The sequence below is a fragment of the Musca vetustissima genome, unplaced genomic scaffold (genome assembly GCF_032173495.1).
Source record: "Musca vetustissima isolate MV318-11 ecotype Yass unplaced genomic scaffold, APGP_CSIRO_Mvet_v1 utg107557, whole genome shotgun sequence".
Taxonomy (NCBI): domain Eukaryota; kingdom Metazoa; phylum Arthropoda; class Insecta; order Diptera; family Muscidae; genus Musca; species Musca vetustissima.
The window spans coordinates 1-123,656 of NW_026889127.1; the positions used below are offsets into that span (position 1 = coordinate 1).

General features: G+C 34.6%; 1 protein-coding gene across 1 annotated transcript; it reads left to right on the forward strand.

Moving 5' to 3' along the window:
- Nucleotides 1-3,275: 3,275 nt before the first annotated feature.
- On the forward strand, nucleotides 3,276-72,746 carry LOC133336854 (ubiquitin carboxyl-terminal hydrolase 36-like; the record flags this gene model as incomplete). Its single annotated transcript, XM_061545127.1, has 4 exons — nucleotides 3,276-4,094; nucleotides 45,080-45,180; nucleotides 63,654-63,762; nucleotides 72,496-72,746. Coding segments are annotated over 4 exons (1,277 nt in total), but the record flags the coding sequence as incomplete, so codon positions are not given.
- Nucleotides 72,747-123,656: the final 50,910 nt, after the last annotated feature.

The window sequence follows — 123,656 nt, forward strand, 5'->3', positions numbered from 1 at the left end:
ATATCTCGACTGTCTGAGTCGATCTAGACATGTGTGTCCGTCCGTTCGTCTGTCCATTATAATTTGTTAACACGATACAGGCCACAGTTATGGACCAATCTTCACGAAATTTTGCATGTAGGATGGGTTCGGCCCAATGAAGACCCATTTTGTTTTTGGTAAAGATCGGTTAATATTTAGGGGATGAAATGGGTCAAAAACTTAATTTTTGTCGGTTTTGCTGGTCGCTCCAGAGGCCGCAATTATCGCGGCGTTACAAACTCTTGGGGCTGCACAAAGCTATAATACCTTGACAAAATAGTTGTGTAGGGTATAAAAATGACAAAATTTATATTCTATGACGTATATATTTACCCCTGAAGGACATAGACCCGAGAAGTTGATAGTATATCAGATAACAAGTTTGGGATGAAGAGGACCGAAAACTTAATTTTTGTGTTTTTTCGAGTCGATCTATAGGCAACAATTGAAACCCGAACATCACAACACAAGCCACGAAGAAGAGAATATTTGTTGACCTCTAGTCGGTCAAGAGGTTGCAAATATCGCGAAATATTGCCCAAGCTCAGAATATAGAATCACACAAAGTTAGATTTTCGTGGAAGTTGTGTAGGGTGTCATTTGGTCGGCCTCGTCCGACTATACTGCTCCGCTCACTGGTTTAAAATATATTTTTAGGTCCTACATATGGCGTAGATTAAACATTTTTTTAGGATTGGCGTGGATTTTTTTAAAATATTTTTTAAAGCTCTAAATATTGATTTCCTACAAATATTTTTGTACCCTTCACCATATGTTTGTAACAGGCAAAAGGAAACGAGATAGACACATGGTTCCTTTTGAGAATATGCATAGAATCATTTTTTAAGTCGATTTATGCATGTCAGACCGCCCGTCTGTCTGTCCATGTTAAATTGTAACCAAAGTACAGGTCGCATTTTCGATCCGAATTGGATGAAATTTGGCACAGCTCATTCATTTGGCCCAAGAACGAACCCTATTGAAATTGGGAAATATCGGTTCAGATTTAGATATAGCTCCCATATATATTTTCGTCCGACTTAAGTGGACCCCCCCCCCATTCTCGGGGTCAAAATTTGTGTTGATATAATTCGAATCTACACTAATAAAAGAATGTCCCTACAAAAAAAAAAAAAAAAAAAAAAACTGTTGAAGATATATACGATTTATTGTGTCAGCATCAAGTGACGGCTGAAGGGCTTCCCAAACTTTAAACGCGTTTTTCTCTAAAAAATTTTTTTGCGAATGGAGGGCGCGATAACTCAAAAACTAATAACACAATCGATTTCAAATTTTTACACGTTTCTCTGTGAGTGTATAGCTATCGTATGAACTAGGATAAAGCCAATCGGTGAAGATCTTCCTTACTTTTTTAATTTGGTTTTTGGTCAAAAAATCGGCGATTTTCCAAAAATATTTTTTCAAAGTTCCGCCATTTTGTTAATTTTAGAGCGAAGTCAATAATCCTCGTTCATACGAGAGCCAGACATGTACTCTTTCTAACACCGTTGGAATTTTCCCTTAATGCACCAAAGTACCTATATATCATTCGATTTGCACGAAATTTGGCACAGCGTACTAAATTAAATCTAGAGTTATGTGTATTAAGTTTCGGGAAAATCGGGTCAGATTTAGATATAGCTCCTATATATATTCGTCCGATTTTAGATAAATGGTGTACCAAAGTCCCTATATATTCTTCGATTTGCACAAAATTTGGCAAAGCGTACTGAATAAGGTTACCAATGATGTGTGTTAAGTTTCGTGAAAATCGGGTCAGATTTAGATATAGCTCCCATATATATTTTCGTAAGATTTTAGGAAAATAGTTTTTTTCGTCCGATTTTAGATAAATAGTGCACCAAAGTCCCTTTATATCCTTCGATTTGTATGAAATTGGGCATATCGGACTGAATTGAGTCTAGAATGATGACTGTTAAGTTTCGGGAAAATCAGTTCAGATTTCGATACAGCTCCCGATATTCATTTCCGACCCTATAAAGTATATATATTCTTGATCTGGATAAAATTCTAAGACGATCTAGCCATGTCCGTTCGTCTGTTGTAATCACGCTATCTTCCAAAGGAATTTAGACAGGGTGCTGAAATTTTGCATAGGGCTGTCTTTTGTCTTTTGTCAAGTTCGAAGATGGGATATATCGGTCCGCGTTTTGGCATAGCTCCCATATAAGGGTACCCCCAAATTTTCGGTATTTTGGGGTTCTTGAGCACGTTTTTCAACCGAATTAGCTGGAATTTGGTACATTGGGTTCTTATTGGGTACTAAATGTCGCCACGAAAAATTATAAATATAGGCCCACCTTTTCTGGTAGCCCCCATATAACGGCACCTCTTAATTTTCAGTATTTTGGGGTTTTTGGTCGTATATTTCCACCGAATTGGCTGTAATTTAGTACTTTGAGTTCTAAATAGGTTCCCAATCACTCCACAAAAAATTATGAATATAGGTCCATTTTTTCTGGTAACCCCCCATATAAGGGTACCCCCAATTTTCGGTATTTTGGGGTTCTTGAGCGCGTTTTTCAACCGAATTCGCTGAAATTTGGCATATTGGGTTCTTAATGGGTACCAAATATCTCCACAAAAAGTTATAAATATAAGTCAATTTTTTTCTGGTAGACCCCATATAAAGGTACCCCCAAATTTCGGCATTTGGGGGATCTTGAGTGCGTTTTTCAACCAAAATCACTGATATATTTACGTCCGATTTTAGGTAAATAGTGCACCAAAGTCCCTTTATATCCTTCGATTTGAGTTTAGTATTGGTTACCGAATGACAGGTTTATGGATTGATCTTATTCGGTTCATATTTATCATTCTATGTTAGAATGCATCTGTTGAATATACCCAAAGTGGTGAAAGGTATCATATAGTCGGCCCCGTCCGACTTTACTACTTTCCTTGTTTTTACATGCTCTAAACGTAGGCATAGGATTTAGGCATAGATTTTTTAAACGCATTTTTAAAGCTCTAAATATAGGCGTGGATTTCTTACAAATATTTTTTTTTCTAGGTCCAAACATAGACCTCATATATAATATCCGGTTCATAAAAGATCAAAAATGTATGCAAGTTATAAAAAATTGTTTTGACACGTGAAGTTTAAACACTTTTCGATTAAGATAACATTTTAAACGAACCATAAAAAAGATTTTCGAGACACAAAATTTATTTCGTTATTTAATTGATTTATTTATATTTTCCCCTTCTTCTTATTCTCCTCCTCCTTTAAGATACCAATTTCGCATTGGATCCCTCGGAAATTGCCAGACAAAATCAAATTACCCAACAGCTGTTGTCGACATATTTGCAGACACGTTTGGGCCTAGGTGTTGGCGTAACACAAAAAGTTCCAACAATTGCTGAAATTTTGCCCAAGGCCATACTTACAACCACAACCAGCACAACGACAACCACAACAACAGCAAAACCCCGTTATAGCAAATCGCTAAAACGACCAAGGCCAAGAGGATTTTCAGTGTCGTCGTCCTCCAAGCGAGGAGGTGGTTCCACAAAAACAAATTATCAACGTAAAACCTATGGCAGCACCAGTCAAAGGAAAACTCCCAATTCTTTGCAAGAATTACTCAAATACCGAGGTTATAGCCGGCTACAGGCACAGAAACAAAAAGAACAACAGCAACAGCCAGAAGATGACTACGATGAAGATGATGTAGAATCTGAATCAGAGGAGGAAGAGGAGGAGGATTCCCAGGCAGATGCTGAAAATGATTACGGTGATGGTGAACCTGAAGATGAACCCGCCGCTGATGAAGAAGACAATACCAATAACAAAACATTAAATTATAAACGTCCTTCACGACAACGTTACGATCCATATGACGATCGCGATGACTACGACGAATATCGTTCACAATACACACGTCCCCGTTATCGTTCACAGCAACTGCAACAACAACGTTATCGTTACCCTCATCATCGCCACTACGACGATGACATTGACCAGGATGGTCAGGAGGCATTGCAGAGTGTTGAATCGGAACAGCATGATCTCTTTGCTCGCGATCCAAGTGAAAATGAAATTGACAGCGGTAAGTCATTAAACACTGAAATTCCGAAACAATAGTCATGTGGAGAAAACCAGTTTTAGTATTAAGATAAGAAAAACGGCAACAACAACAACAGATAATACTGTAATAAACGCACCTACTGCTCTACGCGAATATCGAAGCGGCAAATTTTTATGCATGACCGATGCGATCGGTTTTGGTTGATTTTATGTTTTGCGATTTGCTTCAGGCATTTATTTTCGTCAACGTTTCGGTTATTGTAGGGATGTTTTAAAAATATTTTTAAGAGCCATTAGACAGGTACTTGAAATGAAAGTATAGGGAACATAGCTCAGCCTTATGGCTAATGAGGGTGTATACAATTTCACACGGTACAAATGTGCCTCATCGAAATATTTGTTCTAGACCCCATGTTTCTTTGGACCAAATCCGTTTCACAAAATTTTAGATTTCATCCAAACTTTGCTCATCTTATTATTTCTTCCAAACTTAGTTCAAATTCAAAGATGGGGAATAGCGGTCCACTCCTTCTGGAACCTCTACACTGGGGCTAGGTCTAAATGCGGCTATTGTTCATTATCGAACCTTACGTTATAATTTTTTATCTCGCTATCCTCCGCAGGAGAAATGATTACAATAGAGTTTTAGAATCAAACTCAAAACGCGGAACAAATCAGATATCTATTTTAATATAAAAATGGGGTTATATGGGGACTACCCCAAAAAAGGGGCGAATATTAATAATTTTTGGTAGGGAGATTTGATACGACTACATAATACGACTACAAAATGCAAAAATACAAGAACCCCAAAATACCGAAAATTGGGCGTACCCTTATATGGGGGCTATTCGAAAAAATGGACCTACATTCATATTTTTTTGTGGAGAAATTTGGTACCTAATAAGAACTCAAAGTACCAAATTACAGCCAATTCGGCGAAAAATGCAATCAAAACCCCCAAAATACTGAAAATTAGGAGGTACCGTTATATGGGGACTACCTGAAAAAGTGGACCTATATTAATGGAGACATTTAGTACCCAATAGGAACCGAATGTAGCAAATTTCAGCGAATTCTGTTGAAAAACGCGCTCAAGAACCCCAAAATACCGAAAGTTGGGGGTACCCTATGTGGGATCTATCCGAAAAAATGGATCTATATTCATAATTTTTGTGGGGAGATTTGGTACCCAATAAGAACTCAAAGTACCAAATTACAGCCAATTCGGTCGAAAAATGCGATCAAAACACCCAAAATACCGAAAATTGGGGGGTACCCTTATAGGGGTACTATCACAAAAAATGGACCGATATTTATAATTTTTAGTGGGAAGATTTGCTACCCAATAAGAACTCAAAATACCAAATTTCAGCGAATTCGATTGAAAAACACGCTCAAGAATCTCAAAATACTGACAATTGGGGGTACCATTATATGGAGGCTGTCCGAAAAAAATGGATATTTATAATTTTTAGTGGGGAGATTTGCTACCCAGTAAGAGCTCAAAATACCAAATTTCAGCGAAATCGATTGAAAAACACGCTCAAGAACCTCAAAATACCGAAAATTTAGGGTACCCTTTTATGGGAGCTATGGCTAAACGTGGACCGATATAGCACATCTTCGAACTTGAGTCGATTTATGCATGTCCATCTGTCCGTCCGTCCATGTACTTTTGTGAAGAAAGTACAGGTCGCATTTATGATCCGATTTGGATGAAATTTGGCATAGGTCACTTATTTGGCCCAAGGACGAACCCTATTGAAATTGGGAAAAATCGGTTCAAATTTAGATATAGCTCCCATATATAAATTCATCCGATTTAATGTAAATGGTGCATCAAAGTCCCTATATATCTTCCGATTTGCACGAAATTTGGCTTGACTTGCCTGCAGACAAAAGACGACTCTATGCAAAATTTTGGGGCTCTATCTCAATTCGTTTTGACGCTAGAGTGATTACAACAGACAGACGGACATGCTTAAATCGTCTTAGAAATTTACGCAGATCAAGAATATATATATATATACATATTATATAGGGTCGGAAATGATTATTTCGATGCGTTACAAACAGAAAAACAAAAATAATATACCCTCCATAATATGGTGGAGGGTATAAAAGCATTTTTTAAGAAAGTTTTTAGAGGTCTCTAGGTAGGCGGGGATTTTTATTTAAAATATTTTTGGGGGTGTCTAGGTTGGTATGTATTTATACCCTACACAACTATGTCGCCAGGGTATTATAGCTTTGTGCAACCCCAAGAGTTTGTAACGCCGCGAAATATTGGTCCCAGACCCACCTTTAAGCATACCGATCGTCATATCTCGAATAGCTGAGTCGATCTAGACATGTGTGTCCGTCCGTCTGTCCATTATAATTTGTAAACACGATACAGGCCACAGTTATGGACCAATCTTCACGACATTTTGCATGTAGGACGGGTTCGGCCCAATGAAGACCTCTATTGTTTCTGGTAAAGATCGGTTAATATTTAGTGGATGAAATGGACCAACTACTAAATTTTTGTCGGTTTTTCTGGTCGCTCCAGAGGCCGCAATTATGGTCCAAACATCTCGGAATTGGAGAAGGGAATTGAGCCAAAGAATAAGCACGCATGTTTTGATAAAAATCGGTCAATATTTAGCGGGTCAAATGGACCCTGACTTTTGTTTGAAAAATGACAAAATTTGTATTCTATAGCGTATATATTTACTCCTGACATAGAGCCGAGAAGTCGATAGTATATCCAAGACGTGTTGTTGACCTTTAAATTGATGCCAATTATATTGTCGTATGTACTCGGATGCGGGAGTTACACGTAAATATTTACGGGTGCTTACATATTCAGATATTATTTAGTAACCCATTACCCCACTAGAGGGCGGAAATATAGCGCTGATCGCTTTGAAATGTTCCTTGAGGTTCTAGTTATGGTCAAGGACAATGCCTATAATTTTCGGTGATGATCAGATAATAATATTGGAATGAAGAGGACCTAAAACTTAACTTTTTGTGTTTTTTTCCAAGTCGATCTACAGGCCACAATTGAAAATTCAACATCACAACATAACCCACGGCAAAGACAATCTGGACAAGTACAGCCCTCGTCTACTGAATATTAGAAATATTTGTTGACATCTAGTCGGTCTAGAGGGTGGAAATATCTCAAAATATTGCCCAAGCTCTGAATATAGAACCATAGAAAGTTAGATTTTCGTCGAAGTTGTGTAGGGTATCATATGGTCGGCCCCGTGCTACTATACTGCTCCGCTCACTGGTTTTTTAATTATTATTAGGGGTATATAGGTTGAGGCTTTTTTAATATTTTTGGGGATATCTTTGGCATCGATATTTTTAGTTGAAAAAAAATATTTTTGTAAAAAATCCACGTCAATTGTTTTGAATGTCGGTTTATGCAGGGCATCTTATTGTCGCTTCCAACCAAATTCTTACCAGTTTTCTTCGTTTCATCTTGATGCTATAGGAGGGCTCATAAACCGGAAAATGACCTTTCATCTTAGTATGACATGTTAATGATGGTGTGGCTCTTAACTTGTCTCAAGTTTACATTGTTGTCTTGGTCAGTTATTTGGACAAGTTTGTTTGCATTTCAATTTTATGTTTCGCTTCTCGTTTTTGTTGTTGCTGTTTTTGTTTGCATAGTTGTGTTTTTATAATTTATTGCGTATTATTGATTCTTCGATGTAGTATCGTAGAATCAATTTAAAAGAACTGGATTTTTGTTGTCTTGTACAACGATTTAATTACATCTGTTGCTGTGTCTCTGCTAAATTGGGGAGTTGTTAATAAATTTAAATTTTGATTTTCGCCCCAAGAAGGGCCATTCGCCGACCTTTAATAACGGCATTGTGATTAAAAATGAATTCCATACTGGCATTCACCGTGATATGGATGATTAATGATTACAGCTGTAAAGTATGTAACAGATTTGTAAAAAAATACAAAATAATTATTGGAAACCACATCGATTCGAAATGTCGCGGAGGATTGTAGTGGGAACCTGTCATGAAATAAATTCCATTAATGGTCACGCAATACAGAGTGACAAGTGCAAAAACCTCGTAGAATTAAATTGGCTACTCAAGGACATTTTGGGATTTGTCCTGTTAAAAGAGGTGCTTTGTCGAGATTCCTTTGTGTTAAATTAAACATGCATTATCCGGATCTGTTGCTAAGAGAACTTTTCCAATGAAAACGCATATGGCAATTTTTAAAACTGTATCCATAGGCGTGGATTTTTATACCCTTCACCACACTGTGGTACAGGGTATTATGTCTTTGTGCATATGTTTGCAATGTAATCGGTCCCTATATATCTTTCGATTTGCACGAAATTTGACACAGCGTAATGAATTAATCCTAGAATTATGTGTGTTCAGTTTCCTGAAAATCGGTTCAGATTTAGATATAGCTCCCATATATATTTTCGGCCTATTAAATGTAAATGGTGCACCAAAGTCCTATATATGATCAATTTGCACGAAATTTGGCACAGCGTAATGAATTAGGCCTAGAATGATGTATGTTAAGTTTCCTGAAAATCGATTCAGATTTAGATATAGCTCCCATACATAAATTCATCCGATTTAATGTAAATGGTGCATCAAAGTCCCTATATATCTTTCGATTTGCACGAAATTTGGCACACCGTAATGAATTAGGTACGATTGACATATCCTTTTTTCCTGAAAATCGATTCAGATTTAGATATAGCTCCCATATATATTTTCGCCCTATTAAATGGTGCACCAATGTCCTATATATCTTTCGATTTGCAAGAAGTTTGGCACAGCGTAATGAATTAGGCCTAGAATGATGTGTGTTAAGTTTCCTGAAAATCGGTTCAGATTTAGATATAGCTTCTATATCTGACCACATAAAAAATTTAGTATCGATATATATTGATTATACCCAAAGTGGTGAAGGGTATCATGTAGGCGGCCCCGTCCGACTTTATTACTTTCCTTACTGGTTTAAAATATTTTTATAGCATCAAACACCTGCGGAGATTTTTATAACCTACACAACTATTTTGTCAGGGTATTATAGCTTTGTCCAGCCCCAAAATATTGGCCGCGAAATATTGGGCCTTAACCAACCTTTAAGTATACCGATCGTCATATCTCGACTAGCTGAGTCGATATAGACATGTCTGTCCGTCCGTCATTGTAATTTGTAAACACGATACAGGCCACAGTTATGGACCAATCTTTACGACATGTTGCACGTAGGATGGGTTCTGCCCAATGAAGACCCCTATTGTTTTTGGTAAAGATTGTTTAATATTTAGGGGATGAAATGGACCAAATACTTAATTTTTGTAGGGTTTTCTGGTTGCTCAAAGGCCGCAATTATGGCCTAAACATCGCGAATTTTCACATGGAGAATTGACCCTGATTTTGTGTGAAAAAATGAAAAAATGTGTATTATATGGCGTATATATTTACTCCTGAAGGATATAGAGCCGAAAAGTTGATGATATATCGTCATATCTCGACTAACTGAGTCGATCAAGACAAGTGTGTCCGTCCGTCCGTTCGTCTATCCATTATAAATTGTAAACACGATACAGGCCACAGTTATGGACCAATCTACACGAAATTTTGCATGTAGGATGGGTTCTGGCCATTGAAGACCCCTATTGTTTTTGGTAAAGATCGGTTAATAAATAAAATGGACCGAAAACTTAATTTTTGTCGGGTTTTCTGGTCGCTCTAGAGGCCGCAATTATGGTCCGAACATCGCGAAATTGAGACATGGAAAAGGGGATCGTGCCAAAGAATAAGCATGTGTGTTTCCATAAAGATCGGTCAATACTTAGCGGGTCAAATGGACCTTAACTTTTGTGTGAATAATGACAACATCTGTATTCTATGGCGTATATATTTACTCCTGAAGGTCACAGACCCGAGAAGTTGATAGCATATCCAAGAGGAGTGGTTGACCTTTAAATTGATACCAATTATATTGTCGTATGTACTCGGATATGGGAGTTACACTTAAATATTTACAGGTGCTTACGCATTCAGATATTATTTAGTAAACCATTACCACACAAGAGAGAGGAAATATAGAGCTGATCGCTTTGAAATCTTCCATGAGGATCCAGGTATGGTCAAGGAAAACGCCTATAATTTTCTATGAAAACTTAATTTTATTGTTGTTTTCTTTTCAAGTCGATATTGTCCAAGCTCGGAATATGGAACCACAGAAAGTTAGAATTTCGTGGAAGTTGTGTAGGGTATCATATGGTCGGCCCCGTCCGACTTACTACTCCGCTCACTGGTTAAAAATAAAATACTGACAGATATACTGGCAGGTACTATAAATGAAAATATAGGGAACATACCAAAAAGTGGACCTATACCGACATGTCTAAAAACGGATTATGTAAACCATAAGGTAAACCATAATAAAAATTTCAGAAATTTTTAATTGTTTATTCAAATTCGAAGATGGGGAATATCGGTCTGAAATCTCCACACAGGGGCTAGGTCTAAATGCGACTATAGTTCATTATCGAACCTTACGTTCCAAGTTTTTATCTCGCTATTCTCCGCAGGTAAAATGATTACAACAGTGTCTTAAAACCAAACTCAAAACGCGGAACAAATCAGATAACTCTTTTAATATAAAAAGGGGGTTATAAGGGGCTAACCCAAAAAGGGGGCGAATATTAACAATTTTTGGTAGAGAGATTTGTTACCATATACGACTACAAAATACCAAATTGCAGCAAATTCGGTTGAAAAACGCGCTCAAGAACCCCAAAATACCGAAAATTGGGGGTACCCTTATATGGGGGCTATCCGAAAAAAATTGACCTATATCCATAATTTTTTGTGGAGAGATTTCGTACCTATTAAGAACTCAAAATACTAAATTACAGCTAATTCGGCGGAAAAATACGACCAGAACCCCCAAAATACTGAAAATTGGGAGGTACCGTTATATGGGGTAGCTCCCATATAATGGTACCTCCCAGAAAAAGTGGACCTATATTTATAATTTTTTGTGGAGACAGTTAGTACCCAATAAGAACCCAATGTAGCAAATTTCAACGAATTCGGTTGAAAAACGCGCTCAAGAACCCCCAAAATACCGAAAATTGAAGGGTACCCTTATATGGGAGCTATGCCTAAACGTGGACCGATGAAGCCCATCTTCGAACTTGACCTGCCTGCAGACAAAAGACGACTCTATGGAAATGTTTGGCGATCTACCTCAATTCGTTTAGAGGGCGTCTGGCTATATCGTCATAGAATTTTACGCTGATCATGAATATATATACTTTATAGGGTCGGAAATGAGTATTTCGATGAGTTACAAACGGAAAAACAAAATTAATATACCCTCCATACTATGATGGAGGGTATAACAATATTTTTGAAAGCAATATGCATAGGCGCGGACCTGGCCTCAAATCAAAATAAAACAAAAATGTCAATAAACTTTTTTATTTCATATTTTTCTCTCTCTCCATCTCTTCCATAAAGATCAATATTTTTTTTTATAAAAAAATATACCGTTATTATTGATATATGCTATCATATTCTGAAATAAGAATATTGTTTACACTAATAGCGTTTTGTTGACTTTTTTGAATAAATTTTGGACTACATTCCCGTTTATGGATTGTGAAATCCATTTCTTTTTTTCAGTTTTTTTTATTTGTGAACCAAAATTTATCTGATATAAATATTTAAATCTAACAGTATATTTATTATGTTTCTTTTTTTTCCTCACCAATTGGTATTCTTAAAATCTTGGCATAAATCCAAATAAAAACAGATTATGGTTTAAAATGCGTTTTAGTAATTTCTTTTTAATTTTGAAAGAATTTTTGAAATATAAATTTTGTTTATGTTCTGTACTCTTTGGAATTAGACCTGTTAGGATCTTCTTTCATTTGTTGAAAACACGTGCTGGATTTTTTTTGTTTTGTTCAAATTTTTTTATTTTTAATTTACCTTGAACTCACACATTGCACATAGAATTGTATTGAAAAAAAGTCATGCAAAATCAACCAACCAGTTTGGGATGGGTATTAGAAAATGTGGTTTATTCAAAGAAAATTAAAAACCACTAGTTCTGAACAAACTAGAATTTAGTTTTTTTTGGAGAAAAAAATGTGCCAAATATTTTTAGTTATTTAAATTTGGAGAGAATGAAAAAAAAACATTCTAACGGTTTGCGTTTTACCAAATAGTTTCAGAATTAGTTTTCTGTCAAATCATTGGCCATAAAATCTAAATCACTAAAATGCCGATATGTATAAATGTGTGTGCTTTACATTCTATAGAATTTGTGTGGTGAAATTTGAATTATAATATTTAAAAAAAATTGTTTCAAAATACTATGATATAATATCAGTAGAATAGAATAAAATTCCAGTGAAAGCTGAATAGAAGATGACATAAGACTTTCAACTATTAAATTGGTCTTCTAGAATATCCATTATAATCGTATCATAACATTATACTGTGAATTTTATTACAAAATTATACAAACTAATTTTTGGCCTTTTGTAAGATTTCGAAAATCTCAATTAGTTGACAGTGGTTATAAATTAATTAATATTCACATTATATTAACTGTATTACGACATAATTGGCTTAGCGTATAAATTATTATACGCAAATTAGAATAGATTCTCGATATTGTTTTTGGAGGTTATTGACCGAGAAATAAAAAAAAAAAAATATTATGGGAGCTGAAGGAGGAGAATTTTCTACAAGCGAGCTGATAGTAGACTTTATAGGCAATCGGAGGGGGTTTTTAAAAGGCAGGTTTTATAGACGGATAGAAGGGAATTTGTATAGATGAGCTTGTGGAAATCGGTATAGAAGAGTTAAAGGGAGGTATTCTTTACATAATATAGTCTTTATAAATGATCCGAAAGGAATTTTTATAGACAGACTATGGGCTCTTATAGACAAACTAATGTATTGAATTTTTGCTATGGAATATCGAAATGGCAGGAAGTCTTTCGATAGGGATTTGAAGCCTGCGTATCTTTCTAAAGGCGAGAATTGTTTTCCGTAAACCAGCTGAAGTTCCGCAATTTGTATACCCAACACAACTATGATGTACGGGTATTATAGCTATGTGTGACCCCACTATTTTGTAATGCCGCGAAATGTTGGTCCCAGATTCATCTTTTAGTGTACCGATTGTCATATCTACACTAGCTGAGTCGAACTAGACATCTTGTTGTTGTAGCAATCCTATTGGTTTTATACAATGGGCTGAGCTGGCAGACGTTGGCCGAGTATGACTCGGCCATTTCCTCTGTCGCGGAAATGATCTAGACATGTGTGTCCGTCCGTCCATTATAATTTGTAAAAACAAAGGTATGGACCAATCGTCACGAAATTATACGAACTTTTTGGGTTGGATTCTGGCCAAGGGAGACCCCTATTGTTTTTGATAATGATCGGTAAATTTTATGTCGGGGAAAATATATCCATTATACCGGTCGTCCAAAATGTCGATAAAATCAGAGAAATAATCGAAGGTGACCGGCATGTTGCCAGTCGTAACATCGCCAAGGAGCTAAAAATCGACCATAAAACAGTTTTGAACCATTTACACAAAGCTGGATTCGAAATGAAGCTCGATGTTTGGGTGCCACACCAATTAATAAAAAATAGGATGGATTGAATTTCCATCTGCGAAGCCTTGGCCAAACGGAATGAGATAGACCCTCTTAAATGGATGGTGACTGGAGATGAGAAATGAATCACATACGATCCACGTGCGAAAACGATTGTGGTCAAAGATCGGTGAAGCACCTTAAATGGTGGACAAATCAGGACTAAAGGCTAGGAAGGTTCTGCTATGCATTAGGAGAACTGGAAGGCGATTATATGTCATATGTCCAAACGCTAAATTCTAATCTCTACAGTCAACAACTGGACCGTTTAAAGATAGCAATTGACCACAAACGGCCAGAATTGGCCAACAGGAGAGGTGTCGTGTTTCAACCGGACAACGCTAGGCCATACACATCTACAGTGACACGCCAGAAACGTCGGGAGCTTGGTTGGGAAGTTTTAATGCATACGCCATACATTCCGGACTTGACACCAAGGGATTATCATATTTTTCTTGCATTGCAAAATTTCTTTAATGAAAAAAAAAACGATATCCTAGGGAGGATTGTGAAAATCGACTACTAGAGTTCTTTTTTGGAAATAGAGAACAGGACTTCTATGAGAGAGGCATTATGAAGTTACCTTTAAAATGGCAAAAAATCATACAACAAAAAGGTCGATATTTGGCCCAAATCGGACATTCGGCCGATATATGTAGCAACTTTCACGAACATTTGCACAGAATCGAAATTTAGATCCATTGAAATTCGAATGGTATTTGAGTAGTGTATCATATAATTAGTGTATCATATAATTAGGCCCTGGTTTCCGAATTTTAAAATACTTAACCAAAAAAAAATTCTAATTTCCTATTTCAACCCACTGTTCGTCTAAAAAAAATAAAGATGCTAATGATGGTGTCAATTTCATTTGCGTTTCGTGTATTTAATTCAAACAAGCAACGACAAAACACTTCAAACTGCCGTGTGCAACATCTCGTTTTTCACACCATTCACCCAAGCCCTACCCCCGCCACTATGCAAATGCCACAAACGATTATTCACATCGTTCGTAGGTCAACAACATGTTGGTTGCCAATAGAATTCAAAATGACTGCCACAAATGTCGAATTGCCGGTGGGTTTGCATTTGTCTTGCGGAGCAGCAGACACTACACTAGCAACAAATAATGACCAGCAGTTCTGATTTTTGTTACACTTGGACAAAAAATAAAATAAATAAATCAAAATGAGGTCACTACTCACTACCATTATCAATACCACTGCACCGTTCTCATTGCTTCAAGACAAATCGAGGTTTTAACACACTTTTTTAATTTTTCTATTTTTATTTTTTTTTTCATTGGCCATTGGTCTGTTCGGGTTCTTGTTCTCTCACATCTCACGGAATTATGAATGACCAAATAATTTGTTTACAAATTTATTATTTGTTGTTGTTGTTAATTGTCAAGAGACATGTGACTTGGTTGTTGTTAAATAAAATCATAGATTATGTCAGATATTGAAAAAATATTTGCAAAGAATTTCAATGTCATGAATGGTAGTTTTGTTAGTTAGCGAGGCAATTGAATGTTTATTTACAATTTAAAAAAAAAAAACGAAAACAGTAAAGAATGAATCGATGTGGGACGAGACCGAATATATGGTACCCTGTAACAAATCGGATATATACTCAAAGTGTTGGGAAGGACATCGGGTATTATATATAAAATATAAACCGATTTAATGCGAATGGTACTTGTCCGCAGATACTCCTTTAAGCTTCTCTGTAGAGACTCCCTTTTGTTCGTCCCCTAAGCTAGTCTATAGAAACTTATTTCTCCTTGTCCGCAGATACTCCTTTCAGCTTGTCTGTAGAGACTCCCTTTTGTTCGTCCCCTAAGCTCGTCTATAGAAACTGCTCTCAGCTCGTCTCTAGATACCGCGCTCTTCGGATCAAAGGTTTCCTTCACCTAAAAACTCACATCAGTAGGAATTCACTTAAGCTTTTGTATACCTATTTCTATGAAAACTCCGGTTCAGCTCGCCTATGGAGACTCCCTTCAGCTTGTCTATAGAGACTGCCTACAAATCGTCTATAGAGAGTCCCTTCAGCTTGTCTATGGACTCTGTCTATAGAGACACCCTTCAGCTTATCTATGGACTCTGTCTATAAAGACTGCCTTAAGCTCGTCTATAGACTCTGCCTTCAACTCGCCTATAGAGACTCCCTTCAGCTTGTCTATAGAGACTGCCTACAAATCGCCTATAGAGACTCCCTACAGCTTGTCTGTAGAGACTTTCATCAGCTCGTATATGGAGACTCCCTTCAGCTCGCCTATAAATATTTCCTTCAGCTTGTCTGTAGAAACCCCTTCAGCTTGCCTATAGAGACTCCCTTCAGCTCGCATATAGAGACTCCCTTCAACTCGCCTATAGAGACACCCTACAGCTTGTCTGTAGAGACTTTCATCAGCTCGTCTATGGAGACTCCCTTGAGCTCGTCTATAGAGACTTCATTCAGTTCGCCTATAGGGACTCCCTTCAGCTCGTCTATAGAGACTCCCTTCAGCTTGTCTATAGAGACTGGCTACAAATCGTCTATAGAGACTCCTTTCAGTTTGTCTATGGACTCTGTCTATAGAGACTCCCTTCAGCTTGTCTATGGACGCTGTCTATAGAGACTGCCTTAAGCACGTCTATAGACTCTGCCTTCAACTCGCCTATAGAGACACCCCTTAGCTTGTCTGTAAATACACCTCTTAGCTCGTCTATAAAGGCCTTCTTCAACTCGTCTATAGAAACTTCCTTCTCCTTGTCCGCAGATACTCCTTTCAGCTTGTCTGTAGAGACTCCCTTTTGTTCGTCTCCTAAGCTCGTCTATAGAAACTGCCCTCAGCTCGTCTCTAGATACTTCCGCCCTTCGGATCAAAGATTTCCTTCACCTAAAGACTCACATCAGTAGGAATTCACTTAAGCTGTGGTACACCTATTTCTATGCAAACTCCGGTTAGATGGCCTATAAATACCAGCGACAGTTCGTAAGTAAAGACTATTCCATCAACTTGTTTTTGTTTAGATTTTAAATCGTGTTGAAAGTTAGCAAACATCATCATAATATTACATGGTTGGTTGCACGTCTGACATACCTGGTTGGAACGTGCAGTCCAACACTGGGTTAAATAAATAAAACAACAATAGCAGAAATCGGTACTTGTTTGTGTGTGTGTTTTTTTTGTGGCATCACAAAATTGCCAGTTAACAGCAACGAACAGTATTTGACCACATTTAGACACACTCTTCTTATGGAATTGTAAATTTACATCTATGGATGGGGTTGGCTTTTGCAACAAACACACACACACATACATACATGCCACCATATAAGTAACTATATTGTAGTGTTATAAAATCTAACAACCACATATCAATTAAAATTCATATTTCCAAACCTAAAAGAAATATTCAAATATTAAAAGAAAAACAAATTTACACATTACAACATATGTATGTAAATAATAATACCAACATAAGAACTTGAAAAGGTTAATTTGATTTATGCTTAATTAAATATTAAAATTTCATAAACAAATTCTAAATCTATAAAATAATACATATTCAAATTCACCCAGGTCAATGATTTCTTCAAAGTCTTTGAACCTTGTCTTTGTGTTTTGTGTAAAAATAAAAAAAATAAACTTTGTGTTTTGTTTCAAGATTTATTTAAGAGGTGATAGTTGAAAATTTATTGTAACTTTACCGGGAAATCTGAACAATTATGTTTCGAAACAAAAGAAAACAAATTTAAATAACCACTGCTTTTAATAGTAAATTTTGTCGTATTTTAACAATAAATCTTAAAACCAAAACCCGAACAAAAAAAAAAAAAAAAAAAAAGAGAATGTATGAGTAACATTTATTAGAGTTGAAGTTAAATCGCTTGCAAAAAATTGATGGTTATTAGCTGAAGCTAATAATAGACTATTGTAAGCGAGTTATGGCATTTTTATACCATTCACCACACTGTGGTACATATGTTTGTAACAGGCAAAAGGAAACGAGATAGACACATGGTTCCTTTTGAGAATATGCCTAGAATCACTGAGTCGATTTATGTCGGTCCGTCCGTCTGTCCATGTTAAATTGTAAACAAAGTACAGGACGCATTTATGATCAGAATTGGATGAAAATTGGCATAGGTCATTTATTTGGCCCAAGGACAAACCCTATTGAAATTGGCAAAAAATCGGTTCAGATTTAGATATAGTTCCAATATATATTTTCGTCCGATATAATGTAAATGGAGTATCCAAGTCCCTATATGTCTTTCGATTTACACGATATTTGGCACATACATATTTTCGTCCGATTTTTGGTAAATAGTGAACCAAAGTCCCTTTATATCCTTCGATTTGCACGAAATTTGGCATAGCTTACTTAATTGAGTCTAGAATGATGAGTGGTGTATTTCTGAAAAATCGGTTCAGATTTCAATAAAGCTCCCACATATATTTTCGTTCGATTTAATGTAAATGGTGCACTAAAGTCCCTATATATCCTTCCATTTGGACGAAATTTGGCATAGTGTACTGAATTGAGTCTAGACTGATGAGTGGTAAGTTTCGGAAAAAATCGGTTCAGATTTTGATATAGCTCCCACATGTACATATATAGTCGTCCGACTTTAAAAGAATGGTGAACCATATTTTTCCGATTATTAAATTGAGACTTGAATGGCGTTATTGCGTTTTGTGGAAATTGGAGCAGATGCAGTCTTAGCTTCCATATGTATTTCGAACTGGTGTCTGATTTTTAACAGTGAGGCGTACCGAATAGCGTATATGAAGTTTGCTTATAAATAGTTTTCCATAAATTTGTCCCATGGTACGCATTCTAAATCTGCACGAATAAAATTAAATTTAGCATAGGTTTCAGAAAGCATGACTATGTTCATTCGAGGGAACATTGACATGCAATTGTAAGGATGCGTATGTACAATATACCCAAAGTGGTAAAGGGTATTCTATTGTCGGCCCAGTCCGACTTTACTATTTTCCTTACTGATTTTTATACCCTCCACCATAGTCTGGAGGGTATATTAATTTTGTCATTCCGTTTGTAAACCATCGAAATATTAATTTCCGATCCTATATAGTATATATATTCTTGATCAGGGTAAAATTCTAAGACCATCTAGCCATGTCCGTCCGTCTGCCTGTCTGTCCGTCCGTCTGTTGTAATCAAGCAATCTTCTGAAGGAATTGAGATAGTGTGCTGTAATTTTGCATAGGTTTGTCTTTTGTCTGCAGGCAGGTCAAGTTCGAAGATGTGATATATCGGTCTACATTTAGGCATAGCTCCCATATAACAGTACTCCCAATTTTCGGTATTTTGGGGTTCTTGAGCGCGTTATTCGACCGAATACGCTGAAATTTGGTACATTGAGTTCTTATTAGGTACTAAATGTCTCCACAAAAAAATTATTAATATAGGTCCAATTTGTCTGTTAACCCCCAGATAACGGTACATACTAATTTTCAGTATTTGGGGGGTTTTGATCGTATTTTTGCACCACATTGGCTGTAATTTAGTATTCTGAGATCTTAGTAGGTACCAAACCTCTCCACAAAAAAATTATAACCCCAAATTTCGGTATTTTGGGGTTCTCGAGCGCGTTTTCAAACGATTTCGCTGCACTAATTTCGGAAGCAATAATAAGATGGGCAAAGTGTGGATGAAATCAAAAGTTTTTTAAACAAATTTGGTCCAAAGAAATATGGGGTCTAGGACCAATATTTAGGACCATAATCGGTTTGTAGAAATGTCGGTATGGGTACACTTTTTGGTATGTTCCCTATATTATTATTTTAAGTACCTGTCAGTATATCTATGGTGGAGGATATCCAAAGTTCGGCCCCGCCGAACTTAACGCTTTTTCACTTGTTTTATTTCTTTTTTTTAAATATATTGAAAATATTTTTATATCCCCTTACTATAAGATGGAGTGTATAATTTTAGGTGGTCTATTGAGACTACATTCTGGACTTCCTTGAGACTACATTCTGGTCGTCTATAGAGACACCACCCAGCTCGTCTATAGAAATAGTCTTTAGGCCGTATATTGAGACTCCCCTCTGGTCGTCTATTGAGACTTCCTTCTGGGCGTCTTTTGAAGCTACCCTCTGATTGTTTATTGAGACTCTGCTTAGTTCGTCTATAGAGACTCCGCTCAGCTTGTCTTTAGAGATTCCCCTCTGCTGGTCTACAGAAACTCTCCTCTGTTTCCCTTTTTATATAGGAACTTCCTTCTAATTCGTCCTTTAGAATCGTCTACAAAGACTACCCTGTGCTACCCTGTCTTCCTTTTGCCTCCCGTATAGAAGATTCCTTTCAGCTAGCCCGTAACTACTCCCTTCTACTTCATCTTTATAGATTCACTTTTAACTCGCCAGCTAATTTCTAACCTTTTCAAACATGTTGGCCAAACACACATACGAGCACATTCCAATCGAGAGGGGGGAAAATATAATTTTGAATATTTTTATTTCCTTTTTGTGGCCAGGTTGCATACCAAAAAAATTATAATTGCAATTTAATTTCTAATTGAAAGAGTTGTTGGCACAAGTGTTGGTACCATATAACTTAACACAGCAACACACACACATATGTTTATCATGATGTCATAACTGAGTTTTGAAAATGTGTATCTAAGTCAAGTGGCAAAAACCTTGCTGGTAATTGACACAATTATTTGGATAAGATTTTTTTTGGGGTTTCTCGGAGTTGTTATTACTTGGAAATTATGTAGAATGACCAACAATTTATATGTATATATATATATAGATATATACTTTTCAAGTATTTATGACCAGTTGAAGTGGATTTTGCCGGAACAACATGTAATTTACGTATGCATATATGTATATGTTTGAAAACATTTACGCATACCATAAATATATTTTTTTGGGTCCACTAAGTTTGGGAAACCGGTAGATGACTTTGCGAAAGAAATATCCAACTTTAGTGTGATATTAAGAGAGCGATAGACATATTTACACACTTATGTTTATCATAGTAATTATTATTGCTATCAAAAAAAAAAAAAAAAAAATCTAAATATCATTTATGTCATATTTCACCAAACATATTGAGTGAGGTACATACATAACCTCACTCAATATGTTCGTGTATGTATGTTCATATATACTCTATTACAAAAATTTCGAAAAATGATTAATGATTTTTATGGGTTTGTGGTTTTTCTAAACACTATTCTCCACCCAACATACCACATAACATAACATGACAAGTATTAGTTAACCTGCGGCCACACTGAGAATGTTGAAATTGAGTTTTTTTTGACCATGCATGTTATCATCGAACGTCGAACATCATCCGGATTTTTTCTGTATGCGTGTTTGAGATTTATCAAATAAAATACTTCAACATAAGACAAAAAAAAAAAAAAAAAAAATCAGAATGTACTTCCTTACCAACAACATTGATTGGTGTTGTACTACAAGTATCAACAGCAACAACAACATTATTTGTTTTTGTTGCCCAATCATGCTTAAGATGTTCTTCACTTTATCGTTAAGATATTTTATTGTTTTTTTTTATTATTTTGAAATAAAAAAATTGTATTTCTTGTTTTCAAATGAGTAAATGCTATTACCATGCAATGTCATACAACAATTTTTGAAATCATCCTCCAACCTTAGTTATCGTATTTTTTTCAACAACTTCTTAGCTCATTTTATTAATACGCTGCCGGCATTATAAACATTTATCTCTTGAAAGAATAATTGCAAAATATTATTCCAAATGGCCTTGCAAATGAGTTTGAGTTTACAAGGCCTACAAATATGTTGATTGATATTGGGCGTTATATGAAGAAGATTTATGGCAGATATTTAACATTTGCAATATTTTTGCAGTAAATGCAAGAAAAAACCAGAGTTCAAAAGTCGGACAGGGCCGACTATATTCTATAGTCATGTGTACAGTATCCTGTTGATAGAAGAGACATATCATCTTTGGATGACCATTGACATGGAATCGGGTAAAAAACAAATGTGAACTGCATAGATATTTGGACCAATAAAAACCATACACATGACATTCTGAAATCTATAAAAAATTGCATGTCAATCGGGCAGACTTGAATTTTTGGTGTAATATTTGTATGAAGTCCCGAAAAATTTTGTATGGAAGATATATGTAAATCTGAACCAATTTCAACAAAACTTCACATACATTGAACTGGACTTAATTCAGTTCGCTGTGCAAAATTTTGTTTAAATCGGATCATTATTGGGAGTTTGGTGCACCATTTACATAAAATCGGACGAAACTATATAGTACAGTTGTCATTCTGCAATTGATACTAAATTTTTCATTTGGTCATATATAAGCTATATCTAAATCTGTACCGATTTCAGATTTATCACACATCATTCTAGACCTAATTCATAACGCTGTGCCACATTTCGTGCAAATCGAAAGATATATATGGACTTTGGTGGACCATTTACATTAAATTGGACGCAAATATATATATATATATATATATATGAGAGCTATATCTATATCTGAACCGATTTTCTCGAAACTTGGCACACATCATTCTGCACCTAATTCAGTACTCTATGCCAAATTTCATGCAAATCGAATGAAATATAGCGACTTTGGTGCACCGCTTACCTTAAATCGGACGAAAATACATATGGGAGCTATATATAAATCTGAACCGATTTTCACGAAATTTTACACACATCGTTCTAGACTTAATTTAGTACGCTGTGCCGAATTTCATGCAAATCGAATGATATATATGGAATTTGGTACCCCATTTACCTTAAATCGGACGAATATATATATATGGGTGCTATATCTAAATCTGAACCGATTTTCTCGAAACTTAGCACACATCATTCAAGACTTTATTCAGTATGCTATGCAAAATTTCGTGCAAATCGAATGAATTTGGTACCCCATTTACCTTAAATCGGACGAATATATATATATGGGAGCTATATCTAAATCTGAACCGATTTTCTCGAAACTTAGCACACATCATTCAAGACTTCATTCAGTTTGCTATGCCAAATTTCGTGCAAATCGAAAGATATATAGGGACTTTGGTACACCATTTACCTTAAATCGGACGAAACTATATATCGGAGCTATATCTAAATCTGAACCGATTTTCTCGAAACTTAGCACACATCATTCAAGACTTTATTCAGGATGCTATGCCAAATTTCGTGCAAATCGAAAGATATATAGGGACTTTGGTACACCATTTACCTTAAATCGGACGAAACTATATATGGGAGCTATATCTAAATCTGAACCGATTTTCACGAAACATGGCACACATCATTCAAGACTTTATTCAGGATGCTATGCCAAATTTCGTGCAAATCGAAAGATATATATTGACTTTGGTATACCATTTACCTTATATCGGACGAAACTATATATCATAGCTATATCTAAACCTGAACCGATTTTCTCGAAACATGGCACACCTCATTCAGCTCCTAATTCAGTACTCTATGCCAAATTTCATGCAAATCGAATGATATATAGGGACTTTGGTGCCTCATTTACCTTAAATCGGACGAAACTATATATAGGAGCTATATCTAAATCTGAATCGATTTTCTCCAATTTCAATAGGGTTCGTCCTTGGGCCAATTAAGTGACATGTGCCAAATTTCATCCAAATCGGATAATAAATGCGACCTGTACTTTGTTCACAAAAATAAATGGACGGACGGACATGCACGAATCGACTCAGAAAGTATTTCTATGAATATTCTCAAAAGGAACCATGGATCTATCTCGATTCCTTTTGCTTGTTACAAACATATGAACAAAGCCGTAATACCATGTACCACAGTGTGGTGAAGGGTATAACAGTAAAACAGCTTGGAGGAATCTTAGGAGAAAAGTCAAAGATCAATTGAAATATTTACGCATTATTTAGATGGGGCTATATAGACGTGCTGATGGGAGTTGCGGGGCGTCTTTCATAAACGAAGTGAGAGTAGTCTCTACAGAAGAGCTGGGTGTGTCTTTACAGACAAGCTGAGAAGACTTTTTTATAGGAGAGCTGAGGGAAGTTTTTCATAGACAAGCTGATGGCAATTTTTATACGAATTGTATGAATGCAGTTTTTTATTTCTTTTTAAGTCTTATAGATAGTAAAATTTATACCATTTACCTTATATACCATTTACCTTATATCGGACGAAACTATATATCATAGCTATATCTAAACCTGAACCGATTTTCTCGAAACATGGCACACCTCATTCAGCTCCTAATTCAGTACTCTATGCCAAATTTCATGCAAATCGAATGATATATAGGGACTTTGGTGCCTCATTTACCTTAAATCGGACGAAACTATATATAGGAGCTATATCTAAATCTGAATCGATTTTCTCCAATTTCAATAGGGTTCGTCCTTGGGCCAATTAAGTGACATGTGCCAAATTTCATCCAAATCGGATAATAAATGCGACCTGTACTTTGTTCACAAAAATAAATGGACGGACGGACATGCACGAATCGACTCAGAAAGTATTTCTATGAATATTCTCAAAAGGAACCATGGATCTATCTCGATTCCTTTTGCTTGTTACAAACATATGAACAAAGCCGTAATACCATGTACCACAGTGTGGTGAAGGGTATAACAGTAAAACAGCTTGGAGGAATCTTAGGAGAAAAGTCAAAGATCAATTGAAATATTTACGCATTATTTAGATGGGGCTATATAGACGTGCTGATGGGAGTTGCGGGGCGTCTTTCATAAACGAAGTGAGAGTAGTCTCTACAGAAGAGCTGGGTGTGTCTTTACAGACAAGCTGAGAAGACTTTTTTATAGGAGAGCTGAGGGAAGTTTTTCATAGACAAGCTGATGGCAATTTTTATACGAATTGTATGAATGCAGTTTTTTATTTCTTTTTAAGTCTTATAGATAGTAAAATTTAAATAGGTACATATTACATTACGTTAAAAACTTATAATTACAAATTTGCACCAATTGCAGTTAAGGTTTATAACCCTTTACGTGGTATGTAATATGTTTTTTTTTACAACCCAAACATACAACATCTTGGTATTATCTCAGATTACACATAAGAAAATGATTTCCATTACGGATTTTGTTGTTTGCTGTAACTGCCGTTACCTGTCAGTTCATTACATATATTCGATACTTGACTTTGTCCATGCAAAAAGGCGTTAACATTTGTCCCCCGTCCAACGAACATCGAACTGCCGTGTGTGAGTGACTCGATGCCATTTTATGCGGAACCATTGATATGGTTTGCAATCAACCCGGTTTGGACGGTACTGTTGGTCAACAACAAACAATAACTGCACTTCGTTAATAACATTTTTGCCCTTCACAGCGTTTGGCAAGACACATAAAGAAGTGTCGTTAAAGTTGGTGTAAACAAAAAAAAAAAAAAAAAAAAAAAATTAAACAGAAAAACTCGAAATATGTAACAATGCATGCAATTGGACTCCGTTGCTGCTGGTCTGATGGTAAAGTCCATAACTGGTTGTATGGTCGGTTGTAACTTGTGTGACAAAAGCAATGAACAGGAGTATGATGCAAAAAAACAGTTGCATTGCTCAAATTGCAGTGGAGAAATAAAAAAATATTCTGCAAGGCTATTGCAATAAAATTCCATTACCATTTTTTGTTCGTTTCTTCTCCTATGAAACATGAACAACTTTTTATGGAATTTTCATTTATATTCGAAAGATAAGTTGGGCTAGACAAACATATTTAGAAAACAATCCAAGCTTATAAATGGTCATTGAAAAAAAAAAAAAATAAACAAATCCTCGTATACAGATAAATATTATTAAAAAAAATTAAATTATATTCAAAAATCCACTCCCATATTTATGATTAATTTTATTTAAAAAATCTTAATGAATAAAATCCACACCTATAGGCAGTGTGGATTTTTTAAATCTACGCCTTTAGAGGGGTGGGGGAAATATTTAAAACCAATAAGGAAAGTGGTAAAGTCGGGCTGGGCCCTTCACCACTTTGGGTATATTCTACATATGTATCCTAACAATTTCATGTCAATATTCCTTCGAGGAAAATTTAAAATATGTCACCTTTACATATATAAGTGAACCGTCTAACCCCAATCAATACATATGCCTTTCTGCAACCTATGCTAAATTTCACTTCATTCGGACAGATTACTTTATATTAACTTTAGTGCATTGTACAAAATTATGACAATCATTGGGTCTTTACTGCACAATTTATATATGGGAGCTATATCTAAATCTGAACCGAGTTTCACGAAACTTAACTTAACTTTGATGCACCATTAACAATAAATCGGACGAAAATATATATGGGAGCTATATAAAAATCTGGCCCGATTTTTGCGAAACTTAGCACACATCATTCTACACCTACTTCAGTATGCTGTGTCAAATTTCGTGCAAAACGAAAGATATATAGGGGCTTTGGTATATCATTTACATTAAATCGGACGAAAATAACTATGGGAGCTATATCTGAAACGGAACCAATTTTCAAGAAACTTGACACACATCATTCTAGACCTAATTCAGAACGCTGTGCCAAATTTGGTGCAAATCGAAAGCTATATAGGGACTTTGATGAACCAATTACATTAAATCTGACGAAAATATATATGAGAGCTATATCTAAATCTGAACCGATTTTCAGGAAACTTAACACACATCATTCTAGACCCAATTTAGTACGCTGTGCCAAATTTCGTGCAAATCTAAAGATATATAGGGACTTTCGTGCACCATTTACATTAGATTGGACGAAAATATATATGGGAGCTATATCTAAATCTGAACCGATTTTCACGAACTTTAACACACATCACTTTAGACTTAATTTAGTACGCTATGCCAAATTTCGGTCAAATAAAAGGTTATAAAGCGACTTTGGTGTACTGTTTACCTAAAATCGGACGAAAATATATATAAGAACCATATATAAATCTCAACCGATTTTCATGAAATTTGAAACACATCTTTTTAGACTTAATTCAGTACTCTATGTTAAATTTCGTGCAAATCAAAGGATATATAGATTCTTTGGTGCACCATTTACCCTTAACCGGATGAGAACATATATGGGAGCTATATCCAAATATGAACCGATTTTCAATAAACTTGACACACTTCATTCTAGACCTAATTCAGTACGCTGTGCCAAATTTCGTGCAAATCGAAAGATATTAAGGGACTTTGGTGCACCATTTACATTAAATCGGACGAAAATATATATGGGAGCTATATGTAAATCTGAACCGATTTTCGCGAGACTTAACGCACATCAATCTAGACTTAATTTAGTACGCTATGCCAAATTTCGGGCAAATCAAAGGATATATAGGTTCTTTGGTGCACCATTTACCTTAAATCGGATGAGAATATATATGGGAGCTATATCCAAATCTGAACCGATTTTCAATAAACTTGACACACATTATTATATACCTAATTAATCACGCTGTACCAAATTTCGTGCAAATCGAAAGATATATAGGGACTTTGGTGCACCATTTACATTAAATCGGACGAAAATATATATGGGAGCTATATCTAAATCTAATCCGATTTTCACGAAACTTAGCACACATCATTCTAGACCTAATTCATTGCGCTGTACCAAATTTTGTGCAAATCGAAAGATATAAAGGGACCGTTTACATTAAATCGGACTAAAATATATATGGGAGCTATATCTAAATCAGAACCGATTTTTCCCAATTTCAATAGGGTTGGTCCTTGAGCTAAATAAGCGGCCTGTGCCAAATTTCATCCAATTCGGATTATAAATGCGACCTGTACTTTGTTTACAATTTAACATCGACAGACAGACGGACGGACGGACATGCATAAATCGACTCAGAAAGTGATTCTATGCATATTCTCAAAAGGAACCATGTGTCTATCTCGTTTCCTTTTGCCTGTTACAAACATATGCACAAAGACATAATACCCTGTACCACAGTGTGGTGAAGGGTATAAAAATATCCAGTCGGGATAAAAATAAAATATGTATCAAAAATCCACGATTGTAGTTGGCTACGAAAAATATTTTAAAAACATCCGCGTCAGTAGTTGGGGTTGAAAACATATTTTTTAAAAATCTACACACATAGTCGTGGTGGAGAAATATTTAAGAAAAAATCTTCGCACCAAGTCGGACAGAAAAATATTAAAAAATCTTCGAACATAGTCGGATGGAAAACATGTTTTTAAAAAATTCACGTGGTGGAAAAAAATATTTTAAGAAAAATCCGTTCCTATAATGAAGGCGGGAAAAATAGTTTTTAAAAAATCCACGTCTATAGTTAAAAAATACCCCTCCCACAACGAAAAAAATTCAAATTTTAAATTTTACCGAAAATTCCAATTCCTATTCTCTCCTGTTATCAATTTTCTATGGTTTGTCATCTTTGCATTGACGTTAAGCTTCTTCAAATAGTATATGTATGTGTAGAAGGTATGTGGCCCCCACAAAGAGAAACCAGCGGAACAACTTGGCGAAACGAAAAAATCCCAAGTTGTGGCCAGTAAAAATTGTCATAAGAGCCATAACTGCTCTTTTGTTTTTAGACACAAAATTCTCTGCAAAAAATTAATGGTGATCTCAGTATTCAAAAGCTGGTCTAAGAGCAGCTTCAAAAACAAAAGAGATGGAGGATTTTAAGTCTGCAAATCTCACAATGAGAGAGCGGCAATTTAACTTGAATTTCCAGATTTGGAAGATTTTGATATTAAAAGCAAAAAAAGAAAAAATGGAAATAAAATAAAACCTTAAGATGCTAATAAACAGCTCAGCGGTATGATTTAATGATGCTTGTGTGCCATAAAGAAAACAAGACGGGCACTGCAACAACAATAACAACAACACCAACACCGTTTCATTTGGAGCAAGCGCGGTTAAGCTCTTTGTGGCCACAATGCCCTGCTGCTTTGCTATCTGCCGCTGAGTCTTCTCGAGATTGTTTAGTTCTTCGTCGACGGTCAGTTTAGGCGCACATGCGCAAAATACTCACACAATTCGAAAGCTTCGAACAAGAAAAAAATATAACAACAACAACAACGAACGAAAAAAATAAATTAAATTTTAACGGTGATTTTTGGGTTTGAATATTTTGAAGAAAGAAAAAAATACAACGAAGTTTAAAGAAATTTGGAAAACTGACATCTTATCATATCAAAATAAATTATTAAATTAAAAAAAAAAAAAAATAAAAAAACAAGTTAAACGGTTTCACTTTCGTTTGTTTGTCGTTTCGATTCCCGAAAAACAACAAAACTCGCTTGTAACGTAACACCGAAATCTCTCACATATGGTGTCCACTTTGACCAAAGAAAAAAAAAAGAAACACAAAAAATTTTTTGAATATTCCCAGTAACAAATTTACATAAAACTCACATTCCTGGCCTTAGCAGAGATAACATTTTCAAAATAAAAACAACAAGAAATAGAAAAAACATCGAGTCTCTCCATAGACAAAATTTCCGCATTTTTTGTTGCTGTGAGATTTCAAAAAGCCCGAAAAAGAAAGATATTTTATTGATTGGGATGCAAAAAAAATTCCAATGAAATGTTCCAATTTAAATTTTAAAATTCAAAAAATTGTTTTTAAGCATTTGCATTTTAATTTAATTTCTTTTTTAATTTTATATATATATATATATAAATATATATTTTTTAATTATTCGGGGGAAATTTTAGGAATTTTTTTATTTTATTTATAAAAAAATAATTTATTTGTTTTTGTTTTATTTTTAAAAATTTAGTGAAAATAAATCGAGTGTCCTCGTTTTCTATATCTCTATAGCAGTTAGTGGTGTTTTTTTAGATAAACCAAATAAAGAAAAAAAATAATTTTGAAAATAAAACAAAGATTATAAAAACAAAACAAAAAATATCCAACAATAAAAAATTTGTCACCATAAACTTTACAACAAAAACACAACTTGACACCAAAATGCAAAAATATTTAATTATTGCTGTGATATTGGCGCTGCAGATGATCGGTGCAAACACGGCATTGCCAAAATCAGTGCCACCAAATGCAGGTAAGGCCAAAAGGCCACTCAACTTTTTTATTTTTTATTTTATTTGAATAGTAAATATTTTGGGTTTTTTCTTTTGTTTTCAAATATTTGTGATTGAAAAACTGAATACGGCAGCAAGCAACAACTATGATTTACTATTCAAATTTTCTATAAATTTATTAGACACTGATGTCCAGTTTTATGTTATTGGCTAACAAGCCATTCTGCCATGGCAGATGTTTCGTTTTTTAATGTACCGAATAAATAATGCAGTAATGCAAAAAATTCGGTGCTGCTAAAAATAAACATGTTCTTGAATTTAAATTTTTTCAAATAAAATTTAAAAAAATCTATTTTTATTTATTTAATCAGAGTGGATTTTTAGATATTTTTCAAAAGAGAAATTTTATGTGTGGATTTTTTACCATTTTTTTTATCGAAGTGAGATTTTTAAAAATATTTCTCAAATAGTAGCAATGAGCATGGATGTTAATTTTTTAAGCAATAGGTGTGAATTTTTTCAAGCAGCCAAAAATATGTGGATTTTTTAATAAAATGTTGTTTTAATTTTTTAAAGTATTTAAAAAATTGGCGTGGATTTTTCAAAAATATTTTTTCAGATAGTTAAATTGCTGTGGATTTTTTTTTTTTTTTGATATTTTTTTATTGAATATCCAAAGTCGTAGGCTATCAAGAAAATATTTATTAAGGAATAGCAAAAGGTTTGGATTGGATTTCTTTCTTTTTTAAGGAATATCATGTGGAGTGGATTTTTTAAACAATATTTTTAAGGAATAGCCAATGGCTTGGATTTAAAAAAAAATATATTTTTTAAGGAATAACAAAAGGCATAGAGTTTTGAAAAATTTAGATTAAAACCAGTAAGGAAAGTAGTAAAGTCGGACTGGGCCGACTATATGATACGCTTCACCACTTTGGGTATATTCTACATATGTATCCTAACAGACGTCGCGTGTTTGTTATATATCTATATCTGAAGCGATTTCAATGAAACTAGCCAGAGACTAATTTATTATACTTCAGTACGTTGTGTCAATCGAATCTTTTCACGAAGCTTAGCAACATCATTTAAGACTTATTTCAGTACCTTATACCAAAATTCGTGCAAATCGAAAGATATATAGGGTGCACCAATTACATAAAATCGGGCGAATCTATATATGGGAGCTATATCTAAATTTGAACCGAGTTTCACGAAACTTTGCACACATCATTCTAGACTTATATCAATACGCTATGTCAAATTTCTTGCAAATCGAAAGTTATATAGGGACTTTGGTACACTATTTACCTTAAATCGGACGAAAATATATATGAGAGCTATATCTAAACCTGAAACGATTTTTACGAATTTCAATAGAGTTCGTCCTTGGGCCAAATAAGTGACATGTGCCAAATTTCATCCAAATCGGATCATAAATGCGACCTGTACTTTGTTTACAATTTAAAATCTACAGACGTACGTCTATCGACTCAGAAAGTCATTCTATGCATATCCTCAAAAGGAACCATGGGTCTATCTCGTTTCCTTTTGCCTGTTACAAACATATGCACAAAGACATAATAACCTGTACCACAATGTGGTGAAGGGTATAAAAAGAATTTCCGAAGGCGTAGATTTTTATATCCTACACAACTGTGTTGTCAGGGTATTATAGCTTTGTGCAGCCCCAAGAGTTGTAACGCCGCGAAATTTTGGTCCTAGACCCACCTTTAAGTATACCGATCCGGTCATACCTCGACTAGCTGAGTCGATCTAGACATGTGTGTCCGTCCGTCTGTCCATTATAATTTATAAACACGATACAGGCCACACTTATGGACCAATCTTCATTAAATTTTGTATGTAGCACCGGTTTTGGCCAATGAAGACCCTTATTGTTTTTGGTAAAGATCGGTTAATATTTGGGGGATGAAATGGACCAAATACTGAATTTTTGTCGGTTTTTCTGATCGCCCCAGAGGCCGCAATTATTAGACAAACATCTCGAACATGGAGAATGGGATTGGGCCAAAGAATAAGCACGCCTGTTTTGATAAAGATCGGTCAATATTTAGAGGGTCAAATGGACCTTGACTTTTGTGTGAAAAATGAAAAAAATTGTATTCTATAGCGTATATATTTACTCCTGAAGGATAGTATAGCCAAGAGGAGTGGTTGGCCTTTAAATTGATACCAATTGTATTGTCGTATGTACTCGGATGTGGGAGTTACACGTAAATATTTACAGGTGCTTTCGTATTAATATATTATTTAGTAACCCATTGCCACACTAGAGGGCGGAAGGAATATCGGAAGGCGTAGTTTAAAAAAATTAAGAAATATAAAGAAGAGGAATACTTCCAATCTTCCATAGGAAGAAGGATACCGGCAGCTATTCCAAAGGAGGAAGAATACGTGTAGCTCTTCAACTGGAAGAAAAATACCTTCAGCTCTTCCACAGGAAAAAGAATACCTATAGTTCTGCTTTAGGAGGAAGAATACCTCCAGCTCTCCTATAGGAAGAAGACTACCTCCAGCTCTTTTAAATGAAGCATAATATCTGCAGCTCTTTCAACGGAAAAAGAAGGCCGCCAACTGCAGCACAGAAAGAAGAATACCTGCAACTCTTCCACAGGAAGAAGAATGCCGTAGCTCTGCTATAAGAGGAAGAATACTTCCAGCTCTCCTATAGGAAGAAAAATACCTCCAGCCCTTTTAATATTTTTAGGGAAACCAAATCATTCCCACAAAATGGCGGACCTTTAAAAAAATATTTTTGGAAAATCGCCTATTTTTTACCACAAACCAAGTTAAAAAACAAGGAAGATCTTCACCGATTGGATTTATCCTAGTTCATACGGTAGATATACACTCTCAGAGAAACGTCCCAATTTTATTAAAATATACAACATGTGGGATGTCCAAAATAATTTTGAGCATTGTTATATCATAGAACAATTTTCCACAATTTTAGGCTTTATTGATACTCCAAAAAATGTACTTGAAAGGTCCATTAACAACATTTCTATCAGATACCTAAATGTCTATAAAAATTTCGAAAAATATTTTCACTAATTTTCTATTGATATCATTTGAAATATATATAATTTCAATAACTAAAATAGTTAATTATTTTCTATTTCGAATTTCTCTTAAGAAATCAATGCTGATATTCATAGAATCCATGAGGTTTTTTTCAAAAACCATCTCTCGCCTTACCTTGCAAATAGAAATGAGTCACCCCAGCTGACATATCAATTAATGACAAACGTTTAATATTTCCCGTTAGTATAATTAATTAATTTTCTTAAAAAATCCACAAATAAACAAATTAGTTCAATGTGAAATATTTGCCGTTAATTGCTAACACAAAATACATTTTATCATTTATTTGGTTTAATTATTTCTTTTGTTGTGCAGAGAACGACATTCTTTCTTTTCGGGGACATAAACCAAAATAAATTTGCTGTCCAATTAAAATTGCATTCTCCCGTGTGGTTGCTGTTTGAGAATGAATCGGTAACTTGTTTGAATAGAAAAATTAAAAAGAATGAAACAAGAAACCAAAAAAACATGCTAGAAGAGCAATTAAAATGTTGATGACCACAGTGATCATGAAATAATTCTTAACAATGGTTAAATGCCAGATGAGAAAATGTCAAAAAACGAAAAATTACAATATAGCAAAATATCCAAATATATAATAAAAAAACAAGATTATTTTTAACCACGATTCTTACCTGCTTAATAATTCAACTTGATAATGAAATGAAATTTTGAAGAGAAACTTAAAACTTGATTTGCAGAGACAATGATTTCTATGTGAACTAAAATTTCTTTTCAAAGTATATTTAAAAAATAAAATTTAAAAATTCAAAAAAAAAAAAAAAACAGTAAGGAAAGTAGTAAATTCGGACGGGGCCGACTATATGATACCCTTCACCACTATGGGTATATTAAACAGGACTATAACATAAAATTGGATGAAAAAAATGTGATATTTATCTAAATGTGAATCTACCTAGATCTATCCATAAAGTATGTCAATCGACTTCAAACAAATATAAATAGGTCATCCGTTGGGCTATGTCTGCACTTCTAGAAAACGCAACTAATTCTATGCTCAATTTTGTAAGTTGTGCAAAATTTGATGTCAATCTGACTAACATGAGAAGTTTGATGCCCAATGTATTTGAAATCGGGCGAAAATATATATGGAAGCTCTATCCAAATATTGAGCGATGTCAAACAAACTTGTCACAGGTTAGGTTATACTAATTTCAGAACATTTTGTTCCTATTGGTTCCTTAGTACGTCAATTACTTAAAATCAATCTATAATAAAAGGGAGCTATATCTAAATCTGGACCGATTTTCACGAAACTTGGCAGACATCATTCTAGGCTCATTTAAGTAGGTTATGCCAAATTTCGTGCAAATCGAAGGATATATAGGGACTTTGGGCACCATTTACATGAAATCGGACGAAACTATATATGGGAGCTATATCTAAATCTGGACCGATTTTCACGGAACTTGGCAGACATCATTCTAGACCTAAATGATTAGGCTGTACCAAATTTCGTGCAAATCGAAAGATATATAGGGACTTTGGGGCACCATTTACATGAAATCGGACGAAACTATATATGGGAGCTATATCTAAATCTGGACCGATTTTCACGAAACTTGGCAGACATCATTCTAGACCTAAATGATTAGGCTGTGCCAAATTTCGTGCAAATCGAAAGATATATAGGGACTTTGGGGCACCATTTACATGAAATCGGACGAAACTATATATGGGAGCTATATCTAAATCTGGACCGATTTGCTCCAAACTTGGCATACATCACTCTAGGCTTAATTCAGCACGTTATACCAAATTTCGTGCAAATCAAAAGATATATAGGGACTTTGGGGCAACATTTACATGAAATCGTACGAAACTATATATGGGAGCTATATCTAAATCTGGACCGATTTTCACGAAACTTGGCAGACATCATTCTAAACCTAAATGATTAGGCTGTACCAAATTTCGTGCAAATCGAAAGATATATAGGGACGGTTTACATTAAATCGGTTAAATATATATATGGGAGCTATATCTAAATCTGAACCGATTTTTCCCAATTTCAATAGGGTTCGTCCTTGGGCCGAATAAGTGACCTATGCCAAATTTCATCCAATTCGGATAATAAATGCGACCTGTACTTTGTTTACAATTTAACATGGACAGACAGACAGACGGACGGACGGACATGCATAAATCGACTTAGAAAGTGATTCTATGCATATTCTCAAAAGGAACCATGTGTCTATCTCGTTTCCTTTTGCCTGTTACAAACATACGCACAAAGACATAATACCCTGTACCACAGTGTGGTGAAGGGTATAAAAAATTAATTTGTATAGTCCACGATACATTGAAATGCAAAAAAAAAAAAAAAAAATAATAATAATAATAAAAATTGAAAAAAGTTCACAATTTGTTGAAATTGCAAAAATATTTTTCTCATCGAAAATTTGTTGGAGTATCAAAAAAATCTTATTTTTTGGTAGACAAAATACATGGACTCTGTGTCTAAATTTAATATTACCACTAAAATGTGGGTCCAGGCGTAAAATTTCGTTGTGTTAAAAACTCTTACACAAACATGTAATACCCTCACATAGCTGTGTAAGCTATAACAATATCAGAATTTGTAGACCCGAAGCCAGAACCGGGGCTGGTTGGAGGTATCAGAATCATGCCAATGAAATGTCCTATTTGTTCCAAACTTTGCACATTGTAATAATTCTTTCAAATTTAAATCAAGTTCGAATATGAAATCCCTTGGTCCACTCCTTCTGGTATCTCTCACGCACAATGTTCAAAATTGTGCTGAAAATAATTTTATAATATATTGCAAATGGACTATCCGTTTCGAACAAAAATTTGCACAACCTAATATTTTTATCATGCCTGTATAATGTTGGAAGATGGGACTTATCGGCTCACTCCATCATATCACCATTTTCACATATTGTCAAAATATGAATGGAACGGAATATGAAATTTGTTCGAAACTTTGCACATCGTAATATGATTAGCTTACATAGATCAAGTTCGAAGATGGGACCCTTTGATCCATGCTTTCTGGTACCTTCCCCACAAAGTGCCAAAATTTTGAAATTTTTTTAAATCCAATATCTGGCTAATGTCTGATTTGATCCAAATATTGCGAATGACCGTTTTAATCCATTGTTTGCACATCGTAATAGAGTACCAAACCTACATAAAATGGGGTCTGTAGGACAACCTCTTCTGGTACATCTCCACAGATGGCCAATTGTTTGATACAAAACATATACCTTATATGGCGAATAATAAAATCGACGAGTGATTACGTAGACCTCTGATAGTATATATCTGCCGGAAACACTGACTGACATTTCTACACAACTATGTTGTCAGGGTGTTATAGTTTTGTGCAGTTTGTTATGTCGCGAAATATTGGTCCTAGACCCACCTTTAAGTATACCGACCGTCATATCTCGGCTAGCTGAGTCGATCTAGACCTGTGTGTCCGTCCGTCCATTATAATTTGTAAACACAATACAGGCCACAGTTATGGAATAAGCTTCATGAAATTTTTCATGTATAATTGGTTCTGGCCAGTGAAACCACCCATAAACATCGGTTAATATTTAGGGAATAAAATGGACCAAAAACTTTATTTTTGTATGATTTTCTAATCGCTCCAGCGGCCGCAATTATGTCCCAAATATCACAAATTTTTAAATGAAGAAGGGGATCGGTCCAAATAATAAGCATGCCTATTTGGTCAATATTTAGCGGGTCAAATGGACCCTGAGTTTTGTATGAAAAATTACAAAATTTGTATTCTCTAGCGTATATATTTTTACCACTGAAGGACATAGACCCGAGAAGTTGATACTAATTTTATTGTCGTATTTACTCGGATGTGGGAGTTACACTTAAATATTTACAGGTGCTTAAGTATTCATACATTATTTAGTAACCCATTACCACACTAGAGAACGCTGATCGCTTTGAAATTTTCCATGAGGATCCAGGTGTGGAGAAGGACAACGCCTATAATTTTCGATGATGATCAGATAATAATATTGGGATGAAGTGGACCGAAAACTTAATTTTTTGTGTTTTTTTTTTTGAGTTGATCTATAGGCCACAAAGCTCAGCTAAGAATATAGAAGAATACAAAGTTAGATTTTCGTGGAAGGTGTGTGGGTATTATAGTAGATTTTGATCATTTTTATACCCTACAAAACTATGTTGTCAGGGTATTATAGCTTTGTGCAGCCCCAGGAGTTTGTAAAGCCGCGAAATATCCCACCTTAAAGTATACCGATCGTCATATCTCGACTAGCTGAGTCGATCTAGACATGTGAGTCCGTCCGTCTGTCCATTATAATTTGTAAACACGATACAGGCCACAGTTATGGACCAGTCTTCACGGAATTTTTACATGTAGGACGGGTTCTGGCCAATGAAGACCCCTATTGTTTTTGGTAAAGATCGGATAATATTTAGGGGATGAAATGGGCCAAAAACTTATTTTTGTCGGTTTTTCTGGTCGCTCCAGAGACCGCATTTATGGCACAAACATCGCGAATTTTTACATGGAGGAAGGGATCGAGCTAAAGAACAAGCATGCCTGTTTTGATAAAGATCGGTCAATATTTAGCGGGTCAAATGGACCCCGACTTATGTGCGAAAAATTACAAAATTTGTATTCTATAGCGTATATATTTACCCCTGAAGGACATAGACCCGAGGAGTTGTTATTATATCCAAGTGGTCCAAGGAGTGGTTGACCTTTAAATTGATAGCAATTATATTGTTGTATGTGCACGGATGTGGAAGTTACACCTAAATATTTGCAGGTATCTCTGTATTCGTGTATTATTTACTAATCCATTATCACTCTAGAGAGCGGAAATATAGCGTTGATCGCTTTGAAATGTTCCATGAGGTTCCAGTAATGATCAAGGACAACGCGAATAATTTTCGGTGATGGTGATGATAATAATTTTGGAATGAAGTGGACCGAAAACTTAATTTTTTGTGTCATTTCCGAGTCGATCTATAGACCACAAATGCTGTACTGAATACTCGTAATATTCGGAAAATATATCAGTGTAAGGAAGAGGTACTGTTTACCTCTAATCGGGCAAGAAGGTGCAAATATCACGAAATATTGCCCAGGCTGGGAATAAACATCCGCAGAAAGTTTGAGTTCCGTGGTAGTTGTGTAGGTTATCGTATGGTCGGCCCCGTCCGACTATACTGCCCCGCTCACTGGTTATAAAAATTACACTGTGCTACAAAATAACAAACATTTTTTTTTTCAGGGATTCTAATGTACCAATTCTGTTTAGCTGTAGTCCCTGGATCACGAAAATGCCTTTGGTTTTTCTGAGTCACTTCGAAAATTAATTTTATAACGATAAATATAGAGAAAAACGTGGTTTCATGGATTTTCCATTTGAAACTTGAATAACTTATTTACTTTATAACGGATTTATATTATTCTTTTTTTCTTTCGAAGAGTACAATTTTTCCCTTCAAACAAGATATATATTTTGTAAATCGGTTGAGGATTGGCTGAGTTACAGCGGTTGGAATGTGAAAAAATGCGCATAAAATGACAAAATTTATTTTTCTTCGGACTGTACGATGAAATTATGATATCAAGCCATATAAGTTTTATTATATTACGGGGAAGAAAATTAAATTAGCTTTCGAAAATGATAAAAATCAAAAAAATCGGTTAAAAAATGGATGACTTATACACATTTTTGTATTGATTCTATGCATATTATCTAAAGGAACTATGGGTCTATCTCGTTTCCTTTTGCCTGTTACAAACATAACGGTTTGTAACAGGAAACGACACAGACCCATATTTCCTTTAGAGAATATGCATAGAATCAATACAAAAATGTGTATAAGTCATCCATTTTTTAACCCATTTTTTTGATTTTTATCATTTTTGAAAGCTAATTTAATTATCTTCCCCGTAATATAATAAAACTTATATGCCTTGATATCATAATTTCATCGTACAGTCCGAAGAAAAATAAATTTTGTCATTTTATGCGCATTTTTTCACATTCCAACCACTGTAACTCAGCCAATCCTCAACCGATTTACAAAAAATACATCTTGTTTGAAAGGAAGAATTCTATTCTATAATATTAATAACTATTCTATATAATATTAAATTCCATTTTATAATATAAATCCGTTATAAAGTAAATAAGTTATTCAAGTTTCAAATGGAAAATCCATGAAACCACGTTTTTCTCTATATTTATCGTTATAAAATTAATTTTCGAAGTGACCCAGAAAAACCAAAGGCATTTTCGTGATCCAGGGACTACAACTAAACAGAATTGGTACATTAGAACCCCTGAAAAATTTTCGTGTCGCACAGTGTTATTTTTGACAGATGTCTGAATCCATGCCCATATTTTTGAAACCACAAAATATATAAAACTTTATTTTTATTATTCGATACAGTTTTTTTGTATCAGATTATTTAAATTCCCTATAGTGACATTTCGGACAACATGAAACTACTCACTTGATTGCTTTAATTTTTTTCATTATTACACTACTTCATTCCATTCATGACCACCAAATCCATGTCATTCACAAAAATAAAATCCAACCATTCGCTCTGTTTATGGTCACATCAGAGGTGCAAATTAAATTAAAAAGAATTTCGAAATAAACGTTTTTGTTTGGCTACTGTTGGTTTTTTTATTTTATACATATGTATGTATGTTTGTACATATATTTTATTGCATCTCTAATTAAATTTAAAATTTTGACATTTACTGTGAAATAATTCAAATTTCTGCCATATAAACATAGAGACATTAAAGAGATTTTTTCTGGAGAGCAAAACTACAATTTATGAAAATATTTTCTTGAAATTTAAAAAAATCCAATTCATTTATATTCGTGATTTAAAGCCAAATCCTGATCCACCATAACATTGTTTTTATTTTTGTTTTTGGTTTTATCCACATGAAATTTTAACAGGTTTTCATATATTTTATTTTTTTTTCAATTTTAATTCTGCCAGACAACTGCTGTCCTACAACATAATTTCATATTTCTATTTTATAAAATATTCAAGAATTTATATATTCATAATTTCAGTTTATAGAAATTATCTGGTTTTCTTTTGGCCGATTGTTTCGATTGTTTTTTTTTCAAATTAATATGACATATATATGTATGTACATTATTATTATTATTAGATGGCAATATATGGCTCATATATAACCACACTTCCGATAGGTGGTGTTGCGACAGCAATTGGGTATTTAAATTCTAATTTTTTCTACATTCTTACTAGAATCAAAGATAGATTTTTTATGTTTCCAGTTTTATTTTGAAATTATTTGAAATAATTATGAAATATATAGAATTAGGATAAAAAAGTTTCCCCAAATTTAATTAAAATACTTTTTAAAATCTTTCTTTCTTTCAATTAAATTTCTTCAAACATTTCCAAACCAACAAAAATAAAATTGTCTACAACTCACACATGAAGTAATTGGTCTTTCTTGTGGTTTTTATTTTGAAATTCATTACTGAATAATGAATTCATTTTGTCTTTTCCATCACTTCTCTTTCATTTGAATTTCTTTTGTTATTAAGGATGTGGGGTTGGCATTATTATTATTATTATTTTTTTGTATTAATTTCATTACAATTGACCTTCATCAGAGCTGTGTAATTATGTAAAACTTCTATGGAATTTCGATTGGTAATCCAAAGGTGTTAGACAAAATTAGTTAGAATAGCAATGGAGTTGGGCAAGAGTAAATTATTTTGTTTTTGTTTTCGAAAAGAAAAAAACCAAATATTTCCAACCACAACCGTTATTAATAATAATTTTACGGCAATCTTTCATAATGACCGATATTAATCAACGCAACTGAAATCTTGATGACGTGCAAGGCTAAATGTGTGCAAAAGTTTTGCTGTGGTTTATATTTTTCTAAGGAAACATAAATCAGCAAAAAATAATAATAATAAATATTATTAAGTAATAATATATGTGAATATTAAAAAATTATTAAGAATTTTTATAAATAGACAAAATGTCCCACTTTATTGTGTACAAAAGACATTCAAAAAGTCTTCAATGATAGACTATCTGTGATAGATTAAAAAAATCTAAAATATTGATTTTTATAATACCCTGTTGTCAGGGTATTATAGCTTTGTGTAGCCCCAGGAGTTTGTAACGCCGCGAAATATTGGTCCTAGACCTACCTATAAGTATACCGATCGTCATATCTCGACCAGCTGAGTCGATCTAGATATGTGTGTCCGTCCGTTTGTCCATTATAATTTGTAAACACGATATAGGCCACAGTTATGGACCAATCTTTACGATATTTTGCATGTAGAATGGGGTTTGGCCAATGAAGACCCCTTTTGTTTTTTTGTAAAGATCGATTAATATTGATCCTAGACCAACCTCTAAGTATACCGATCGTCATATCTCGACTAGCTGAGTCGATCTAGACACGTGTATCCGTCCGTTCGTCTGTCCATTATAAATTGTAAACTCGATACCGGCCACAGCTATGGATCAATCTTCACGAAATTTTGCATGTAGAATGGGTTCTGGCCACTGAAGACCCCTATTTTTTGGTAAAGATCGGTTAATATTTAGCGGGTGGAATTGACCAAATACTTAATTTTTGTCGGTTTTTCTGGTCGCTCCACCGCAATTATGCGAATTTTTACATGGAGAAGGGGATCGGGCCAAAGAAGAATAATGCGACTTTTGATAAAGATCAGTCAATATTTAGCGGGTCAAATGTACCCTGATTTTTGTGTGAAAAATAAAAAAAATTATAGCATATATATTTACCCCTGAAAGAAATAGAACAGAGAAGTTGATAGTATATCCAAGAGTAGTGGTTGACCTTTAAATTGTTACCAATTATATTGCCGTATATACTCGGATGTATTCATATATTATTTAGTAACCCATTACCACACTAGAGGGCGAAAATATAGCGCTGATCGCTCTGAAATTTTCCATGAGGATTCAGGTATGGTCAAGGACAACGCCTACAATTTTCGATGATAATCAGATAATAATTTTGGGATGAAGTGGACAGAAAACTTAATCGATCTAAAGGCCACAATTGAAAGTCGGACAGCACAAAACAACCAACGGTGAAGGGAATCTAGGCTAATTACTTGCCTAGATTCCCTTCACCGTTGGCTGTTTTGTGCTGTACTGAATATTAGTAATATTTGTTGACCTCTAGTCGGTCACGAGAGTGGAAATATCGCGAAATAGTGCCCAAACTCAGAATATAGAGCCACACATTGTTAGATTTTCTTCGATGTTGTGTAGAGTATCATATGGTCGGCCCCGTCCGGCTATAATGCTCAGCTCACTGGTTTAAACATATATTTTGAAATACATTAGCAGAGCATGGAATTTTTATACTCTCAGCCTTATGGCTGAGCACTTTGCTATGGCAAAAATGTGCCTCATCGAAATATTGGTATTACACCCCATGTTTCTTTGGAATATGTTTCAGGCAATTTACAAATCATCCAAACTTTGCACATCGTATTTTTACCTTAATTTAGAATAAATCTGTAGATAGGACCCATTGGGGCACTCCTTCTGGTGCTTCCCACAAAAAGTGTAAATATTTTGAAAACATCTTAACCATTATCAGGCGAATGGCATGTCCGATTTGATACAAACTACGCACATCGTAATATTTCTTCTAAATATAAATCAAGTTCGAAAATGGGGAATATCGGTCCACTACTTCTGGTACCTTCCACATAAAATGGTTAAAATTTCGCTGAAAATTAATTTTATATCATAAGTTTATCATTTGTGAACCGAACTTCACAAAACCTAATATTTTAACCATATTTGTGTAAAGTGAAAATTTAAAATTTTTATAAATCTATCTTCGGACCTGTTCTAGAGTTGGTAAAAACATTACGATGTGTCAAATCGGACATTCGATTTGACCCAAATATATTTTTACCAATACTAAAGTAAGTCCGAAGATAGTGTCCACACAATTTTTTTTAATGTTTATAAATCCAATATAGAGCGAATGGAATGTCCGATATGAATCAAATACTGAACATATTCGTATTCTTACCAATTCAAACTCGAGTTCGAAGATTGGACTCTTTGGTCTACTTCTTTTGAAACCTCCCCCACCAAAGGTACTAATGTTGAAAATTTGTTAACCTAATAACTATTGCATGGAATGTCCGATTTCATACAAAATACGCACATCGTAATATTTCTTAAAAATTTAAATCAATTCAAAGATGTGATGTCTGATACCTCCCACACAAAACGTTCAAAATGTTGCTGAAATTCTATTTTATTATATGTTATGTTGAACCCCACCCATTCTCGATTTTAATTTTTCAAGATTTTCAATGGGCTGGTAAATCAATACCAATGCTTGTTAAGGTTTGTAACTTTGTACATATATATTTGAAGATTTAAAAGAGAAGAAAAATAATTTACAAAAAATTTTTGTCATTGTTTTGTTGTTGTTTTTTGTAATTAAAGAAAAGTCCTTATTTTTGATGGCGGGCATGATAATCCTCACTGGAACATCGGAATCCGAAAATTCCAACGGTGTTAGAAAAAGTACATGTCTGGCTCTCGTATGAACTAGGATTATTGACTCCGCTCTAAAATTAACAAAATGGCGGACCTTTGATAAAATATTTTTTGGAAAATCGTCGATTTTTGACCAAAAATCAAGTTAAAAAATAAGGAAGATCTTCACCGATTGGCTTTATCCTAGTTCGTACGATAGCTATACACTCACAGAGAAACGTGTAAAAATTTGGAATCGATTGGGTTATTAGTTTTTGAGTTATCGTGCCCGCCATTCGCAAAAGAGAAAAACGCGTTTAAAGTTTGAGAAACCCTTTAGCCGTCATTTGATGCTGACACAATAAATCGGCTATATATTCAAGAGTTCTTGAGATTTTGACTTGAAATTTTGTAGAGACATTCTTGAATTAGTGTAAAATCGAATTAAATCAAAAAAATTGTTGACCCCGAGAATGGGGGGTCCCCTTAAATTGTAAACAAAGTACAGGTCACATTTATTATCCGAGTGAGATGAAATTTGGCAAGATAATTTATTTGGCTCAATGACAAACCCTATTGAAATTGGTGGAAAACGGTTCAGATTTAAATATAGCTTCCATATATATTAGTTTGGGGAAAAAGAAATCCAGAAATCCGAAGTTCCAAAATTAGGCGATTAGCATAAAATTTTACACAATGTACTAGAGTTAGGATAGGCTAACCGATTTCGCTAAAATCGCTTCAGATTTAGATATATCTCCCATATATGTATATCTTCGTCCAATTTTTAGTAAATGTTCGGTTCACATATAATTACAGATCACATATTTAATTATGTCTAATATCATGTCAATGGTCCTTCAAAAATGCGACGTCTCTTAGGATACATCTCTTGAAAATACCCAAAGTGGTAAACCTTACTGGTTTGAAATAAATTTGAAATCGCTTTGGAATTTTAAATCAGATCAGATTGCTTCTCTGGTTTTCTAAAGAAAATTATCCTTTGGATTTGACGCATATGTTGATTAATTTTTTCCACCTAATTTACCCAAGGCCAATAGTATTTAAATATTTCGATTCGATTACGAATTTAGCTATTTTATTTGGCCATTAACTCTCGCTTACAAATCTGGTAATTGAAATAACCATTTAGAATATTTAAAATGTCAATGTAATAATTTTTTTGTTCTTCACATATGGACAAACATCATGTCTTTGGGTATTGTAATCAATAAAATAAGTGACAGCTAGTCACTGACAATGGCACACACATACACACTTAATTCAAGATTAAAATAAGAATCAAGTGGTAAAGCGGTTAACATTGTTGAACGTCAAATTTACATGGTAGCTCAATGTGATGGACCCACTTTAAAATTACAATTTAAAAAAACAATGACACATTTTTTTTTTTAAATGTCAAAATAATGAAATAGTTTCTACACATGAAAGATATTCCCACGTAAGATTTTTTTTTTTTTCAAATTTCTAAACAAAATTGTAATTTATGTTTATTTTTTATTAATAGTAATCTCTACTTGTTTTCTTTGAATAATTTTATTTCATTTTTAATCTTCCATCTCTTTTTTTGTTACCTTTGCAGATTGTCCACACTGTGTAGACGATACGCAATACATGAACAAATGGACGATGCCGCTGTTGAAACTTGGCGAAAAGCGTTATTATCTTGGCATCTTCTTCAAGGTAAGTGACATTCCATGCAGCGTTGTTGGCGTTAGCGTAACCGTAACCGTAACCAAGCGCTGCTAGCCAACCAAACAACCCGACCGACCGACCAGCGTGGCTACTTGACAAGTCCACACTTAGGCCATGTTGGGCACTCTCACACAGCTCCTCTGCTTGTTTCGTGGAACTTGTCTTGTAGTTAGGGTATGTAGGTAGGTAGGATGGTTGGTTGGTTGCTAGGTCTGGCAGTTGCTACTACCACTCATATTTACATTAATTGATGATGGGTTAGTTGGTTGGTTGACTGGATGGCCACCGGTTGCCTAGGTGAGTCTCACAGAAATGACCACTTTGTTGGAATATTCAAATGGGTGTCTTTTCGTTTTGATTTGTTTTGGAATTGCCATTAAAATTCAATAAATCAATGAATGATGGCAATTGTTGGAATGGAGATTCTACAGCGACGATTTGAACTTTTTCCATGCAAATGCGTTAATAAATCATGACACGACAAGTCAATGGCACAGAATGCTCAGCAGACAATTTGTGCATTCAGTAATCAAAGAAGAACAACAGCTTTTTTAAGAAAAAAATGTTTATCGCCATAAACACTTGTTCAATTTAGTTTTGAATATATTGTCAAATGATTTTTTTGTTATTAATTATTTATTAAACAAAAATATGCATACCAGAGGCAGGTGTTTTCAGACATCATATGCATATTTACAAATATATGTCTGCAGAAGGTCTAGTAAAAGTTTTCAGTTTACAAAATGATATTTTAGAAGAACCTCTGTCTACACATTTCGGAGGTAGTTTGTCTATAAAAGTCCTTTAGAAAAATTTCGAGCAATATAACATCTCCAATTTGTAGATGACCAAGATATTACGAGGATGTTCTGTTCGTATATGGTTCCGACCGAATTTTAGTATAGACCCTATCCTCCTTTTTTTATACCCTCCACCATGGTCATATAAAATGTAAATCTCATGGTGGAGGGTATAAAAAGTCCGGTCTGACGAAACTTAACTCTGGCATTTCAAGGTCCCGTCCAATATTTTAATGTACTACTCCATTTTGCAACCTAAAAATTTGATAAAAATAACTCCGGCTGAAAATGATCAATATTTGTTTGCTTTTTAGCGTAATCCACATATAAGGACCCCGATCGATTCCTGACACTTTTCGATTCCTTGTTTATAAAAAACCTCTCAGAAGGTCTTCTATCTTCAGAGGACCATGAGCAGGTTTTCTGTGTGTAAATCTTATGAGGATTTTCTCTTTATAGAAGGTAGTTGGACTATCTTTTGAAGGTCTTATGTCTACAGAGGACCAGTAAAATGGTTTCTAGTTTTCTGTATATAAATGTATAAGGACATTTATAGAAAATATTTAGAAGTGGGTCTATAGTCTACAGAAAACCTGCAGATGAACTTCTCTTTTGAAAGCATTTAAAGGGGCTTCTGTTACTTAAATACCTTTTATATAAGTTATTTTGTATATGTAGAAAATATTTAAAAGGTCTTCGGTGTGTAGGATAGATTTAACTGATGTTTACAGAATATTTTCGAAGTTTTTCTGCCTTAAAAGGTACTTTTTAAAGTGTTCCAACCGAAGTGGCTACAATTAGGTATTTTAAGGACTTGACACATTTTCGTATTATTATAATTAGGAATTTCAAATTCTCAAATGGTCCCAATAGACCCAATCTTTAAAATGAGCGGAGCAGTATAGTCAGACGGGGCCGACTGTACGATACCCTACACAACTACCACGGAACTCCTACTTCCTGCGTATTTTTTTATTCCGATATTTCGTGATAGTTGCACTCTCTTGCCCGATTAGAGGTCAACAGCACCTCTTTCTTACACTTACATATATGCTGAATATTACTAATATTCTCTACTGCTTTTTTAATTACGAGTCCAGATTCCCTTCACCGCCTTTCAATAGATCGACTCTAAAAAACACAAAAAATTAATTTTCCGCCCACTTCATCCCAATATTATTATCTGATCAGGGTTACTAAATAATATCTGAGTACGTAGTCACGGTCCATTTGACCCGCTAAATATTGACCGATCTTTATCAAAACAGGCATCCTTATTATTCCATGGCCAGATCCCCTTCACTATGCAAAAATTCGATGTTTGGGCCATAATTGTGGCTTCTGGAGCGACAAGAAAATCAGACAAAAATAAAGTTTTTGGTCCATTTCATCCCCTAAATATTATGGACGGGTTCATTGGCCAGAACCCATCCTACATGCAAACTTTCGTGAAGATTGGTCCATAATTGTCTCCTGTATCGAGTTTACAAATTATAATGGACAGATGGACGAACGGACACACATGTCTAGATCGACTCAGCTAGGTATACTTAAAGGTGGATCTAAGACCAATATTTGGCGGCATTACAAACTCTTGGGACTGCACAAAGCTATAATACACTGTCGAATATAGAATTTCAGGGTACCAACGATTAAAAATACTGCTCGCAAGTAAGCGAATGTTTTGAATAGTGAATATATTCGACAGTTGAGAAACGTCGACTTCGATTACGGTTAATTATGGATTATGGTTCCACTTTTTGGCATATGCTAAAGATAAAAAATAGGTCCACATTTTGGCATAGTTTCCATAAAAGGATGTTGACCGATTTTAGGTATTTTGAACCGAAGTAGCCGTAATGTGGATTCTAGAAGGGTAAAAATAATCTTCGTAGAATATAATGTTTCGCTCAATTTTCAGTATTTTGATAGTCGTAGACACACAATGCAATCCATTTAGAATCTTTGCCAATGGAAGAGACTGATTTTGCGGATTCTGTGGAGATAAAATATGTACTCGCAGCAAATTTTCATCGTAGAAACATTTTTGGAGTTGGGTACCATGTAAAGGTTAAGAACTATTTTATGTGTTTTGAAGGCTCTATCCTGCTTTTCTAAGAGAAGTAGCTGTAATTTGGAATTCCATATTCAGAGGTCTTCATTGACCAATAAAAGGTATTTTACATCAAAAGAAGGTTGTTGGAGGAATTCTACGATTAAAAGAGTTCTTTAGAGGTCTTATATGCGCATCAGAAGCCCGTCAAAGGTCTTTTTGGTCAATGAAAGGCATATAAAGGCCGAAAATCTATAGAGTTCCTATAATGACCGTCTAGGATCAATAGAAGGCATGAAGAGGTCTCCGTAAACAAACTCTTTGCAGAATTCTTTAACTGCGATATTGTTTTTATTATTTTTACATAGCTACCAGTTTATGACTTCTCATTTTCGATAAGAAGCTTGGATTTAAAAAAAATCTATTTTTCTAGGCCCATAAGAAGTTTGGATTTTTCATACATTAAATTTGTCATTCCTAGAAATATAATTATGTTTATATTTTTTTTCGACCTTTTGAATGTTTAGAAATATTTTCCTGAGATCCCATAAAGTATAAATTCTTGATCAGAATAAAATTCTATGTCGATTTAGCCCTTGCTATAGAGCTTGCAATATTGAAAATAGAGCTTTGACATTTTGCACATACTTTGCTACGACTACAGGGATCGTTGGTATTGAAAATGGGGTATATTGGTCCATTTTTTGTTATAACCCCCATTTTTCGGCATTCGTGTTTCAAGCGAATTAACTGTAATTTGGCATTTTCATTACTCATACAAAGGTCAATCGACATGTTCGGTATGTACAAGGACCTGGTTACGCATTTCGTTATCTTCTAGCCCGTTTTTTTCTCCCTTTTTATTTTTTATTATTGTACTTTCTTTGTATTTTTATTGGAATTCCACTTTGTGTTCATTTTTCCAATTTAAATAACAACTATAAATTCTTTTCAACGCCTTACATACTTCACCAACTGTTGTTTTTGTAATGCAAAATGCAACAACACATTTTGTAATGCAAATACAAATTCAAATTGAAAATAAAATATCAAGGTGAAGTTGAAACTAGAATAAATACCCGTAATCTGGTTTAAGTTCAAGGTCATTTTACAAGACTTGTTAGACAATTTGTGTGTTTTGTTGTTGTTGTAGGCTTTTATTATTTATTATTATTACATGCAGCTGCCTTAGACAATTATTATTCTAACATTCCAACTATTAAACATTAATGATTTTTTGATCGGCATTTAAGTGTTTAACCTGTTGCATTTAAATTATATGTCATATTATTTGTTGAAATTTAAATACAACAGGTTAAAGACTCAGATGCCGATCAAAACATACAAAATCTGACCATTGACGTAAAGCCAAAACTTGATATTGATTCATAAAAATAAATAGAATTTTATTTTTCAACTATTTAGTTTTTTTTAGTGATGAGTAAAGTTGTTCTACTACTCGAATCTCTTGGGTTGCCTAGTGCCATGTTGGGTGTTCAGTTTCTTTAGTTTTTTTTTTTATTTTTCAATTCAAAATTCTTCTTCGCATGTCTGTTCAAAGTCTTCTATTTATTGAAACGGGTTTTTTATTTATGACCAAAATGCTTCAAATGCCTATATTTTCATTTGTATGTATGTATGTGTGTGTGTATTATTAATTTTATCCCAAAAATAGTTTAGAATTTGGAAACTGTTTTGATTGTCAATTGTTAAACCAGTGCAGTTGAAATGAACACAAAATAAATGATTTTTTTAAGTCTTCATTGCAGTGGGTATGTGAAGGTCAGCCTGATTCTATTTTGGAAAATATATGAAGCGAAACAGTATAAATCTTTGAAAATCAAGAGTCATACAAATAGATAATATAGAAGAAGAACAAATATGATATTAGACGGAAGTAAAGCTGCGGAACGCAAATATGAGCATTAGAAGAGCTTGAAAGAACACGGACTATTTGAATATAGAATTTCGGCTAAGAAATGTGGAGTTCGAATCATAATTTTGGATTCTATAGTTACTAGAAAAAAAAAATAGATAATAAGAAGTTAAAAAATTGCCATGCTTGTATACCCATTACTATTAGTTGGATATTCAAAATACCTAAGTTCGATGGGGACTAGAATATAAAGGCTATGCTTATAGTTCGATTTTGGTAGGAAGGTTTAACACTTAATGTAAACATGAAATATCAAATGATGCCATTTCAGTTGAAAAACGTACCGAAAATCTTCAAATTACCGAATAAATTAAGCCTATTTCCCCATCTTACGTCAATGTTAGTAATTTCAAATGATATTCATACAAATAAAATTGGTTGGTGAAAACCGGTATAAAAATCGTATTTATTATCTGAAACCCCGGTTCAAAAATGAAGGGATCTGGTATTCATGACGTGTTTGGTATAATGGTATCTATTTTATTATAAATATCATGGAGGAATGCGACAGTTCTTAATAATTCACAATTTATTCGAAATGTATTGGTGTACGTAGATATAAGGTTTTCTGAACAAGGATCAGATAAATGTGCAAAAGAACAATTATCAGGATTTTTTAAACTATTTAAAATCGAGCACGAGAATCCGAAATGCCAAATTACATCCTCTTCAGACTTACCGATCTATTATAGGAAGCATTTTTTTGACTTCCATAAAAAGACGTGCAGGTCTTCAACAATAAGTCTTACTGTTATTCTACAAGAAGAACATCTGGAGTTTTTAAGGAGTTCCTTTTTATTTTACGAATACCATTTGGTAATTTTTATGCAGATCTTCTTAAACCCCTATTAATTTTTACTATGAAATCTATCTAGTCTTCTATTAAAAGGACCTTTCATGTGTGGGTGTGTTTTTCTTCTAAGACGTCCCTGTTGGTCTTCTAGAAGAAGGTTTTATGGTTTCCAGTAAGAATAATATATGGTCTTCTGTGGGACTTACATAATTGACTTCCTGGTCTCCAATTGCAACATCTATTCAGATCTTCTATGTGTCTTCTATAAGAAGACAAGAAGTCCTTGGGGTCTTCTATAAAAACCTTCCGGTCATCTATAGGAATAACTCCTATAAGATTATATACTGGTCTTCTATCTGAAGATATGCTGGCATTCTATACGAAATAATTTTGTATTCCATAAGAAAACCTTTTGTTTTTCTATTATAAATCTATTTGACATTCCATATAATATAAATAATAAGATCGTTAAGTCTTATATAGGTATACGTTTCGGTCGTCAATGTGTAAATCAGCTAGTCTTTTGTGACGACACATTCTGGTATCATATAAGAAGAAATTTTGACCTATTAACAGAAATTATCCTGGTCTTATATAAGAGGACTTAATGAAGATCCTTAATGGAGACCTAATGGTCATCTATAATACCTGGTTTTCCACATGAAGATTTTTGGTCTTCTATAAGAACTTTTGGACTTATAAAATTGACTTCCCGGTCTTCTATTGAAGTTTCTCTCTTCAGGTATTCTATGAAAAATCTACTGGTCTTCTGTAGGAAGCCATTATGGTCTTTTAAAAACAAAGCTCCTGGTTTTTTACAGATTACTTTCTGTATGTTCTATAGGAATATACCCTATACGAAAACCTTCTGGGTTTACAAAATTAAATCTTCTGTATAGGAGAAACCTATTGATCTTGTATAAGAAAACATTTTGTTCCTCTATTATAAAAACTTCTAAAATAACATATAAACTGTTCCGGTCTCCTATAAAGAAGACGTTCTTCTTTTCTGGTTTTAAAAATATTATGTTCCAGATTTATAAAATCCTCTTCAAGTATATGAAGACCTTCTACAGATTTTATAGGCTTCTGTGAGAAGTGGAGACATTTTGGTCTTCTATAGAAGTTCTTCTGCTAAGCAATACGAATACATTCTAAATCTATTGGTCTAATATAAGAAGTTTTACCAATATTCTATAATACAATCTACTGGAAGACTTCTGTGACGATACACTCTGGTATCCTATTTTGAACTTATATATAGTGTGACTTCTATTGAAGTTTCTATTCAAGTCTTCTATACGAATATTTTCTGGAAACCTTCTGGCCTTCTATATGAAAAACATTTGGGTATTATATCAGAAAAACACTTTTGTTCTTCTATTATAAAAGCTTCTGAAATTCAATATGAAGTTTTCCGATCTCTATAGAGAATACCTTCACTCAAGAGAATACCTTTTCCAAGTATATGAATACCTTCTACAGATTTTACAAGCTTCTGTGAGAAGTGGAGAATTTATGGTCTTGGAGAATATTTTGGTCTTGTTCTACTGGTCTTTTATAAGAAGATTTGCCATTATTTGCCACTTGGTAGACTTCTGTAACAAATGTTTCTGATCTTCTGATCTATTTGTCATATATGCATAAGAAAATCTTTTGATCGGTCTTCTTAGTTCATATCGGCTTGTCGCCGCTATGTTTTTTCTGTTTTTTGTTCCAACTCTCCTCCATTTAACACACATTGAATCTTTCCAAACTTCCGCTGGCTGTTAATTGAATTGTAAATTACAACACTTTTAATTGTCACTTCGAATATCAGTAACTGGTTAACTGACATTTGTGGTGTCATTCAAATCATGACAAACTTGTTATTTTCTAATATTCCCATAAATTCACAAAAGACAAATTCGCTACCAATTTACAACAAAACACAGCAACAACAACATCAATTTGTGTGTTTTCTGTGATTTTGAAATAATCATAAATTCCGCAAACAAATGCTTTAATTAACGCAATGAATTTTCACATTTCAAAATCCAATGACAGACGGACTGGCAGGTATCGGAGGTTCGAAGACATATGTATGTCCACTGTGCGTACATATGGTCACCAACTGCAATGTGTAGAACTCGGTCACAATGTGTGGAGTGGAGAATTTAGGTTATTGGTTCAGACAGATTGAAGAAACGCCTCGAAGGTAGGAAAATTACATCACTGATGGAATGAAATCACTCAAAAAAAAAAAATTCTCAACAAAATATAAAAATCCAAACTATAACATGTTTTAACTAATTACCACTGACATTATCATTAACGAAAAATTCGAAAAGTATCCGCAGTCGAATCGACATTTGAGAATCAAATTAAATATCAATGGCAATTGACTGGCTGGCTGGCCACCATTTGACCACCATTCGGTGTGGCCAAATACCAAACATGGTAATTATGACAATTTAACGCACGATCGCCAAAAAAATGTTGTAATCCAGTTGGGCTACTTACCGCCGGCCGGTTAGGTCCAAGTTGGTGTTGTACAGCTCGTTATTTTAATCTTTTCTTAGTTTGAAAATTTAATTCTGTTTTTTTTTCATTCTTGTTTTTGGGGCTTCCATACGCACCATCTGTTGTTGGTAAAATATCAACAGAGCGAGCGGAATGGAGTTTGTTGTTGCCAGTTGTAATAGCAGCTGTTAGTTTCGTTGAATAGGCAAATTAAGAAATTTTGTGACAGATACAAATAAATATTTTTTTTTTTTGTTAAGTGCTAAAATTAAATAATATAAAATATGACTAATGACTTGTGTATTAGAGAGGTTAAGATAAAAAAATTTTTAAGTAATTATTGCCCAATACTATGGTAATAATAATAAATGGAATTGAGTTATACAAATCTAGATGACGGAAATATTGCAGATTGCCCATAGTGAAAAATATTTAAAAATTAAGAAATCGTTGAATATTTATTTTAAATTACAATAAATTAATACATATAATTTCAAAAATTTATTTTAAAGCATTTGATATTTTTAGAAGATCATTTGGTAGTTTATTAGAAAAAATTACGGTTTTGAGTACCGCAAATTGTAAGACTAAAATAAAATGTATTTTATAATAATACCATTTTCTATCTCCAGAAGACCTCTTCGATATCTTCAATATAAACCAGTAAGGAAAGTAGTAAAGTCGGACGGGGCCGACTATATGATACTCTTCACCTCTTTGGGTATATTCAAAAGATGAATCCTAACAGACGTCGAATTTTTGAAAGACCATAAAAATGAAATTGGATCCGAAGGCATGCCATTCTGCAACCTATACTAAATTTTTCATTTGGTGAGATATAGAGTGGCTTCTTACAATGGGATACAAATATGTAAATCAATTTAAAGCAAATATCAATCGGACACCCGTTGATTATTTGAATAAATATCTGATAAACATGAGGAGTTTGGAGTACCATTTACTTAAAATCGGACGAAAATATATATAAAAACTATATCTAAATCTAAACCGATTTCATCGAAACTTGTCACAGGTTTTGAGTTCTTGATGCAACATTTACTTAAAATCGGGGGAAAATATATACGGTAGCTCTATTCAAATTTGAACTGATTTCAACAAAACTTTCCACATGCTAGGTTATATTAATTCAGTACTTTATTTAGTACACTATGCCAAATTTCGAGCAAATCGAAAGATATATAGGACCTTTGGTACACCAGTTACATTAAATCGGACGAAAATATATATGGGAGCTATATCTAAATCTGGACCGATTTCCAGGAAACTTTAAATACATAATTCCAGACCTAATTCAGTACACTATGCCAAATGTCGTGCAAATCGAAAGATATATAGGGACTATGGTGTACCATTTACATTAAATCGGACGAAAATATATTTGGGAGCTATATCTAAATATGAACCGATTTTCACGAAATTTAAAACACATCATTCTAGCCTCAAGTTAGTACCCTGTGCTAAATTTCGTGCAAATCGAAAGATATATAAAACCTATGGTACACCAAATCGGACGAAAATATATATGGAAGCTATATCTAAATATGGACCGATTTCCAGGAAACTTTAAATGCATCATTCCAGACCTAATTCAGTACGCTGTGCCAAATTTCGGGCAAATCGAAGTATATATAGGGACCGTTTACATTAAATAGGACAAAAATATATATGGCAGCTATATCTAAATCTGAACCGATTTTTCCCAATTTCAATAGGGTTCGTCCTTGGGCCAAATAAGTGCGCTGTGCCAAATTTCATCCAATTCGGATCATAAATGCGACCTGTACTTTGTTTACAATTTAACATGGACAGACAGACGGTCGGACGGATGTACGGGCGGACGGCGGACATGCATAAATTGACTCAGAAAGTGATTCTATGCATATTCTCCAAAGGAACCATGTGTCTATCTCGTTTCCTTTTGCCTGTTAGTGGGGTGAAGGGTATAAAAAGAGGAAGTGGTATTTGATAAGAAGAAGTTTAGATATTTTATGTTAAGTTCTGTTCTGATGTTCTTTATATGAATAATAAGTTTATTAGGTCTTATATAGGAATACATTTTTGTCTTCAAGTATAGTCGGACGCGGCCGATCATACGATACCCTACACAACTACGACTGAGTTCTAACTTTCTAAGGAAGTTTATTCCGAGCCTGGGAAATATTTCGTGACATTTGCACCCTCTTACCCGATTAGAGGTCAACAGCACATCTTTCATACACTGACATATTTTCCGAATATTACTAATATTCAGTACAGACCTTCTTATTACTTGTCCAGATTGACTTCAGCGTGGGTTGTATGGTGATAATCGGCTTATAACTTTGGCCTATAGATCGACTAAAAAAATAAACAAAAAAATAAGTTTTCGGTCCACTTCATCCCAAAATTATTATCTGATCACCGAAAATTATAAGCGCTGCCCTTGACCATAACTGGAGCCCATGGAAAATTTTAAATCGATCAGCGTTATATTTCCCCTAGTGTGGTAATGGATTACTAAATAATATCTGAATATATAAGCACCTGTAAATATTTATGTGTAACTCCAACATCCGAGAACATACGACAATATAATTGGTATCAGTTTAAAGGTCAGCCACTCCTCTTTGTTATGCTATCAACTTCTCGGGTCTATGTCCTTTAGGAATAAATATATACGCCATAGAATCAAAATTTTGTCATTTTCCACACAAAAGTTAGGGTCCATTTGACTCGCTAAATATTGACCGATCTATCAAAACAGGCATGCTTATTCTTTTGCCCGATCCCTTCTCCATGTAAAATTTCACGGTGTTCGAGCCATAATTGCGGCCTCTGGAGCGACCAGAAAAACCGACAAAAATTTCATATTTGGACCATTTCATCCCCGAAATATTAATCGATCTTTACCCGAAACAATAGGGGGTCTTCATTAGCCAAAACCAATCCTACATGCAAAATTTCGTGAAGATCGACTCAGCTAGTCGAGATATGACCTACATATTATTCTGGACCTACATATCTATCGTATGAATTAGGATATATCCTATGGTTGAAGATCTTCTCTATTTTCCGACTTGGTTTTTGGACGAAAATAGGCGATTTTCTAAAAAAAAACTTGTTGGTCTGTCATTTTGGTAATTTTCTACGGAATTCAATAATCCTAGTTCATACCAGAACCATATATGTAGTCTTTCTAATTGCGTTGGAATTTTGAGTTTCGGATGTTCCAGTGATCGGCATTCACGTTCGCCACCGAAAATGAGGACCTTTCTTTGATTACAAGAAACAACAACAAGACCGCAACAACATTTTCTCAATTTATCTACTTTTTTATGTCCTCAAGTCTTTAACATAATGTATGCTCATCCGGTTGAAACCCGTGAACACTGGAAATTGTGAAAGTGGTGGCGGTCCTTTCTCATTAGTAGACCAAACCTTAACCCCTTTCTTTGCAGAAACTTTTTAGAATACATCCAATACCAATAGGAGATCTAGTTATGCCACAAAGAAAAACTTTATTTTATGCATGAAAGTCCTTGGTATAAACCACTATTGAATTTTACACAATTGTTTTCCTTTCCTTACATCAAAGAAAATACCCCTTTTTTCCAGCCATTCACATGAATGGTTACACAGTTGGGAATAATTCTCTGATGGCGTTTTTGATGTGGTCTACAAAAGGTATTACCTTTAATTTTCGACTATGAATGAATGAATGAACAACATATTATATATGAGAGTATGTGTGAATGCGTGTGTATGTGTGTGCGTGAAAATGTTAATACAAATTTCCATTTGTGGTCGTTTGTTAACAATGCCATTGTATTCCCAACATTCTGTTGTAATTAACCCTTTTATGTGTTGGTGTTAAATACAATAGCATCCATTGGAGTGAAAGGAAAATGTATGTTTGGATGTACGAATATGTATTTATGTTTATTTTGTGTAAAGCTACTTTGAAGTGCTGCCACAGATGTTGTGTTCGCCCGATGAACTTTGATGTGTTTGTGTATATATGTACATATGTAATTATTTGAAAGGAGTCCTTGTGAAATATTTCAATTTTCTAGTAGCATTTCTTAGAAAAGCTCATTTTAAATTAATATTCCCATGAATAGTAGATCTCATTTGAAAGTTATCTTCTAACATCATAAACGTGTGTCCTTCCATCCTTTCATACATAATAAGGCCAGAATTTCCTCGAATCGAATGTCATTAATGACCTGTGTAAATGACATAAATGACAGTTCTACTTTACACAGCTCTTGACATTAATACCGAATGGTTTGCTATATTGCTGCTACTGGAGATCGTACAATTCCAACAAACTTTTGCTTACATGTGTGCAATAGCAATATTATTGCACATATGGGTGTGTGTCATATATATGTGCTGTAGGTTTACAATTGAATTAGTAATAATTGTTTTATGGTTGTGAAAATTAATTTATTTCAAAAATCTGCACCAACACCATCTCCATTCGATTTTTAATTCGATTGGTTTTCATTTAATGATGTTGTTCGCACATCACAGAAAAAGTGTTTATGTGTATATATGTTGCTAATGGAGTGTTATTAATTTTGCTGATCATTTTTTTAATTTTTTTTAAATACATGTATATAGAAATTGCCCCTGGAGTCATGGACAAGTGAGGAAAGATAAGAAAGAATATAAAACTTGTGAAAACCCTTTAAAGTTCGACAAGGTATTTATAGTCTCCACCATGAGGTGAATATTCAAGATAAATAAAATCAATCGGGGGTTTTATATGGGAGCTATGTCATGGTAAATTGCTGTTAAGAAGTAAAATGAAATATCAAACTATATACCCTGAGATTGGAAAACTGGGCTGGGGTCTGTAACATATCGAAATCCTTAAAGTACCAGAAATTGAGAGGCAAGGTTATAAGCTACCCAATGGAAACCCAAAATATAAAATTTGATTCAAATCCTCAAAATGTCAAATTATGGGCCGTTATCAATACATTTTATAGAGAGATTTTCTACCCTATAAGAACCCAAAAACTTGCGCAAACTCCTCAATATAACGAAATTTTGGACCTATTGATATATGCAGAATGGACCTGATAATTAACCGACATTGATAGGTTTTAGTTGAAAGATTTGTTACCCAACAGGAACCCATAACGCCAAATCACAGTCAATTCGGATACCTATCGAAGTTGTAATGAGGCCTTCTAAAGGATGAAAAAACTTTCATATGGAAAATTCGGAATGTAGGTCTATTCATTAACATATCTGCTGCAATTTTTCTCAGTGTATAAAATATCTCCTCACAGGATATACAGGTCCTTGGTTTGGTGTATATATATATCTCCTCACAGGATATATAGGTACCTTAGGTTATTTCAAAATTTCGACCTACTTTTGTCTTTTTCCATATATAGTTTAATGGCTCATTTTCGAACCGATGTCTATATAGTACCTTAGGTTATTTCAAAATCTACTCGACCTACTTTTGTCTTTTATTTTCCATATATAGGTCCGTGTAAATGTTCCGCCTTATTTACCCTACTTTGACAGACCTAGCCGAATATTGCAATACTTGATTTGGTATTTCGGATTCTCAAAAATATATATAAAAATTTATATAATTCACATATAAAGGTTTCACTCGATTTCTGCCATATTTTCGACCAGATGTGGTCTTTATTTAGTATTTTCTATAAGGATAAAATCCCTTTGACGTTTAAATTTCTTAGAGGATCTCCACCTAAGTTCGACGACTAATTTTAGATATTTATACTAATTTTAGATATTTATACGATACACAGCTATGTTGTGGGAATATTACACATTCGGTTCGGGACAGGGGAATATTTAGGGGAACCAAAATTGACCAAAAAGTTTGTTTTTGTCGCACGAGAGACCACAATTATGATCCGAACATTACAACATTTTATGCAGAGAAAGCGATCTGACCATGGAACAAACATGGCTATTTTCATGCTAATCGGTCAATACATAGCGGCACAAATGGACCCACACATTTGTGTGAAAAACGGCAAAATTTCTCTTATATGGCATATATATGTACCACCCCTAAAGCACATAGACCAGAGAATTTAGACAGGGTGGACAACCCTGGAAAAACAAGATTCAGAAAATATGCTAGGGCAAGAAAGAGGAGCTGTTGATCTCAAGTCGATTAAGAGGGCACACATATCGATCAAGAGGGTACCTAGGAATAAACTTTTATCTTTTCATGCTAGTCGGTCAATACATAGCGGTACAAATGGACCCACACATTTGTGTGAAACACGGCAAAATTTCTCTTATATGGCGTATATATGTACCCACCAAAAGCATATAGACCAGAGAATTTAGACAGGGTGGACAACCCTGGAAAAACAAGATTCAGAAAACATGTTAGGGCAAGAAAGGGAAGCTGTTGACCTCAAATCGATTAAGAGGATACACATATAGCGAAATATTTCCAAGGCTCGGAAAATGGATCCGCAGAAAGTCATAGTTCCGTGTACCCACCAAAAGCACATGGACCAGAGAATTTAGACAGGGTGGACAATCGGGAAAACCAAGATTCAGAAAATATGCTAGGACAAGAAAGGGGAGCTGTTGACCTCAAATCGATCAAGAGGGTATACATATGGCGAAATATTTCCAAGGCTCGGAAAATGGATCCGCAGAAAGTCATAGTTCCGTGGTAGTTGAGTAGCGTATCATTTGGTCGGCCCCGTCCTACCATATTGCTCCACTCATTGATTTTAAGTTCCTATTGACATTTTCCAAAGAAGTAAATGGAATTTCAGTCTTCGGATTCAGACAGAATAGGAAACATCTTTGCAGAAAGTGTTCAATGTGGGACCATGTTTTGGCATAGAGTAGTAGTAGGCCCGTGTTTAAGCATATACTCTTATTCAAATATTTTATAGTTGATAGCCGTAAACTAATTTTCTTTAGTTTTGAGTTTCGATTTTCAGTTCAGAAAAGCTTCATGTATGCAACCTGAAGTTCGTATGAAGGTTTAGGTTTTCACGGGAATTTCTTTCAGCAGAAGTTTTTATAATTTGGCTTTTCGGCTTCTAAAATATATATATATATATATATGTTCTCGTGGATCCCGACCACTTTTTAGAAATTTAGAATGCACTGACCTCATTTTCGTACCGAAGTGATCGATTTCTGGCATTGTTTTCATTCAATTTTTCATCAATAAATGCATTAATTTGTCATTTGCGTTGAACTATCATTAAAAGTTCTTCAAAATATTTCTTTCTGGGGGAAGAACCAATGAAGAGTTTATCTTATCTTTAGGGGACATATAAGAACCCCTAACTATGGTATATTGTCACAATTGACCTTATATATTGATAAAAACCTCCCTTGTAAAAAGGTCACAATGTCTCTCTGATTGCCTCCATTGCAAAAGATAAACACGTAGACGACACCTGACCTGAACTGCAATGTACATTTCGAGAGCAATCGATCAATTAAACGAACACAATGGTCACACATTTTATAATGTCTGGCAGGTTCAGATAAGCATAACTGTCTATTGAATGTCCATTATGTATGTCCTTGGTGTCCTGATACTATGCATGTTGTCTCAATGATAATTAATTACAAATGACAAGATTTTGTAAAAATGAACGCACACACACACACCCACCCACCGAGAAATGACTGTTGATTGTCAATGGATTGCCATGGCGAAATGTGGGGTTTCAATGCCCCAGCCAGGATGGATATTGTGAGCAAGATAAGTGTGTGTATGTGTACCTTAGTACAATAATAAATGAAGACAGATACGCAATTAAATGGTGAAGTTAATATAAAGTCATTATGGAATGTTCGGCAAAGTAGAGGTAGATACAACTGGGCTCTAAGGCTTCTGAAGAATAAAATAGTGCATATGATGAAATTTGCAACAAAAATTATTGATAGAAAAGGTCTTCTCCTATAGAAGACCATAAGGTCTTCTCCTATAGAAGTCCAGAAGGTCTTCTTCTTTGGAAGACCAGAAGGTCTTCTTCTATAGAAGATCAGAAGGTCTTCCTCCATAGAAGACAAGAAGGCCTTCTTCTATAGAAGATTCAAGGTCTTCATTTATAGAAGACCACACGGTCTTCTTTTATAAATGACGGGAAGGTCATATTTTATTGAAGACCATAATACTGTCTTGACCAGAAGGTCTTCTCCTATAGAAGACCAGCAGGTCTTCTCCTATAGAAGATCAGAAGGTCTTCTCCTATAGAAGACCAAAAGGTCTTCTCCTATAGAAGACCAGAAGGTCTTCTTCTATAGAAGACCAAAAGGTCTTCTTCTATAGGAGATTAGAAGGTCTTCTTCTATAGAAGATCAGAAGGTCTTCTTCTATAGAAGACCAGAAGGTCTTCTTCTATAGAAGACCACAAGGTCTTCTTCTATAGAAGACCAAAAGGTATTCTTCTATAGACGACAAAAAAATCTTCTATAGAAGACCAGTAGTTCTTCTTCTAGAAGACCAGAAGGTCTTCTTCTAGAAGACCAGCAGTTTTTCTTCTAGAAGACCAGAAGGTCTTCTTCTATAGAAGACCAAAAGGTCTTCTTCTATAGAAGACCAAAAGGTCTTCTTCTATAGAAGACCAAAAGGTCTTCTTCTATAGAAGACCAAAAGGTCTTCTCCTATAGAAGACCAGAAGGTCTTCTTCTATAGGGGACCAGAATGTCTCCTCCTATAGAAGACCAGAAGGTCTTCTCCTATAGAAGACCAGAAGGTCTTCTCCTATAGAAGACCAGAAGGTCTTCTCCTATAGAAGACCAGAAGGTCTTCTTCTGTAGAAGACCAGAAGGTCTTCTTCTATAGAAGATCAGTAGGTCTTCTTCTATAGAAGATCAGAAGGTCTTCTCCTATAGAAGACCATAAGGTCTTCTTCTATAGAAGACCAGAAGGTCTTCTTCTATAGAATACCAAAAGGTCTTCTTTTATAGAAGTTCAGAAGGTTTTATGAAAGACCAAAAGGTCTTCTTTCATAAAAGACCGGAATGTCTTCTTCTGTAGAAGACCGGAATGTCTTCTTCTGTAGAAGACCGGAATGTCTTCTTCTGTAGAAGACCGGAATGTCTTCTTCTGTAGAAGACCGGAATGTCTTCTTCTGTAGAAGACCGGAATGTCTTCTTCTGTAGAAGACCAGAAGGTCTTCTCCTATAGAAGATCAGAAGGTCTTCTTCTGTAGAAAACCAGAAGGTCTTCTTCTATAGAAGACCAAAAGGTCTTCTTCTATAGAAGTCCAGAAGGTCTTCTTCTATAGAAGATAGTAGAGGTAGATAAAACTGGGTTCTAAGGCTTCTGAAGAAAATAATAGTGCATATGTTGAAATTTGCAACAAAAATGATTAATAGAAAAGGAATATATAAAACCTTGTGCCATATATTGATTGTAATTAGGGAAGGAAGGACTTTACATAGCCTAATTAAAAATCAGAGAGCCAAATGTAGGCAGTTGAAAAAAAACTCTTCCTGTATGAACAAGAAAGTGGAAGGATTGGTCCTCCACAACATCTAAAATGGGTGGAATTTATATCCATACATCGATTTGCAAATGGGACGGAATAATGTTATGAACATTTATTGATATTTTTGTCAGAAAGTATTTTGACCTTTTGGAAACCCAAATGCCACCTTCAGTTTGAAAATTTGAAATTGATGGTGGCCTTTACAAGGACCTTTCTTCCACAAAGTATTTTGTTCAGTATGACAATATCAAAATTCGTCGGGGCACTTAAATTTGGAATATGTAAGGTAGTTTCTCAAAACATGGATCTTCATTAAAAACTATACCTCAGAATGTATGTTGTCCTCACAAAAAAGTACGGTTTACTGTGTAGGTTATACTAAATCCATATTTTTATCCATTAGCATATTTTAAATTCTATCCTTCAATCTGCATTATTTTAATTAAGTGCGGAATAATGCATCATAGCCAACGCTTGACATTGATATACATTTTTCTATGTTTGACACATATTTCCTCCATTTGAGAAGTTTTGTCAGCGTTTGCTTTTCGCGTCATTCATAGCTCTTGGCGTAATGGTTCCTGTCAAAGTGGAACAGCACAGACGTCACATTTTAATGAAAATGTAATTTCTATTTCACTGTCAACAGCATGTCACATGACGTTAATCCAAGCAAGCATCAGCACAGCCACCCACCCAACCAATCACCCACCCATCCAGCTACGCCACGTTTGCAATGAATGAAAAACTCTGTTGCCATCAATTGCAACAGTTTTCATCTGGACCGGGACATTAATGCAATTTCCCTTTTTAGCGTTTCCAATAAAAATGAAAAAAAAACTTGAAATGCTTTCTCATTCCACTCACTTCTATATTTATTCTTTCTTCTCTCTTCCAGGCAAATTGGTTTAAGGCCACACAATATTGTCGTTACCATGGCATGCACTTGGCAAGCATATCATCGCAGGAGGAGAACGATAGACTGGAAAAACATATCAAAGATTTTGGTAAGTACCCCCCCAAGACATACGTACATAGAAACGACGAGAAGAAGAAGAAAAAAACGATGAATAACGCTAAGTCAAATGGAGAAGAAAAAAGGAAAGGAGAAAGTTGAAGATTAACAACCTGTTCGGTTGTGCAGAAATATTTGGCGAATAATGCTCCACTAATTGCTAGCATTATTCGTATACGAAAAATAAGGCATCTGAAAAGCAAGGAAGGCTTTAATAGGAACTATTTTTGAAAAGATAGAAGTGTGAGAATGAATTGGGATTCTTGTATGGGGATCATGAGGAATCATTAACCTACATAGAATTTTTTTTTGAAGAATATTCTCTGAGGCATGTAAATTCCAGGTGTAAGCCACTTTAGAAGACCAGGAGGTTTTTTTAGAAGACCAGAACTTCTTCTTTACAAGACCAGAAAGTTTTTTAAAGAAGATTAGAAAGACTTTTTTAGAAGACCAAAGTGTCTTCTATTATAAATGACGGAAAGGTCGTCTTCTATAGAAGATCAGTAGGTATTTTTCTATAGCAGATTATAAGGTTTTCTTCTTCTTCTTTAGAAGACCAAAAGGTCTTCTGTTCTAGATGACGGGAAGGTCTTCTTTTCTTGAAGACTAGAAGATCGTCTTAACCAGAAGGTCTTCCTCTATAGAAGACCAGAATGTCTTCTTCTATCGAAGACCAGAAGGCCTTATTCTATAGAAGACCTGTAGGTCTTCTTCTATAGACTACTAGAAGGTCTTCTTCTATAGAAGATCAGAAGGTTTTCTTTTATAGATGACGGGAATGTATTCTTTTATTGAAGATTAGAAGATCTTCTTGACCAGAAGGTCTTCTTCAATAGAAGACCAGAAGGTCTTCTTCTATAGAAGACCAGAAGGTCTTCTTCTATAGAAGACCAGAAGGTCTTCTTCTATAGAAGAAAATCTTCTCCTTTAGAAGACTAGAAGGTCTTCTTCTACGGAATATCAGAATTTATTTTTTATAGAAGGTCTTCTTTGATAGAAGACCAGAAAATCCAGAAGGTATTTTTTATAGAAGATTAGAAAGACTTAATTTTTAGAAGACCAAAATGTATTCTATTATAAAAGACGGGAAGTTCTTCTTTTATTGAAGACCAAAAGTAATCTTCTGAAGAAGATTTTTCTATAAAAAGATAAAAGTAATCTTCTGAAGAAGATTTTTCTATAAAAAGATAAAAGTCATCTTCTATAGAAGATCAGAAGGTTTTCTTATATAGAAGACCAGAAGGTTTTCTTCTATAGAAGACCAGAAGGTTTTCTTATATAGAAGACCAGAAGGTTTTCTTATAGAAGACCAGAAAGACCAGTCTTCTTATAGAAGACCAGATGGTCTTCTTATGGAAGACCAGAAGGTTTTCTTATAGAAGACCAGAAAGTTTTCTTGTAATGAAGACCAGAAGGTTTTCTTCTATGAAACTCCAGAAGGTCTTCTCCTATGGATGACCAGTGGATCGTATTGACCAGAAGGTTTTCATTTCTAGAAGACCAGATGGTTGTCTTTATAGAAGACCAGAAGGTCTTCCAGATGCAAGTCAAAAAAAAAAAAAAGTCTTCTTCTACAGAAGACCAGAAGGCCTTCTTCTGTAGAAGACCACAAGGTCTTCTTTTATTGATGACAAGAAGATCGTCTTGACCAGAAGGTTTTTAGTTATAGAAGGCCTGAAGGTCATCCTCTATAGAATACCAGAAGGTCTTCTCTAAGGTCCTTTTTATAGAAGGTCTTCTTTGATAGAAGACCAAAATGTCTTCTTTTTGAGACGACAAGAAGGTCTTCTCCATTAGAAGACAATAAGGAAAGGTATTTTCCCAGAGAAGACGGAAAGTTCGTGGGCTTTTCTATAAAATGGTTTTATTCTCTAAAATACCATTTTTTTAATATATTTTTTCCATAGAAAGCATGAAGTCTATCTTCTGTAAATTACCTTAACGTTGCCTCTTTGTATGATCTGGAGACAATTTTTCTACGGTTTCTGTTTTCCTTTTTCTATGGAAGACAAGAAAAAAATGTATTCTTCTATAGAAGATCGTTTGGAAAGAATTTGCCATAGAAAACAGTAAGTTTTTTTCTACACAAGGCAAGAAGATATTTTTCCATAGAAGACCATATAAGTCCAGGAAATTATTCTTCCTAAGAAGACCACAAGGTGCTTTTATGGGAGATTTTATACGACTGTCTTAGTCTTGGAAATGTTTTTTTTTTCTATAAGAGAATGAAGGTATTTTTTATGTAAAAAATCTTAAGACTTACTTCCATAGAGAAGTAAAATTTATTTTTGCTTTAGAGGGGCATACGATAATATTTTTTTAGAAGTCCATATTTAGAGGCTTTAGTTTACTTCACTCGAAGTTGAAGATATTCCTCTGCCAATAGCCAAAAGTTCTTCTCCCAAGCTTACAGTATAATTCTCTTAGAACTTTTCCTGTTTTAGTTCTCTTAAATCGCGTTATTCTCTTATATTGAAGTTTTTTTTTATAGAAAATCATAAATTATTTTGTATAGATTTCGTGGAAGACTTCTTCGGTAGTCCTTTGTGTTAACGAATTTCTTAATCAAATATTGAAATTGAATACCAAAAAGAAAAAAAAAATTGAATTGGTTTAGTGAACTTATCAGAAATTAAAATTGTTGATTTCCATTTAGTTTCCAATATTTACATACATATGTATGTACATACCTATGCACATGTATATACATTACTTTGACAAGTTCCTAATGTTAAACGAACGAAATTGGCATTTGAATTATTTGGTCCATTTTCTTTCTATGACTTTTGTTTCGACAAAAAAAAGAAAAATAACCTAAAAAACGTTTGTAACAAGTTTTATTGCTGCTCTACATCTATAACTTACAAGCTCCCACGATCATTCACACAAACGCTTTTTAAATACCCAGCCATTCATTCATTCCTTCTATTTCTCAAACATTTGCTGCCTCAGCTTTGTTTTCGTCATTTGTCTTTTCGTTTTTTATCTTTAAATGAAATTATATTTCCGGGTATTATGGCATGGCTTTCAATAATTTTTGCGCCAGTTTTCCTTTTTGTCTTCTATTGTGTCACATACACTGAGACAGAGCAGCAGCAGCCATATTAGCTATGAACTGAACTGTGCAAACGACCAGAGAGCTAAGTTGCTGTTGTTACTATTTTGTTGCAACAATGTTTGATGCAATATTACATGCATTTCATTGTTCTCTCTCTCCCCATATTCGAGCAATGACTTGTTGTAAGATATGACCATTCCGTCTGCAGCAGCAGCAACAATAAAACGACAAACGGACCACCAACGCTAGGCCATTCCATTTCATTCCATCCCATTCACCAGCAAAATCCCAACATCTATATATGGTCAATTGTAACAATGTTGGCTACCTCCAGGTTTGATATGGTTTGCAGTGTTGGAGGTTCGTTTTTACTTTTTTTATTCTCATTTTGGTTAGCTTGTTAAATGATTGTCGTTTTTTTTCTTTTTCGTTTGGTCCCGGTATTTTGTGTGTCTCATGTTTAACCTAATTTCGCGAAATGTTAACGACAATGTTCAAATTGTTCATATTTGACTTGTAATGCAAACCGAACCGAACCGACCTGAATTGAATAAAAGGAATGCAACAAAAGAGTCCAACAATAAATACCATTACAAATGTAGTAATGAAATCGCAATGGGATGAGGGTGGGAGTGAGAAGTGTCTTGAAATCAAGCATGAAATTTCTTGTTCTTATTGTAATTAAAAATTCATTGGAGGATATTGGGTTAATGGGAAATTAAATGTTGGCAATCGAAAGGGAGTTGTAATAAAATTAGTTGGGATGTATGCGACTTCAGGAGGAGTAGGAGAAGGTAAATTGTAGTCTGTCGCAGAACGGGCTATTAGATTTTGAAATTTTTTAAGAATATATTAGGGTGTGGATTTCTAAGACCAGTAGTAGTGTGGATTTGTTTATAGGACTTTTTCATAAAGTAATAAATGCATTGCATTTTTTTAATATTTTTTTCAATGGCCATAATAAGTTTGTAGTTTTTAAAGAGCATATTTTGCAAGGATATCGAAATAATATTTTTGCTGACTATTTGAGTATGGACTTTTAAAAAATATTTTTTTTAATAAATAATTGAAGGATAAATTTTAATGATTAAAATACGCTCTTTCTCACGAATGCTCACGGGCGAGAATTCGAATGTTTTCAATTTATCGCGAATGATAAAGTTACAATGAATGCACAAGCATTTGCATTCTCTCGCGAATTTTCGCATTGTACCAAAAATTCACGAACAATAAAATTTCGCGCATGCGTCGTCGATTCATTCTTTCGCGAGCATTCTTTGCTGAAGTATATTTGAAAAACTCAAAAAACGAATGTTCGCGAATGCTAGCGAGCACTGTTAAAAATAACAACAAACAAAAATATTATAAAACCAGTGAGGGGACGGGGCCGACCGTATGATACTCTACACAACTTCCACGAAACTCTAACTTTCTGCGGATGTTTTTTTCCGAGTCTGGGCAATATTTCGTGACATTTGCACCCTCTTACCCGATTAGAGGTTAACAGCACCTCTTACTCACACATATTTTCCAAATATTACTAATATTCAGTATAGCGCTTCTAATTACTTTTCCAGATTCCCTTCGCCGTGAGTTGTATTGTGATGTTCGGCTTATAATTGTGGCCTATAGATCAAAAAAGCACAAAAATTAAAGTTTCTGGTCCATTTCATCCCAAAATAACTATCTGATCATCACCGAAAATGATAGGCGTTCTCCTTGATCATAACGGGAACCTCATGGAAAATTTCAAAGCGATCAGGGCTATATTTCCGCCCTCTAGTGTGGTAATGGGGTACTAAATAATATCTCACATCCGAGTACATACGACAATATAATTGGTATCAATTTAAAGGTCAACCACTCCCTTTGGACATCAACTTCCTCTAAAGAAGACCAGAAAGTCTTCTTCTATAGAAGATAAGAAGGTTTTATTTTATAGAAGAGCAGAAGGTTTTCTTCTATAGAAGACCAGAAGGTCTCGGGTCTATGTTCTTCAGGGGTAAATATAACAATTTTGCCATTTTTCACACAGAAGTAAGGGTCCATTTGACCCGCAAAATATTGATCGAACTTTATCAAAACTGGCATGATTATTCTTTGACCCGATCCCCTTTTCCATGTAAAAATTCGCGATGTTTGGACTAATCGACATATGACAATCGGTATAAAAATTGGGGCTTAAAAATTGATTTAAAAAAAAAATTATGAACAAAAAAAAACTTGATTTTAAAAGAAAAATATTTTTATGTACAAAAATAACTTTTTAAAGAACAAAAAATAGGCGTGGATAAAAAATATTTTTTAAATGATATTTCTAAGGACATAAAAGAGTCGTGGATTTTTTTTTTTTTTTTAATAATATGTGTTAGGACAAAAAATAGGCGCGGATTTTTTTTAAGAAAATACTTAGAGACAAATATAGGCTTGAATTGAAAAAATATATATTTAAAGACATAAAATGGGTGTGGATGCAAAAAATATATTTTTTTAACGGCATAAAATAGACGTGGATTTAAAAAAAAATAAATCCATAAAGAAAATCCTTGATTTAAAAATAATATTTTTAAATAATAAAAAAGGTATGCATTTAAAGACATTTTTCAGAAGATTAAATTTTTAAACATTTTTTAAGGACTAAAGGAAGCGTTTTTAAGAATTATTTTTAAGGACTAAGTGTAGGATTTTTGATGAATATATTATAAGGGTAAAAATAGTCGTGAATTTTTTTCAAGAATTATTTTTTAAGGTCTAGAGAAAGCGTGTATAGAATTATTTTTTAAAGGCTAAAGGAAGCGTGGAGTTTTAAGAATTATTTTTTATGGACTAGAAGAAGCGTGGATTTTTTACACCCTTCACCACACTGTGGTACAGGGTATTATGTCTTTGTGCATATGTTTGTAACAGGCAAAAGGAAACGAGATAGACACATGGTTCCTTTTGAGAATATGCATAGAATCACTTTCTAAGTCGATTTATGCATGTCCGTCGTCCGTCCGTCTGTCTGTCTATCTGTCCATGTTAAATTGTAAACAAAGTACAGGTCGCATTTATGATCCGAATTGGATGAAATTTGGCATAGGTCACTTATTCAGCCCAAGGACGAACCCTATTGATTGATTTAATGTAATTTGCACGAAATTTAGTACAGCCTAATCATTTAGGCCTAGAATGATGTCTGCCAAGTTTCGTAAAAATCGGTCCAGATTTAGATATAGCTCCCATTTATATTTTCGTCCGATTCCATGTCAATGATGCCCCAAAGTCCCAATATATCTTTTGATTTGCACGAAATTTGGCATAACGTACTGAATTAAGCCTAGAGTGATGTCTGCCAAGTTTCGTAAAAATCGGTCCAGATTTAGATATAGCTCCCATATATAGTTTCGTCCGATTTCATGTCAATGGTGCCCCAAAGTCCCTATATATCTTTCGATTTGCACGAAATTTGGCATAACGTACTGAATTAAGCCTAGAGTGATGTCTGCCAAGTTTCGAGAAAATCGGTCCAGATTTAGATATAGCTCCCTTATATAGTTTCGTCCGATTTCATGTAAATGGGGCACCACATATATCTTGCGATTTGCACGAATTTTGGCATAACGTACTGAGTTGAGTCTAGAATGATGTCTGCCAAGGTTCGGGAAAATAGTCAAGATTTATATATAGCTCCCATATATAGTTTCGTCCGATTTCATGTAAATGGTGCACCAAAGTCCCTATATATCCTGCGATTTGCACGAAATTTGTCATAACGTACTGAATTGAGCCTAGAATGATGTCTGCCATGTTTCACGAAAATCGGTCCTGATTTAGATATAGCTTACATATTTTAATTAATTGACACACCAAGGAACCAATAGGAACAAACCGTTCTCAAATTAGTATAACCTAACCTGTGACAAGTTTGCTTGAAATCGCTTAATATTTGGATAGAGCTTCCATATATATTTTCGCCCGATTTCAAGTAAATTGGTCATCAAATTTTGCACAATGTACAAAATTGAGCATAGAATTACGTAGTTGCGTTTTCTAGAAGTACAGTCATAGCCCAACGTATGACATATTTATATTTGTTTTAAATCGATTTAAATCGATACTTTATGGATATATCTAGGTAGATTTACATTTAGATAAATATCACATATTTTATTTCATCCAATTTCATGTTAATAGTCCTGTTAAATATACCCACAGTGGTGAAGGGTATCATATAGTCGGCCCCGTCCGACTTTATTACTTTCCTTACTGGTTTAAATTATATTTTAAAGACTAAAGAAGTGCGAATTTTTTAAAATATTGTTTTTAAGGGCTAAAGAATGCTGGACTTTTTTAATTTATTTTTAAAGTTTACTAGAACATAAAATAAATAATTAAAAACATATAATATTTCCGGAGATAAATTCCGCGCATGGGTAAAATACTGACAACTTTTACGGATAATCTCTTCCTGAATGTCATATCATGTTCCAAACGGGTCTTTTATATCCCACAAATATTAATTGATATTACAAAAAACTTCAGGTATCGGGTGTCAGATAGTCAAGATATGACGATCGGAGTACTAACAGGTTGGCCAAAGACCTATATTTCGCGATGTTACAAAATTTGGAGTCACACAAACTTATACAAACTGACCACATAGCGCACCACAAAAGAAATCGAAGTCCTCAAAATATTTTTTTAAAAATCTACGCCTTCATAATTTCCGTTAAGAAATATTTATAAACCAGTGAGCGGAGCAATATAGTCGGACGGGGCCGAATATATGATACCCTTCACCACTATGGGTATATTATACAGCTGATGGTATTTATCTAAATGTGAATCTACCTAGATCTATCCATAAACATATCATTCGTTTGTTACAATGGGGCAAAAGTATGTATATCGACTTCAAACGGAAGCTATATCTAAATTTCAACCGATTTTCACGAAACTTGACCGACATCACTCTAGGCTCGATTAAGTACGTTATGCCCAAATTCGTGCAAATAGAAGCATATTTAGGGACTTTGGTGCACCATTTACATGAAATCGGACGAAACTATATATGGGAGCTATATCTAAATCTGGACCGATTTTCTCGAAACTTGGCAGACATCATTCTGGACTAAATTTACATTAAATCGGACGAAAATATATATGGGAGCTATATCTATATCGACTCAGAAAGTGATACTATGCATATTCTCAAAAGGAACTATGGGTCTATCTCGTTTTCTTTTGCCTGTTACAAACATATGCACAAAGACATAATACCCTGTACCACAGTGTGGTATGCGTGCTCAAAACACATATATTTTTTCGTCGTTTTATTTTAATTACATCCTACAGGAGGTCTGTACGAAAAATTAAGATAGAGATGAGAGAAATAATTTTTTTCTGTGGGATGGTCTGCAAAACATGTTCTGACAGACTTTGGACGTTTTAGAGAAATGTAATTGCTAACAAAACACTTAGCAGTATAATAAGTACTTGGCCTACTTTGCAATTTAACCTCCTTAGAGGGTAACTCGGTATGCTGGGTGTGCAACAAAAATTGGTGATTGGTGTAGTTATGCAGAATAAATAATGTCAATGCTTTAATTTTTGCTTCAAATAAATATCTCTTGTGCCTTTCTTTTTTCCCCCTTTCTTTCATTTGGTTTCTGTTCTCCTCATTAGGTTTGGGTAATGAACACTTCTGGATCTCCGGTACCGATTTAGCTGATGAGGGTAACTTCTTTTGGATGTCGACGGGTCGACCGATTACCTTCACAAATTGGAATGCTGGCGAACCGAATAATTTCCGTTATGAAAACGGTGAAGAAGAAAATTGCATGGAATTGTGGAATCGTGATGGCAAAGGTCTGAAGTGGAACGACTCACCCTGTAGTTTCGAAACCTATTTCGTGTGTGAAGTACAACCTTGAGTAAGGATGCTGAGTATGACGACGACCAAATGGAACAATGGATTTAGGATAACAAATTTTAAAAGAGCAAAACAAAAAAACGAATTGGCAGACAAAATAATTACAAAAAAATAATAAAAATTTCTCTTTTTATAGATTTGGTTTAAATTAGATTTTAAAATTCATGCCGTTACACATTATTCATCATTAAAAAAAAAACAACAATGCATTTTAATTATAGTTTAGTAGGAACAGAAAAAATTTAGTTTTGAATGCATGCATGCAAAATGTGAATGTCACTCTCTCTTTTCTTATTCACTTTAATCACACACACACACAAATTGGCACAATCACTCACTTAATCACACATACATGCATAATTTATAAATTTATTTTTTTGCTACTACCACAATTAACATGTCGACAGACACAAATGATGAGAACGATACTGCTGACTAGCTTAAATGAAAAAAATATGTTCATTTTTTGTTTTTAATTGTCAAAGGATTTGTTATAAATCCTTTCATAGATCCTTTTTTAGTGATACATCCACACATGCCGCCCAAACCCCTCAACCTCAAACACCCATTCACCCGCCAATGTTGTTCATTTCATGCCTGTGTTTTGTAGGAATTAATTATAAAAAAATAATGAATAAATTGTATGTATTGTTTTTTATAAATATTTAGGATTTAGTTTCTAGGCTTAGTTATAATTACTTATATTTTACAAAATGAGATGTTCAAATAAAATGATATGATGCTTAGTTAATAAAGAGAAAAATGAAAAATTTAAATAAAAAAAGTAAAAAGAACAGAAAAAATATTTTATTATTTGGGTGAAGGAACCTGACATCTTTTATGGCAGAACAGAAGCCCGGACTTTTTAAAAATTATTTCACTTATTTTCAAAAGGTGTAACCCCTAGGGTATGACGATAGGACAACAGGTTGGTGCCACACAAACATATACAACCTGACTCGACGCCTTTTTTATTTTTGTTTTGTTAAACGACCCTAAATATAATTTTTAATTAATCCTCGACCTAAAATTTTTTTATGAAATTTCTTAAATCTGTTTAAAAAAAAATTTTATAATTGTTATTTTTTATTGATCAATATTTTTTAAAAGTCCACGAATTATTTTGAACAAAAATGCTATTTTTTGAAAATAATCCTGGTCCGTTTTTTTTAATAATCCGTTCATTATTTTTTTGAATAATCCACGCTTTAAATATTTTCTTTTTGATAATCCTTAAAAAATCCCAGCCTTATTTTTTTTTTATAAAATATCCACCCTTAAAAAATATTTTTTTATTAATCCACACATATTGTTGATAGTAGCCAGTAAGAAAAGTAGTAAAGTCGAACTGGGCCGACTATATGATACCCTTCACCACTGTAAGTATATTGCATACATACAATCGCATGTCAATGTTTTCAATGTTTACTTTTGTTCCTAAATTTAATTTCATTCGGACAGATTTAGAGTCAATTGCGTACCAGGGGGCAAATTTATGGAAAACGTTTTATAACAAAAATGATACACGCTATTCGGTACGCCGCACAGTTGAAAATGTAATTTCAATCAGACACCCGTTCGAAATACATATAGAAGCTATGGCTGCATCTGCACCAATTTCAACAAAACGCAATGACGTCATTCAAGTCTCAATTTGATACGTTGTGCAAAATTTCATGTTACTCGGACAAATATTAGGAATTTGGTGCACCATATTTGTAAAATCCGACGAATATATATGTATATGTGGGAGCTATATCGGAATCTGAACCGATTTTTTCGAAACTTACCACACATTATTCTAGACTCAATTCAGTACGCTATGCCAAATTTCATGCAAATCGAAGTATATATAGCGACTTTAGTGCACTATTTACCGAAAATCAGACAAAAATATATATGGGAGCTATGTCTAAGTCTGAACCGATTTTCACGATATTTAACACACATCGTTCTAGGCTTAATTCAGTACGCTTTGACAAATTTCGTGCCAATCGGAAATTATATAGGGACTTTGCTACACCATATACAATAAATCTGACGAAAATATACATAGGAGCTATATCTAAATCTTGACCGATTTTCAGGGAACTCAACACACATAATTCTAAGCCTAATTCATTAAGCTTTGCCAAATTTCTTGCACATCGAAATATATATGGGGACTTTGCTACACCATTTACATTAAATCGGACGAAAATATATATGGGAGCTATATCTAAATCTAGACCAATTTTCCCGAAACTTAACACACATCATTCTAGACCTTATTCATTAGGCTATGCCAAATTTCGTGCCCATCGGAAGTTATATAGGGACTTTGCTACACCATATACAACAAATCGGACTAAAATATATATGGGAACTATATCTAAATCTGGACCGATTTTCAGGAAATTTAACAAACATCACTCTAGACCAAATTCATTAAGCTATGCCATATTTCGTGCCAATTGGAAGTTATATGGGGACTTTGCTACACCATATACAATAAATCGGACGAAAATATATATGGGAGCTATATCTAAATCTGAACCGATTTTCAGGAAACTTAACACACATCATTCTAGACCTAATTCATTAGGCTATGCCAAATTTCGTGCCGATCGGAAGTTATATAGGGACTTTGCTACACCATATACAATAAATCGGACGAAAATATATATGGGAGCTATATCTAAATCTGGATCGATTTTCAGGAAAATCAACACACATCATTCTAGATCTAATTCGTTAGGCTATGTCAAATTTCGTACTAATCGGAAGTAATATAGGGACTTTGCTACACCATATACCATAAATCGGACGAAAATATATATGGGAGCTATATCTAAATTTGGACCGATTTTCAGGAAACTTAATACACATCATTCTAGACCTAATTCATTAGGCTATGCCAAATTTCGTACTAATCGGAAGTTATATAGAAACTTTGCTACACCATATACAATAAATCGGACGAAAATATATATGGGAGCTGTATCTAAATCTGAACCGATTTTCCCAATTTCAATAGGGTTCGTCCTGGGGCCAAATAAGTGACCTATGCCAAATTTCATCCAATTCTGTTCATAAATGCGACCTATACTTTGTTTACAATTTAACATGGACAGACAGACGGACTGATGGACATGCATAAATCGACTTAAAAAGTGATTCTATGCATATTCTCAAAAGGAACCATGTGTCTATCTCGTTTCCTTTTGCCTGTTACAAAACATATGCACAAAGACATAATACCTTTACCACAGTGTGGTGAAGGGTATAAAAATTGTTCACATTTGAAGTTTAGCTCTGAATGCAGTTGGAGTTCAGTGGCATACTGTTTCGATTACTGGTTTAAATATTGGTCCTCCCAAAAATATTTTCACAAAAAATTAAAAATTATTCTAAAACCAGTGAGCGGAGCAGTATAGTCGGACGGGGCCGACCATATGATACCCTACACAACATCCACGAAAATCTAACTTTCTGTGGTTATATACTCTGAGCATGGAAAATATTTCGCTATATTTACACCCTCTTGACCGACTAGAGGTCAACAAATATTACTAATATTCAGTAAATCCCTTCTAATTACTTGTCCAGATTCCCTTCACGGTGGGTTGTGTTATGATGTTCGCCTTTCAATTGTGGACTATATATGGACTAGAAAAAAACACAAAAAATTAAGGTTTCGGTCCACCTCATCCCAATATTATTATCTGATCATCACCGAATATTATATGCGTTATCCTTGACCATTCCTGGATTCTCATGGAAATTTTCAAAGCGATCCGCGCTGTATTTCCGCCTCCAGTGTGGTAATGTGTTACTAAATAATATCTGAGTACGTAAGCACCTGTAAATATTTAAATGTAACTCCCGCATCCGAGTACATACGACAATATAATTGGTATCAATTTAAAGGTCAAACACTCCTCTTGGATATACTATGAACTTCTCGGATCTATGTCCTTCAATAGTAAATATATATGCTATAGAATACAAATTTTGTCATTTTTCACACAAAAGTATGGGTCCATTTGACCGGCTAAATATTGATCGATCTTTCTGAAAACAGGCATGCTTATTCTTTGGCCCAATCCCCTTCTCCATGTAGAAATTCGCGGTGTTTCGGCCATAATTGCGGACTCTAGAGCGACCAGAAAATCAGACAAAAATTTAGTTTTTGGTCCATTTCATCCCCTAAATATTAACCGATCGTTCCCAAAAACAATAGGGGTCTTCATTGGGCAGAACCCATCCTGCATGCAAAATTTCGTGAAGATTGGTCCATAACTGAGGCCTGTATCGTGTTTACAAATTATAATGGACAGACGGACGGACGGACACACATGTCTAGATGGACTCAGCTAGTCGAGATATGACGATCGGTATACTTAAAAGTGGGTCTAAGACTAATATTTTGCGGCGTTACAAACTCTTGGGGCTGCACAAAGCTATAATACCCTGACAACATAGTTGTGTAGGGTATAAAAAATACTCTCTAATTACATCACAAAAATCCATTCTCTTTTGGGTCCTCCAAAAATATCTTTTAAGAAGGATTTTCGAATACCCCATATAAAAATATTTTTACTTCTTATTACATTATTATAAATTTCATATTTATTTATTTTTTTTTTTCAAAATTTCCCCATAGGTCTGGATAATGAACATTTCTGGATATCGGGTACCGATTTAGCAGATGAAGGCACTTTCTTTTGGATGTCAAGTGGTCGCCCGATAACGTTCACCAATTGGAATGCTGGTGAACCGAATAATTACCGTTATGAAAATGGCGAAGAAGAAAATTGCATGGAATTGTGGAATCGTGATGGCAAAGGTCTGAAGTGGAACGACTCACCGTGTAGTTTTGAAACATTTTTCATATGTGAAGTGTCACCGTAATGTTGAAAAATCCTAAAGGAAAATATAAAATATAAATTTGAATAAAATGAAAAATTTATTATAAGAAAACAAAAAAATAATAATTTACTTAAATAAGAAATTAAAAAAATTGTATTAGTGTAGTATATATAAATTTCAATTTTCGAATTTCAAAATTTAATTCAAAACAAACTAATTCCGAATCACATCCAATTCTCATTTTATTTTTTGATTACATTTTTTAAGCATTTTATTATTATGTTTTAAGTTTTTTTTTGTATTTTTTACTGTAGTTGTGTAGTTCCTAAAGTCTGACTCGGTTAGGATATTCGATTAAAATATTTGTAGTTCTCGTCAATGGAATTCTAAATATTAATAAAATGTTTAAAAATGCATACAAATGAGTTTCTTTCAATTGCCGATGAAAGGTAAGAATTTTTTATAAGAAAATAGCATATACCCGCTATAGCATATGTATATTTAAAACCCAACACCGATAATTATTAACATTTTAGAACTGTTTAGTAGAACTATGTTCTCTTATAGTACATTTTTCCAAATCTAACTCCATATCTCAACCCTACACACCAATCCTGACTGACATATCCAAAACTTCCAATCCAACACCCCAACATTGATCCTAATTCCATATGTCAAGATTCCAACTCTATTGGTTCATTTAAATCCAAATGTGGTACCATTTAGTACACATTAGTACGAATTTCCAATACATTCTCCATAGCCCTATTCTACACACCAACATGGTCCTAACTCCAAATTTCAGGATACCAGCTCCATCAGCTCATTCAAAATTCAAATGGCACAAAATCTAGTACAATATAGTACCCATAAGTATGTATTTCCAAAACTACATCCATACCCCAATCCTACACTCCAACAGTAACCTTATTTCACCTAAAATTTCCGAATTTCCATAACTTTCCACAAAGCCCAACTTTCCAAAGCCCCTTAGTGATCTGAACGTGAAATTTCAAAATTCCAGCCCAATCGGTTCACACAAATTCGCATTTGGTACCATTTAGTACAAATATCCAAAACTTCATACATCTGTTCACGAAAACCTTAAGTTGCACAGAATTTAGTTGACCTTATTAGGAATTTCTAGAGATCGTAAAAGTACCTTAAATCGGGAGATACGGTTATATGGGGGCTATATCAAAACATGGACCCAGGGATTTTGGATTTCTATATTTGCTTTGACATTAAAAACATGTATGCAAAATTTTGGACGCTTATGTCAAGTGGTTCGGCAGTTAAGGAGTTTATACCCACTTTTTGGGTAAATACTGAAAATAGGGGTACCTTTGTATGGGAGCTACCAGTAAATGTGTACCTACATACATACATTTTTGCATGGACATTTGGTACCCAAAAAGAACACTCTGTGCCTAATTAAAGCCACTTTGGTTGTAAAATGTGTCTAATAGATCAAAAATACCTTAAATCGGGAGATACGGTTATATGGGGGCTATATCAAAACTTGGACCCAGAGACGCCATTTACCATACCAGTATTTGTATTGATATAAAAAACATCTGAGTCAAATTTTGGCCGCCTATGTTAAGTGGTTCGGCAATTAATGAGTTTATACCCATTTTATCGGTAAATACTCAAAATAGGGGTAACTTTGTATGAGGGCTACCAGTAAACGTGGACCTACATACAAAACTTTTGGCATGGACATTTGGTACCCAAAAAGAACACTCTGTGCCAAATTACAGCCAATTTGGTTGTAAAATTTGTCTAATAGCCAAAAAAAAACTTAAATCGGGAGATACGGTTATATGGGGGCTATATTAAAACTTGGACTCAGGGACCCCATTTTAGATTTCTATATTTGCTTTGGCATTAAAAACATGTATGCAAAATTTTGGCCGCCTATGCCAAAAGGTTCGGCAGTTAATGAGTTTATACCCAATTTAGGGTAAAAACTCGAGTATTTACCCACGTCTTTGAAGTATCGTAAAACTATCTATTCTAAATCGATTTGATAGCAGAAACCAGGTAATAGGGTGTAAGATGTTGTATTACCGATTCAATATAGTAAATACCCGCGAATGGGTATTTACCAGGTATTTACCCACCCCTTGGGTATTTACCCGGTAAATACCATCTCTAGAAATTTCCAAAACTTCCTAAATAGCTCAATTCTACCAGGATCTCAGCTCAATTGATTCAACCAAATCCAAATTGTTCGAATTATAGTACGATTCATTGCTGTTCGTACATATATGTACAAAATTTCTAAATTTCAAGATTACATCTCCATTTGTACCTCCAATTAAAAATTGTACCAAATTTAGTACCGTTCAGTATTTTTGGTATTCATGACTACACACTTCTAAAACCATCTCCCTATATCGGCCCTATTTCTCAAACTTAATTCACATTCCAAATTTCAAGCTTTAGCTCTATCCATTCACATGCTACGAAATTGTACCAAATGTAGTACATTTTAGTACTTTTCGGATAAAGTTCGAATGTCCAAAACAAAAAACCCTTTGCTATATCTATTCTACACTCCATCAGTGACCCTCATTGAAAATTTAAGAGTTCTAGCTCTACTAGTTCGCCAAATACAAATGGTATCACATTTAATACTTTTCGTACCGTTCTAGTACGAATTTCAAAAAACCCAGTCTTATCTGTCACCATTGGACCAAGAGTGACCCTCACCCAAAATTCTAGCTTCAGCCGTTTCGTGTGGGCGTTGGTGAATCGTCAGGCGGTCAATCAATCACTTTACCCTTCGCCTATGTGGCGTATGATGGATATGGCGGTTACATATTGTTCATACGTAGCTATGAACAGCTATTCTATAAAATTCTACGTTATTAATATTAGTTAATATATAAAACTTTTTGACGTTATTTTTATACCCTCCACCATAGTATGAAGGATATATTAATTTTGTCATTCCGTTCCTATAAAGTATATATATTCTTGATCAGGGTAAAATTCTAAGGCGATCTAGCCATGTCCGTCTGTTGTAATAACGCTATCTTCCGAAGGAATTGAGATAGGGTGCTGCAATTTTGCATAGGGTTGTCTTTTGTCTGCAGGCAGGTCAAGTTCGAAGATGGGATATATCGGTCCACGTTTAGGCATAGCTCCCATATATGGGTACACCCCAATTTTCGGTATTTTGGGGTTCTTGAGCGCGATTTTCAACCGAATTCGCTGAAATTTGGTATTTTGTAGCCGTATATGGAAACAAATCTCCCTACCAAAAATTATTAATAGTCAACCCTTTTTAGGCGTAGTCCCTATATAACCCCATTTTTATTTATATTAATATAATTATCTGATTTTTCCGCGTTTTGGGTTTGGTTCTAACACTCTGTTGTAATCATTTCACCTGCGAAGGATATCGAGATAAAAAACTAGAACGTACGGTTCGATAATGAACTATATGTGAACTATAGCCCGCATTTAGGCTTAGTCGTAGCTCCTGTGTGGGAGGTACCAGAAGGCATGGACCGATATTCCCCAAATTCGGACTTAAGGGAACCCCCCCCCATTCTCGATTTTTTATTTTTAAGATTTTAAATGGGCTGGTAAATGAATACCAATGCTTGTTTAGGTTTGTAACTTGGCACATATATATTTGAAGATTTAAAAAGGAAGAAAAATAATTTACCAAAATTTGTTGTTGTTGTTTTTTGGGTTCAAAGAGAAGTCCATATTTTCGATGGCGGGTATGATAACTCCTCACTGGAACATCGGAATCCGAAAATTCCAACGGTGTTAGAAAGAGGACATGTCTGGCTCTCGTATGAACTAGGATTATTGACTTCGCACAACAATTAACAAAATGGCGGAACTTTGAAATTTTTTTTCTTTTGGAAAATCGCCTATTTTTTTACCACAAACTAAGTTAAAAAATAAGGAAGATCTTCACCGATTGGCTTTACCCTAGTTCATACGAGAGCTACACACTCCCAGAGAAACGTGTCAAAATTTGAAACCGATTGGATTATTAGTTTTTGAGTTATCGTGCCCGCCATTCGTTTTGAGAAAAATGCGTTTACAGTTTGAGAAGCCCTTTAGCTGTCACTTGATGCTGACACAATAAATCGGCTATATCTTCAAGAGTTCTTGAACATTTTGTAGGAACATTCTAGAATTAGAGTAGATTCGAATTAAATCAAAAAATTTTTGACACCGAGAATGGGGGGGTCCCCTTAAACAAAGTTTGGAAGACATAATAAACAGATTTGGTCCAAAGAAACATGGGTCTAGAACCAATATTTCGATGAGGCACTAGAACTTAATGTTCGATAATGAACTTTATATGAACTTTAACCCGCATTTAGGCCTAGCCCCCATAAAATATTTAGGGTATAGAAATGTATTCTGATGCAAACATTTTAGTTCTAAATAGAACCCCCATATTGATACCTAAAGATTTTCGGTATTTTTAATATTTAGCGTAAAGAAATTTAATCTGATGCAAAAATGTTAGTTTCGAAGTAGATGTATATCATGAAAACTTCGCCAATGTGGCCAGCGTGAAATTTACACGGAGTTGTCCTAACTACAGACTAAAAATTAAGCGACTATATTTTATACTTTTTTAATTTTGTTTTATACTTTTTAAAACTTCGAAAAATATTTGTATATAAAAAAATTCATCTTTTTAAACCACACTTGAAAATAAAACATAAAAACCATTAATTCGCCACACAAAATTGCAACTTCAAAACTATGATTTTCCGTTCACGTTTACATTGAAAGTTATTTGAATAACAAATCAAATTTACAGTTGCCAAGTGAAAGGCAATCACGTTCCTTTACGTGAAAGGCAATCACGTTCCTTTACGTGAACTTTTTTTCCCTCCCCAACCCACATTTAGTTTTTTTTTTCTTTAATTTTTTACAAAATAAAAAGGAAAGCAAAACTTAAACGTACAAAGCCCTCACAAAAAGGAGAGAAAGGACACAGTTGTACAAAAAATGAAAGTTTCAACTTCATTTAAAGATTTGGACAATCTCAGCAAAAAAGGTTTTTTTCTACATTTCGTTGCTGTTGTTGTTTGGCACCCAGCATTGCATTGCAACCGCAGTCATAAACACACATACAGAGACACTCAAACTTTGCTAAATTGGAGCAGCCAAATGTATATTATTCGGGCAAAGAAACAACGTAGCCACCATAGCCAACGTAGCCACCATACATACCAAACCAAAACAATTGTACAAATATCTAAATCGCCGCCAAGCCCAAGGCAAGGGCCGGCTGGTACTGTAACAATAGCCAAACCGACAAAAAAAACAACAACAACGTTGTCTTTCCTCTACTCTAAACAACAGAGAAACAACTGCGTCGACAACATTGTCGCTACGATTATCATCAGGCAGCCAACAAAAAACAACAACGAACCACAACTTACAAAAATAACATTTGCTACACAAATACATACTCACAAAAGTTTTAGATAGGCACCGACTGAAACGTCCAACAACAGCAACAATTCATAAAATAGTTTTAAATTTAATCGTTGTTAATAAATGCCCGGCCGCCAACTTGTCTGACATGAAGCCAACGAGCACTCATCTAACCTAAACACTAATTCCGTAGGTTGTCTGTAGAAAGTGGAAACGCCTTTTATCCCTTTCGTAGCTATTTCACATTGTTTTGAGAATTGAGATTTTTGTAACTGAAACGTATCAACGAGTTTAATTCTAATTGCCATAAATTGTAATTGTTGAAAGCACAGTGGTATGGACATATTAAAAAAAACTGCATGCCTTGTTGATCCACGTCTTATACCTGATTTTTTTTAGAATCAAATCTACTCTTAAACCAGTAAGCGGAGCAGTATAGTCGGACGGGGACTATACGATACCCTACACAACTACGACGGAGATCTAACTGTCTAAAGAAGTTTATTCCGAGCCTGGGAAATATTTCGTGACATTGGCACCCTCATGCCCGATTAGAGGTCAACAGCACATCTTCAACACACTGACATATTTTCCGAATATTACTAATAATCAGTACAGCCCCTCTACTTGTCCAGATTGGCTTCAGCGTGGGTTGTATGGTGATGATCGACTTATAACTGTGGCCTATATATCGATTCGAAAAATTGCAAAAAATTAAGTTTCGGCCCACTTCATCCCAAAATTATTATCTGATCATCACCGAAAATTACAAGCGCTGTGCTTGACCATAACTGAAACCCAATGGAAAATTTAAAATAGATCAGCGTTATATTTCCGCCCTCTAGTGTGGTAAGGGTTATTTAAGAGTAACTCCCACATCCAAGAACATACGACAATATAATTGGTATCAATTTAAAGGTCAGCCACTCCTCTTGAACATCTCGGATCTATGTCCTTTAGGAGTAAATATATACGCCAAAGAATACAAATTTTGTCATTTTTCACACAAAAGTCAGGGTCCATTTGACCCGCTAAATATTGACCTATCTTTTTCAAAACAGGCATGCTTATTCTTTGCCCCGATCCCCTTCTCCTTGTAAAATTTCACGATGTTCGGGCCATAATTGCGGCCTCTGGAGCGACCAGAAAAACCGACAAAAATTTAGTATTTGGTCCATTTCATCCCCTAAATATTAACCAATCTTTTCCAAAAACAATAGGGGTCTTCATTGGCCAGAACCCATTCTACATGCAAAATTTCGTGAAGATTGGTCCATAATTGTGGCCTGTATCGTGTTTACAAATTATAATGGACAGACGGACGGACGGACGGACACACATGTCTAGATCGACTCAGCTAGTCGAGATATGACGATCGGTATACTTAAAGGTGGGTCTAGGACCAATATTTCGCGGCGTTACAAACTTTTGGGGCTGCACAAAGCTATAATACCCTGACAACATAGTTGTGCAGGGTATAAAAACTGCATGCCTTGTTGATCCACGTCTTATTTCTGAAAAAAATATTTTTTTGTATCAAATCTATCCTTTAAAAAATAGTGTGGGACCCTGAAAATATTCTTTTAAAAATCAATATCTACGCCTGAAAAAAGAGTATTTAAAAAATGTGGGCCTCGAAAAAAATATTCGTTAAAAACCCCGCCTTGAGTGGCTCTCCGAAAAAAAATATTCTTTAAAAAATCTTCACCTTGTGTAGGTCTATAAAAAAATATTCTTTAAAAAATTCCCGCCTTGTGTGGGTCTCTGAAAAAATATTCTTCAAAAAAATATATGTCAAAAAATCTACGCCTTTTATCGGACCCTGAAAACATATTCTTAGAGATGGACAGTGGGTAAATACGCAATTGTGGGTATTTATTTGGGTATTTACTGTATTGAATCGGTAATACAACATCTTACACCCCATTTCCGGGATTCTGTTATCAAATCGATTTCGAATGGATAGTTTTACGACACTTTAAAGACGTGGGTAAATACCCGAGTATTTACCAAAAATTGGGTATAAGCTCAATAACTGCTGAACCACTTGACATAAGCGGCCAAAATTTTGCTTACGTGCTTTTAATGTCAAAGCAAATATTTCCCATACCATAACTTGTATTGATATAAAAACCATCTGAGCAAAATAAATACCCGCATATGGGTATTTACCCGGTATATTCTTCTTCAAAAAATCCCTGAAAAAAAATATATATTTTTTTGTTGAGAAATATGGTAAAAAACAATATAGTCGGACGATGCCGACCATACGATACCCAACACAACTACCAAGGAACTCAAACTTTCTGCGGAAGTTTATTCCAAGCCTGGCCAATATTTTGTTATATTTGCGCACTCTTGCCCGATTAGAAGTCAACAGCACCTCTTCCTTACACTGACATATATTCCGAATATTACTTATATTCAGTACAGCCCTTCTAATTACTTGTCCAGATTCCCTTCACCGTGAGTTGTGTTGTGATGTTCGGCTTAAAATTGTGGCCTATAGATCGACTCGAAAAAAACACAAAAAATTAAGTTTTCAACCCACTGTATACCAATATTGTTATCTGATCATCACCGAAAACTATAGGCGTTGGACTTGACCATAACTGGTCAACAATACAAATTTGGTCATTTTTCACACAAAAGTCATTTGACCCGCTAAATATTGACCGATCTTTACCAAAAGAGGCATGCTTATTTTTTGGCCCAATCCCCTTCTCCATGTAAAAATTCGAGATGAGTGGGCCATAATTGCGGCCTCTGAAGCGACCAGAAAATTAGACAAAGATTAAGTATTTGGTCCATTTCATCCCCTAAATATTAACCGATCTTTACCAAAAACAATAAGGGGTTCATTGAACCAAGGCCATCCTTGGTAATGTAATGGACAGACGGACGGACGGGCACACATGTCTAGATCGATTCAGCTAGTCGAGATATGGCGATCGGTATACTTAAAGATGGGTCTAGGACCAATATTTCGCGGCGTTACAAACTCTTGAAGCTGCAAAAAGCTATAATACCCTGACAACATAAATGTGTAGGGTATAAAAATAGTGTGGGACGCTGAAAATATTCTTTTAAAAATCAATATCTACGCCTGAAAAAAATATTTAAAAAATGTGGCTCTATGAAAAAATATTCGTTTAAAACCCCTACTTGTGTGGGTCTCCGAAAAAAATACTCTTTAAAAAATCAACGCCTTGTTTGGGCCTCTAAAAAATATTCCATAAAAAATCTTCATCTTGTATGGGTCTCATTTTATTTCTTAAGAATCTACACCTTGTATTGATCCTTGAAAAAAGATATTTCTTAAGAATATATCCTTTAAGAATCCACGCCTTGTCTTGATCCTTGAAAAAATTATTCTTTTAGAATACACGGCTTCTTTTGATCCTTGAAAATAATATATTCCTTAAGAATATATCCTTTAAGAATCCACGCCTTGTTTTGATCCTTGAAAAAAGTATTCTTTAAGAATCCACGGCTTGTTTTGATCCTTGAAAAAAATATTCTTTAAAAATCTACGCCCTGCTTTGATCCTCGGAAAAACATATTCTTTAAGAATCCACGCCCTGCTTTGATCCTCGAAAAAAAATATTCTTTAAGAATCCACGCCTTATTTGGATCCTTGAAAAAAATATTTTTTAAGAATCCACGCCTTGTTTTGATCCTTGAAAAAATATCCTCTTAGAATCCACGCCTTGTTTTGATCCTTGAAAAAATATCCTCTTAGAATCCACGCCTTGTTTTGATCCTGGAAAAAAATATCCTTTAAAAATCCACGCCTTGTTTTGATCCTTGAAAAAATATCCTTTAAAAATCCACGCCTTGTTTTGATCCTTGAAAAAAATATCCTTTAAGAATCCACGCCTTGTTTTGATCCTTGAAAAAAATATCCTTTAAGAATCCACGCCTTGTTTTGATACTTGAAAAAATATTCTTTAAGAATCCACGCCATGTTTTGATCCTTAAAAAAATATTCTTTAAGAATCCACGCCATGTTTTGATCCTTAAAAAAATAATCTTTAAGAATCCACGCCTTGTTTGGATCCTTGAAAAAAATATTTTTTAAGAATCCACGCCTTGTTTTGATCCTTGAAAAAATATTTTTTAAGAATCCACGCCTTGTTTTGATCCTTGAAAAAAATATTCTTTAAGAATCCACGCCTTTGTTTTGATTCTTGAAAAAATATCCTTTAAGAATCCACGCCTTGTTTTGATCCTTGAAAAAAAAATATTCTTTAACAACTCACGCCTTGTTTTGATACTTGAAAAAATATTCTTTAAGAATCTACGCCTTATTCTGATCCTTGAAAAAAATATTCTTTAAGAGTCCACGCCTTGTTTTGATTCTTGAAAAAAATATTCTTTAAGAATCCACGCCTTGTTGGAGTCCTTGAAAAAATTACTTTTAAGAATCCACGCCTTGTTGGAGTCCTTGAAAAAATTACTTTTAAGAATCCACGCCTTGTTGTGATCCTTGAAAAAAATATTCTTTAAGAATACTCGCCTTGTTTTGATCCTTGAAACAAATATTCTGAAATAATATTCTTTAAAAATCCGCGCTTTTAAAAGTCTCTAAAAAAATCGCCCTATGTGGCGCCCTGCAAAATATTCTGTAGAAAATCTACAATGAACATTCTTTAAAAAATATACCGCTTTTGTGTGTGTCCCTTAAAAATATTCTTTGAAAAGTGGACGTCTTCTGTGAACCCCACGCCTTGAAAACTATTCCTTGGTTTTTTGTCCCTGAAAAAATATTCTGTAAAAAATATATATTTAAAAAAAATCAGTATACGAGGACTTTTCTAAGTAGGTCCTTCAAATATTGTTTTTAAACACTGTGCACAACTCATATAATCACATTAACCGAATTGTGGTTGGTAGTTCTGTAAATATGAATGTCGTTCCTATAGCCACCATGTTATAATTTATTGCATGTTTACAGACACACACACACCCACCCACCAATACATACTCGCCAAAACAAACCATACAACAATAACAACTCGTTTGTTTACAAATATATAATAGAACAATGAATTACATACAAACATGCTAACACATACACCCTCAATAAAATGTATGACAGGAAAACACAAGAAAAACTGTCATAGGTCCATTCATAATTTGTGTGTGTGTATGCATGTGTGCAGGAGTATTGTTTTCGTCGACGATAAAGTCAACCGGTGAAATGCTTTACGTTTTGCAGTGCATGCGTCCGTTCGTTCGTTGACAACTGTGTGTAATGTAGTTAGGCTGGCAGGACGATATCCAATGCCGGGTTTACATGTCACAGTTACACAGTATGTATGGCCATACAATGAGCTGCACCACACACTCACACACCCTCACAAAAATGTTCATGCAAATTGAATATGGTCGATGGGTGGTTCTGTTGTTCGTTCAGTGGCAGTGTCCACTTCACGACACTTGCACTCTCTATGTGTTATACATGGTAGTGATGTTGATGTTCTATTTCATCTTTCTCATCATAAATTGTATGGTTGTTGTTGGCACTGATGGCGCTGCTGTTATTGTATTCTCCAATGTTTAATGCCTTTTGTGGATCCGATGTTGGTGGCAACTACAAATGTTGCTGCCACAGATGCGGCATTAACTGACTGCATGGCTGTTACAAGAGCATAACATACTTAACATAGCTCGAATTTAGGTTGCTGCTCAACATTTGTAGAATGGTAGACTGCAACAATGCGCTGCTGGTTGCAAACAAAATACGGTCATCGTCATTATCATTTATCCTTTTCTATAAGCTCCGCCAATGGTGTATAGGGTATATTAAATTTGTTATTCCGTTTGCCAAATTTAAAAATATTCAGTGGAGACCCATTATTTACATATATATACTTCAATATATTTTCAAGGACCTACTAAAAACGTTGTTTTTTAAATCCTACAGAACCATGTATTGAGGGTACCATAAGTTTGTGTGGGTCCTAGACCCATCTGAATAGATCTAGCGTATTCTGCATTTTGAAGGGAATCGATTGATTCTGCAGAAATTCTATCGGGAATCGTGAACATATATTTCGTGTTTATTTATAATTAACAAGTACTATATAAGGTCTTCTATAAAATGTCCATTGTCTATAGAATATTGTCTACAAAACACGTGGATTTTCAAAAGAGGTCCTGTAGAGTGTCCTCAATCGTTAGAAGTCCCAGAGAAGGTCTAATGAATATAAATGTATCTTAGCATTTAGAAACCTTATAAAATATCCTTTGAGGTCCCATTGTTTTTCTACAGATTCACTTTAAGGGCTCCTTGGCAAAAAAAACGGAGAAGATCTTTTAAGTATATAGGGTAAAAAATAGTCGAATTTAGTCGTTCTCGCCCTTTGCTCATAGTTACTCTCCCATTATTTTTGTCAACACAAAACGTGTACTTCTTGGCCATATGACTGTCCCACGCATAAAAACAATTCTCATTTGTGTTGCGTTTTAGTTTTCTCCTTCGTCGACCTTATTGCGTTCTACTCTATATACTATACGCATGCAAATCACAGGGTAATGCGCATGCCCTTAAATTGGTTAGCACGTTACTTCGGTCCTCTTAAGAGAATGCCAACATAATTAGGGACTGAATTTAATGCTTTTATGTTGCCATACGATCATAATTTGTATATGTTTGGGATTCTTTAAAAAATCCACGCCTTGTGTGGTTCTCTGAGAAAATATTCTTAAAAAATCCACACTTTATACGGGTCCATAATAAAAATGCTTAAAAATATCCACGCCTTGTACGGGTCCCTAAGAAAAAATCCTTAAAAAATCCACGCCTTGTGCGGGTCCCTAAGTTTAAGTTTAATTTATTGAGCCTTATTTTCAAAACGTTATAATAATAAAGAGTGTGAATAACAGCAAGTAATACTTAAGACTATAATGTATTGTCTAAATTTACAATAACATTTGTATTCAGCGCCATACTTAAACATAAGTTGAGGAAATATAATTAATACATAATATTGGTTAAAATTCCTTGCTCCCGGGAATACAATTTTGATGAGTGTTGAAATGTCTATTATGCTTACAAACTAATTAACAAAAAAAAAACATGTATATATATATATATATATATATACTAGAAAAAGAACGCAAAATAAAAACAAAAAATTCCAGCCATCACCCTACCCCCTGTGCGTACCAAGAACAGCTTTATCATAAAATGTATACCGAATGTTGATATTGACATCAAAATTCGATGGGATTTCATTCAAATAACCGATTGAAGATAGGTATTTACAATTAGTCCAGCTAAATGTTTTCTGGTTGTCATAAACAGCTGATACATAACTATTTTCATGATCTCTAATACGATTGACAAATTTTGAAATTAAGTCGCAACATATAACCCAACAGGTGTAATTTTAGACTCACCATATATTACCTTGTTAGAATACCGTTTATAGCTTGCCTCATAATATTTACCAATACTGTGTCGTAAAACCTTTCGTTCTAAAATTTCCATTTCACTGATCACTACAGGGGATATGCTAAACCATATTGGAAAAGCATACAGTAATACTGGTCGGATACTGGTTTTGTATAAAAGTAACTTAGTTTTTGTTGGTAGATCTTTATTTACAAAAATTCTAGAAAACGATCCTATTACTCTATATGCTTTCGCCAAACCTTGCCTTGCATGTTTATTAAATTTTAGTAGATTATTAAAAGTAATTCCTAAGTATTTCATAGTAGTTCCTATTGGAATTTCAACCCCATTAAAAATCAGTTTGAGATTTTTACTTTCTGGAACTAAAAATTTTCTACATTTCCCAGACGCATTTCGTATACAAATGGACTCGGTTTTGGAAGGGTTAATAGAAATACCCCAATTGGAATAAAATTGATCTACTTTCTCTAAATGATGCTTTACTTTATTTAACGCGGTTTGGGGCGATTCATCGTGAGCATACAACAATGAATCGTCAGCATATAGAATACCAGTGGAGCAGATATCACTATGGGGAAATCGTTCATAAAAATGCTGTATAAATGCGGTGACAAAATTGATCCTTGGGGGACACCACAATAAACGTTACCTAGCTCAGACAAAATGCAGTTAAATTCTATACAAAACTTTCTATTTGAAAAGAAACTTTGGAAGAGTTTTATAACGAACGGATCAAAGTGTAGTTGAGCCATTTTGTAGAGGATACCTAAATGTGATGCATGATCAAATGCTTTTTCAACATCAAGTGAGATTGCAACCGTACATTTACGTTCTCGTAAATTACTAACAATATCATTATGAAATTTAAGAAGGGCGTCTGTCGTGGAATGACCTTTTTTAAATCCAAATTGCAGTTCTGGGATATACAATGTTCCTAATCCGTAATCCATTTTGATGCGCATAATTCGCTCCAAAATTTTACCTAAATTGGAAAGCATGGAAATAGGTCTGAGATTGCCAATATCGATGTTATTTGGTTTTTTTAAAATTGGAACGATTTTGGAGATCTTCCATTTATCTGGAAAGTAAGAGTTGCTTAAGCAATTATTAAAAATGATTGTAAGATATTCAAAGCCTTTTGTCGGGAGTTTCTTTATTATAAAATTAGAAATGTTATCTAATCCGCAAGATTTCTTATTATTAATTGTTTTAAAAAGGCTAACAATTTCTTCTATAGTCGTTAATCTAGGATTTTCATTAGCATTAAGAGAAGAATTGGTTTCACTAAAAATAACCATATTCGAATCAGTTGCAGTGGCTCTTTCTATGACGTTTTCCATTTCATGTATATTTTGAAGTAGTGGTAAATGTTGGTAAATATTGCAGAAATATCCTCGCAAACTTTCGCATGCAACAGAATTATCGTCCAATAATACACCATTTTCAGATAATTTATTAATATATGATTTTCGCTTGTAACCAACGATATTATAGACTTGCTTATAAGCCCTTTGTCTTAAATAAAATATTTTAGCCTGCTCAATTTCAACTTGCCTTTTAATCATGATAGCTAACAGCTGCACCTGTTTTGATAATATGCGATAACTTGGATCGGACCTGTCTCGAGTTCTGTTGAAAATTCTTTTCAAGTCACGTTGCCAAACGTATTTTATTTTATAAAGAATTTTAATTCTATCTGAAACTATAATTTTCCTTCCTAAACGCACATTTTCCGAATGCGTAGAGTGGGCATTATTTATCACATCTGAAAATTTGTTTATATAATAGTCTATATCATCATTAGAAAGATTCTTTTTGGAATCTGGAAAATTTTAAAGCAAATCTTCTTTTATATTATTTTTAAAATTGTCCCAATACGGGTCCCTAAGGAAATGGGTCCCTGAGAAAATATTGTTTAAAAAATCCACGCCTTGTGTGGGTCCCTGAGAAAATATTGTTTAAAAAATCCACGCCTTGTGTGGGTCCCTGAGAAAATATTGTTTAAAAAATCCACGCCTTGTGTGGGTCCCTGAGAAAATATTGTTTAAAAAATCCACGCCTTGTGTGGGTCCCTGAGAAAATATTGTTTAAAAAATCCACGCCTTGTGTGGGTCCCTGAGAAAATATTGTTTAAAAAATCCACGCCTTGTGTGGGTCCCTGAGAAAATATTGTTTAAAAAATCCACGCCTTGTGTGGGTCCCTGAGAAAATATTGTTTAAAAAATCCACGCCTTGTGTGGGTCCCTGAGAAAATATTGTTTAAAAAATCCACGCCTTGTGTGGGTCCCTGAGAAAATATTGTTTAAAAAATCCACGCCTTGTGTGGGTCCCTGAGAAAATATTGTTTAAAAAATCCACGCCTTGTGTGGGTCCCTGAGAAAATATTGTTTAAAAAATCCACGCCTTGTGTGGGTCCCTGAGAAAATATTGTTTAAAAAATCCACGCCTTGTGTGGGTCCCTGAGAAAATATTGTTTAAAAAATCCACGCCTTGTGTGGGTCCCTGAGAAAATATTGTTTAAAAAATCCACGCCTTGTGTGGGTCCCTGAGAAAATATTGTTTAAAAAATCCACGCCTTGTGTGGGTCCCTGAGAAAATATTGTTTAAAAAATCCACGCCTTGTGTGGGTCCCTGAGAAAATATTGTTTAAAAAATCCACGCCGTGTGTGGGTCCCTGAGAAAATATTGTTTAAAAAATCCACGCCTTGTGTGGGTCCATGAGAAAATATTGTTTAAAAAATCCACGCCTTGTGTGGGTCCCTGAGAAAATATTCTTTAAAAAATCCACGCCTTGTGTGGGTCCCTAAGAAAATATTGTTTAAAAAATCCACGCCTTGTGTGGGTCCCTGAGAAAATATTTTTTTTTAATAAATCCTCACCTTGTGTGGGTCTCTGAGAAAATATTTTTTTTAATAAATCCTCCCCTTGTGTGGGTCACTGAAAAAATATTCTTTAAAAAATCCACGCCATGTGTGGGTCACTGAGAAAATATTCTTTAAAAAATCCACGCCATGTGTGGGTCACTGAGAAAATATTCTTTAAAAAATCCACGCCTTGTGTGGGTCACTGACAAAATATTCTTTAAAAAATCCACGCCTTTATGGCTGTCAATCCTTGAGGAAATATTGTTTAAAAAATCCACGCCATGTGTGGGTCACTGAGAAAATATTCTTTAAAAAATCCACGCCATGTGTGGGTCACTGAGAAAATATTCTTTAAAAAATCCACGCCTTGTGTGGGTCACTGACAAAATATTCTTTAAAAAATCCACGCCTTCTGTGGGTCCCTGAGAAAATATTGTTTAAAAAATCCACGCCATGTGTGGGTCACTGAGAAAATATTCTTTAAAAAATCCACGCCATGTGTGGGTCACTGAGAAAATATTCTTTAAAAAATCCACGCCTTGTGTGGGTCACTGACAAAATATTCTTTAAAAAATCCACGCCTTCTGTGGGTCCCTGAGAAAATATTGTTTAAAAAATCCACGCCTTGTGTGGGTCCCTGAGAAAATATTCTTTAAAAAATCCACGCCTTGTGTGGGTCCCTGAGAAAATATTGTTTAAGAAATCCACGCCCTTGTGTGGGTCCCTGAGAAAATATTTTTTTAAAAAATCCACGCCTTGTGTGGGTCCCTGATAAAATATTCTTTAAAAAATCCACGCCTTGTGTGGGTCCTTGAAAAAAATATTCTTTAAAAAATCCACGCCTTGTGTGGGTCCTTAAAAAAATTTTTTTTTAAAAAATCACCTTGTGTGGGTCTCTTAGAAAATATTTTTTTTAATAAATCCTCCCCTTGTGTGGGTCCTTTAGAAAATATTCTTTAAAAAATCCACGCCTTGTGTGGGTCCTTTAGAAAATATTCTTTAAAAAATCCACGCCTTGTGTGGGTCCTTTAGAAAATATTCTTTAAAAAATCCACGCCTTGTGTGGGTCCTTTAGAAAATATTCTTTAAAAAATCCACGCCTTGTGTGGGTCCTTTAGAAAATATTCTTTAAAAAATCCACGCCTTGTGTGGGTCCTTTAGAAAATATTCTTTAAAAAATCCACGCCTTGTGTGGGTCCTTTAGAAAATATTCTTTAAAAAATCCACGCCTTGTGTGGGTCCTTTAGAAAATATTCTTTAAAAAATCCACGCCTTGTGTGGGTCCTTTAGAAAATATTCTTTAAAAAATCCACGCCTTGTGTGGGTCCTTTAGAAAATATTCTTTAAAAAATCCACGCCTTGTGTGGGTCCTTTAGAAAATATTCTTTAAAAAATCCACGCCTTGTGTGGGTCCTTTAGAAAATATTCTTTAAAAAATCCACGCCTTGTGTGGGTCCTTTAGAAAATATTCTTTAAAAAATCCACGCCTTGTGTGGGTCCTTTAGAAAATATTCTTTAAAAAATCCACGCCTTGTGTGGGTCCTTTAGAAAATATTCTTTAAAAAATCCACGCCTTGTGTGGGTCCTTTAGAAAATATTCTTTAAAAAATCCACGCCTTGTGTGGGTCCTTTAGAAAATATTCTTTAAAAAATCCACGCCTTGTGTGGGTCCTTAAAAATCCACGCCTTGTGTGGGTCGTATTTAAAAAATCCACGCCTTGTGTGGGTCCCTGAGAAAATATTCTTTAAAAAATCCACGCCTTGTGTGGGTCCCTGAGATAATATTCTTTAAAAAATCCGCGACTGGTGTGGGTCCCTGAGAAAAAAATTCTTTAAAAATCCATGCCTTGTGTGGGTCCCTGAGAAAATATTGTTTAAAAAAACCACGCCTTAAATAAGACCCTAAACTAAAAAAACTTAAAAAAATCCATGATTATCTGTGATCCTTAAAAAAATATTCTTTCAAAAAATACGTGCTTGTGTTGGTACTCTCATACATTTGTCTATATCCGTGTAGGTTAACATAAATCACCTGTTAGTATTAAAAGGATTTTCTTGTTTTAAATGTGAAGAGTTTTAATCTCTTCACATAAGAGAAATTTATTTTTCTCTCCATTTTCTCTCGCTCTTTCTCTAATTTTCGCAAATTCCCTTGCAAAAGACAGCGCATTATTGCCAGTCTCGTGAAAAAATGAAAGCGCGCCGCCAAAAAGAATGTCAAGTGTGTACGCTCTAGGTATTGACAGCTAAAGGGAAAATGTATCCACTCAGCTGGTAAGGAGAAAGTAACGGAAACAAATGTACTCAGCACGACGAATAGAGGCAGTCAGTTTTTTATAGACATTTTACGGTTACGGACGTGTTTCGGTGGATAACGCGCAACGTCGTTAATGGCTAGCAAAGAATAACAAGAATAATACCAAAAACAACAACAACCAAAAACGGATTACAATAACAACAAAATAAATTTGTAGTGCAAAATTCTATAAGGAAATTCTATAGTGGGTGTGTTTGTGTCTGTGTCCTTGTTAAGGATTTTTTGAAAAATCATAAAAAAATATTCCTGGAAATTATTTCAATATTCCCCAAAATAAATCCACAAAAAAAATATTCCCAGACGGAATTAAATTTTTAATTGGAAAAAATGTTAAATAAAATAAAAAAGTGAAATTTTGAAAATTAAAATTTTCCACAACGAGTTACAACTTCAAGTGAGTGCCACGAGAGAATTGTTTGTGTGTGTGTGCAAGTGAATGAGTGATTGATTAACCCAAAAAAGAGAGCAAACAAAGAAAAAAATAAAATAAAGGAGCTAAATATTGTCAATGGGTGTGTTTGTGTGAGTGCAGGCCCTTCTCCCTACTGGCCAAACCCAAAACTATAAATTTGAAACGGAAACGGAAGCTTGTTTGTTCGAGATATAACGGTAATGATAATAAAACACACACATATTTAGTAAATTTATTTGTTATTACCACAACAACAATGACAATTTTTAACTGAAAGTCTTTTGTTTTGGAGAAAATTCAATTTTTCTTTTTTGTTTGTTTGCGAGGCAAGGTTGTGGGCCTCTTGGGTGGTGACGGTGGTGGGAAAGGTGCGCCTGCCATGCCACCGAGAAAAAAGAGAGCGAGGAAATTCGAAAAATGAAAGAATAAACAAAAATTTAACGATGCGAATACGATGAGACATAATACCACATGTCTGCATGACGACGACGAAGACGACGACTTGCTTGGCTGCCTCGCTGACTGGCATGAATGTGGCAGACACGCAGTCAGGCAGTGCGTCTTCTTATCACCAAATTGAAATCGTTTGCCAAAAAAAAAAAATTGTTTGTTGTTGGCCATTATGTTTTAATGGGATGATGTTTTTTGTCGGATTTTTTCTGTTCTTAAGGCGTATTGTTTTCTTTCCTCTTTTCTTTTTGGTGTGTGTATTTATTTGTTGTTTTTGTTTTCTTATTTTTGTTGTGGTCAATGTCTTCACTTACAACAGAGGAAAATCCTAAAGCCAAAAGCAAAAATCAGGGTCATTAAAAATAATGCCAACAAATTGTTTAGCACATAAATGACTCACAAACATTACAGAAATGGTTTTGGGGAATGACGGAAATTTGGAAAACAGGTATGGATTTCGGGGGAATAAAGGACCAAAAAACGTGGATTTATTAACAAATTTTTTTTCAGGTACCACATATAGAAAGTATATTTATTCAGATTCCCACACAAGATGTGAATATATTAAAGGATTTTTTGAGGCATCTATACAAAGTGAGAATTTAAAAAAAATGTGTGTTTCAGGGACCCAAACAAGGCGTGATTTTTTTTTTTTTTTTTTGAAAATATATTTTCAGTGACCAGAATATGGCGCGGATTTCTAAAGAAGACTTTGTGACGTGTTTTTCAAAGAAACTCTCAAAAGTGGGTTTTCTAAAGAATATTTCTTCAGGGATCCAAACAAGGCGTGGATTTTTTAAAAAAATATTTGTTCAGGGATCCATAACTTGCCAGGTTTTTATACCCTTCACCACACTGTGGTACAGGGTATTATGTCTTTGTGCATATGTTTGTAACAGGCAAAAATAATCGAGATAGACCCATGGTTCCTTTTGAGAATATGCATAGAATCACTTTCTAAGTCGATTTATGCATGTCCGTCTGTCCGTCCATGTATTTTTGTTAACAAAGTACAGGTCGCATTTGTGATCCGATTTGGATGAAATTTGACACAGTTCACTTATTTGGCCCAAGGACGAACCCTATTGAAATTGGGAAAAATCGGTTCAGATTTAGATACAGCTCCCATATATATTTTCGTCCGATTTTATGTAAATAGTGCACCAAAGTCCCTATATATCCTTCGATTTGCACGAAATTTGGCATAGCTTACTGAATAAAGTCTAGAACGATGTATTTAAAATTTCGTGAAAATCGGTTCATATTTAGATATAGCTTCCATATATATTTTCGTCCGATTTTATGTAAATGGTGCAACAAAGTCACTATGCTGTCACAAAGTCCCTATATATCCTTCCCTATATATTCTTCATTTCATGTTAGTGGTCCTTCAAAAGGATTCCATCTGTTGAATATACCCAAATTGGTGAAGGGTATCATATAGTCGGCCCCGTCCGACATTACTACCATGTTGTCAGGGTATTATAGCTTTGTGCAGCCCCAAGAGTTTGTAACGCCGAGAAATATTGGTCCTAGACCACCCTTTAAGTATACCGCTCATATCTCGACTAGCTGAGTTGATCTAGACATGTGTGTCCGTCCGTCTGTCCATTATAATTTATAAACATGATACAGGCCACAGTTATGGACCAATATTCACGAAATTTTACATGTAGGATGGGTTCTGGCCAATGAAGACCCCTATTGTTTTTGGTAAAGGTCGGATTATATTTAGGGGATGAAATGGACCAAATACTTAATTTTTGTCGGTTTTTCTGGTGGCTCCATAGGCCGCAATTATGGCCCGAACATCGCGAAATATTACATGGAGAAAGGGGTTGGGCGAAAGAATAAGCGTGTGATAAATATCGGTCAATATTTAGCGGGTCAAATGGACCCTAACTTTTGTGTGAAAAATTACAAAATTTTTATTCTGGAGCGAATATATTTACTCCTGAAGGAAATAGACCCGAGGAATTGATAGTATATCCAAGAGGAGTTGTTGACCTTCAAATTGATACCAAACTTATGGCTGCATGTACTTTGATGTGGAGTTATACGTAATTAGGTAAAGGTGATTATATGCAGAGTATTACTATTACTTCATTAGAGGACGGAAATGTCACGCTGATAGCTTTGAAATTATACATGAACGATTATGGTCAAGGACGACGCCTATAGTTTTCGGTGAAGTTGAGATTTCATTCAGGGGGTGCAATGAACCGAAAACTTTAATTTTGTCAGATTTTTTAGTCGCTCCAGAGGCAATTATTATATGCAGAACATCACATATTTTACAAGGTGAAGGGAATCTGACCAAATACTTAGAGCGACGGTTTGGATGATGATCGGTCAATATTCCGAGGGTCAAATCAAACCAAACCTAAAGTGAACATTTTTTATTTTACGGCGTAAAAATTCACTTCAAGAAAAAAAAAATTGAAAATATGCCAGGGTTAGAAAGTGAAGTTGTTGATCTATAATCGGTAAAAAGGGTGCAAATATCTCGAAATATTGTCCAAGCTCAGAATATAGAACCGCAGAAAGTTTGGTTTCGTTGTAGTTGTGTAGGGTATCATATGGTCGGCCCCGTCCGACTATACTGCTCCGCTCACTGGTTTGAAATATTTTTTTTTCAGGGCTCACAAATAGAAGTGATTTTTTAAAGAATTTGTTTCCCTTAATATTAAAATAATATATTTCGAAAATGCGAAACATTGCCAAAAAAAGTATATATATAATAGTGTTTGGCCAATCATATCATTATCACCACCATCATATCATCATGATGAACGTCCTCATTATTGTCCGCATCATAATGTTCATATCTCTGCCAACTTCAAAGTACAAGAGAATCGCGTCCATAATAAATCTACTTTTCTGTTCACGACTATTATGATGATGATGATGGCGAGCGAGCGAGCCAGCGAACGGATGGATGGACTACCGAACGGCATCAACGTCAACGACGACAATGAGATAATTCTGATGATGGCGTTGTTGATGGGGATAAAAAAATAAAAATTTATTTTAAAACAAAAACAAATGAGTTTTTTTGAGCTAAGAGGCAGCAACAGCAAAAATATGAGTGTCATGGTTAATATAAAATAATATATATATATATGGGTATATACTCGTACGTACATATATACAAATAACATAACATTTCGTGAAAATATTATATGATATATGAATATAAATGTGTGTGCGTGGTTTTTGTGTTATTTAGATTTTTTTTAATTTCATTTTGTGGAATTTGTCCAAAAGATTCTACGCCTTGCAAAAAAAACGTTTACATATATATTCAATTTCATTCATAGAAATCATGATATGGAAATAACATAAGGGTGGATATATATATGGGCAATATTGCCAATTTTTTAATATTCCATTTTCAAAAAATCAGCTTTTTTGTTTTTGTGGCACATCAATGATTTTTGGTACACATATAGAGAAAAATGTTCTGACTCCGAAACCGTTCGCGATCAAATTTTTGGTTGATGCGCGCAAAAGTTATCGAGGTTTTAATTTTGGGCATAAGAAAAAAATCTTAAAATTACGCCGTTTATTATATTGACCAAAAACGTTGATATATTTCTTCATCCGTAAAATAAGAATATGAATATATTATAAAAATCGCGAAAAAGTTGCACATCTTCGCGAAATATGAGAAAAATAATGAAAATATAGGAGATTACGTAAATATTTTCATTATATTAATGACATACACACACCTAAAAATTAATTTAAAAATATCTACATAATCTAAACACCATGGTGAATCAAATGATATCAAAATCACACAAGTCCGTGTAGCTGTTTGTAAATCACAGCGACAACAAAACAAGATATTGAGGAAAATTATTTGTTTTTGGTTCGAAAAAATAATGTCATCACATTTATTTTTTTAATTGTATACAAGAAATTTCAGAAAAAAATGTTGGGGTTATTCTGCTATTTTACCCGAATTTCGCTGAAAAATTGACATATATAATAATAATCACTTTTTGTGTATAAGTATACGCCTTGCGGATTATATCAAGACCCTTCCGATAAATCTTAGGGTTCTATAAATAGGAATAAATCTTAAAATAAAATAATATTATGAAATATACATTTTAAATTGCGTCTAAGTCGCGTAATTCTCAAAATCATTTGATGCGCATGCGGTTTCCAGGAAGTACTGAAGTTTATCTTCCAATCCATATATATTTTGCGAAATTTCATTTGACGGCTAAGATGTGCCGCACGTTACATTGAAGTACCCAAAAAACCGTAAAACGCGAATAATTTCCGAAAACTCCATATGTCATTAACGCGCATCCGATTTCAGTGTGCACCCAAAAAAAATTCATCGATCTATACCGATTTCAATGTGGTCCAGTAGGAACCATGGATGTGCCAGCTCACACTATTTTTGAGATAAATTGCGTCTACATGGCGTAATTCTCAAAATCATTTGATGCGTATGCGGTTTCCAGGAAGTACTGAAGTTTATCTTCCAATCCATATATATTTTGCGAAATTTCATTTGACGGCTAAGATGTGCCGCACGTTACATTGATGTACCCAAAAAACCGTAAAACGCGAATAATTTCCGAAAACTCCATATGTCATTAACGCGCATCCGATTTCAGTGTGCACCCTATAAAAATACATCGATCTATACCGATTTCAATGTGGTCCATTAAGAACCATGGATGTGCCATCACAATCTATTTTTGAGATAAATTGCGTAAATCTCTCTTTCGGCTGAAGTTTTTAAAGTTCTCTTTTCGAAAAAGTTCAAAATCCGTATGAGGTCATTTATTGAAGCGGAAATGATACACAGAAAACGCAAATAAATCCGCGATATTTTCAAAAACATTTTTTGCCAAATTTCGTGTTATTGGAAGGCCAGTTCCCGCCGTTCTAGTAGATGGATTTTCACGAAGAAGATTTTATATCATCCGAAACGGAAAAAACCTTATTGATCGCGGGTACCCATATCATTCAGTTGGCAGATCTAAAAATTTGGCCCGAAAAATAGGTTTTTTAGAAATTTGATCGCACAAAATTCGTACCTTCGGATGAGTATTACTCTGAAGCTGTGCATGCTACATACACAAAATACATATCAAATTACGCAGATTCGCGACTACAATAATCGTATAATCGATTTTTAGAAATTCCTGTTCGCGTATTAATGCTAGAACTAAAATTCAAAAAACACTCAAAATCGAGCTTCAAAATGTCAGCATCATTTAAAGGTAGATGCAGTTAAAATTTTGAAAAATGATATATAAGGGGCGTAGTCCCCGTTTTGTTGGCTTCTAGTTTTATTTTGACACGAAGGCCGTGCAATGAGTGGCTTAGTCACAAATCGATAGAGAACATAAAAATACTGGTTCGCCTCAACCTGTTTTTACACATTTTTTTACATTAAAGTAGACACAGCTTCCACTAAAATAAAGTTTGGAGGTCAATATCGTGAGCAGTTTGCAACGACAGATCAATTAACCCAAAACTATTCACTTTTTTTCATATACTTAAGTAGTTCCCGAGTTATAAAGGTGTGAACCTCCGCTTCAGCTATGTTAAAAAATTGGCAATATTGCCCATATATATATATATATATATATATTTTAATTTCATTAATTATCTTTTTTCACGTTTTTACTCGAATATTCTTAATGAAAATTATAAATATTGGCCCACTTTTGGTGTCTCAAGAATTTCGGTATTCCTGGATATTTTCAATATTGCTCTAAATTTCGGATTAGTCCCCCTTTTACTAGGTATTTTCAGAATTTTTGGCTCGATTTTCAGCCGAATGTAGGGCCACTTCATTTATACTTCCCATTCTCATTGGGTATCCAATCGTCTTGCCAAAAATGTTCGATATCGATCCATGTTTAGGTATAGTCTTCCGTCAGCTATTCTGCAAGTGGGTGTTACTTTGAAGCGGAAACAAAATGTGAAAGCTTGTCAGTTTTTATGTTGTGTGTGTGTTTTTCCCCATTTTCAATTTATTTTGTATTTGCCACAAACAACAACCACTACACGTGGAAGAGAATTTAATTGGCTCTTCTATGCCATTAAGCATGAATGCGTTCTTATTTCTGTTGTTTTTGTTTTTTCTGCGAGTTTCAATACCAAATAAATAGCATTAGCATACTTTTGCTATTGTTGATTTTATTTGTTTTATGTTTAATTTAGCACACGTGGTGGCAAGTATAATGGAATATTGTGTTCCATGCAAATCTTCTAGTAGACAATGTTATTTCGCAAATGTTTAAAAGATTTTGGAGGGTTCAGTTAGTTGGTGGTGCAGTTACAAAAATTAAAAATTGTTGTTTTACACCCTCCACCACACCGTGGTACAGGGTATTATGTCTTTGTGCATATGTTTGTAACAGACAAAAGGAATCGAGATAGACCCATGTTTCCTTTTGAGAATATTCATAGAATCACTTTCTGAGTCGATTAAAGCTTGTCCGTCCGTCTGTCCGACGACCTGTACTTTTTGTGAACAAAGTACAGGTCGCATTTATGATCCGATTTGGATAACATTTGGCGGAGCTCACTTATTTGGCCCAAGGACGAACCCCATTGAAATTTAAGAAAATCGGTTCAGATTTAAATATAGCTACCGTATATAGTTTCATCCGATTTAAGGTAAATGGGGCACTAATGTTCTTAAATATCTTTCGATTTGCACGAAATTTTGCATATGGTGCTGAATTGATGCTACAATAATGTGTGTCAAGTTTCGAGAAAATCGGATCAGATTTAGATATAGCTCCCATATATATTTTCGTCCGATTTAAGTTAAATGGGGCACCAAAGTCCCTATATATCTTTCGATTTGCACGAAATTTGGCACGGTGTACTCAATTGAGTCTAAAATGACGTGTGTTAAGTTTCAAGAAAATCGGTTCAGATTTAGATATAGCTTCCATATATATTTTTTCGTCCGATTTAATGTAAATGGGGCACCAAAGTCCCTATATATCTTTCGATTTGCACGAAATTTGGCACGGTGTACTCAATTGAGTCTAGAAAGACGTGTGTTAAGTTTCGAGAAAATCGGTCCAGATTTATATATAGTTCCCATATATATTTTTTCGTCCGATTTAATGTAAATGGAGCACCAAAGTCCCTACATATCCTTAGATTTGCATGAAATTTTGCATAGTTTACTGAATTAGGTCTTGAATGATTTGTGTTATGTTTCGTGAAAATCGGTTCAGATTTAGATATAGCTCCCATATATATTTTCGTCCGATTTTAGGTAAATAGTTCACCAAAGTCGCTATATATCCTTCGATTTGCACGAAGTTTGGCATAGCGTACTGAGCTAATTCAAGAAAGATGTGTGTTAAGTTTCCTGAAAATCGGTTCAGATTTAGATATAGCTCCCATATATACTTTCGTCCGATTTTAGGTAAATGGTGCACCAAATTCCCTATATATCCGTCGATTTGCACGAAATTTGGCATAGCGTACTGAATTAATTCAAGAAAGATGTGTGTTAAGTTTCCTGAAAATCGGTTCAGATTAAGATATAGCTCCCATATATACTTCGTCCGATTTTAGGTAAATGGTGCACCAAATTCCCTATATATCCGTCGATTTGCACGAAATTTGGCATAGCGTACTGAATTAATTCAAGAAAGATGTGTGTTAAGTTTCCTGAAAATCGGTTCAGATTAAGATATAGCTCCCATATATACTTCGTCCGATTTTAGGTAAATGGTGCACCAAATTCCCCATATATACTTCGATTTGCATGAAATTTGGCATAGCGTACTAAATTAAGTCTAGAAAGATGTGTGTTAAGTTTCCTGAAAATCGGTTCAGATTTAGATATAGCTCCCATATATACTTTCGTCCGATTTTATGTAAATGGTGCACCAAATTCCCTATATATCCGTCGATTTGCACAAAATTTGGCATAGCGTACTGAATTAATTCAAGTGTTAAGTTTCCTGAAAATCGGTTCAGATTAAGATATAGCTCCCATATATATTTCCGATTTAATGTAAATGGTGTACAAAAGTCCCTATATATCCTTCGATTTGCACGAAATTTGGCACAGCGTAATGAATTAGGTCTCGAATGATGTGTGCTAAGTTTCGTGAAAATCGGTTCCGATTTAGATATAGCTCCCATATATATTTTCTTCCGATTTAAGGTAAATAGTGTACCAAAGTCCCTATATATCTTTCGATTTCCACGAAATTTGGCACAGCGTACTGAATTTAGCCTAGAATAATGTGTGCTAAGTCGTGAAAATCGGTTCAGATTTAGATATAGCTCCCATATATAGTTTCGTCCAATTTAATGTAAATGGTGCACCAAAGTCCCTATATAGTTTTCGATTTCCACGAAATTTGAGTCTAGCATGACGTGTGTTAACTTTCGAGAAAATCGGTTCAGATTTAGATATAGCTCCCATGTAAGTTTTATCCGATTTTAGGTAAATGATGTGCCAAAGTCCCTATATATCCTTCGATTTGCACGAAATTTGGCACAGTGAACCCAATTGAATCTAGAATGGCGTGTGTTAAATTTCAAGAAAATCGGTTCAGATTTAGATATAGCTGATATATATATTTTTTTTCGTCCGATTTAATGTAAATGGTGCTCCAAAGTCCCTATATATCCTTCGATTTGCACGAAATTTGGCACAGCGTAATGAATTAGGTCTAGAATGATGTGTGTTGAGTTTCCTGAAAATCGGTTCAGATTTAGATATAGCTCCCATATATAGTTTCCCCCGATTTTAAGTTAATGGCGTACCAAAGTCCCTATATATCTTTCGATTTGCACGAAATTTTGGCACAACGCTCTTAATTGAGCCTAGAATGACGTGTGTTAAGTTTGGTGAAAATCGGTTCCGATTTACATATACCTCCCATATATATCTTCGCCCGATTTAATGTAAATGGTGCACCAAAGCCCCCATTAATTTTCCGATTGGCACAAAATTCAGCATAACGTACTGAATTAAGTCTAAAATGATGCGTGTTCAGTTTTGAGAAAGTCGGTTCAGATATAGCTCCCATATATATTTTCGTCAGATTTTATGTTAATGGTGCTAAATTGGATATTTCGTAAAAATCGGTTTAGATATAGACATAAAATAAAAAAATTGCATACATAATTTTGCTAGGTTTTATACAAATTGTACACGAAAGAATCCAATTCACCCCGATTGACATCGAATTTTTCATAGATTTCAGAATGATATGTCTATGGGTTTTTTTAATACCAATGTAAATCACACATTTAATTTCACCTGGTTCCAATTCCAATGTCCACTAAAGATGATATATCTGTTCTATCTACAAGATATTGTATATATCAGCGCCTCTTGTATGTACCCATAGTGGTGAAGAGTATCATATAGTCGGCCCCGTCCGACTTTTGAACTTTCCTTGCGGATTTTAAAATATGTTTGCATGAATCCTTAATAGGCATGGATTTCTATCAAATATTTTTTGAGCATAAAATTTAGGCGTAGATTTTTTTCAAATATATTTTTTTTTCATGGTCCAAATTTAGGTGTGAATTTTCTTTTAAATTATACTTGAGGGAAGAATATTGTCGTGTTTTTAATCAATCCTCACTTTTTTCCTTTTTTTTTCTATAAGAACACTTGTCGCAGGTATTGCAATTTACATTGAAGGTTGTGGGCGATGACTAACCAATCAAAAGTTGGGTATGCAAAGTCTTTAGGATATGTGTGCATATGTATGCATATATATATTTGTCAAAATATGCCACACGGCGTGTGTGTATGTTTTTACAAGAGTAAAATGAATTGCAAACACTAGACAGCTGGCACAATGCGCCTCATACCATTCGGGCTTATTTCCAATGTCTGCTTTCGGGCTTGCTACCCCGATAGAAAAGGAGAAGAAAACATAAACCGAACACACACACACATACTACAGACATTGGAACAATTGCAAACATGATGATGATAGCCACGTTCATACATGTCTGCCACCAGCGAGTGAGTGAGTAAGTAAAGCACCCTTTATGGTTTTTTGAGAATTCAAGCAAACCGTAGAGCAATAAATAGCGCGGTAGAAAAAAAAAAATACAACAGCCATTCATTTCGTAATAACAACAACAAGAACAGAAAAAGGAAATGAGGAAATTCACTTTGTTTTATGAATACACATGAATTGAAATGGAATCAAATGATAAAAGTATTCAGCAGCAGCAACAACCACGACGACGATGATGACAACAATGTCTACAGAAAAAGTCGTCATTCTCGAAGACATAGTCACATGTCTTTATGTATGTATATATATATTATGTTATACACACAACGACTTTGTTGTCCTTTAATATCCTTTATGCTAAGTGCTCTTTAGAAAATAAAACCACAATAACACTCGTACATATATATATATATATATATATACATTAGTACACAGTTACTGTGCGTGCGTTTTAACATTTTAGAGAGGTCCTGTCAAAGTTCAAATGAATGAATGAATAACTAATGGCCACACGAATGCGGATTCTCTCTCATATTTTTTAATGTCAGGGTTAATTTACATTTCCTCATATATTGAGAGGACGCATAAATTTTATGACAAGAAAGAAAATGTTGAAGAACATGTATTTCATATATTGAAAAAATATATATTTAAAAGAAATTACATGCGTGCATATTAATATAGGAAACTTAGAAAATATTTTTTTGAAATCGACGCCTAAAAATAGTCGCTTAGAAATTATTTCTTTAAAAATTCACTGAGAAAATTCCTTCAAATAAGTTTTTAAAAAATCGACCCCTGTAAGTCAATGTTGTCAGGGTATTATAGCTCTGTGCAGCCCCAAGAGTTTGTAACGCCGTGAATTATTGGCCCTAGACCCACCCTTAAGTATACCGATCGTCATATCTCGACTAACTGAGTCGATCTAGACATGTGTGTCCGTCCGTCCATCTGTCCATTATAACTTATAAACACGATGCAGGCCACAGTTATTGACCAATCTTCACGAAATTTTGCATGTAGGATGGGTTCTGGACAATAAAGACCCCTATTGTTTTTCGTAAAGATCGGGTTATATTTATATGATGAAATGGACCATATACTTAATTTTTGTCCGTTTTTCTGGTCGCTCCAGAGACCGCAATTATGGCCTGAACGTAGCGAAATTTTACAAGGAGAAAGGGATCGGGCTAAAGAGTAAGCATGCCTGTTTTGATAAAGATTGGTCAATATTTAGCGGGTCAAATGGACCCTGATTTCTGTGTGAAAAAATACAAAATTTGTATTCTATGGCGTATATATTTGCACCTGAAGGACATAGACCTGAGAAGTTGACGATATATCCAAAAGGTGTGGTTGACCTTTAAATTGATACCAATTATATTATCGTATGCACTCAGATGTGGGAGTTGCACTTAAATATTTACAGGTGCTTTCGTATTCAGATATAATTTAGTAACCCATTACCACACTAGAGAGCGTAAATGTAGCGCTCATCGCTTTGAAATGTTCCATGAGGTTCCAGTTATTGTCAAGACCAAAGCCTATAATTTTCGGTGATGATCAGATAATAATTTTGGGATAAAGTGGACCAAAAACTAAATTGTATGTGTTTTTTTTCGAGTCGATATATAGGCCACAATTATAAGACGAACATCAGAACACAACCCACGGGGAATGAAATAAGGACATGTAACGAATATTAGAACTATTCGGAAATATGCCAGTGTAAGAAAGAGTTGTTGATCTCTAATCGGGAAAAAGGGTGCAACTATTACGAAATATTGCCCAGGCTCGGAATAAAAATCGGCAGAAAGTTAGAGTCCCGTGGTAGTTGTGTAGGGTATCGTATGGCCGGCCCCGTCCGACTATACTGCTCCGCTCACTGGTTTATTTTATTTATTTTTTATACCCTTTACCACACTGTGGCACAGTGTATTATGTATTTGTGCATATGTTTGTAACAGGCAAAAGGAAAGGAGATAGACACATGGTTCCTTTTGAGAATATGCATAGAATCACTTTCTGAGCCGATTTATGCATGTCCCGTCTGTAGATGATAAATTGTAAACAAAGTACAGGTCGCAATTATGATCCGATTTTGATGAAATTTGGCAGAAGTCACTTATTTGGCTCAAGGACGTACCCTATTGAAATTGAATAAAATCGGATCAGATTTAGATATAGCTTCGGTACATAGTTTCGTCTGATTTTATGTAAAAGTTGCACCAAAGTCGCTAAATATTTCGATTTGGATGAAATTTGGCTTAGGGTACTAAAATAGATCCAGAATGACGTGTAGTAGGTTTTGAGAAAATCGTGTCAGATTTAGGTATTGCTTCCATATATAGTTTCGTCCGATTTTATGTAAATGGTGCACCAAAGTCCCTATATATCTTTCGATTTGCACGAAATTTGGCATAGAGGTCTGAATTAGGTCCAGAAAGATGTGCGCTAAGTTTAGTGAAAATCGTTTCAGATTTAGGTATAAATCCCATACATAGTTTTGTCCGATTTTATGAAAATGGTGCACCAAAGTCCCTACATATCTTTCGATTTGTACGAAATTTGGCATAGGGTACTGAATTAGGTCCACAATGATGTGCGCTAAGTTTCGTGCAAATCGGTTCAAATATAGTTATAGCTCCCATATATAGTTTTGTCCGATTTTATGAAAAATTGTGAACCAAAGTGCCTATATATCTTTCGATTTCTACGCAATTTGACACAGGGTACTGAATTGGGTCCAAAAAGTCATGTGTTAAGTTTCGAGAAAATCGGTTCAGATTTAGGTGTAGCTCCCATATATGTTTTCGTCCGATTGTATGTAAATGGTGCACCAAAGTCCCTATATATCTTTTGATTTCCACGAAATTTGGCATAGGGTACTGTATTAGGTCCAGAATGATGTGTGCTAAGTTTCGCGAAAATCAGTTAAGATTTAGATACAGCTCCCATATATATTATCGTCCGATTTTATGTAAATGGTGTACCAAAGTCCCTATATAACTTTCGATTTTCACGAAGTTTTGCATAGGGGACTGAATTAGGTCCAGAATGATGTGTGCTAAATTTCGTGAAAATCAGTTCAGATTAAGATATAGCTCCCATATATATTATCGTCCGATCTTATGTAAATGGTGTACCAAAGTCCCTATATATATTTCGATTTCCACGAAATTTGTCATGGTGTACTGAATTGAGTCTAGAATGACGTGCGCTAAGTTTCGTGAAAATCGGTTCAGATTTAGATATAGCTCCCATACATATTATCGTCCGATTTTATGTTATTGGAGCACTAAAGCCCCTACATTTCTTTCGATTGGTTCGAAATTTGGCACAGCGTACTGAATTTAGTCTAGAATGATGTGTGTTTGAACATATTTTTAAAAAATCATTTACATTTCTGAAATAGTCCGTCAGAAAAATATATGTAAGTCCCATGCATATGGAAGGTCTTTAAATATATTTTTAAAAAATTCAGGCTTATAAATATTTTATTGGAAAAAATTAAAGCAAAATACTTTTCCTCTTTACTATCTGCTTGGGTATGCAATCACACGAGCCCTGCAAATAAATATAACCCAACATTTGTTCAAATACACCATTTGAAACTATGGAAATTGCCTTTTGACTATTCCACAAAGAGTGCAAGAGCACAGAGCGGAGGAGGGAAGGAGAATACACAAGCACCTGAATAAACCTTGAGGCCAAGAATGAAATTTTAATTTTTGATATCCCTGAATTATTTAACAACACCAACACAAACCAAGCACTCAGACAGTCAGCCAGTCAGCCAGCAGCAAAGCAGCCATCCTGCCAAAGGCAGCCAACCCACCAACCAACACATGGTTGGACTTAAAATAAAATCACAAGCTTTTGATTTTGACATGCCAGACTAGTGGTAGCGATGTTTGTTTTTCGGAGCTCACAAAATATCTCTTTTCTGCTGTCAGCTTAAGAAAAATTTCTACTCCTTTTTGGGGAGCATGTCCCCTGGATAAATGAGACGAATACGTACATACATACACACATACGGACCAAACAAATAAAAGTGATTTTTGCTCCCATTTTGCTCGTTTAAATTCGTATTGGATTATGAAGGGTGTTTTGTTCGAGAGTTGGATTCTTACCTTTGGATTTCTGAAGGATTTTTTAGATGATTGAATATTTTATTTAATTGGCTGGAAAGTTTTTGGTAAAGATTCAGTAAGGTACTTTGAGAATAGAGATTTTCTAAATGTGAATCGACTTAGATCAATCCATAAACATGTCATTCGTTCGCTACAATGGGACAAAAGTATGTTAATCGACTTCAAACAAATATCAATAGGACATACGTTGGGCTATGTCTGTACTTCTAGAAAACGCAACTACGTTATTCTATGCTCAATATATATATATATATATATATCTGAACCGATTTTCACGAACCTCAGTACGCTATGGCAAATATCGTGCAAATCGAAAGATATATAGGGACTTTGGTGCACCATTTACCCTTAATCAGGCGAAACTATATATGTGAGCTATATCTAAATCTGAACCGATTTTCACTAAACTGAGCACACGTCATCCTGGACTTAATTCAGCACGCTTTGCCAATATTCGTGCAAATCGAATGATTTTCAGGGACTTTGTTGCACCATTTACCTAAAATCGGACGAAACTATATATGGGAGCTGTATCTCTATCTGGACCGATTTTCACGAAACTTGGCAGACATTATTCTAGGCTCAAATTAGTACGTTATGCCAAATTTCGTGCAAATCGAAATATATATATAGGGACTTTGGTGCATCATTTACATTAAATCGGACGAAAATATATCTGGGACCTATATGTAAATCTGGACCGATTTTCACGAAACTTGGCAGACATCGATCTAGGCTCAATTCAGTACGTTATGTCAAATTTCGTGCAAATCGAAAGATATATAGGGACTTTGGTGCACCATTTACATAAAATCGGACAAAAGTATATATTGGAACTAAATATAAATCTGAACCGATTTTCACGAAACTTAACACACGTCATTCTGGACTTAATTCAGCACGCTATGACAATATTCGTGCAAATCGAATGATTTTCAGGGACTTTGGTGCACCATTTACATAAAATCGGACGAAACTATATATGGAAGCTCTATCTAGATCTGGACCGATTTTCACGAAACTTGGCAGACATTATTCTAGGCTCAATTCAGTACGTTATGCAAAGCGAAAGATATATAGGGACTTTGTTGCACCATTTATTTAAAATCAGACGAAACTATATATGGGAGCTTTATCTAAATCTGAACCGATTTTCACGAAACTTAGCACACGCCATTCTGGACTGAATTTAGTACGATATGCCAAAATTCGTGCAAGTCGAAAGCTATTTAGGGACTTTGGTGCACCATTTATCTTAAATCGGACGAACATGACTATATCTAAATCTGAACCGATTTTTTCCAATTTCAATAGAGTTCGTCCTTGGGCCAAATAAGTTACTTGTGCCAAATTTCAAATTTTAACGAATTTTCTTTAATAATATTTTTTCCTCGCCATATTATAAATTCATATTAAACTCAATCTGATTTATGTATGTACCAGCTTTACGAGCTGCAATTCAAACTGTCAAAACATCCGAACACTGACTAAGCAAAGCGCTCAACATTATCACTGTTCAAACAAATTATAGTTTGTTGCTCATAACTTACAACCTTAATTCCGCTATCTGCAGTGGCACCAATCTCCGCCCGGCAACCCACTGACCGGCCCGCAATGTTGATATAGTTGTTAGTGTAGAGCAAACATAATTTATAGCATAATTCCGAGCAAAAAGCAAACAAATTTTTATGATTTGTTAACATTTTATGCCTTCAGCTGTTAAAAACAAAATCATTACACGTACGTGAGGTGAGCGAGCGAGCACACTTACTGAATGCAACCTTAACACGTTTCGCCATATTGCATGCGATGTGAAAGTTTACTCCTTTTTTTCGAAATATAATGCCTAGGACAACGATAACATTTATTCGTGTTGCATGCTTACAACGCACACACACATACACAAAGTTAAACGTGGCCATAAGGATATGTGGCGAGTGAGTCAGTCAGTTAGGAGTGAGTGAGTGAGTGAATGAAACGAAGGTGTACAAATGCCACATTACTTATGAAATTCTTGGAGGGCGTGTATGCATGCATACTAAGATAAAATACTTGAAAGGCATGTTCAACTTTTTTTTTTTTTGGTTTCGGGTCACAAAAAATGACACAGAGTAAAATTTTGTGCATGACTATTTTGTAGAATAGTCCATGTAAAAATATTAAAAAAAAATCCACGCCTGTCTGTGGTCTCTGAAAAAAATAATTTTTTTATAAAATCCACGTCAGTCTGGGGTCTCTAAAAAAAATTATAAAATCCACGCCTACTTGTGGTATTTGAAAAAATATTTTTAAACAAGTGAGCGGGGCAGTATAGTCGGACGGGACCGACCATACGATACCCTACACAACTACCACGGAACTCAAACTTTCTGCAGATATTTATTCCGAGCATGGGCAATATTTCGTGATAGTTCAACCCTCTTGTTCGATTAGAGGTCAACAGCACCTCTTCCTTACACTGACATATTTTCCAAATATTCCCAATATTCTGTTGAGCCCTTCTAATTACTTGTCCATATTCCCTTCACCGTGGGTTCTGTTGTGATGTTTGGCTTTCAATTGTGGCCTATAGATCGATTAAAAAAAAACACAAAAAATAAGTTTTCGGCCCACTTCATCCCAAAATTATTATCTGATCATCACCTAAATTTATAGGCGTTGTCCTTGACCATAACTGGATCCTCATGGAAAATTTCAAAGAGATCCGCCCTATATTTCCGCTCTTCATTGTAGCAATGGTTTACTAAATAATATCTGAACACGTAAATACCTATACATATTTACGTGTAACTCCCACATCCGATTACATACGACAATATAATTGGTATCAATTTAAAGGTCAACCACTCCTCATTGATATACTATCAACTTCTAGGGTCTACGTCCTTCAGGGGTAAATATATACGCCATAGAATACAAATTTTGTCATTTTTCACACAAAAGTCTGGGTCCATTTGACCCGCTAAATATTGACAAGATAGGTATGCTTATTCTTTGGGCCGATCACCTTCTCCATGCAAAATTTCACGGTGTTAGTGCCAATATTTCGGCTTCTGGAGCGACCAGAAAATTCGACAAAAATTTAGTATTTGGTCCATTTCATCCCCTAAATATTAACTGATCTTTACCAAAAACAATAGGGGTCTTCATTGGACAGAACCCATCCTACATGCAAAATTTTATGAAATTTGGTCCATAACTGTGGCCTGTATCGTGTTTACAAATTATAATGGACAGACAGACGGACGGACACACATGTCTAGATCGTCTCAGCTAGTCGAGATATGACGATCGGTACACTTAAAGGTGGGTCTAGGACCAATATTTCGCGGCGTTACAAAATTTTAGGGCTGCACAAATTTATATTTAACAGAAAGTCTGTCGGTCTTTGTCTCTTTTTTTAAATCCACTCTGAAAAAATATTTTTAAACCAGTAAGGAAAGCAGTAAAGTCGGACTGGGCCGTCTATATGATAACCTTCACTACTTTGGGTATATTTTTTTAAGGCATAACTCTACACAGTCTCCTAACAGATGTCGCTTTTTCGAAAGAACATTAACATGAAATTGAACGAAAGATATATAAGAACTTTGGTGCGCCATTTCTATTAAATCGGACGATAATATATATGGGAGTTATATATAAATCTGAACCCGAAACTTAGAACACATCATTATACACTCAATTCAGTACGCTGTGCCATATATTCGGGCATATCGAAAGATATTAAGGGACTTTGATGCACCATTTACCTTAAATCGGACGAAAATATATACGGGAGCTATATCTAAATCTGAACCGATTTCAATGAAACTTAGCACACATCATTCTAGACTTAATTTAGTACTCTGTACCAAATTTCGTGCAAATCGAAAGATATATAGGGACTTTGGTATACTATTTATTATAAATCGGACGAAAATATATATGGGAGCTATATAGAAATATGAACCGATTTCCATGAAACTTAGCACACATCATTCTAGACTTAATTTAGTACTCTGTACCAAATTTCGTGAAAATCGAAAGATATATAGGGACTTTGGTTTAGTATTTATCATAAATCGGACGAAAATATATATGGGAGCTATATCTAAATCTGAACCGATTTTCACGAAACTTAACACACATCATTCTAGACTTAATTCAGTTCACTATGTGAAATTTTGTGCAAATCGAAAGATATTTACGGACTTTGTTGCACTATTTACCTTAAATCGGACGAAAATATAAATGGGAGTTATATCCAAACTTGTGCCGTTTTCTTCAATTTCAATAGGGTTCGTCCTTGGGCCAAAGAAGTGAGCTGTGCCAAATTTCATCCAAATCGGATCATAAATACGACCTGTACTTTGTTTACAATTCAGCAATTGTTTACAATTTTACAATTCTACAGACGGACGGACAGACAGACCGTCGGACGGAAGGACATGCATAAATCGACACAGAAAATGATTCTATGCATATTTTCAAAAGGAACCATGTGTCTATCTCGTTTCCTTAATATATGCTCAAAGATATAATGCCCTGTAACACAGTGTGGTAAAGGGTATAAAAATCTCTGATTTTTTTTTAAATCCGTGCCTTGAAAAAAGTCATTATACCCTACACAACTATGTTGTCAGGGTATTATAGCTTTGTTCAGCCCCAAGAGTTTGTAACGCCGCGAAATATCTATATTATAATTTGTAAACACGATACAAGCCACAGTTATGGACCAATCTTCACGAAATTTTGAGTTTTGGCCAATGAAGATCCCTATTTTGGAAAAGATTGGTTGATATTTAGGGGATGAAATGGACCAAAATTTATTGGCCTTTAAATTTATACCAATTATATTGATGTATGTACTTGCATAGAAGAGTTATACGTAAATATTTACAGGTGATTGCGTATTCAGATATTATTTAGTAACCCATTACCGCATTGTAGGGGGAAATATAGCGCTGATCGCTTATAAAATTTCCATGAGGTTTCGTCAAGCACAACGCCTTTTATTTGCGGTTATGATCATGATTTGTTTTCTTTTTGTGTTTTTTGTTTCTAGTCGATCTATAGGCCACAATTATAAGCCGAACATCACAACACAATTAACGCTAAAGGGAGAATGGGCAAGTAGTTAGTAGGACTGTACTGTATACAAGTAATATTCGGAAAATATGTCAGTGTAAAGAATAGGAGCTGTTGTCCTCTTATCGGGAAAGAGGGTGCAGCTATCTCGAAATATTGCCCAGACTCGGAATAAAACTTTGCAGAAAGTTAGTGTACCGTGGTAGTTGTGTAGGGTATCGTATGGTCGGCCCCGTCCGACTATACTGCAGCGCTCACTGGTTTAAAAAATAAAAAAAAATTATTTTTAATTCATGCTTAGTAAATTTTGTTAAAAAATATTTAATATTTCTCTCAGTGCATCGCCCCATTCTGCCGACATAATTCAACATTAAAATTCAGCTCATATCCGACTGCAGCAACTCTTATGCTGCTTTATGGTTGCTATTTAAACATGAATTTTAAATGCACTCTCATCTACACGAAAAGGAGCCTCAGTTAAATTATGATGTACGGGGGGCCAAGATAAATTTCACCTCTCCAAATAAATCTCGCAGACAGAGTCCACACAATTTTGTATTACTACCAGCTATAGAATTTCACTTCAGAAAAGGACCCTTAAAGGAACAATTTATTTTATTATGAAGATGTGTAAATATAAATACATTTCTATTACACACAAATCCACAGCGTGGAATTAGAGGGGAGGAGAGACTGTGGGGGGGGAGATCCGTCCCTTAAATGTCGTTTCATACAAAAGGGAAAATAATGTTGTTGACGCAGTGGAAGCAAACAAATTATATAAAAGAAGAGAAAAATCTAAAGGAAACGGACATTAAGTTAAGACCACCATCAACCGCTGAAGGATCTAAGGCAACTCAAAATAAAGTGGACAATTATTGGCCAATGTTAAATGTTCCAGCATTGGAGAGCTGAGTTGAGTTGGGAGAATGAAAAAAAGGAACAAAACGATGTTTTATGTCTCAACACAACTGGAATAATTGCTGTTTGCTCTGCTTTAATGGGATTTTTATTATGGTCTGCTTTTCTGGATTTGTGTTAAATAAATACATTTAATCTATTTTTCTATAAACTAAAAAAATAAAGATTTTTTAAAATTTTTGTTTAATTTGATTTCATTCACCATTAATGACATTCATATAGAAGTAGTTGAATAGAGTTTGAATAAAAAAATATGTACATTTATATTTGAATTTCGCATCGATTTTTCAAGTATATCGTGCAACAACAACCCCTTCCAATCTTGATATGGGCAAGCCAATAACTTTCGTTTTGTAAAAAGCATCGTTCACTGGAAACTGGAACAACTTGACTTGGCCTAGAAAATGTTAGTTTCATAGTTTCCGTTACGCTACAATTTCAATTAAAAGTTGCTTTTTTTTAAATTCAAGTAAGTTTATGAAACTTAGTTTTGTTGAAGAAATTGAAAAAGTTGAGTGAATAAAACAATTGCAGAAATTGTAATTGAATTAATGAAGCAAAATAACGGTTTCCAGATTTTTTCTAGATATTAAAAATCTACAATGGAGATCGGAATAGGGATGATTGTGTCAGGGAATTCAAAAAATGATTAACACGGGAACGGATTTAATATATATTTAAAATCCGTTCCCGTGTTAATCATGTTTTAAATTCCCTGAAACAGTCATCCCTATTCCGATCTCCATTGTAGATTATTAATTTCTACAAAAAAATCAATTATCCTCTTTTAAAGATCTACAGGACGAAAAAAAATACGAGGAAGGAATATTTTTTTTTAAAGAATACTTCTTCAAGGATCGACATAGGTGTGCATTTTTAGAGAATATTTTTTTTTCAAGGATCAGCTGAGGCGTGGATCTAAAAACCAATAGAGGCGTAGATTTACAAAGGACTAATGGAGGCATGGACTTATTTCTAGGGCCAACACACGACACTGTTTTTTTTTCAAAGAATATGTTTTAAGATCCAACACAAGGCGTGGATTTTTCAATGAATATTTTCTCAATGACAAATACAAGACGCAGATATTTGAAATACAATTTTGAACGACTTGCTTTAGGAGTGAATTTTATGGATATTTTTCGGGGACCTTTTTCTTACAGGTATGGCATTTTTTTAAAGAATATTTTCGAAGGACTTCAGGGACCTCATACAAGGGTATTTGTTTAGGATCACAAACAGGATAATCAATTCCGGATTTGCAAAAAAATATTTTTCCCAAGGAAAAACAAACGCGGGATAGCAATAGAGACGTAGATTTACAATGGAGACATGGATTTATTTCTAGGGCCAACACAAGACGCTATTTTTTTAAAGAATATGTTTTAGGGTTCAACACAAGGGTTGGATGTTTAATGAATATATTCTCAAAGAGCAGAACAAGAGCAGGTTTGTAATATACAATTTTTGGCAGACTTCATACAAGTGTGGATTTTAAAGATATTTTTCGGGGACATCTTTCTTACAGGTGTAGCATTTTTATACCCTTCACCACACCGTGGTACAGAGTATTATGTCTTTGTGCATATGTTTGTAACAGGCAAAAGGAAACGAAATAGACACATGGTTCCTTTTGAGAATATGCATAGAATCACTTTTTAAGTCGATTTTTCGTCCGATTTAAGGTAAATGGTGCCTATATATCCATATATATATATAAAGTACCTACATATTTTTCGATTTGGACGAAATTTGGCAGAGTGTACTGAATTAAGTCTATGTAAGTTAAGTGTCGTGATAATCGGTTCAGATTTAGATATATGGTGCAGCAAAGTCCATATATATACTTCGATTTGTACGAAATTTGTCATAGCGTACTGAATTGAGGCTAGAGTGATGTGTTTTAAATTTCGTGAAAATCGGTTCAGATTTAGATATAGCTCCCATATATATTTTCGTCCTATTTTAGGTAAATAGTGCACCAACGTCCCTTTAAATACTTCGATTTGCACGAAATTTGGCATAGCGTACTGAATTGAGTTTAGAGTGATGTGTTTTAAATTTCGTGAAAATCGGTTCAGATTTAGATATAGCTCCCATATACATTTTCATCCGATTTTATGTAAATGGTGCAAGAATGTCCCTATATATCCTTCGATTTGCACGAAATTTTGCACTGAGTATAGAAATTAAATTTATCATAGGTTGCAGAAAGGTATATTTCCTTCGCCGGATCATTGACATGCAATTGTAAGGATACATATGTACAATATACCCGAAGTGGTGAAGGGTATCTTATAGTCGGCCCAGTCTGACTTTACTACTTTCCTTACTCGTTTAAGAATATTTTTGAAGAACCTCCTGTATAAATGGATTTGTTAAAGGATGTTTTTTAAGGTAAAGCATTATTAAAGAATATTTTGGAATGACTTACAGTAGAAGTGGATATTTCAAAGCATGTTTTTTTTCAGGGACCTCAAACAAGTGTAAAATCAATTCCGGATTTGTAATTTTTTTCCCAACGAACAACAATAGCGGGGTACAAAAATTGATGGACCATCTGGAACAAAATCTTTTAGACCCCACAGAGTGGTGGAATTATGGTGCATATTTTTAAATAACCAACACAGGCAACGATTTTTTAGAAAATACTTTTTACGGACCAACATCAGTGAGGATTTAAATAATATTATTTTAAATAACCCACAGAGACGTGGATAAAATAATTTTTTTTAATAAGAGGCTTGATTTTCCAATAAATATTTTTAGCTGACAAATCAAAGCACTATTTCAAAACAGTAAGGAAAGTAGTAAAGTCGGACTGGGCCGACCATATGATACCCTTCACCACTTTGAATATATTCTACATATTTTTCATAACAGACGTCGCATTTTCGAAGGAACATTGACATGAAATTGAACGAACGTAAATCTAACTCTAACCCGATTTTCTCGAAACACATGATCTATGGTAGACAGATTTCCATCACAAAGGCACGAAAATCACCATGAACACGCATAACAACAACATCAAGTGTAAATACAAATGCAGAAAAAAAAACACAAAAATTCGGTAAATAATCTTGCCTTGAGCAAAGAAATATATAAAAGAGGTTATTAGAAATACTTTATCATACAAAACAGTCAATTATAGTACAGTCAATTCAGTACATTGACAACATTGTGAGCAGGTCGGCCAATCTTTGGTCTTCAGTGTACAATTTACATTCAATCGGACGAGAATATATATGGGAGTTAAATTTAAACCTAAACCGATTTTTACGAAACTTAGCACACATCATTCTGGACCTAATTCAGTACCATATGCCAAATTTCGTGCAAATCGAAATATGGACTTTGGAGCCCCATTTACCTTAAATTTTTATTTTTAAAAAATATTTTTGTAAAGACAAACATAGTTTTAAAGACCTCCTATATGTTTGGATATTTAAAATTTAGTTTTCAATGACAATGTCCAATTTAGAGGGCAAATTTATAAGATGCATACTAAAGCGGGACCAATATTGACAACATTGTGTAGGAATTATCGAATACTTGGTGTTTTCATTATATATAAGGATTATGCCTAATTTAGGGCCGATATAGCTCAAGTTCCAAGCTAATAATTTAGTTTTGAATCCCAATACCGTGTTTTATATAGGATCTGGGCCCATATGCGGGTCGATATAGTTCATTCTCAAACCTCACGTTCTAGTTTTTATGTCGATATCTTCCAATAGTCCCCTTCCAGTAGTCCCCATACCCCTAAAATGGGGTGAATATTAATAATTTTTAGTAGGGAGATTTTTTACCATATACGACTACAAAATTGCAAATTGCAGCGAATTCGGTTGAAAAATGCACTCAAGAACCCCAAAATACCGAAAATTAGGGGGAAACTTATATGGGGGCTATCAGAAAAAGTGGACTGATGTTTATAATTTTTTGTGTAGATATTTGGCACTAAAAAAACCCAATGTACCAAATTTCAGGGAATTCGGTTGAAAACGCGCTCAAGATCCCCAAAATACCGAAACTTGGGGGGTACCTTTTATGGGTGCTATCCGTAAAAATGAACCTATATTTATAATTTTTGATGGGGAAATTTGCTACCCAATAAGAACTCAAAGTACCAAATTTCAGCGAATTCGGTTGAAAAACGCAATCAAGAACTTCAAAATGCCGAAAATTTGGGGGTACCCTTACATGGGAGCCATGCCTAAACGTGCACCGATATCTCCCATATTCGATTTATTATTATTTCCTCTAATGTATACATTAACAATCAAGTAAGTAGAAGTAATTAATTCTTCGAATTCATAATGAATAACTTTAGAAATATCTAAGCGACTTTCACTTTGCAAAGTTGCGTCATTTTGAAAAAGTAACAACTTTTTTGAAAAATATGGTTGTAGAAAAAAATTGTTGTTGTTGTTTTTTCCAAACCAATTTAGTCTTCCGTGAAAGTTTTGACAAGACTATATTGCCAACATCTTTTGAACTTTAATTAAATGTACACTCTCCCCATCCTTGTAGTTGGCTTCGTAACGAAGGAGAAAGTACAGCATTCTAATGTTTACTTTTCAAATTGGATAACTTGTCAGGCTTGTTGCTCTACAAATTGGATGTCCGTCCTTTGGAATGAACCTTTGGTGTGGCCAGCAAATAGCAGCAAACATTGCCATATCCTTGGTGATATTTGACACAAATTCGTCTTTTAACGAAAAAACATTGACAGACAATTTTAATGACAACTATTACTATGACAAATTGTCGGAAATGTCGAACAAATGGAAGAGTAAATCATCTGCCTGTGTTGGATATCAGAAAATATTTTGGAGAAATTGATTACCAGTTTGTAGAAGGAAGGCAGACATCAAAGGCTAAATAAAATTGGACTTTTCCAGGAAATTTCGAAAATTCATTCATCATTAAATATTAGCAAGAAACACTGATGGCAGATCAAAGCTAAAAAATAATGAAGTGGAAAATGGCAATCCATTAATTAATTTTGTTCGGGGGAAGACTTCAAAAAATGTTTATAATGAAAAATATTGCTAATGAGGATATATACCTTTGATACGGTGAAAATGTGAATAATCGAAATATTGGTTTTAGATCCCATATTTCTATGGACCATATCCGTTTCAGAAAATTTGCAGTCGATTTACACATGTCCGTCCGTCCGTTGTCTGTCTGGCTGGTGCACACGATAACTCTCGAAGGTAGCAACCGGTTTCATTCAAACTTTGCACATCTTAATATTTCTTCCAAGCTTAGTTTAAGTTTGAAGATGGGGAATATCGGTCCACTCCTTCCGATACCTCCCCCACAAAACGGGCAAAATTGTGCTAAAAATTAATTTTATAATAACATATGTATCTTTACCAACTTTGTACAACCTATTATCTTTATCAAGCTTAGATTCAGTAGGAAGATGGGACACATTGCTCCCCTCCTTCTACAAATGGTCAAAATTTGTAATATTTATAAATCCAATATCAGGCGAATGGAATGTCCGATATGAACCAAATTTTTCACAACCCATTACCTTTACGAAGTCTAGATTAAGTCCGAAGTTGGGGCCCATTGGGGTACTCCTTCTGGTACCTCCCCCACAAATGGTCAAATTTTTCAATATTAATAAATCCAATATCAGGCGAATGGAATGTCTGATTTGAACCAAACTTTGCACTACCCATTACCTTAACCAAGCCTAGATCAAGTTTAAAGATGGGACCAATTAGTCCACTCCTTCTGGTACCTCCCCACAAATGGTCAAAATTTTGCTAAAAATTGATTTTATAATAACATTCAAACGGACTATCCCATTTTAATGAAACTTTGTACAACCTATTATATTTACCAAGCCTAGAACAAGTAGGAAGATGAGACCCATTGGTCCACTCCTTCTGGTACCTACAAATGGTGAAAAATTTCAATATTTTTAAATCCAATATCAGGCGAATGGAATGTGATATTTCAACCAAACCTTGCACAACCAAATTCTTTTAATATTTTTACGCACATAAGACAGAGCGTAAACAGGTTTTCAAGACACATCTAATAGAATGAGGGAGAAAAAACTTGACTGCGACCGGTAGACCTATATTATTATTTTTTCTACCTATGTATATGAAGCGTGAATTTGTTAAAAATATTGTTTCTCGACCAATATAAGGTTTTTCCCCACCTATATAATATAATTTCGTGGATTTTAGGTTTCTTATAAAACTTAAAAAAATATTCTTATAATAATCCGCGCTTTTTGCGGGACTGGAAAACATATTCTTATGATAATTTTAAGTCCTTTAAAAACATTCTTAAACCAGTGAGCGGAGCAGTATAGTCGGACGGGGCCGACCATATGATACCTACACAACTACCACGAAACCAAACTTTATGCGGTTCTATATTCTGCGCCTGGACAATATTTCGAGATATTTGCACCCTTTTACCGATTATAGATCAACAACTTCACTTTCTAACCCTGGTATATTTTCCAATTTTTTTTCTTGAAGTGAATTTTTACGCCGTAAAATAAAAAATTGGTCACTTTAGGTTTGGTTTGATTTGACCCTCGGAATATTGACCGATCATCCTCCTAAGTATTTGGTCAGATCCCCATCACCTTGTAAAATATGTAATGTTCGGCATATAATAATTGCCTCTAGATCGACTAGAAAATCTGACAAAATTAAAGTTTTCGGTTCATTGCACCCCCTGAATGAAATCTCAACTTCACCGAAAACTATAGGCGTCGTCCTTGAACATAATCGTTCATGTACAATTTCAAAGCTATCAGCACGACATTTCTGTCCTCTAATGAAGTAATAGTAATACTCTGCATATAGTCACCTTTACCTAATTACGTATAACTCCCACATCAGAGTACATGCAGCCATAAGTTTGGTGTCAATTTGAAGGTCAACAACTCCTCTTGGATATACTATCAACTTCTTGGCTCTATGTCATTCAGGAGTAAGTATATACGCCCCAGAATAAACATTTTGTAATTTTT